This window comes from Anguilla anguilla, chromosome 10 (genome assembly GCF_013347855.1).
Source record: "Anguilla anguilla isolate fAngAng1 chromosome 10, fAngAng1.pri, whole genome shotgun sequence".
NCBI lineage: Eukaryota > Metazoa > Chordata > Actinopteri > Anguilliformes > Anguillidae > Anguilla > Anguilla anguilla.
In genome coordinates this window covers 20,704,347-20,826,242 of record NC_049210.1, presented here as the reverse complement: position 1 = coordinate 20,826,242, position 121,896 = coordinate 20,704,347, and the positions used below count along the sequence as shown (strand labels likewise).

The window sequence follows — 121,896 nt, the reverse complement described above, 5'->3', positions numbered from 1 at the left end:
TACAAAATACCACCGTTGCACAGGACAATGTTACTCTTTCATGTTGTTCAGCTTATTATAATTAAACTGAACAATTGTTTGTAAGGATGGTATTACCCTAAAAAGCGTGTCGTTATAATATTATTCAGCTTTCTGAGCACATTGATGCAATGTAGGTTTACTGCTCTTGTAAATGTTGTTAGGCACTAAGCACAGTGAAGTTTATTATGATTATTATTATGATTATGATGATGATTATTATTATTATTATTATTATTATGGCTTGGTGCACATTACTGTATTTCCCATAATTGTGTTCTATACCTATGTACATGCAATCATAGACTGGTTCTCTATGAATAATAATAATAATAATAATAATAATAATAATAATATAATGCATTTATATAGCGCCTTTCCAGAGCCCCAGGTCACTTAAAAATGTTAAGAAGTTAAAAACAAAACAAAAGGAAAAATAAGTGCAGAAAGCAAACAGATATATAGGACAGTAATTTGATTGTCTTAATAAGATAGTATTAGATTGCCAAATAAATGCATAGATAAATAAATACATACATGAATTAATAAATACATGATATACTTTGAACACTTCAAAAGTTAAGTGAGGAGCCCCATTACCCAAAATGCCTGATGAATTGATTCATCCCCAGTATGCATCGATTAGAACCTAATAAATCCATATAAATGGTTCAGGATTGAACTCAACACCAGACAGTATGAACTTGCAAGATCCTATCAGAAAAAAATTTAAACACCTAAAATAAAAATGTATTACTAGGCCATTGTTTCAGTTCTGTAAATCTGTAGACACCAGGTGGCAGCACTGAGCCAGCACCAGCAGCTTACCGCACACATAAACACAAGTAAGTTAAATATGAGAGATGGCGGTAGGGATCAGTACTAGGAACACTAACCTGAGAACAGTCATAGAGGGTGATTTGCTTTGGAGTATTATTATTATTATTATCATTATTATTATTATTATTATTATGATGAAGATGATGATGATTATTATTATTTCAATGTTATATTTCTTTAATTATCTGTCATAGACATGTTCTTATTTTACATATTTTGTTTCTCACTTGGTTGAAGATCAGCTTACCGAAAATATTAATGTACTGCAAATTGCAAAAAGCAGTTTGAGCAAGTGCATGGGGACACACATCAAATAATACATTGGTGCTAAAAAAACTGAATGGCAGGCAAGCTGTATGCACTGTGTGTGCACAGTGCCTTAAACCAACTGCAGAGTTGCGTGAGGGTGGATTTGTGAAGCCCTGCCAGGCTTGGGTTTGGGTGGTCTGGTGGAGATGGAGCACCAGGCACCCGGGGCAGCCACGGATGGAGGAAATGTCAGAGCTTGGTGAGAGGGTGGAGGAGCTCCTGCCCTGATACATCCATTGTTGTGATCTACCTTCTCCTCCACCCTTCTGTCACACCCGTCTGCTGTTCTTTCCATCTCTGTCCCCATTTTGCTTGCTCTGTGCCTGTCTGTGTTGCCCGTCTTTCTCTTACTTATCTCCCTCTCTGTATCTGTATCCCTTTCACTGTATGGATTACAGATTCAGGTTGACTTCACTGACATGGCATTCAGACGAGATAAAACAAATGAAAAGAGAAGGGGAATAAAATGAGTGAAAACTCATGCATTTCTCATTCCTCTCTTATGTGCAGCTCATATAGTACATTGCACATCATCAACCACCTGCCATTTTCTATTACACTGTATTTGGTCACTTTCTATTGATGGAGCGTTGCTGGAAGAGCAGAGGTTGGGGTTTTTTTCAGTGACCTGATCAGTGATAGCCTCAGGTCAGTTTATAAACCTTGGTATCCATTCAGTTCTCAGACCCTGGTCATTAAAATTGTGCACCAGAGATGGCAGTGTAGCATAAATAATACGAAAGGAATTGAATATTTTTATACAGTCTATGAACTGGACTTGTGACTGTAAGGCTGATGGTTCTAGGGTAAGATGCTACCGGTGTATTCTTGATGCGCTTTACCTGAAATGTTTTTGTTTATGTTCATGGGTTGCATATAAAAGGATGTAAGTTGTGTGATTTGCTCTGAGTGAGAACATCCTCTGAAAGCCTAAAATGTGATTAGGTAGTTGTCATTAATAATGAATATTTTGGCTTATTATTTTTACATTAGTATGTATTCCTCATGTGTGACAGTCCGGTGTACCAGACCTTTTCGTAAAAACATCCTAGGCAGTGGTATTAATTATTTTATTTCTACCCTTGAGTGAGCAAGGCCTAGTGAATAATGAAATTAATTAATTTATATACATATTTAGAAAAAATGCTTATCTAAAAAAGGCAAGATTTGATATAGGGAAAGTAAATGGAGGATGTCTCTTAGTAAACTAAGACTAGGCATTGGTAAAAAATTATGGGTCAGTGTGCTGAGGGGGCTGTAAATAAAAGGATATTAAGGGAAGTATATGTAGAATTCCAAAGGCACATACTATATATTTAAGTAAGATAGTGGCACCATTTCAACTTCTACACTGGGAATCAAAATGGAAGCAGAACTCACTGGAGCGCTGTAGTCCCTGGGACTCGAGCATTGGATGTAATAGGGTAACTGGAAGTGAACAGTAGACGATTGGACCAGTCTTTGCTAAAACACCTGCGTCCAGATCAGGTTGTTTTAACCCAAAGCTCTCTGTGACAGACCCCACAGTCAGCTTTGTAAATGGCAGCATATTCCCAAAGGCTTTGATTCCTCAGCGGATATACTTCTAGTGTACTTTCACTTTCAGATACAATCCAAAGCCTGTCTCAGTGTGTGTACACAGAACCCTGAGGAAATAAAGGCAAGCAGGTTGGGTTTGTAGTAGTCTATAGCTGGCTCAGTCTTGTCTTGGGTGACCTGTAGTCAGCTGTTAGCCGTTAGAGGGGAGCGGATACACAATACAATACATTTATTTGTATCTCAATCTTTGTCTTTTCTATGTGAAAGAAGACACATGAAGACACGTTGTTACCTTCCACGTTGTTTAATCCCTTCACAATGCAAGGGCCAGCTGGTTCCATCAACAGCAATAAGATACAGGACGTGCGAGGCAGCAGGAACAATCACACACAATCACTCTTCACCTTGTGAGGGGTGAAGACACCAAACCCTCCTTCACACATGACACTATACATTGTGTCTGTCTAGCCATCATACATTATGTCCTTTTAATTGTGCATATATTTATATATATATATATCATTTAACACAATCACTTATTCATAATAATCATTACATATTCATATTGATAATATTCATCTTACATATCGACTAAACTAAACAGTGGAAGCACAATTCCCACAGATGCACCACAAAGATTCATAATACACTGAAGATTTGTCCATGATAAATGATTATTTTTCAATTGTAACAGTTTTTAATGTCGCTAAGATTTGGAGCAGGGGTTGGGGGGGGGGGGGGGGGGGGGGGGGACCTTATATGGTCTTATGGCTGTGTAGTGGGGAAATCGCTGTGCGCAATAGTAACTTCTGTAAACGGAGTCATAGTACAACAACCACAAAGACACTGGCAGGAATGGTCGAGCCCATATCCTCTGTATATATCGATGCAATTCATTACAGGAATATTGAACACAAAGGATAATTATCTTTGTATGGACTGCCTACTGTATAATTCAGTCCAAAGTGAAGAAATGAGAATTTATGCTTGAAAAACAAAAATATATATTCCTCATTCCCCATATAAATTAACAGTTGTATTAAGCAGAATTTTTGGCTGGGAGATTTTTCCCTTTTTTCCCTTAATGACATAATGAATAGCCAAACCGTGACCAATCGTTCCCACCTCGGTTAGTTCTGAGTCTCTACAATGTGTGTGGTGTGTTGAGTGGCCAGCTTTACGGAAGCCTGCCAATGGATATATTGCACTTTTAATATTGACCCGCCTCACTAAGTTACTGCCTTCTAGTGGGGAATTGAAGGTATGACCAACTGGGAACAAGGCAAGGACACGATTGCCATTTTGGCAAGGCTCGGTGGGATAGGGCAAGGTGGGCGGGGGGGGAGGGGGGGGGTTGAGATATTAGCCTATATTTAACCGTGGATCATTTGTAGAATACTTACTCGCATAAACTCACAAGAACACACAACACGGCATTTTTCAGTACGACACAGACGCACACAGCAGTGACCGGCACGATGACACTACCAAGTGGTTTCTGGTTGCAGGGGTCCGGAGGAGGGAAATTAATATGGGGGGGGGGAAGAGTAGGTTCCCTCATCCTTCCTCGGCCTTCTGTTTCGCTGAATTCGCTCTTCAAGCAGCCCTGGCCTCGGTTCGGGATGGTTGTAGAAGGGGGGCGTGGCCTCCAGTCTGTTTCCTCAGGTGAGAGCCAGCCGGGCGATTGCTGGAGGAGATCTCCTGTTTCTACGTTTAGCGTAATATTATCCTCCTCTTTCTCAGAGGAAGAGCAGAGGAAGGGAATAAGGAGAGGGAAGGGGGGGGTGGGTGGGTGAGGAATCTAGGGAGAAAGGACTATTTGGAGTTGGGGTAGTTTTATGAGGTGAGAGAGAGCTCTCGGTATTGGGGGTAGGGGGGTGGGTCTAGGAGTCTGATGGAGGGAGAGGACTCTCTGGGTGGGAGGGGCTGCCTTTGCTTGGCCGGCTGAAACAAAAAGAGGTAGAAAAAGAAACAAAAGAGGAACAGAAATAAAAAATCGATACCAGAAATAAGCAACAAAAAAAAAAAAAACTGATAAGAGGAAATCAGATGCAGTTGTAATAATTAAAGATGGCCAGCAAGCAACTTGTCTTGTGCATTATCGAAAAGAAAAAAACTAAAGCAAATCAAGAAACACATTCCTTTTGCATACTGTACGAAGACATGGCTGGTCTGGGTGGTTACTTGTGTACAGTATTGCCATCTATGGGCCTGATTTACTAAGACCTTTCGCATATGCAAAACCTTTTAGCACACGCAAACTAATAACACAACCAATGCTTGGTGCTCAACAAATACCATGACCAATCATTGGTCATGTTATTGGTTTTGCATGTGCCAAAACATTTAGTACATGCTAAAGGCCTTAGTAAATCAGGCTCTGTGTAAGCTAGATCTGCACCAGCGGCACTCTGGGAGTCTGGCACATCTGCATTGAACCACGCCCACTCCGCCAACATGGCACAAGAGCCCATTGTCATGCATTATCATCACTGACTGATTATCGTAGACAAACTTTCACGGTTCTGCACAGGACGCAGAGGAATGCAACACCGTAAAAGAGATGCACTTATTCCCATTGCTTTTGCTTCCCCTCAATGCGCCAATCGGGAATAATGCAGCTCATATAAAAGGAAAGAAAAGGCACGGAGCAATGGCATAAACAAATGAACTCTTTAAACAGCCGTAATCATATAATAAGCCCATAACAAAAATCAGAAATGAAACCAAGAAGAGGATAATGCACACTTCTCCCTCGTTCCCTTTTCTCGTGAGCAGACTGAGGTGAGGGAGGGAGAACAGCTCCCCCGTGTGGGTAGCCGGGGAGGTGCTTAGGCAGCAGATGTTTTTGGTGCGTGTGGGTGCGCGGACGGAGCTGGAAGAGAGAGGATCAGAGTGGAGGGAGGGAGGGAGGGAGGGAGAGAGAGAGAGAGAGAGAGAGAGAGAGAGAGAGAGAGAGAGAGAGAGAGAGAGAGAGAGAGAGAGAGAGAGAGAGAGAGAGAGAGAGAGAGAGAGAGAGAGAGAGAGAGAGAGAGAGAGAGAGAGAGAGAGAGAGAGAGAGAGAGAGAGGGAGGGAGGGAGGGAGGGAGGGAGGGAGGGAGGGAGGGAGGGAGGGAGGGAGGGAGGGAGGGAGGGAGGGAGGGAACTGGCCTCACTAAGGCCCTGGGGAGAAACCCTTCGGGCGTGGGTGCTGGGCGAGCGAGCGCAGGTGGGGAAAGGAGTGGAAAGCTAGGGGGCGGGATACACAGGACAGAGGGGACAGGCTAACTCTAACTCCGGGATGAAGCGGGGCTGTTCCTGGCGAGAGGCTGATCCGGGGCACTAAGGAAGAGGAAGAGCCACGGCACGTCTGGGACAGCGCGCCACGCTGGCTCAGTTTAAGCTATTGGGTCACAGGGGAGAGGGGAGGAGCAGGAGAGGAAGGCAGGAGTCAGAGGACAGGGGTCAAAAGGAGGAGTCAGGGGTCAAAGGGGAGGAGTCAGAGGGCAGGATAAGAGAGAGGTGGAGATGGTAAGGAAAAGGAGAATCTTAACAACTAGACCGAAGACAACATATACATGTTCATATTTATAATGCATACAAAGTACAGGCTGAAAGTCAATCAAAACTACTACAATACATTTGAGCATTCTTAAATCATTATCAATACAACTTTGTTTTTATTTTGCATACAAGATTATTTGGTTGATAATGACACGTTCAGAGTTTTTTTTTTTTTTTTTTTGCCTCTACCAAAATACAAATATTCAGGGATAAGAAAGAAGGAATGTGCTGGTTTGTACAAACCACACTACACTAGACAACGCAGGGAACAAAATAATTTTTGTTATTGTCCTTCTTCCTTCTATTTTTGAAATATTTACTCCTTCTTTCCTTTTAAAATGGGCATGTATAAAGTGAAATGTGTACTTGTATTCAAGTCTGGAGAAGTGTATACCTGCATGCTGGTATTGCTTGTGTGCATGTGCATGTGTGTATGTGTGTGTGTAGGGTGTAGGGGATGGGAGAGGGGGCGGGGCGGGAGTGGGGGGTAGTTTATCCGCTGGGTGTCGAACCCAAAGTCAGAGGCCTAAGACAGGGGACTCTGTGGGTCTGTTGGGTCGGGTTGGTGAAGCTGGTGCTCTCCGGCTGTGAGAATGAGAGGGACAGACAGACAGATATACAGACAGAGAGAAGACAGCGCACAGTCAACACCAACACAACAGCAGTGCCGTGCTCCACACGGAATGCCTTGACTCTCACTCTCAAACACACACACACACACACACACACACACACACACACAAATAAACATGCATACACACAGTCAGACACATGCAAACACACAAACACACAGAAACATACAAACAAATGCGCGCAGACACAGAAACACACGCACACACGTGAGGGAACACACAGCTCTCAGTGTGGGGACAATGCTACGCAGAAGTGTATATAATGGTGGCCTCCAGCAGCGCCCTCTACAGGAAAGTCAGTGAACTTCAGGCTTTGAGCATTTTTTCAGAAATGATTATCAGACTTTGATTCCTGACATAATACCAAACAAACAAATAAGATCTGCCATCATAAATATCAGCAAATGTAGTGTATACTGTTTGAATTTGTGGAAGGAGTTTATTGTCGGTGAATGTAAGGACACTGAGAGAGTATTTACAATTGGCTTGTAGGCCCACAGGCCTGGGGATCACTGGTGTCAGAGCTTGAATTATCCCTGACAGGCAATATTTGACCTGTACTCCGCTGGTTTGACGGGAAAGGGCTAAAATTTTCTTCCTGGTTTTCCCCAAAGAGGACTCACATTTTCTGATAAGGAGAATTCCACACATTGAATCCACAGTTTACTTCAGAAAAATGAATTCCAAGCTAAAATTCCCTGTAATGGATAATTCATCAAACTACTCCTGAACCCTATGCTACAGGATATGTGTGTGTTTATTGGCTCATTTATTTCCATTGGAGAGACAGAACCTTTTCCTCACATGAACTTTACATAAACACATATATACAGCCACAGTGGAATGGGTGAAATGTCATGGAGAAACACAGATACTGACCTTTGACCTGCCTGGACATGCCCTCTCCCAGGATGAGAGCTTTCTATTGGTGCAGAGGTTAGTGTGCGGAAGAGACGGAGGAGGTGTGAGTGTGTGCCTTTGGGTGCATCTGTATCTTTGAGTGTGTGTGTGTGTATGCATTTTGTGTGGTATTCTGGGCAACAGAGTGGATGATAAGGATGGATCATAAATAGTATGGCCCGCTCTCTTAAAAACAGTGATAGTAGTAGCCAACACACGCGCACGCACACATACACACACACAGACTAGTTCATGCATACTCGGAATCTAGGTCACACCCCCAGAGACAACCTAAGATGGTGTTCTCCTCAACTCAGCCCATAACGGTCCAAGCCTAATTCAGTAGCACTATGAACCAAAGCAGAGCCATCCATTGGAATCGCAATATCTGTGACTCCAGCACAAGAGCTCAGTTAGGCACAGCAGCAGTCATCCGTCCTAGCTCATCGAAGACTCATAAAAGCAGAAACACGATTTGGAGGCTGGTTTGGGGAATACCTCTTAGTGGAGGTTCTGGAGTTCACAGATGCCAGACAGTAACACGTTGGAACCCCCTCCTGTCTGACAAGATTCCGCCAAGAACCACATCTACTTAGCTGGGATTGGAAAGGGGCCTGTATTCCTCCTTTCCACACATGCGGTTTGAGATGGCGTGGCTGTCATGGTGATGTCAGATGGTCAAGGGGTGGTGGGGAGGTGGGACTCTCGCGGGTCGGGTGTCTATATATGGTGTCCCATTGGCCGGAGAGAGCTCAGAGGTGGGAGGGGCAAGGAACGGTCAGAGTGGGTGAAAGGAAGTGAGAGCCATGCAGAAAGATGAGGCAGGATGAGAGCCAAGCGATGAGAGAGCTGGACGTACCATCAGCCTTAGTCCTCATTGGTCACTGATTGTAATTCTGAAAAAATAACCATAATCAATTGGAAAGACTTAAGGAGGAGAGAAGTATGGGGAGGAGACGGGGTTGGGTGCGACAGGGTAGTGGGAGGTTGTGCAAGATCACATATTAAAAAAGAAGGGCTACTCATATGGTCTGTTAACCGTGCTGGTAATTGGTGGTTACAGTTTAGAGATCATACCTTCTCCCTCTGTTGGAGGCCTAGTTACTTTATGGAGCATTCGCCCCCGAACCCCAGGATAATGATAGACAGTGCATGCCTCTTGAAGCCGACAAACCCCTTGGCTAACTGCCAGAGCTGGTCAGTCTAGGTCAGGCACAACCAGATGCAACACATGACCTTGGTGGTAACACGGAAGCATGAAGGAAAGGAAGGGTAGTCCTTCCCCCTTTTTTCCTCCCTCTATTTCTTTTCTTTTCTCTCCCTTTTTCTTTCCCTCTCTCCTTATCTCTGTTAAGGGCAAGGGACTCTTCTCACAGGCTGCAGCCATCTGCGTTTAGCTATTTGTTAGAGGTGGAGAGGTGATGCTCATGAGGCATGTCCACTCCTTTCTATGGCGATCTCACCAGCAGGACATCACCAGCAGTTGATTATTGAAACAACCACATAGAAGCTCTTGTAGAAGCATTTTATACGTCAAGCAGGCAGCGAAAGCTGACAAAGCTCCCGTTTGAAACAACAGAGGCAGCCGTCATACCCATGGCCTGTGAGAAGCCCCTAAGATGTGTTCACACTGTGCAGAGGATGCAGAGAAGGGAAGGAGGGATGGATGGAGGGAGCAAGACAGGAAGAGGAAGTGGGGGACAGGAAGTAGGAAAAAGAGATGGGCAGGAAGGACTGAGTGGCTTCTACCTTCTATTATTCCAGATTACTGGCAGTTACATCCACAACATTCATTTAAAATGGGTTCCAGAACTGATTCAGGGTAATATTAGTGGGGAATTCCATGCACTACCCAGGAGTTTTCAAAAGCAATGGTTGCACAGTCCATTCAGCAGAGCAATGTGGGGAATTTAAGAATTAAACTACTGGACCATAATATGGATAATAACTGGTGTGTGTGTGTGTGTGTGTAATAACTGGAATAGACCAGTTACATGATCGTATTTGTCAGGTCACTGTCGGCCCCCTGTGCTGTAGGAGTGTGACAACATGAACGCTACTGGTTGTAGTGAGGTCAGTGTAAGATGATATCATTTTATTGGACAAAAATTGGAAGAAGTAGAGCAGATTCCATTCATTTGGATGGATTGATAGCCAGATCAGAGGTGGAAGGGGGGAGGTGTGGGGAGGTGGAAGGCTGTAGGAAAGGGGACGAAAGGTCAACGCTGTCAGTGTGCGGAAGCAGGTCCAGAGGAGGAAGGGGTAGAAGGCCTTTGCATCACTGTTTTCTGTGCCACAGTAACCTTTGACCTCAGCTGGTCTTCCTGTGCAAGGCTGAGTAAAAAAATCCCAGCACTCCTTGGTTTGTCTTAAAACACTGCTGTGCCTCTTCTACACCAGCGGTATTCCTGCCTCTTTTCCCTCCACACCCACTTACAGAAAGCACTATTTCACTCAGGCAGCTTAAAGGCCAACTATAGTGGGCCTATGAAAAATTAAAGCCAAGGAAATGCATCTGGTTGGTAAGTAATAACATTCGTAAATCATTACTGTCCATGTAATTTCTAATTCTTTGTAAAACAGTAGATGCACAACATTCCCTAGATATTTTCACTGGTTCGAATTTCAAATACTTATTAATAATTTTATGCTTTCTCATTCCATGCACAAATTTCAATAAATGCTCTTAAAAGTTAAGTTAAAACTACAAAGTTTACCTATAGCATGGTAGCATTTTTAAATGCCCAAAAACAGGAAACATCATAAAATTCAGGGCTTTTATCTTGAAATACAAGAAACTTTGGTTTCACAAATCCAGCTGACAAAGAGCAGCCATTCATAGTAATCTCTCAATTCTTTTGAAATAAGTTTGATTTTTGCGGTGAGCACATGTCCAACTAACTTAAGATCACATGAAGCCAAAAGCTGCATTTGGGAAACCAAACCATCACACCACTCATGGATCACACAGTGTTATGACATCGCTGGCGAGCAATCAGAACCTTTGTTTAACAAACAGTAGACTCCCTCGTCACCGCCCACCCCCAACTTTTTTTGTTGTGTCCTAACCTGACCCCTCTCATGCTCCCACGCTGGTCTCAGCTGTACTGAGGACCAGAGCTGTTATCTCCTTGCGTTTCAGCTGTCCCGTTAGCCTAGCTCACCTGATCCCAGGTAGGCTGTAGCAGTCACGGCTGGACTGGTACTTCTGTGCGACTCACCTGGGCACACCGGGAGGGGCGCGGTTGGGTCTGGAGGGGACCTGAGGGGGCGGTCCTCCAAAGGGGTCCGGGGAGGCCCCTGGGCGTGAGGGCACAGGCGGCGCCCCCGCGGAGGGGGGTCCGGGGGCAGAGCTTCGGGATCCCAGGCGGCCGGGGGGCCCTGGGGGGGCCCTTCGCTGCGGAGTGGGGCTGGACATCGGGGACCTGGGAGTCACAGGAGAATCAAGAGAAAAAAAATACTCATGAGCTTGAGCTGTTCCGTTTTTCAACACCTGGGGGCGACAAATCACCATACATTTTCTGCCTCCTGTAAATAATCTCTTTCTGCAGTTAACCGCAATACATACTGTTTTCTGCAGCAGTGGGTTCCAAACTCTGAGTCTGCCCACCAGTAGGCAATAACAGCGACTGATATATATTCTAATACATACTGAAAAAATGCTGTACTGTATATCGTGCACATTCCATAGAAAGAGACTCACACCAGTCAAATGAAACACTTCATTAGTTACATCCACAGTGCTTATTATATTGCACAAACAGTTTTTTGTGATATGTTAAACATATTTTATTTCCATTTTCCATTTTTCAACAGGGTTCATCTGATAATGAGTGGGCCGCAGGAAATATTCTCAGTCATTCAGGATGTTTGGGGACTACAGCTCAACGGTAACACGCCAGCAGCGTCTCACTCCTTGTATCTTATGGCACTGGGCATGACTGCAAACTCGGGCCCCCACCCACCGACCCCTGACCCCTGACCCCCGACCCCTGATCCCCCACCCCCGGCCCTCATACCTGCGGCCGGACGGCCCGCCCTGGACCTGCAGCCAGGAGTCGTCGACGGGCGGGGGCATGCTGGTGGAGACGGTGGTGGTGCTGATGTCGCCGATGATGCTGAGCGCCTCGCGCAGGGCGTGGTACATCCTCAGCATCTCGTCGCGGTGCTGCGCCTGCTCCGCCGACTCCTCCATCAGAGAGTTCTGGTCCCCGCACGAGTACAGGTTCGCCAGCAGCTCCGCGTGGATGAACTCCTTAGTCTGAGACAGGGAGAGAGAGAGGGAGGGAGAAGGGGGGGGGGCAGACAGAGGAGACAGAACTGTAGGATTAATAATGATAATAATAATAATATCAATAATAATAATAATAATAACAATAGATCATAATTTTTAAGATTGCATTATAAATAAAGATAACAAATACTACAATATTTAGCAGTTAATATATAAGTCTGTTTAGATTTTGAACTGGTTTTTTTATCCTGGAAGACACAAGGTTCACCTACCTTGTTCATGATCTCATCAGCTAGGATAGAAACCTAAAATGCTTTTTTTTCCCCCAATCAGCAGTGCTGGAAACTCGGCTCATGGCACAAATATGTTAATACGCCTGCTTGCACTTCACCAGTACTGACTGAACCACAGGGACTATAGGGACCACAGCTTTCTGTATAAGGGGCTGTGTGGGTATGTTAAAATTGAAGTAATATAAAAGGAAGATGTAGCTGTGTGGTAAAGAACACGTCATTGCTCAGATGACTTTACTGGCTAACGCCATGCTGTGACAATTTGGTCGGTTTCGGTGACCGTATTGTTTTATATATAGCTCTCCATGTTTTGCTAGCTCGCTAACAAAATGCTAGTGTAAGTCCATTTAGTGGGTTGCCTATCAAAAGTGAACTTTGGAAGGCCACACCCCCTCAGCCCTCAAGCCGTCCTGTTCAGAAATATTTTACTCATGAAATGTTGCTATTGTCAGTATACACATTTGAAAAGTAAGGTAAGTATTAATATATTTCTTGTTGGCTTACTGAACGCTTCCTAAGTAAAGAAAATGGTGATAGCATGGTGATTCCTTCTGGAATCTCTTGTAAAAAAAGATTCTTAACTCTCAGTGAATCTCTATCCATTATCCATACCCACTTATTTCTGGTCAGGGTCGCAGGAGAAGCTGGAGCCAATCCCAGCATGCATTGGGTGAAATTCAGGATTACACCCAGGACAGTTTGCCAGTCCATTACAGGGCCCACACACCACTCACTCACAATTAACACTCCGATTAATATAACCAGCATGTCTTTGGGCTGTGGGAGGAAACACATGCGGACACGGGGAGAACATGCAAGCTTCACACAGAAGAAGGCCCCAGCCGGGAAATTGATTCGAACCAAGGACCTTCTTGCTGTGATGGAACAATTCTACCTACTGCACCACTGTGCTGCCCTTCTCAGTGAATCTTGGTTAAAAAAAGGATAGATAAAATAAGATTTGAATAAATGCTGAGGGGGTGGCTTTTATGCTTACAAAATTCTCTGGCTACAATGGAAAGCTCTGGCTTCTGATAAAGCCTGTTTTATTAGAGGAGAGGGAGAGATGAAAGGGTGGGGGCAAGGCTGTTGCGTAGGGGAGGGGTAGGGCAGGGCTGCTCACATTGTTGATCATCAGATGCATGATGGTCTTGGGCATGAGGTCACGCACGGTCTTGTTGACGATGGCCATGTAGGAGTCGACCAGGTTGCGGATGGTCTCAACCTGCCGCTCCAGCTGGGGGTCCATGGAGTGCATGAAACTGTCAGAGCCATTCTCCTCTCCAGCATCGCTCTGCTGTGGAACAAATCACCACACAGTTATTCATTCATTTGCCTATCTATTTTTATAAGTTATGATTCATATTTGTAATATTCCAGCTAGAACACAATGTTTAACCTTGTGTTCGGCTGTGGTGAATAAAAAAGTGCAAAGTAAATCCTTAAATGTGTTCTCACAGTTCATTTTTAACCACTGAAACCAACTTTCATTGCCAAAGAATTTTAATTTTCAGAATGGTGTAGTCATGTATGAATCCACTTTTTTCCAAACGACAGGTCCGTTCTTATTACAGAGTTCAAGAAAGCGAGAGAGAGTCAGGGCACTTACTTTCTCCTTATCCTGTCAGCACGCACAGAACCCCAGCAAGATGTGGAGAGAGAGAGGGGGAGAGATGGGAATTTTACAACAGTACACAAAGAGACCAGAACTAAAATCCCATTGTGGTGCTTCCTGCTCATTTAGTCTACTTTGTTCCATCAATCAATCAATCTCTCTATCTATCTATCTATCTATCTATCTATCTTCTGTCTGACTGTCTGTCTAGACAGATATATAGCGAGCTAGCAAGCTATCTGTGTGTGTGTGTGTGTTCATGGGAGTGCTCCAGTGTAACTGTGTTATTTATGAAGCTTCACAGAGTAGAACTAGGTGAAGTTCTAAATGTGAGCGAGTCTGCTCTGATGCCACCACACCGTGATGCGTTCTGGGTAGACTCCGGCGCGCAGGAAGGAAGCCTTCCAGCTGTCCACTTCCTCCTGGGTCTCGCAGGCCAGCTCCAGCTGACGGTAATCCTTATACACATTCCTGCAGGCCAGAGATGAGCCATATACTGTATCATGAGACCTTTGTGTCACCTACAGTGGGCATGTGCGTATATGTGGCAATGACTGACCACTGCAAGTGTGTGTGAGAGAGGGAAAGAAAGGGTGTGTACCTCTGCTCTGTGTTGAAGAGGGCAAAGATGTGCTTGCTGGACATGAAGCCCTTTTCCACATCCCTCAGTTTCAGGTTATCCACAGGCAGCATGTACTTCTTCTCCTTCTCCTGCAGGGGGCAGACAAACAGGTCTGAGACTGAGGCAGGAGGGAGATAGAGAGAGAGAGAGATAGTGACAGAGAGAGAGACAGAGACTGGGCCAAGCTGGAGTTTCTGGGTCTCTGATCTACATCAGTACACAACAGTGCCTGAAAGGAGAATAACTGAAATAAAAGCAAGGAAGAGTATGGCAGAGATCTGATGGCAGAGCCAGCACAGCACCCAGATGTCCCCAGACTGACAGCAGCGTTCTACAGAGTGCTGGAGAGCACACACACACACACACACAAACACCTACAGACACACACACACACACACACCTACAGACACACACACACACACACACACACACACACACCTACAGACACACACACACAGCAGCAAACACTATCGAGAGAGGTACAGAGATAAATATATATAAAATATTTTAGCCCAGTTGTTTTGGAATGTGCACGGTGTCCAGTAAAGCCTGCACATGACACATGACTCACAGAAAGCGGAGAGCCTGAATGATTAGGATAGACAGAGGGAGAGGCGGAGCCTATTGTCCTGGAGCGGGAGGTTCATTATTATCCCATTCCTTTACACTGGAGGTGCTTAAAGACCCAGAGAGACTGCCTACAGGCCCGAGAGGGGGCAGAGGCAGCTAAGGCGTAGAGAGCACCCTGGCCACTGTTCCACCACAGGCTCCGCCCCCACCAAACCCGCAAAGGGGGGAAGGAGGGAGACTGGTGACTCATGGCAGAAGGCTGAGATTTTCCTCTGTCCCAGCCAGAGAACGATGGGGAGAGAGAGAGAGAGAGTGGGAGAGAGAAAGAGAGAGAGCATTGGAAAGAGAAGTGGTGGAGATGGAGGGAGGAGTAGAGGAGAGAAGGGAAGGAGAGGCAGCGGGAGACGCTGACAATGGGCAACCTTCCAAAACCACCAATCTGACATGTTCCCCTGACAGACTCCACAGACTTCAGAAGTCACTGAAACAGAACGTACTGACAGCCCAGAAACACACACACACACACACACACACAGACTCACACACGCAAACACACAAATACACACACACACACGCACACACACACACAGACCCACACTCACTCACATACACACACATGCACAAATACACATACAAATTCTTACATACGCTCACACACACACACACACACACATACACACACATGCTGAATAGTTTATGTGCAGTCATTGCAAGGTGACGTGTCTGGGAGAGGGGTTATGGGGGGGGGGGGGGGCTAAATGATTGTGCAGGTGTTCCTCCACAGTGCAGCTAAAGGACGCCAGCACTTCTCAACAAAAAATATGAACCGGTTTCACTGCAGACTGTGTCCAGCCAGAAACCTGCGTAGCATGCACACAAATACACACAGCCAGCCATAATTTAAAACACACAAAGATCACCATAATCAAATGCATTCCCACACACAGATCACATCTTGCACATACGCTCACATGCGTCCGCACACAGCCAGTCATTTCATGAACACCCACACACATACACACACACACACACACACATACACACGCATACACACACACACACACACACACACACACACGCACCTAAAAAAAAGAGGAAAAAAGAAAAATAATGCTATTGTATTCATCTAGACTGTGCCACCCTTTAGCTGTGCTCTGATGTGTGTTTCTTTTTTTCGGTTGGGGTCGGGGGGTACACGGGGTGAGGTCGGACTGCCTCGGTGACTGTGCAGATTGAAGCCCGAAATCAAAGGCTCCTCTGGGCATCTGGGAGCAATAAGGCAATGCCGAAATAACACTGTACCCAACCTCTCATTACCACTCAACCTCCACGCTGGGTGAGGACCAAGGGGACATTTTCAGAACTGCTTTCTTTTTTGGGCTTCTTTTTTTTTTGTCTCGCCTCTTTTCCTTTCTTAAAATGACCTCCGGCTCCTTAAGTGTTCCTCCCGCCCTTTCGAAATGCTCTCGGGCCGAACCGAAAGCTGCCGGCGCCCAGCCGAACTTTCCCCCCGGGTCCCCGTCCCGCCGCACGCCGGCCTCTCCCCGCTCGCATCGACGCAGCGCGTATCGGGCGCGGGGGGGGGGGGGGGGGGAACGACGCGACTTCGCCCAGGACCTCCGGGAACGGCTGGCACTCTCGGAGTCCGACCCGCCCGCCCGGTGATTCACGGCCGCCAGAACGGCACGGCGCGGCGCAGAGAAACCCGACTCCGCGCGTCTGTGGTTTTCAAATTTGGCATCGATTGGGCGCGGGGGGGGGGGGGGGGGGGGTTGGCTGGGGGGGGCGGGGGAGTTCTAAATCCAAACTGCAGCACAATATAATTCTCATATCGTCACAGTCAAAGCGCAATAAATGATCACAGGGCGGGCGCAGGCCAAGCCGCGGTTCACGGGGTTCGCATCCGCTCTCCGCTCACCGCGGTGATTAAACGGTAAACGAAATAAGAGCGCTCGGCGCGGACGTTAGCATCCTCTCCGCCCGCATCTGTCCAGCCCAACGCTCAGTGGGGAGACTCCCCATCCGAGGGGAATCTGGTCCAGCTGCCCCTGCCAGATATCCAAGCAGAAAAGCGCACCAGTAAAAAAAAAAAGAGAATTCCTCCTGCGAGTACACTTCGCGGCATGCCATGGCAACCTGGGCTTAGAGTCCCCCGCTCCACGCTTCACTGTGGTAAGATTGTGTGGCTCCAGAAGGTTCAATGAGAGGCATCCGACATACCTTCTGCTTACCGGGTCACCCACCTGGTAAAGGGTTACCGCGAGGAGCTAAAGAGAGCACGACCTCATCTTACTCTAGCCACTATTTCACACAACCCCTAGGCGTCGTACTGTGACTCACCGTCTTTGAAGTAAATACTGTAGCAAGTGATGATCCACAGTTCAAATGGGACCTGGACACCTTTGATAATGCTTAAATCATGTGACCTTCATGGTTGGATGACCTAGAACACATGCTACTTCTTCAGCTTCCTGGAAGGCCCGGGAGAGTACTAAAATATGCCTGCACAAACCGGCAATGAGACCGATTATTCCACTATTTGAAATTCAAGCACAAGATGACTAATTACTTGTAGATGAACAAAAAATGTAGAAAAGGCCAGAACTTTTCACCTCAAGGGTATGAGGGAAAGCATGTGTGTTCGTAACAGTGTTTCATACAGCACATGGGCAGCTGATTTTATTATTTCTTTCTCTTTGGAAGCCAATGAATATTCAACAAATAAACATTAATCAAAATATCTTTCGTGAAGTTCTTAATGGGGAAGTTCACTATTTATTTCAGTGTTAGTGCATTCTATTGATTTTTTTGTGTGCACGTCTTAGTGCACATTGAAGTTTCAGATGATCTGCTTTACAAGAGTGGCTACAGGGCATTCAGGCGTGTGATCTACACTTCAAGAAACTTCAAAATATTTTGTACAGTGATGTTTTCTTGTATAAAATAATATAAAAAACACAGAAAGTGAACTATGCTTTTTATATCACATGTTAGTATTAACCACTCAATCAACTCTATATTTTGACCACTCAATAGCACTGAGAAAACCACATGTTCAAAGGTTTTACAGAGAACAGTAAGAAAAAGAAACGTTGTGTGGTTTCATGATTCACAAAGGCACGCGCACACATCCCCGGTAACTGTGCATCACTGCACACATCCCCGGTAACTGTGCATCACTGCACACATCCCCGGTAACTGTGCATCACTGCACACATCCCAGGTAACTGTGCATCACTGCACACATCCCCAGTAACTGTGCATCACTGCACACATCCCTGGTAACTGTGCATCACTGCACACATCCCCGGTAACTGTGCATCACTGCACACATCCCCGGTAACTGTGCATCACTGCACACATCCCCAGTAACTGTGCATCACTGCACACATCCCCAGTAACTGTGCATCACTGCACACATCCCTGGTAACTGTGCATCACTGCACACATCCCCGGTAACTGTGCATCACTGCACACATCCCCAGTAACTGTGCATCACTGCACACATCCCAGGTAACTGTGCATCACTGCACACATCCCAGGTAACTGTGCATCACTGCACACATCCCAAGTAACTGTGCATCACTGCACACATCCCAGGTAACTGTGCATCACTGCACACATCCCAGGTAACTGTGCATCACTGCACACATCCCCGGTAACTGTGCATCACTGCACACATCCCCGGTAACTGTGCATCACTGCACACATCCCCGGTAACTGTGCATCACTGCACACATCCCCGGTAACTGTGCATCACTGCACACATCCCCGGTAACAGTCTTTCTGCTGTGCATGGTAGCTACATTGTCAGGGTGTGCTAATGGTGTGCTAACGTATGACCAAGTGAGCGTTTAAATATGGGGAATACTCTCTCATCTGTGTAACTTTCTCAGAGATGTTTCTCCACTGTACTCTCTCTATCACTCTCTCTCACATGCGCACACACACACACACACACACTGTTCACACAATCATTACCTCCAATCCCCCACCCCTGTCACGTTAAAACTCAGCATTTCTCTGCATTAAGTAGGAAGAAGAATTAATGAAATTTTGCCATTGCCGGAGAATTCCTCTGTCTCTTTCTCACTGCCTTTCAGTCACCACATGGTCTTCCCTGCTCTGGCAGCCATGGCCTTTTATATGGCCTTTTTTATTTTTCTCAGTGGCCAGGCTGAGGTGTGGTAAGGCTGTAATGAGGTTTTGGTCTGTCTGCTTTGCATCTCTGGCAGCGAAGAGTTACAGTCTTGCTTTGTATTTTTTTGTTTCAATGTTCCAGTTTTCCTTAGTAAGAGTTTTTGGTTTGCTTCATAATTTAATTCATGCTAGTTAGTGTTCCCCCCCTCCCGCCCCTCTCCCTCCCCATTCCAGAGTGTTATATTTCTATGAAACAGAGACATGGTCTGGGGCACAGTATGGCCAGGAACCAATGTGGACACTGCACAGATGGGGTCACCAAATTCAATCTTCCGACCGGTCTCTACAACAGCGGCGTCAGAAGCCACACATCACACTCTACAGATCGCCTGACCCTGCACACTTCACTAACACAACAGCTCCATCCATCCCCTGGCCCTGCAGCAAACCCCCACCAGCCAACCAGCATCACCCTCCCGTGCAGCCTGGCTGCCACCACCTCGATTTTAAAACCGAAAAAATCTGGAGAGGAAGTGAACTTTGGTCTTGATTTTTTGGAGCTGAACCCCCACCCACCCTTGTCTGTTGGGGGGGGGGGGGGGGGGGGGCTCTCCAAGGCCTGGATAAAGACCCCTTTATTCACTGGGCTGTCAGACGGGGAGAGGAAATCAGCTTTAGGAGAAAAAACACAGGAGCGGGAGGCAGGAGACCACAGGCCCCACATCTGGAGTTATTACAAGCCTGCCTCCTCGCCAAGAAACGCCGACATTCCTCTCAGCACTACAAAGACACGGAGCCCCTAAAGTCACCCTCCCCACTCGCACACACACACACACACTCACACACGCACAGACACACACGCGCACACACACGCACGCACTCGCATTCATCGACACGCACAGACACGCATACACGCATAGACATACAAACTCACGCAAACATGCATACACGCATAACAAACACATATACACATTTCCACATGTATACATAGACACCAGAGGTAACTTAATACATCCAACTTCCTGTTGACCTTTAACCTTCAACTTCCTGATGCCTCCCAAAAAAAGGAGGTAAAAAAAAACATACAGAAATACGGACGAAAAGGCAAAAAACTCCATCTCTCCCTCTCTCTCCCTCACTCTGTCTCTCACTCGCTCTCTCTCTCTCTCTCTCTCCCTCGCTCTCTCTCTCTCTCTCTCTCTCTGTGTCTCTCTCTCTTCCTCCCTCCCTCTCATAGGGGAAAGTTAGTTAACAGTCGTCTCGGTGCCACGTCAGTCCTGTAGGTCTATCCTCTGCCACATGGTTAGGACACAGACAGCTTTTACACGGCCTCTGTCTGCAGCGCATTAAAAAAAGAATTTAAATTTAAATGATTTATTTTTGGGCTGCGGCTGAATCTGAAGGAAAACATTTTTTTTAATTTTGTTATTTTTCCAGGTTTAAAGAGACTCGCTCAAAAGGAATTGATACAAAACTGTGTGCTTAGAGTCTGCAAAGGCGTGTAAAGGGGGATAGGGGGGAGTATGAGGAGGTGACCCCCCAAAACTATTATCATCTTTGAATTCTGTCCATCAGACCATGCTCCGCCCCAACTTCTCCTCCTCCTTCCCCATCCCCCCACCCCCAGCCCTCCCCCCCCCACTCCCCCACCCCATCCCCCTGCATTCTCTCTCCTGGCCCTGGACTAAACCCCAGACAAGAGCAAGCGAGACCAGGAACGAGGGAGAGGGGAAGAGAGTGGAGGTGGAGAGCAAGAGGTCCAAGCAGACGGGGCTATCAGACCCATATGGAGGTATCTCTCTCCGTTTATCTCTCTCTCTCTGTCTCTCTCTCTCTCTCTCTCTCTCTGTCTCTTTCTCTTGCTATCCCAGTCTTCCCTCTGTTTCAGGAGAAGTGGCAGCTCCAGCGGCTCCTCGGGTGGCAGGTGACCGGGGCGTCTGTCTTCCGTTTCTCCTCGCGGTGAGTCTCGCCGTCGCCGTCTCGCGACCCGGCTCCTCATGCCCCCCCCCCCCCCCCCCGGGGAAGTCTCAGGACGGCCGGAGGAGAAACGTTACCCGCGTAACTTTTCCTTTCTCAACTGGAAGGTAGATTTTGGTTTTTCGCCTCGAAATTATAGGGGTAGAGAGGTCGGTGGTCACGTTGGAGGATGATCTGGGGAGTGGAGGGGCTCTTGAAATGGCTTATTATTATCATTGCTTATTTCAGTTGAGTTAAAATTAGGATGATTCGATTTGGATGATGCCATTGCTATCGTGACAGACAAGAAAGAACTTGGACATTTTGTACGTTCAATCTGTACAGGCCTGCGAACGTTAATATTGACAATAAATCCCGGTGGAGGGGGAAGTCATTTTGTGGCAAATTCAATTACGAAGGAGAAAGTTGGGGTTTTTTTGTTAAAAAGGGGAAACAAAGGGGACTGACGGAGAGTGAGAGAGAAGGAGCGCGGGTGAGAGGAGGCTAGAGAGGTGCTTGACGGCGGGGGGGGGGGGGGGATTCGGAGGCGACCAGATCCGGGTTCGAAAGTACGGTTCCCCACCCCCCCCCCCACCCCGGCGAGTCAGCGGGGGCTAGAGAAGCAGCGGCTTCGCTGAGCAGCGGGCGAGCTCCAGACGCCGAACCCTCCCCCGCCCCGGTCGCGCTGTCGCGGGACGGCAGACGGACGTGGCGCGAGCGGGGGGCTGGGCGTGAGAGCGACCTGCCGCCGGGGCGGCGCGAACCGGGACGGTCGCAGAACGGTCGCTAATGTGCTAATGCCAAGAGGACGAACCGCCAGGGAATTGCTCGGCTTCTCAAGGCTAATTTCCACATTTTTAGGGCTTTGGCGGTGAGGGTACTGTCAAGCATACTGGTTGTGATGGACTGTCTAAGCTGGAGAACTATTTGACTGGATGGCTGGTGTGTGTGTGTGTGTGTGTGTGATTTTGTGTGTGAGTATTGTGAGATTTTTTGCGATTGTGAGGAGTGTGGTAATTTCTGTAGATTCAGGAGTGAAGTTCGATTCTCTTTCCGAACCCTGTAATCATTACTGCAGCTTGTGTGCATGCGTTTGTGTGTGTGTGTGTGTGGCCATGTTTGTGTGTGCAACCCTGTGTGCGTTTGCTTGTGTATGTGTGTGCATGTGCTTATTTTTTCCAAATGGAGCCTACTGTGAACAGATCTCTGGTTAATTTCTCCCCTTTGACCCCTGGATCGTTTGACCTCCTGAACCTTGGCCTTCGGACAGGACCTGCAGCCCGGCCCGCCCCGCCTACCCAGTGTTCAGACTACCTGTTCAGGACGTAGCGGTTGTACAGTAGTCTGCACATTGGTTAGGCTGTGTGGGGGAGCGCGAGACGCACAGAAAACAGCGACTTCGCCGTTCAGCAGAATCGTTTGCCTTCCGTGTGCGTGTGCGTGTGCATTTGCGAGTGTGTGAGTGTGCGCACGCGCGCGCGCGTGTGTGTGTCTAAATGTGATCAGCTTCATACTATGTAGCAAAATTAAATAAAATGAATAACACAACGAAACGTCTTGACCCGCCTTATTTTTGACACCTGAATGCTCTTCAACACAAAAATGAGAACCTGCACCTCACGTGCACTTCCTGGCCTTTAGATACTTGTGTACCTGTGCGGCTGTGTTCCCATGTCAGTGCAGGGTGTACACACCATTTCTTCAGCACTTGATATCAGGTTATACAGAAACCCAACAGACAGAGACGCTGTTTACTGTTAAGTATAACAGCTATAATTTAGTTTTAAACCATAAAATTGGTATTTGCTTTCTAAGCTCAGAATCCGAAAGTATCTTAGTAAATGCTATAGTAAATGCTTAGTAATTGCCCAAAACTATTCAATGCTGCATCTTTATTTTGAAATTAAACAGGATATGTTGATGCAAGGATGACTAATAGAAAGGGAAGTGACAGCCTGTCAAGGTTTGCTGAAAATGAGCTGACACATACATTAAATATGAATATTTAACACCTTCTCTGAAAGGCGCAACAGAAAGAAGAGGATACAATGGAGATCTATTTCACTCTTACACATACAAAACCGCAATTACATTAAACCCACCAATCATTCATATATTCCAGTTTCGCATTTTGTGCGCAGCTATTGTTTTGACATCCACACACACACACATGCTAAAAGCATACACATATGAGGTGCACTACAAGCATACATACACATAACGTACACTGTGGACACACACACATATGCACATAAGCACACACATGCACACACAGGCACACATACTCATAGAAGGTACACTACGCACATGCACAGAAAGTACACTGTGAACACACACACACACGCACACACACACAGCCTCTCTCCCTTATATTATTTACGGCCCTGATATAAGTGACTTTCCTGCAGTACGGGAGCTGAGGGAGTTGGAGTCTGGCAGACCAGCACGCACAAAACCACCGCTGACTGAAGTTCGCTTCTTCCCTGCAGGTTCTGTGGCAGTATAAAAACCTGCACAGGGCTGTGCCCAGGGGGAGTTTCATTTTTTTTGGACCGACTGACTGTTTACACAATGAATCAGCCTGGCAAACGCTGATTGATGCAGTCCTTTTGGTGAACCAGTGGAAGACTTTTCCACAGAGTCAATCGCAAATATTACTCATCTTTTTTTCCAAAGAGCTCCTAAGAGAGAAATGTATTAAATGATCATTAAAAAAATGTGCTTCCGATAACTTGTTCTGAGAATAGCACTATGTGCTTTGCAATTAAACACTATTCTACATTCTAGTTTGTGTGAATCAGATTGACGCACCAGCTGATGTCTCACTGGCATAACTGTGTATTAGGCCAAATTATGAGACACAATTAGTGAAATGAATGATACACAACTTTTGACAAGTCTTTGTAACAGTGATCTGAACACTGAACAAAAAATCATTTCTCCATCACTGCCTCTGTGTGTGTGTGCATGTGTGTGTGTGTTCAGGTTCACTTATTGCATAAGTGATATTGTGTCATGTGCACGTGTACGTGTGAGTTTGTGTGCACGCTTTTGTCCGTCTCTCCAGTGGATGAAGGTGCGTTTAGCCAGCGAGCGATTGCGCATGAGCAAGCGTGTACGTGTGTCTGTGCACACGGATGCGTGTGCAGTCGTGTTTGGGTACGGGACGAGCAAGCGTGCGTGCATCTGCGAGCACATGCCATGTTCACATGCGGGCCTGTGTGCGAGTACACACGTGTGCAGCGTGTGTGTGCCTTTGCCTTATGGGACAGAGGTCGTTTATTGTTCTCCTTTCCCGCAGTAAGAATTGGGGGAGCTCTTGGCCGCTGCATTCAAAGACCTGGTATGTCTGGTAATGGAAACCATATGCCCCCCACCTCCCCCCCCCCCCCCCCCCCCCCCCTCACCAAAGCTTGGCTAAATCAAGGTTATTATTAGTGTCTGGAGCTGTGGCGGAGGGGGAGGGAGGGGGAGGGAAACGAGCGGGCGACGCATGTGCCTGATGTGTGTCTGAACAGCGGTCCTGGCTCTCTGCGCGGTGTTAGGCCGGAGGTGAGGGCGAGCGTGCACGTGTGCGTTTCTGCTCGTGCGCTTCGGGTCTGCACGTTCCGGTGGAAATCAATTTGATGCCATTCAAATATTACACTCATTAAATACTGTGCAATGGTGCTTATTTGTTCGTCTGCATATCTGAATCTGTTTGTGAGCGGGCACATACCGGGCAAATACTGTATATCCGTGTGTGCATGCGTGTGTGTGTGTGTGTGTGTGTGTGTGTGTGTATGTGTGTGTGTTTGCATGCATGTGTGCATATGTGGGTGTGTGTGACTGTATGTGTCTGTATGTGTCTGTGTACAGACAATGTGTGTCTATGTACAATCAAAATGGTGAAGTTGTGGATTGCTTTGCGAATGACATGAAGCCTAAACTCTAAAATATGAAAGATACAGCCCACACAAGGTGAGACAAGTGTGGTATCAGCGAATTGCAGGACAGCGCTATGTACTGCAAAATTCTGCACAATATGCTCAACACAGGCAGCCAATGACCAGCCAAGCAAACATTACTGGCTATAACTACGTGCAATCAGTGCAATTTTCAGTGACATGTTTAAAACGTCTGTTACTCATGTATGTGTATACATTTGTGTATTTGTGTACGTGCCTGTGCTCTGTGTACTATGTGTGTGTGTGCGTGTCTGTGTGTGTATGCGTGTGTGTTCATGTACATTTAAATGTATGTGTGTATGTAGACTTCTGGGGGTTTCCCCAGTGTGTTCTAAGTGGGTCAGTGGGACGAGTGTCCTGACCTCACCCTGTGTGTAAAAACACACACACAGCACAGTCATGTCCTGAGGAACTGTACAGGCTCACAGAGGAACAATCCTTAGCAGGAGAGCTAACAAAGCCCCACTGTCCTCACAGACCTATTTCACACACACACCCACACGAAACCACACATGCACGGCCACACACAAACACCCCTGCACTGAGATATCACACACATATACACACACAACCCTGGGCTGAGATATCACATAAACACACACACACACGCACACACACACAGTGCTTGAATGGTCATGCACGGGTTGCTCTGTAAAAAAAGGGCACATCGTACGGGCGTAAATCCTGTGTCTGAGTAGAAACACAGAGGCAGAGCAGGAATATGTCACTTCACCTGTGGGAAGCCAGCATCAGCATTTCCCCCTCCCCCCCCCACCTGGTCTCTATTAGCATGTTCCAGCCAGCAGGGACACCCCGAACGGGTGCTGCCAGATTCTTGCGATGCTTCCCCTCAAAAAAGTAGTTCTAAAAATCCACCATCTTTAAATGGCTCCCCTATAAAATTATGAGATTTTCTCTCCAGGTCCCATTTTAAACCCCCCACAAACTTGTTTTTTTCTCTTTGGCACTTCCAGTCCAGTTTATTTTCTCACATTTTGGTGTAACTGGCCACTCTGGCGACCCCGTTGTCAATGCCCCCACCCCATCTACTGCAGCCCCCTTACGCTGCACCTCCCCCTTCTCAAGCCTTTGAAACCAAGTTGGTTTATGAGAAACAGGCCTGGTCTAGAACAAGGAGGCTGGGTTCAGCATTCTGACAGGGTAGAGATCTGGTCTACACATGTTAACTCAATGAGGTCTTGATTCTTCCTGTGCTAACCTCCAGCCCCCAAAGCCCTTCGCCCACACCCCTTCATCTCCCCATTCATTTCGTAAGAGATTCTCAAATGCGTATCCCCCCCCCCCCCCCCCCCCCCAGGTCTGGTTAAGTAAATAAACTCAAGGCCCTGCGGTATGCCTCGTGTTTGGGGAACTGAGACAGAGAGTGGCAGTGCTCACTCGATTTCTCCAGAATGGCACAGAATGTAGCAATCCTTTTTCTACCAAGGGGGACTAAAGAGGGGGGGTAACAGTGACAGTCGCTTGCTATGGAAATGTGCATTTCTATACAGCTGCTAAATTCAACAAGCTTCACTTTATGAATTAAAACAGTGTTTTATTTATTTTATTTATTTAAAAAGGTATGTGTGTGCGCGCGTGTGTGCATGTGTGTGTGTTTGAGTGCGTGCTCGTGTATGTGCATGTGTGCGTGTGCACGTGCTTGTGTGTGTGTATGTGTGTTTGTTTGTGGAGGAGGAGCGGGACTAAAAGAAAAAACCGTTCTACATATACATCCAAAAGGTGATATTATAACAAGATTATAAATTAAGAAAACAAACGTATTTATTTTTCGGTTTAGTTTTTTTTTTTTGTTAATTGTATTTACAGTTATCATATCTGCTGCCTGCATGTTTGGCTATAATAATTTTTTGTTTATTTTCAATTTTTTCAGAAATAAGCTCAAAATAGAAAACAAAGAGGATCATTCCTAATATTCTCAAATATCCAATTCTACGGTAAGAAATAAAAGTCTGCGCAACAGTGCAAGTTTTTTCGCTTAGTGAAATTTCTAAAAAGTGTAAACACGCTATGCGCCTCACCCACACGTGTACTCTGATGAAGTACTGTACATCTGCCAGACCACAGCATACATACATAAGCACACACGCACGCAAACATACGTTCACAGAGGAACACATTCATATCAAAAGCACACGTAGAAAATCGTACATGCACACACACAGCACACACGCACCAGTACATATCCAAGCCATGTGAGACCTTCTCAGTTTCACTCTGCAATTCCTATCTGTTCCTTGTGTGCTATCTCTGCCATGTTTAACTCACTGCTCACTCAAAGCCACGTATGTAGCCTTCCAGAGGTGCAAAATCCAGATTCAGAAAATAAAAGTACTCCCTGATATTTTGTTGCAATCACCTGGATTTGCTAATTAGCACTATTCTTCAGGCAGGAGGTAGAACTCATTTGTGAAATCAATTGGCTGTGTTCATAGTTGAAAGAAACGCATGGCAGGAAGTTTACTTTCTGACCCCTGGACTGTCCAGCTCTGTAGCCTTCGTAGCAGTGGCTGAATTATATGTCATAAAATGGAAAGACCTGTGAGGGTCCGCGCCTTGCGTACAAACCCCTGCCCCGCCCGCTCAAAAGAAAGCCTCACCTCATCATCCTTGTACCAGGACAGGGTCTCGGCGGTCAGCACGAACCAGTACTCCTTGGACCCGCCCTTCATGATGCCAATGTTGTTGATGGTAAGCCAGCCCTTCCTGATTACCTGGGCGGGGCAAAGAGAGGGATACACGGCGGTCAGGTCGGGGTTGGACACACACACACACACACCTGTAGCTCCGATCTCCTCTCACCTCTCCTCAGCAGGACTGGACCCACTGCTTCTGAGAGCCTGTGCATCTGTGTTTGTTCATGCGTGTCTATGCATATGTGTGTTTGTGAGTCCATACATTACCAGGCTCCCGCAAACTCTATGAGAAACAGCTTTCTTCTTTTTCCTTAGAATGCAGTCATTTTGGTTACAGAGCGTCAGGTAAGAAAGCATATTTAAATATAAGTAACCACAGTATAGGCCACTATTTGGTTAAATGGCCTATGGGAGAGAAGATTAGGGATCTTACAAAACAAGAATCGGGCTTTATCTCCTCTTCTCTCTTTTTCTCTGTTCACAAGAGAAGCCTGCGGCAATGCAGATTACCCGCTCAAATGGGAAGTCTATTTGACTATTTTCGCTGCATTTTCAAGTCTAAAATAAAAACTGAAACAGGGTGTTACAGGAAAAAAACAGAAATAACCTCTGTTCATCTAAATTAGCAGGATGGCTCTCTTCACACACACATACACACACACACACACACACACACACACACGCGGGCACACACACATCAGGGCTTGGCCTACTCACCATTATCTCATCCTGAGGGAGGAGTTGCCATAGCAACAGAGGCAAAGCAAAGGAGAAGAGAAGGGGTAAGAAAGATCCATTAGAGAAACAGAAACAAAATCAGAGCAGAACCCAGTGGAAAAGAATAAAGAATGGTACCCAGCAGAACAGTAAAATGGGCAATTAGAATGAAAAGAAGTGAGCAGAGCAGGCAAGTGGGGGGCTTCTGTAGATTGGAAAATGAATGAATAGAAAGGAAAAGAGAACATTTAGAAAGGCAAGAACCCAAGTGCAGCAGACCCATCACAAAGAAAAGACTGGCGAAATGCCACCATCATCTATACAGGCCTGTTCGTTGGGTTTTAGTTCTCAGTGGTGATGACGTCATTGACACATCAACATCCTGAAGCCAATAGGGGTCTGTCCATCCCCTCCCACCTACCCTTCCTCCAATGAGAGCACTGCACCCACCATAGTATTACACCTTAGGGTGACATCACCTTGACAGGCATTTGGAATGATCGCGCATCAGAGAACCGCAAGTGACATGACCACACCCACCAAAAAACACCAATCTCCCCTGAGCCACGGCGGCAGTGTGAGGACACGCGGTCCTACAGCAGGACAGGCGCGGGCATCGCCCTCTTCAGGGGCTCAGTGCCAAGTGACCTCGGGCAGGGGAGATGTGTGTGACCGCGACCACATCTACACTCTATGGCCATGCCAAAATTAGACCATATAATGGTTGTTAGCTTAGCATACCGTGCCAGGTGGCCAAAGGCCCGCAGAAAAACAGAAGAAAGAAGAGCTAATTGACTGCCCTAAAGAATGTCATAAAGAAAGAAATCAAAACATAGTAAAGCAGATGTGGAGGAACGTCTTATGATTTTCAGCCAAGAACTGCAGACTCTATACTCTGCAGCCTAATATTCCACAATGGACCCCCCCACCCCCACCCCAACTGGCGACAGCAACTGCAGGGATCATGACCAGACTAAACAGACTGTATGGCCTGTACTCAATGAATTGTGAATAGAGATGATCGCATTTCCATTTATATGCTTTCATTGGCAGATGTTAGTTTATCATCCACTTACAGACAAGCATACATAGTACAACCAGATGGACATAAATATTTTCACACAACAAAAGAACATTACTATATAAAACACAGCAGTACACATAGGTCCTGATCTTTGGCATGTGCACAACCTTTTAGCACACACAAAACTGAAAAAAAAAAAAAAACCAACGATTGGTGCAACAACAAAAAAATTGCATGAGCAATTACTGGTCAAGTTATTGGTTTTGCATGAGCTAAAAGGTTTTTCATGTGCTAAAGGTCTTAGTAAATCAGGCCCATAGTGTAACACGTAAAAGACCAGAGTGAAGGGCACAGCCTAAAAACAAGCTACAGTAGCTGTAACTTCACAGCTGCGGTGAAGCTGCAGAACTCATTGATACACGTTTAAGAAGGGGAACTGAGCAAGAAGAGATGGACAGAAGAATGCGTGGATGAGAGAGGAGTGTATATAAGAAAGAAGACATGGAAGACCTGAATTCAAGATGACACGAATCAGGATAAAGATGGGGGGGGGGGTGTGGTCTGGTTAATCCAAATATTGCAGTGACACTCCAAACCAGTAGATGGCGACATGTCGCTGTGGCATACCTGATTCCCAGAGGCCTTCTTCTTGCTCATCTGGTTGCTCCTCTGCTGGGCACTGTGGGCAAAGAACAGCGAGAGGCAGGTTGGTATGTTCACCGCAGCCTTCGACCATGTTTCTGTGAACAGTATGATGAGCTCAATGGGCACAGGGACTGGCACACATACTTGGCAAAGCCGATGAAGTCCTCGTGATTGGTGTTCATGTAGGCCAGCTCGATGTCAATCAGCAGCATCACCTAGCAACAACAACACACCAAAGAGGTCTGCACATCATATAAGACATTTCCCAGATAAAGCTTTAATCATCAGCACAAAGGCGACCTAGATTCAGACGTTGGGCCCTCCAGACCAGGCTAAAAGCTTTCATGTCAACGCTGGGTCACGCTTTCTGATATATCATTGCATTTTGCAAAATATAGATATGATGGACAAAGAGTCTACTTTACTTCCTTAATCCAATGTCATCTGCTGTTTCTTATATGCTCTCTGGAGTTTTTCTCACTGAAATTGGTTGTAGATAGGGCTGAGAGGTTTCTCTGAATATCTGATAAAGAACTCTGACACACATCATTAGAATTGATCATCATTAAAAGACTCTTGTGGTAGCAAAAGTTATATTTCAACATCAATGAAATATTTGATAAACGGAAGTGCTGTCAGGCTATCTAGATATGAAACAGTTAATGAAAATCCACCCAACCCAGACTATCACACAGGGCATGCAAGCTGAGTAGGCATGTTTTTCAGGGTGTGCAGAGGGGAAGAGTAATATTACTCCCATTACTTTCCCACTCTAATACCACTCCCACCCTCAGAGCCCAGGAACACACTGGCTCAGTCGCCAAGCAGTCACATACTTACTTTAAACTGAATTTTCTTTCTAAGCACAAGAAAATAATATCACATTGTGGTAATTATCAAAAATATCCATGATAAAAGTTCAGGACAGAGATGGAGGGGGACAAATGCAGTGACGTTAATGAAAACTGTGAATTTTTGACAAGGAATTTTAAAAGAAGGGCAAGAATGCACAACAAAATATGCAGTAAAACAACGAGAACAAACCCAAGAAAGATACTCGTTGTTTTTATGTGCGTGGTGAATATCACCTGTCTCTAACTTCCAGTTGATTAAAGCTAATAACTCCCTTTATTTATTTAAGTGTACACTGATTTAGTAAAATCATAACCATAAAATAGAACAGGTTAACAGAGGCCTAAAAGTAAAATATTAAAAAAATTAATCATATATCTTTAATTATATATTTTTATATCATTTTTTTCTTCATGCTATTTCCAAAGGGTTGGAGTGATGTGCAGCATTTACAATGCTCAGCTCCACTCACATGCTCTGCTATTAGGAATGATTATTAGAAAATACAGAATAGCTCTTTTTCTGTGAAGTAGGGAGGTGTTTTCAGCCGTCTCTTTTCTTTGAAAACTAATACGAAGGGAGACAAAAATAGAGCAATTTATTTCAAAAGTCCTTTTCATTAAATAGGCTTTTTCATTAAATAGAATTTCAGTGGCTGCCACAGGAGCATTTCAGTACGCATGCTAGGTGAGTGCACTGGGTATGTATGCTAGGTGAGTGCACTGGGTATGTATGTTTGGTGAGTGCACTGGGTATGTATGTTTGGTGAGTGCACTGGGTATGTATGCTAGGTGAGCGCACTGGGTATGTATGTTTGGTGAGCGCACTGGGTATGTATGCTAGGTGAGTGCACTGGGTATGTATGCTAGGTGAGTGCACTGGGTATGTATGCTAGGTGAGTGCACTGGGTATGTATGCTAGGTGAGTGCACTGGGTATGTATGCTAGGTGAGTGCACTGGGTATGTATGTTTGGTGAGTGCACTGGGTATGTATGTTAGGTGAGCGCACAGGGTATGTATGTTATTTGAGTGCACTGGGTATGTATGTTTGGTGAGTGCACTGGGTATGTATGTTTGGTGAGTGCACTGGGTATGTATGCTAGGTGAGTGCACTGGGTATGTATGCTAGGTGAGCACACTGGGTATGTATGTTTGGTGAGTGCATTGGGTATGTATGTTAGGTGAGTGCACTGGGTATGTATGCTAGGTGAGTGCACTGGGTATGTATGCTAGGTGAGTGCACTGGGTATGTATGTTTGGTGAGTGCACTGGGTATGTATGCTAGGTGAGTGCACTGGGTATGTATATTTGGTGAGTGCCTGGGTATGTATGCTAGGTGAGTGCACTGGGTATGTATGTTTGGTGAGTGCACTGGGTATGTATGTTTGGAGAGTGCACTGGGTATGTATGCTAGGTGAGTGCACTGGGTATGTATGCTAGGTGAGTGCACTGGGTATGTATGCTAGGTGAGTGCACTGGGTATGTATGTTTGGTGAGTGCACTGGGTATGTATGTTATTTGAGTGCACTGGGTATGTATGTTTGGTAAGTGCACTGGGTATGTATGTTTGGTGAGTGCACTGGGTATGTATGTTATTTGAGTCCACTGGGTATGTATGCTAGGTGAGTGCACTGGGTATGTATGCTAGATGAGTGCACTGGGTATGTATGTTTGGTGAGTGCACTGGGTATGTATGTTTGGAGAGTGCACTGGGTATGTATGCTTGGTGAGTGCACTGGGTATGTATGCTAGGTGAGTGCACTGGGTATGTATGTTTGGTGAGTGCACTGGGTATGTATGCTAGGTGAGTGCACTGGGTATGTATGCTAGGTGAGTGCACTGGGTATGTATGTTTGGTGAGTGCACTGGGTATGTATGCTAGGTGAGTGCACTGGGTATGTATGCTAGGTGAGTGCACTGGGTATGTATGTTTGGTGAGCGCACTGGGTATGTATGTTTGGTGAGCGCACTGGGTATGTATGTTTGGTGAGCGCACTGGGTATGTATGTTAGGTGAGTGCACTGGGTATGTATGTTTGGTGAGTGCACTGGGTATGTATGTTTGGTGAGTGCACTGGGTATGTATGTTTGGTGAGTGCACTGGGTATGTATGTTTGGTGAGTGCACTGGGTATGTATGTTTGGTGAGCGCACTGGGTATGTATGTTTGGTGAGTGCACTGGGTATGTATGTTTGGTGAGTGCACTGGGTATGTATGTTTGGTGAGTGCACTGGCAAAGTATGTTTGGTGAGTGCACTGGGTATGTATGTTTGGTGAGTGCACTGGGTATGTATGCTAGGTGAGTGCACTGGGTATGTATGCTAGGTGAGTGCACTGGGTATGTATGCTAGGTGAGTGCACTGGGTATGTATGCTAGGTGAGTGCACTGGGTACGTATGTTTGGTGAGTGCACTGGGTATGTATGCTAGGTGAATGCACTGGGTATGTATGCTTGGTGAGTGCACTGGGTATGTATGTTTGGTGAGTGCACTGGGTATGTATGTTTGGTGAGTGCACTGGGTATGTATGTTTGGTGAGTGCACTGGGTATGTATGTTTGGTGAGTGCACTGGGTATGTATGTTTGGTGAGTGCACTGGGTATGTATGTTTGGTGAGTGCACTGGGTATGTATGTTTGGTGAGCGCACTGGGTATGTATGCTTGGTGAGTGCACTGGGTATGTATGTTTGGTGAGTGCACTGGCAAAGTATGTTTGGTGAGTGCACTGGGTATGTATGTTTGGTGAGTGCACTGGGTATGTATGCTAGGTGAGTGCACTGGGTATGTATGCTAGGTGAGTGCACTGGGTATGTATGCTAGGTGAGTGCACTGGGTACGTATGTTTGATGAGTGCACTGGGTATGTATGCTAGGTGAGTGCACTAGGTATGTATGCTAGGTGAGTGCACTGGGTATGTATGTTTGGTGAGTGCACTGGGTATGTATGCTAGGTGAGTGCACTGGGTATGTATGTTTGGTGAGTGCACTGGGTATGTATGTTTGGTGAGTGCACTGGGTATGTATGCTAGGTGAGTGCACTGGGTATGTATGTTTGGTGAGTGCACTGGGTATGTATGCTAGGTGAGCGCACTGGGTATGTATGCTAGGTGAGTGCACTGGGTATGTATGTTTGGTGAGTGCACTGGGTATGTATGCTAGGTGAGTGCACTGGGTATGTATGTTTGGTGAGTGCACTGGGTATGTATGTTATTTGAGTGCACTGGGTATGTATGTTTGGTGAGTGCACTGGGTATGTATGTTTGGTGAGTGCACTGGGTATGTATGTTATTTGAGTGCACTGGGTATGTATGTTTGGTGAGTGCACTGGGTATGTAAGTTTGGTGAGTGCACTGGGTATGTATGTTTGGTGAGTGCACTGGGTATGTATGTTATTTGAGTGCACTGGGTATGTATGTTTGGTGAGTGCACTGGGTATGTATGTTTGGTGAGCGCACTGGGTATGTATGTTTGGTGAGTGCACTGGGTATGTATGTTAGGTGAGTGCACTGGGTATGTATGCTAGGTGAGTGCACTGGGTATGTATGCTAGGTGAGTGCAATGGGTACGTATGTTTGATGAGTGCACTGGGTATGTATGCTAGGTGAATGCACTGGGTATGTATGCTTGGTGAGTGCACTGGGTATGTATGTTTGGTGAGTGCACTGGGTATGTATGTTTGGTGAGTGCACTGGGTATGTATGTTTGGTGAGTGCACTGGGTATGTATGTTTGGTGAGTGCACTGGGTATGTATGTTTGGTGAGCGCACTGGGTATGTATTTGGTGAGTGCACTGGGTATGTATGTTTGGTGAGTGCACTGGCAAAGTATGTTTGGTGAGTGCACTGGGTATGTATGTTTGGTGAGTGCACTGGGTATGTATGCTAGGTGAGTGCACTGGGTATGTATGCTAGGTGAGTGCACTGGGTATGTATGCTAGGTGAGTGCACTGGGTATGTATGCTAGGTGAGTGCACTGGGTACGTATGTTTGGTGAGTGCACTGGGTATGTATGCTAGGTGAGTGCACTAGGTATGTATGCTAGGTGAGTGCACTGGGTATGTATGTTTGGTGAGTGCACTGGGTATGTATGCTTGGTGAGTGCACTGGGTATGTATGTTTGGTGAGTGCACTGGGTATGTATGTTTGGTGAGTGCACTGGGTATGTATGCTAGGTGAGTGCACTGGGTATGTATGTTTGGTGAGTGCACTGGGTATGTATGCTAGGTGAGCGCACTGGGTATGTATGCTAGGTGAGTGCACTGGGTATGTATGCTTGGTGAGTGCACTGGGTATGTATGCTAGGTGAGTGCACTGGGTATGTATGTTTGGTGAGTGCACTGGGTATGTATGTTATTTGAGTGCACTGGGTATGTATGTTTGGTGAGTGCACTGGGTATGTATGTTTGGTGAGTGCACTGGGTATGTATGTTATTTGAGTGCACTGGGTATGTATGTTTGGTGAGTGCACTGGGTATGTAAGTTTGGTGAGTGCACTGGGTATGTATGTTTGGTGAGTGCACTGGGTATGTATGTTATTTGAGTGCACTGGGTATGTATGTTTGGTGAGTGCACTGGGTATGTATGTTTGGTGAGTGCACTGGGTATGTATGTTTGGTGAGCGCACTGGGTATGTATGCTAGGTGAGTGCACTGGGTATGTATGTTTGGTGAGTGCACTGGGTATGTATGTTAGGTGAGTGCACTGGGTATGTATGCTAGGTGAGTGCACTGGGTATGTATGCTAGGTGAGTGCACTGGGTATGTATGCTTGGTGAGTGCACTGGGTATGTATGCTAGGTGAGTGCACTGGGTATGTATGCTAGGTGAGTGCACTGGGTATGTATGCTTGGTGAGTGCACTGGGTATGTATGTTTGGTGAGTGCACTGGGTATGTATGTTATTTGAGTGCACTGGGTATGTATGTTTGGTGAGTGCACTGGGTATGTATGCTAGGTGAGTGCACTGTGTATGTATGCTAGGTGAGCGCACTGGGTATGTATGTTTGGTGAGTGCACTGGGTATGTATGTTTGGTGAGTGCACTGGGTATGTATGCTAGGTGAGCGCACTGGGTATGTATGTCAGGTGAGAGCATCAGATGTGGCTCACCTGGTTCTTGGTGCGACTCTCGCGGTCACGGATATGCTGTGTGACGATCCTCTCCATCTCCTCTCTCAACATGGGGTACTGGGCCAGCTGTGGGTGCGAGAGCAGAGCACAGTGTGACACAGGTGGGCCGATGCACAGCGGGCACAACATTATCACTCCACAGTTTGTGCAGCATCACCGCAGTGCATGGGGTGCAATGTCCCTGCAGCGCAGATAAGGGTAGCAGATAGTTCCAGTCACGTTCCACTGCACTCACTAAAAATCCATCGATGGCTATAATGCAACACTAAATAGTGTTTCCAACTTTCACCTCAGAAATGTTCACTGGTTATGTCGAAATAAAAAGAGGAACATGAATGCGGAATAATAAACAGAACAAGTATATATGTAGCTCCAACACCAACTATTCAAACTCAGGATTTCATTTGAAATCTTTATTTTGCTATATTTATACTGGGCTAATGAAGACCAATGCCTGAAACTATAATGCTGTATTTGGCATTTTGCTTGAATTGGATGGGCTGCACATGAAACAAATATTTGGGAAATCATTTGGGAGAGAGCTGATAACAGGGTGGACAGAGCCAGAATGGCCGAAAAATGATCACGCCATTGCTTACTATGATTCCTCTTGGAACCAAAGCACACAGCTGTGCCTCTTGCATCTGGACATAAGGCTTCCCATGCGACAGTCAGCTTTTAATGGCTGAAACGAAACGCTTGCACTTCAGGATGCCTGCGGCTAGATCGCAGCTTCATTGCTCAGAAAACACCGGAAAATACTTAAAAACACCAAGGCTCTCTCCGGAGAGCTTTCCCTGAGGCACTACAGCTCAACACAGAGTAATGCCACTCAACAATCCCTTAACTTAACTTCAGACCTCCAGACTTACGGTACAAGTTCTGACTTAGGGAGCACTAACCAATAAAGTACACAGTGTGTTTAAAATGCACAGTGAATGAAAGAGTAAATTAGCACTCTAGTGAGGATATTTCTGCACAATCCAGTCTTTTAACCCTTGAAGCTGTGAAGTCACAAACATGTGATCAAAATGTTCTTAACTGTACATTCTAATTCTGATGTAACAATCACTACTGGCAACAAAAAGCAACGGAGTTCTAGAACACTGATTTAAATTTTTCAACAAAAAAAAAAAAACCCCACTCTTCAAAGGGTTAAAGACCTACAGATGTTATTCAGGGTCACACAGCCCCCACCTCAGCATGCAGACACCCAAATCTCAACGCAGAATGAGCCACAGGGTGAGAGAGAGAAAGAGGAAGATGATGGTGATAAACTGAAGGGCAGGTGCCTCACCTTCCTGGTGCACTGTCTGACGGTATTGACCAGCTCAGAAATGACCATGTCCACACACTTCTGGCACGGCTCCTTGATCTTCCCGATCAGCCTCTTCACGATGGTCTCGAAGGCCATGTCCGGAGTGAAGAGACCGGTTCTGATGAGCGTAACCAACAGCCAAGCGGGGTGAAGGAGAAAGGGTTAGAAAAGAGAGAACATAAGTAAGTAGTTGGCTCCAGTATCAGTGTTTCAGTCACATATTTCAATGTAAGTCAATGGTAACAATGCAGTCAAAATACAAAGTCAATCATTTCTCCCACAAGAAAATGTAGTTTCAAGAGATATTTTTTCTTTGTACAAAGTCTCCCCATGTGCCGATGTGTTCAGTTACTGTGGGACAAGACTGTAATATTTCGTGGACGAATCAGGGACAGTTTGTGTCACTGCCAAGTCACTGCATCTCACGCGCTTAGTGGATGACTGGGCTTCATGTCCCTACTGCGCAGTCTCTGCCTCCAATTTGTACAATATGGTGGCGGCCACAAACTGCCCTTCCCTAGCTTCAAAACGCTCTTCACCAAACCCATGAAGAGTCAATGGGTGACATCACAGAGACTTTGTCTACAGTCTATGGTCTGAACACGTAGACCATGTGATCTGTTTGGACAGAAACAAAGCAGGCAGCTCGGAGGAACTTAAATTAGAAACAGACTTTACATGTTTTTTAGTGGAGAAACCTGCCTTGTGTTCTCTTCTGATCCCATAAACATTTACGCTGGCATTTTAATGAGCCTGTTTTTTTTTTGTTTGTTTGATTACTGCCGCTCAAACTTTTGATTCTCTGTATAAAATATTACAGCAAAGGTAACTGGGTGGTCTCTTGAGCGAGAGATTGACGGCTCTTACTTCGAACAGTAAGAACTGGTACCTAAAGGAATTTCCCTCATTTTGCATTATATAGTCAGATCACACTCTACGAAGGAAGTATTTTTTTGAGACCATTCCAATATGAACTGAGGGCAACCAGAGGAACACATGTGAACACATACACCACTCACATTCATCACATCATCATATGCATTCCATCACATTCAGTTACAGGTTATATGTGTTTTGATGTATTCTTATTATTTCTATTCGCAGTACTCTACCCCATCCCCCACCCCAGGGCCTCTGATATGTCTGAAAAACAGGGCCGTGGGTTGGGGGGGGGGTGGGGGGGGGGGCTAGGGGGTGAATGGAAAGAGAAGGAGGGGGGCCTAAATAGTTTCACTTCCTTGCTGGAGTGTCGTTTTCCATATGTGGGACCACAGCAGTCTGAGAAGTAAAAGGAGAGAAACAGAGAATACTGATGCAGAGAGAGAGAGAGAGAGAGAGCGAGAGAGATGGAGAGACTATGAGAGAAAGAGTATGACAGAGGGACTGAGAGAGAGGGGGAGAGAGAAGGAAAGACAGTGAGAGAAAGAATATGAGAGAGGGACTGAGAAACAGGGAGAGAGAGAAAGAGGTAGAGAGAAAGAGTGAAGCCCACAGATTCCTGCGCCAAGTGGTCCCCTTCACATTTACTCTGTTGGCAGGAAGACCTCCCCCCCCCCCCCCCCACCCCACGCACTCAGCAATCTCTCTCTGGACCCTGGAGAATCACTGTTCAATCAACCCTATGTATGTTTCAGCAGCAGTACTGCTCATCGGATGAGAACAAGACCTCTGTGGGCGCTAACCTCTGAAAATAACACTGTCGCTTAAAGAAATAAAAAACCAAGGCAGCATTCCGTAAGTACAGAATATTGCATGAAATGGCCTGTGAATAATTTCTCATTACTGTACAAATACAGAAGCAATTTTATTATCAGTCTTGTCCTCATGAGATGTCTAAACATATTGGAGTGTGACATTCACTGTGCCCAGAACCAGTACACAGAGGAGGGAGGGGAGGGTAGGGTAGAGAGAAGGCAGGTAGTGGGGCAGGTAGTGCATTGAGAGGGTAGGTAGAGCAAAGAGAGAGCAGGTAGGGCAGAGAGAGGGTAGGTAGGGCAGAGAGATGGCAGGTAAGGTAGAGAGGGGGCACGTAGTGCCGAGAGAGGGCATATAGGGTAGAGAGAGAGCAGATAGGGTAGAGAGGGGGCATATAGTGTAGAGAGAGGGCAGATAGGGTAGAGAGGGGGCAGGTAAGGTAGAGAGGGGGCATGTAGTGCAAAGAGAGGGCAGATAGGGTAGGGAGAGGGCACATAGGGTAGAGAGAGGGCAGGTAGGGTAGAGAGAGGGCACATAGGGTAGAGAGAGGGCAGGTAAGGTAGAGAGGGGGCATGTAGTGCAAAGAGAGGGCAGATAGGGTAGGGAGAGGGTAGGTAGGGCAGAGAGAGGGCAGGTAGGGCAAAGAGTGAGCAGGTAGGGTAGAGAGAGGGCAGGTAGGGCAGAGAGAGAGCAGGTAGGGTAGAGAGAGGGCAGGTAGGGCAAAGAGTGAGCAGGTAGGGTAGAGAGAGGGCAGGTAGGGCAGAGAGAGAGCAGGTAGGGTAGAGAGAGGGCAGGTAGGGCAAAGAGTGAGCAGGTAGGGTAGAGAGAGGGCAGGTAGGGCAGAGAGAGAGCAGGTAGGGTAGAGAGAGGGCAGATAGGGTAGAGGGGGGCATGTAATGCAGAGAGAGGGCATATAGGGTAGAGAGGGGGCATGTAGGGTAGAGAGGGGGCAGGTAGGGTTGAGAGGGCATATGGGGTAGAGAGAGGGCAGATAAGATAGAGAGGGGACAAGCAGGACAGTGAGAGGGCAGGTAGGGCATTGAAAGAGCAGGTAGGGTAGTGAGAGGGTAGGTAGGGCAGAGAGGGGGCAGGTAGGGTAGAGAGAGAGTGGGGAGAGCAGGCAGGCCAGAGGGGAGGCCATCTCTGAGGAGCAGGGGGAACCTGCCTGATGCCGTGGATGTTCTTGATGGCGTAGCTGATCTCCTTGCGCAGCTCCTTCTCATCAAACTCCATCTGCAGACAGAGAGGAATAAACACAGACAGCGAGTAAGTGCACGGCTGGCGTATGGGCCCACACGCTAAACACACTCCAACACAGCTTTCTATGGAGTTTCTTTCAGCCTCTGATGAAAACAGTCAGTCATATACTTCAACAATGATTTTTAAAAAACATAACCACTGTAACAGACGTATCAGAATAATAATGCTCTTCTGGAACAAAGTGAGTATGGTGGTATACTCACTACTCCATAAACATGCGTATAGTTGACTTCACTGAGTACAATAAGAATGACAAAGAGCAATGTTGTTGCAGTTTTGTTGTGTGTGTGTGTGTGTGTGTGCGTGCATGCATGTGTTTACTCGCACCTTGACCAGCTCGAAGGGGAATCGCTCGTGGAAGATACGGTTGATCCTGGCTCCGCCTGACAGCTCATAGGTATCGATCTGGTCCCCAGAGCCCTCGATGCGCTTCTCAAAGTCCACCGCAAACTGCTGGACCATCCTGTACACACAGAGAGCCTCTGTGTCATCGGCACCGATGGCTAGGCCGTTCTTCAAACGTAGGCCAAAACACAATTCAGCCCCGCAGCCTGCTATAGATGTGGCACGAACGGTGTTTACCAACTCTCAGATACCCACCCACCAACGATCTACCGACCTGCAGACATGCACTCTCAACCGCAAAAAATCTATCTACTCCATATTCCAGTGCAAAACCACATCCATGAGGCACTGCGAATTCACCTTAGTTTCCAAGCCTACCATCATATGGGGTGACATAGCTCAGGAGGTAAGACCGATTGTCTGGAAGTTGGAGGGTTGCTGGTTCAAACCCCGCCCTGGGTGTGTCGAAGTGTCCTTGAGCAAGACACCTTACCCCTAACTGCTCTGGCGAATGAGAGGCATCAATTGTGAAGCGCTTTGGATAAAAGCGCTCTATAAATGCAGTCCATTTACCATGTGAACTGCAGAACGAAAAAAGAGAGGAGTGGGAGAGAGAATGCGTGTGCGCTTACACGCGTGCGTATGGCTTATGCCAGATCAGCGGCTGTGGCGCTTGTGTCCCACCTGTTTCTGTGGCGGGACCACGGCAGCTGTCACGACTTTGTGAAAGCTCACAATGACTTGCATGTGCATTACAATCGTTGTGACACATGTAACAGTTTTATGTTGGGGAGGGCAGTTCTTGCTTGTGTCAGGAAAGCTATAGTGGTTGTAATGATTTGTTCGTATTTAAAAAGTTATCGCACCAGTTATATGTCTTTGTCCAGGCTTCTGTTTGTGTTAACGCCTGTTGCGGCTAGTGTGTCAGTATGAGAGGTTATAGCAGTTGCAGTGGTTTGAGTGCTGGTAGCAGAGGTGGTAGCAGCCATGATTAAGATGGCGGCCACAGGAGACTCACTGCAGCAGGGCCTTGGTCTTTCGGGACGGGTCGTCAGGGCGGAAGTTCTTGTACTCCTCCACCTCCTTCTCAATGGACAGCAGCTGGCTCTGCAGCTTGTTACGGAGGCCAGGCAGGGTGTCTCGGATATGATTGGTCAGTTGCTACAAGAGGAGGTAAGGGATTGGCTTAGGCACAGCCCCTCAGTTAATGAGGCTTCTTACACAGTCTTTTTTCAGAAGTCTCGAAGTAAAATATGCACTCAAGAAAAGAAAAGATTTTAAAGGCCAAATGCATTCACGCTGATTTTAGTTATCCTTGTTCATCATTACTGTGTGAAAAATCAATGACTTTGTTCATGGCATAAGAGATCAGATAATGCCAGAGCTGGAAAGTCCAGGAATCAGAAAGTAGAAGCCCTGCTATGTGTTTCTTCCACCCATATACTCAGCCAGCTGATTTCACTACTTAGTTCCACCTCCTGGCTGAATAACCGTATTAATTGTGCTAATTAGCAAATCCAGGTGAAACAAAATACTGGGGAGGACTTCTGAACCTGGATTTTTCACCTCTGTGCATGGCGTTACCTGTCTTGTTTTGCTTTGCTCACCTGGTTGAGGACTTTCTGCAGGTAGGGCGTGCCCATACGCTCGGCCAGGTGTCTGTAACCCGGGTGCGACAAAAAGAACTTCCTCTCGGCAGCCATGGCCGCCGCGATGTCCTTCTTCCCATCGATATCCTTCTGGCTGCGGTTCACCACCCCAATGTAGCCTATAGGGGGCAGCACAAGGCCACAAGGAGTATAGCAGTGAGCCACCATTATGGACAGGCACATGGAACTCTCTCACTCAGTCAGATCATCCAGGCATTACAATTATGCAAACTAGGATCTAAACTAAAAATACTCTTCAGTCTCTTAGGAAAATCTGTTCCAAACTGAAGACCCTATCATTTAAAATAAGGAGAGCACTCAACAGTGCCAACATCTGTTTGCCTCATCATTGACACAGCACAACTTTATTTAAATGTTCGATTTAATTTTCTGACTTAGCATAATCCAAAATGTATTTTAGTTTTTAATGTTTTTGTTCTATGTAACATATGCATACAATTTTCTTAATAGAATTCTTCATGTCTAATTTGTAAATAATAGTAATGTAAACTAGAATTCTCATATTTCAGTAATTTCATTTCTTAATATAATTTATGTAAATTGTTTATTCGTTCACGCTGGCTGCTTCACCTGAAATCCCCCCTTGCAAAAATAAAGTAATACAATTTTACTCTATTCTATTCTAGTCGGAAAATCACACTGTAATTCAATCCTGCTATAAAACTATTGCCAGAAATAAGAAGAGTTGGGCTTGGTTGTGTTTGGATGGGAATCTTTCTGGGGAAAACCAAATAGCTTCTGTAACTGCTGTTGCCAGCCCAGTAGGGGGCAGTCTTCTCTCTGGACACAGGAGAGAGAATCAATGCCTCAGTGCAGTGATGGAGACAGTGGCCGTGTCAAAATCATGGAACTATTGAGTATAGTTGCTGAGTACACTAGGTGAGAAGGTTGTTAAGTAGACTAAATTTTTTTGTTATAAATTAAGAATACTTAAAATCCCTTTAAATTGCTTAATATTTTTAAAATGTAGTGTACTTAAAATCCACTTTAACTGGATTAGAAATGAGGCCCAGCTTTGAATATTTTCTTCAACAACAACAATGATGTTGGCCTTAAGGGCGGAACATCTTAGGCCATTCCACAGTAAGGGTGGAAAACAGTACGGAGGATTTATTTCACATACTGCCCATCGGGTACTAAAACCACACAGCAGTCAGCACATACTTTGAAGACCCAATAATTAGAAGGCTAATTCGGACACAGCCAGTGTTGCAGGAGTGTTGCAGGAAATGGTCTTTCAGAACACACATTATGTGATTCTCAATATGGCCACCGATTTGTCTGCTACAATTGATTGGCTCCGGTCCCTTGCAGCCCTACCTGCTTCGATTGCCAGATCATCATGTTAAATGAACAGAAATGAGAGACAAGAGATGGCACCTTCATTCTTTTTTCAAGGCACGAGGAAGCTGTGTAGGACAGGAAAACCCTGACATACGACAATGCAGGTGTGCTGGAGAATTTAAGAGGGAAGGACACTCAGGAGCACTGCAATCATAAATCATAAGAGCTGCATCAAAGCAAGGTTGCCTGACCAGAAGTCTGGCCCCAGTTCAAGGGAGCCATCATATTAGCATATTCCGTATTATCAGCATATTATATATGTGTGTGCTTATGTATATTTTTAAATAAATATATATATATATATATATATATATATATATATATATACATAGATTGTTTTTAAATAGGCATAGTTACGAAAGGAAAAACATAACTGTCTGGGAAGGAAAGAATATGACCCAGCTCTGAGATACCAAAGAACTCTCAGTTTTCCTTAGTGATACTTAGTTTTCCCCTCAACAATACAGTCTTACCATGTACAGTTTTACCTTACTATTGTCCATCCATTTTTCCATCTAATAATATTATATTGAAAAACATTGGGCCTGTATTTTATCAGCGTACAAAAAATGCAAATATTACACTTTTTCTCAGCAAACTTCATTTTAGTGACTTAGTCTTAGTGATTACACAGAAAACAAGACAAGAAAGAAAACACATATTTGCATTAAAATTAGCAACTGTAGATTGAATTCAGGCCTTAACGTTTTGAAAAGGCGTTTTATGTATGAGGAGCAAATGCAGTTGCACAGGGATTTTTACAAGTAAAATGGTGAGGAGAAAACAGACCGAAGCCCAGTGCTAAAGGGCCAAATCTGGGCTGTGACCCAACCCTGGATGGAACAAGGGGGAAAAATCACATCAGCAGATCTTTCGCTGACCGCAGAGACCAGAAACTAAACAGCAGGCTCAACGGAGGAGAGCAAAACATTTTTCTGCCTGTGTCACAGGAATGAAGACACGGTTTCCCCCGTCTGTGTCCTCTCTTCCTGCTGGAAACCACAGATCCCGTCTGCAGTGAGTTACACCTGGGCAGCCACCAGGGGGCAGCATTGATAGGGAAATTAGGGAGTGTGTGTGTGCTGGCTTGTTATTGCTATAGATCCAGTCCAGGCTGGAGAGATTCATTCATTTGTGCGTACAGGCCACAGGTACGAATGAGATCGTGCACGCTCTTCAAGTATTGGTAGGGTAGAAGGACTTGTCACGACACGACACGGTGTGTGAGGTCACGGCTCACCCCTGCGCAGTGGCAGCAGCTTGTTCTCCAGGATGTCTCGAGCATCAGTCCCCTCGTCCATCAGATCCAACTTAGTGATCACACCAATGGTACGCAAACCTGTGCGCACACATACATATGCACATCATGCAAATCTATTCATACACAAAAGTGCACATGAATACATACACACACACACACACACACACACTCACACACACACACACACACACACACACATATATAGTACTGGCACAAAATATAGAATGGAAACACTGTATTTATAAACAGATTTTGATGATTAATGCAATATTTTGCAACATTTTATCTTCTCTTTTTGGCATAATACATGTTTTATGTAATAAATGAAATATCAACATAAAACATGAAATAAATGTCAAAAAAATGAAGAAATAGCGACATTATACCTTCCTATATGTATTAGTTCGTACCTACATAATTGAGCATTCTAATGTATCTTAATGTCGGAAATTTTATAATCAGTTTGAACATGTACCTTTACTTATAGAATGATAATATTCCTGCAAAGCTCAAAGCTCATAGCTCAGGAGGTAAGACCGATTGTCTGGCAGTTGGAGGGTTGCCGGTTCAAACCCCACTCTGGGCGTGTCGAAGCGTCCTTGAGCAAGACACCTAACCCCTAACTGCTCTGGCGAATGAGAGGCATCAATTGTAAAGCGCTTTGGATAAAAGCGCTATATAAATGCAGTCCATTTACCAAAGAAAACCTTTTTTGGCTTGTATCCTTTATTTCAAATGACCTCTGATCATATTATGTTGTTACCATTTGTCAAGAGGATAACTGTTTCAAATATATTTTTACAGATGAAAAGGGCTCTGAGAAACAACAAAAAAGGGCACAGATAAAGGTTCTAAAATCCCTTGACTTGTTCTTCATGCATAATTTGTGCCAGTACTGTAATTTCCCATATACCTATATATGCATACATATATATATGACCTATTATATAAGAAAATATACAGAGGATACACAAGGATATGATACCTCTCCCTTAACTTATCTCTCTCTCTCTGTCTTTCCCCCACCCCTCCCCTCCCGGCTCACCCTGCGGGTCCACCTCTTTGGCAATCTTGAGGGCATCGGAGTTGGCCAGGTCAGAGTTGGCAGGGGACACAGCCAGCAGCAGGCAGTTCTCCTTGGTCACAAACTGCATCAGCATTTCCTTGATCTGCTGCTCGATGTCGGCCGGCTGGTCACCCACGGGAACTTTGGTCATCCCCGGCAGGTCTACCAGAGTCAGATTGAGGACTGGATAGGGGGGGGCGAGAGAAGAGCGACAGGAAGGGATGAGAGCAGGAACGACCGAGGGTACGGAGGACAGAGAAAAAGAGGTACGCGTGGAAGGAGTTGGAAAGAAAGGAAATCCTGAGACGAGGCAGAAAACCAGAATTTGCAGAGCTGAGATCGGAGATGACCAGCACCTGGACTAAGAGGTGGGTTCAGTAAGTGGTGAGGAAGGGGCAGATTCTCCTGATATCGTAACGGAAGAATCTGCACGCCCGACACAACGCTGTGATGTTCTCGGCAAGGGACAGCTCATTGTCCAGTACTATTCCAAGACTTCACGCAGATGAGGAAGTTGCCACTGCAGTGCCATTCAGGGTCAAAAGTCAAGCAGCATCTCAGGATTAGCCAATTTGAGATTCGGTCAAGGGCTTGCCATGCAGCTTGACAGCAAGTAAGCTGAGCTTTGTTAGACTGGTACAGTACGTCTGCTGAACCTCTGGCCTACGGCTATTTCATCAACACAGCGCATAAGATACGATTAGCTTGGTAAACTAAAGACCAAACTAAAGACCAAAGGTCCCTATCAAGGAAACAAATTATACTTTTATTCAAGTTCCTGAGTGTGACATCACTCACTTTTGCTTCTACTACACTTGACACTAATAAATTAATCATTTTTACCAACTTATTTATTCTTGTATTTTCCAGGAGAAATTACCTGTCTAAGTTTAAAAACAATTACCTAGCTAAGATATATATACAAAGAAGAAATGTCTACAGACTGTGTTTGTATGTTTGTGTGTGTGTGCGTGTGTGAGTGAGTGTGTGTGTGTGTGTGTGTGTATCTGTTTGAGTGGTATGCATTTGCACGGACCTGTACGTACAGTATGTATATGAGTTACACATATTTCTGCATGAATGTCTATATGTGGGTACTGTATGTGAGTGGAATGCAAATACCTGAGTGTGTGTGTGTGTGTGTGTGTGTGTGTGTGTGCATGCGTGGGTGTTTTGAGCGTATGTGATAGTGTGTTGGAGGGGTTCTCACCATTAGGGGAGTACACGCGGAGATTGATGGGCACGGGGGAGATGCCCTTGTTCTGCCCAGTGATGCGGTCCGTCTCCGCCTCGATCTCCTGCCGCACCTCGTCGAAGTCGATGAACTTCTTCCCCTTGCAGTGAAGGAACTCTGCAAACTCTGAGGAAACAGATCCCGGTGGTTCAGGGCCCTGCCCCAACTCTGAACACGGCAAGCCGAACTACACCCACTTTCAGCCACAATGTGATCTCAGCACATTGTGGGCTTACCCATTTGGTCTACCTGGGAACTCAACTCCTATTGTAGAGAGAATCTGGGGAACCAAAGAGGGTAGAAAGTTCAAGAGATTGTATAGCTAGCCAGCCAGAGGTAGGTGGGTTATTAGGTGGCCAGATGTAGACTGGAAGTTTTTGTGGAAATTTGTATTCTAAATAGAATTACTCTCTTATTAAAGATTACTCTCTTCTTGCAGCCCTTGGTGCACAGAATTCAGTTGCTACATTCATAAAATAGAGGCTCTGATTGGTAGTTCTTCTCTAAATAGCTTGTAAATCTGTGGTGACACTACAGAGTAAGTATATAAGTCTACCATCAACACTGTTTCACTGAAGAAGCCTTATCTTAACTGAGAACACTGACTGCAGATCTTTTTTGAACATAGTTTGGGGAAATTTAACTATCACATCTGTGTTTTTTCAACAAATGCCATGCAATCTTTATAGACCCAATGATAAACCTCAGTCTACCACCTCCTTCTGAACATTCAACAACACAGTGTCCCCTGTCACTCCACTGAATTGGATTTTCTTCTTTTTATGCACTTTATCCATTTGTATTCAATAGTATCAATCCATTATGCTGCAGGATCCCATAAATTAATACAAATATTCAATATTTATGTATTCATTATTTGTAGTCCACTCCAAGGAATATTATATTCATATTTAAGACCATCATGCACTTACAAGTGCCCAGTATGCAGACAAGTTGAAAATGTTGGAATATTTATGTTACCTGCATTATACTTGTGATATATCTTGTATTCATAGGAATTCATATGTCTGCTCATGGAGACTAAGCATTCCCCAGACACCTTGCTGTAAATCCCAGTATTACACAAAGACAAAGAGCCATTTTGTTTTTCTTTATTTTCCGTGCATAAAAACATGCAGGTCATTCAACTCGCTGTCTACTGTGTGCTGTTTAATTGGTGCATACAGAACCGAGGGAGCAAATACAGCTGAAAGAGAAGTGCTTCGCTCTATTAAGCCTGTCTTGAAGTGAAGGGAAAACCCCCACAGTGCAGACACCTTGCAGAAATTGCTTGTCTTGACTCAGGTTTGGCAGGTTTGTCGTATAACACAATTTTTTGATTGTTATACAAGATTTAAAAAGCACGCAGAAATAACGTTCTTCATTTGCATGTTATTTACAACACAAAAGACTGATTTTAAAAACCATTCTCTTGTCACTTTGTTACAAACATAATGTATTTTACATTATCCAAAGTTTGTGAAAGCCTCCATGGCAATAGGACTACTCCCATATTACCAACACACCTAATACAGGCCCAGCTGCTAAGGAGAGATCTGAATGGAAAATGGCAGCTGACAGGTTCTGCACCATTATCAAGGCACAAAAGGCAACCTTCCTGCCTTCTACAGCTCACAGCTCCCCGGTTCTGCTGCCCAAATGTAGTTTGTGTGACCGCGCTGCGCTCTGCTAGGCTTACCTGTGGGGCTGTTGATGAGCTGCAGCACCAGGGGGCGCCGGGTAACAATGCCAGATCCTCGGGGCAGGAAGTCCCTGAGACAGACACGAGAAAATCAATCCTTGCTTTCTGTTTCTCAGACCCAGACGAGAAATGGGTGACGGAAGGAGCCACACCTGTGACACTGAGATATCTGTGTGATATATGTGTATTTTTATGTGTGTATGCGAGTATATGCACACATATTTACTGCATGTGTTGTTAGAGCATTTTTCATGTGTATAGAGGTTCAGATGATGGTTTTGGATCTTATTATTATTATTATTGTTGTTGTTGCTGTTGTTGTTGTTGTTATTATTATTATTATTATTGGGACCATATAAACTATATATAATGCCTATTATATACTGAGCAGTTCGGATGGAATGAAAACCAGAAATATCTTTTGCACTCCGGGACCAGGGTCACCTTCCTCAAATTTACGGTAGCATACAAAACATTAGCGCAAAGCAGCAGATTGTGTGAAGCAATACCATAAAATTGTATTTTATTTTATATGCGGAGACGATTTTTTATTGAAAGATAATGGCGGCTTGATGGTCGTCAAAGAAACTCAAGTGTTCAAACACTATACAATTTTAACCTAATTTGATTTATTCCTGGTGCAGCACCCCCTCGACTGCTACGGTTTTCATCTCTCACACAGACTTGCGGAACACTTCATCATCTTGCTGGCCAGAACTCTTCCATAGAAATTAGATTTCCATTCTGCTGAGGGATAGCAGTTGGGAAGACACTATTATTGGAAAAAAGAAGGCTGTTGGGGCAAGATGTGTTTTTTATGCAGGAATTTAACTGGTTGCTTTTTCAGTTATCTCTACTTCCCAGGGTCAGCTGCACATTACCATCTTCTCCAGTGGCTATTCTGTATAGTCTGTCATAGTGAGTGCAGACCTGGGACAAATACGTATTTGTTTTGGATTCAAATACTTTTCTATTCTTTACTGATCTTGTCTGGTGTATTGAAACCAATGAAATACTCTCAAATAGTGCGAACCCCGCCTTCTGGTAATACTGGCAGGCTCAGTTACACCAGGCAAGATCAATATAGCACAGAAAAGTATTTGAATCCAAAACAAATACGTATTTGACCCAGGTCTGGAGGGAATGCACATAAGATATGAATCTTTATGTGACAGCAGCTACACTGCATACTAGGCATAAATGTTTGTGTGGCTGTAAACTTCTTGGTCCATGCTTGTATAAATAGATTTATTTCTGTGGGGACTGAGGATGTTGTACAAGAAAAACCCCACAGATAGGATGTTGGTCTCTCACGGGTCCTACCAGCTGAATACCTAGCACTGAGGCAGTTGGCGCTATTTTTAAAGTCTTCAGTATGACTTGGCAGGAAATTCAACCAAATAACCTCCAGGTGAGAATGGCTCTAACTACACACACACACACAGCAATCTCTGAGTATCTGTCAACTGTTTACTCACTGAAGAATATTTGCAAACTAATTTTTTTTTCAAACTGTAATGACAAGGCTGATAACATCTTAAGAGTGTGCCACATCTGCCAATAAGAAGACAAGCGACTTTGTAAAATCTATGAAAAAAGAGACCTGTAAGAAAAATGACTACTCAAAACCATTGTCTACAGATAAAATATACACTGAGGGACAAAAGAAACGCAACAATGTCTTGAATAAGTAAATAAACATAGACAACATGACTTGACCTTACAACAGGACAGTGCCAGGCCACACACAGCTGGAGTGGTCACAGATGCACTTCGGGATGCAGGTGTACGGGTGCTGCTTTGGCCTTCCTACTCCCCAATAGAACATGTGTGGGATGTGCTGAATCTCAGCATCAGAAGACACGATCCTCCACTTAATGCACAGCAACAGCGTGGTGCACTTCTACAGGAATCGGAGAACATCCCACAACAACAGACACAGACACTTATTGATTCTATGCAACAAAGATGCCAAGAAGTAGTGGCTGCAAGAGGTGGCCACACACGTTATTGAAGTGTGACTGTAGTAAAATGTATGAAGTGTTATTTTGCTTACTTGTTGTTCATTTACATTGTTTATGTTAATGATATTGTTTAAATTATCTTTGTTCATTATCAAATGAATGGTCAAATATCAGTCACAAAGAAAGTGTTGCGTTTCTTTTTTCCCTCAGTATATGACTGATTATTTCGCTAAAATATCATTATCAAATAAAAATATATTTCTCTGTAAATAATTATCGAAAAAAATATCTTAAAAATGTATCTATGCAAAATAAAAAGATTTATGTATTGATCAATTTGTGTATACATGAATTTCGATATCTGTGTTTCTGTGGGAGAAGTGGACTCAGACACGGTCGCTGTGCCCAGTGGAGAGCGTGCTGGCACTTCCTGCCTCTCTGCCACCCATCCTGGCACACAGAGGAGGCTGTGTGGCCCAGCAGGCTGCAGCAAAGTCCAGACCACCCGCTGGCCTCATGGTGACATATGAACCAGCAGAGCCGAGCTGAGCTGCTGCCATGGCAACAGGTCACATGGTCACACTGGGCTGGAGACATGGAAGCAGCTCTGCTTCTCCCTCTTCTCAAGGGAGGGAGAAAGATGGCATGGCAATTTGCTATGGGTATGTTAATGTGGGCGTGTGTGCGTGCGTGTGTTGTGTGTGGGTGGGTGTGAGTGTGTATGTGTGTGTGAGGGTGTGTGTGTGGGTATGTGTTTGTACATGCAAGTATGTGTTTGTACGCGTTTTTATGCGCATGTGTATGTGTATGTGTGCATTTGTGGTCCATAGTTGACCGAGTGTGGACAGGAAACATTCATACTTAAAATAAGCAACTGTGCGTCGGTGTGAATCTATAGAGAAATGAGAGTTTAACCTCAGCCCGATAAGGCTGTTACAGGTAAACATAAAACAGAGTGTGTGTGAGATTGTGCATGTGCACGTTTGTGTTTGAAAATGAGGAGTTGCTACAGTGAAAGTGGCAGTGTTTGTTAGTGCTGGGGTGGTGTTGGGGAAGATAAAAGTGTGTGCGTGTGTGGGAGTGTTGCTGTACTGCGCTGTTTTTACAAAAAACGTGTGCTGTGCTGCGCTGTTGCCGCATGCGTAGGTGAGGATAGGCACTGCATTGCGTTCAGAGAACCTCACTGCAGTGTCACACGCTCTGTACCACGTACACACACACACACACATTCATACTCTCTCCCATGCACACATATTCATATCCACACTGTAAACCACTGCCTTGACTGCTGTGTCCCAATATGCCCCCAATGCGCACACACACACACCCACACACACACACTGCAGCAATCTGTCATTTGCATTGTCATATCCCTCCATTTCATCACCCAATCATTTCATATTATCCACTCTTCCCTGATTCCCCATCTTTCTCATAAATGCATTCTGCATCCATCTTTCATTGAAATCGCAGCTGCTCTGTCCTCACGGTAGACAGTTGTTCTCAATTATTTATAACCCGGAGTCGTGACTATGGGCACAATGATCAAAAGCTGGTCGCGTGTTGACAGCAGCAGTGTGTCTGCAAAATTCCGAGCTCATCTTGTATGTATTCACGCAAACTCCAGTTCACAAGTTTGCAAAACACTTCACACTCCTCTTCCTACACTCAACGACAATTGGTGATTGAGTCGACTATGAAGTCAGAAAAGGATAGCATAGTTGTAATTAAACGCTCACAAGAAATGGTTAAACCACGGTTTGAACATGAGCAAGACTGGGCACAGAGCCTAGTTCGAACTACCATCCCTGGCTACTGCGGAGGTTATGTAACAACGCGTGGCGCTTAGACATCGGTCCTCAAACACCATGTCACATTCAGTCTTACAACCCAGCCCATCTGCTAGCTGTTTTGGACACACGATTGAGAGAATTTCACCTTCTGTTGCACTGCACTGATCCGCACTTCTTTGGGCATTCATGTCTTCATTACATTTCTGCCACCGTACTCTCCCTTCTTCAATTCCACAGAAGAGGCTTTTTGCAACACGCCACTGGGATACGTATGGTCACCAGGAGTTGAACCTTTTTTCTGCCAATGGTGGAGGCGTGTAGAGATATTGCTGCAGATAGCTGAGGGAGCTGGATCCGCCATGCCTGGTGCTTGTTCTCCATTGCAAATCCAAGGAAAGCATCACCATCATCATTATTTCAGTTAAAGCCTGTAGCTTGATAGGAATCAAAGGCTGATTTTTATGTCCAATTTATTTATTCACTTTAGTAAATTCAATTATTTTTCTACTCTTCTGGGTACTTTTCATATTTACTACAGACAATTCATATGGCTTTTAATCTTTGTACGAACAAAACGATTTGAAACAAAATAAATATATATTTATAATATTCATTCATTCATTTTGCATTTTAGTATTTGTCACTTGTCAAGTACGCAGCATGTACAAATATGATATAATTGTAATAGCTTAACAATGGTGAGGGTTTAGTACAACTGGAAGACATGTTGCCTGTCATAAAGGCAAGAGAAATAAGGGCCTAAGAGACTGAGCTTTGACAAAAGACAATGTGACACAGCTGTTAAGAAGCTGGGCTTGTAATAAGTTTTTGGGTTTAAGTCTCATTGCACTTATACCCCCAATCAGACTCCCTCACCTTACTTACCCCCTGGCTTTCACAATAAAGAAAATGTACCTGCTCAAGGTGTCAACAGTATATTGCAAATTAATAAACCTGACAATCAGACAGAATACAGGTTACTAGCCTGCTACCACAAGCCTCCAAGTGTCATGTCTCAAATACAGCTGCCAGAGATCAACATTTGAGCCAGGCATGCTCAGTTGCAATGGCAGCTGTGTGGTCCAGTGGTGGGGTGGGGTACAGTATTCAACATAATGTTAGGACCCAGCTTCTTCCCGTGGTGTCAAAGTCAGGATGATGCAGGAGCTCACCAAGACAACAAACACTTTACGGAAGAAAGAAAAAGTTTATTGTGATCACACTGGCCAGTGGGAAAGTCACTAAAACACAACACAACAGTTTGCGGTACAGCAACCCACCCCGCACTGGCCTTCTAGTCCCAGAGGCCTGGTTTAAATACCCTCTGGGGTCTTGACTGGGTACACAAGTCCACCCTATCTGCGAGGGCCTATCTCTTTGTTCTCTAATGACATCTGTTTTGTGCATAAGCAACCTATGCTCTTAATGTTGCCTGATACCGTATGGCGTCACTACTTCCAGAAGAGAAACACTCTGTACCAGCAATGACAAAAGCAAAAACCAGCTCCTGGTGCTGACCTTAGACAAGACTCACATGGGGTGATTCACTATAGGCCATAGTCCAGGGATACTCTATCTAGTTAATACTTGATCGTTAATTGGTTGATTGACGCCACTATTTGGCCAAAGATTTAACTCACCTGGTGTCTCAGGTGTAAATCAGTCCTGGTTAGAGGGGAAGAATGAAAGCCAGTGCTACTGGCCTTGAGGGCCAGGATTCAGCATCCTTGCTGTAGTGTACTGACCTAACTGCTCAATAGCAATGCTTCTGGTCAGAGCACCTGTGAACTTCCTGTATCACCTACACTTACACCGCACAGTCCTCCTGCACCCTGCAGCTCAGCTGGAGGACAGCAAACTGAAAGGAAGCAGTGGCTGTGGATTGCATTTCAAGGACAATGATTCTTGCATACACTCTCCGGGGCTCTACAGCGCTTCCATTTTAGGAAAGCTTGCTTCTGAAAACTGACGTATGTGAACTGGAAAAATTACTTAGGAGCACATCTACTAATTGGGCGTCATTAGTGTGCTCCTAAATTTTTTAAACTTCTTTACATATTGATAAAAATGTTTGCCAAGAGCCCTGCCCTCTCAATTTTGCATTTGTTGTGATGATGGGGCGTGGGACGGAGTGTGGCGCAGTGGGTAAGGAACTGCGCTCGTAACCGAAAGGTCGCAGGTTCGATTCCCGGGTAAGGACACTGCCGTTGTACCCTTGAGCAAGGTACTTAACCTGCATTGCTTCAGTATATATCCAGCTGTATAAATGGATACAATGTAAAGTGCTATGTAAAAAGTTGTGTAAGTCGCTCTGGATAAGAGCGTCTGCTAAATGCCTGTAATGTAATGTAATGTAATGATGGGGCATATCAAATTGCTGGGAAAGGAACACTGAGAATCTAAAAGTTCCTAGACTTTTTACAGAGCTCAGCTTCCAAGCTTCCAATACAGATGTCTTAAAAAACAGAGGCCTTCATCTTCTCCAGGCCAGAGGTGACCCTGTCCTGCCAGCCTGATCTGGTACAATCTATGCTTCGGCAAAAGCTGACTGTGCTCCTGAGGAAAAGCTAACAGTTAATTACCGACCTGCAGGTCAGTCACTCACTGCGCAGGTCAGCATAGCTCAGCTCTGGTCCTGCAGGGACCCCATGACTGCAGGCTTTTCACTCCAATCGAGCCCTGAGTCTCCCGACTCATCTAATTATCTTTACCGTTTACCCCCTGCAGAGAGACCGCTGGTGGTAAAGTGAGAATGAATCCCCACTGGACTAAGTTACATTACAATATTTAGCGGCTCAGTAGACTCCCTTGATCAAAATGCCCTACATTTTGGTATACTACCAATTTGTATAGCTGGACATATCCTTAAAGTGAAGGTTTGAACATGTACCCCAGATCCTAAAGTAGGCAGTTTACTTCGTAAGAAGTACAACTTTTTGAGCAAAAAGACGCAATAAGAACAACTGAAGAACAAAAAGACGCAGTGTTGTGTGTTCTCACGGTGCAGTGTGCGATGGCCTCCAGGGAGAACTTTTAGAAAATGTCTTTCTTGTTCTCCGACCTCCCCCTCTCAGCTATTGGTCCAAATATCACATGGTTGGTTACGTCACGGTTGACAGTTCAGAGGGCAGACTTCACATGCTAATGTAAGGAGAGTCAACGCCAGTCTCTCTTCTGTAGAGATGGGAATTCTGTGAGTTCCCGCATGTTTGATGAATGGTGCCACTTGTTTCAGCAAGTCATCAAAACGCCTAGCACACATTCGGAAATAAGAGAAAGTGGACCCCCTCGTCTAAACTCCGTATTTGCCAAATGTACAGACAAAACTCTCCATTCTCCGTCCTACTCTGATTTAGAGGGCGAACGTACCATCTCCTTCACCTTTTTTTCTTCTTTTGCATAGCTAGATAAACTAAAGCCACTTTAAACACATTAAACTTTTTGTTTTGTGTTGTGATCTAGCCCTTCTCTTAAATACATCCATGGTGAAGCCGCGAGACGGAGGTCTGGGCGAGATTCCAGCCCCGGTTAATAGCTGCCTCGTAATTATTCATAATTATTCACGCCCCAGCGGCGTAGAGTGACTTTAAACGGTGCGGTGTTCTCACTGAGTATACCGACAACCGTGTTCCTGGACATGTTCGCCTGTGGTTCTCAAACCTGAAGTTCTTTCTTCTTACTGAGTATACTGCCAGCTTAATGCACTACACCAAGGGTAGCCAACCCTGGTCCTGGGGAGCCACAGGATCTGCTGGCTTTTGTTTTCACCTTAAATACAACAATCATTTAGACCAAAGAAATCAGATGAGGTGAGTTAACTGTGTAATCATCTGCTTTAATTGATCAATTAAGTGCAGAGTAAAAACAAAAACCAGCAGACCCTGTGGCTCTCCAGGAACGTGAGTTGGCCACCCCTGCACTAGACCATACAGCTGCCATTTCAACTGAGCCATTTCTGGATTTCACCCTCTAACAAATGATGCCTTCCATTGCATCATCAGTCTGACCCATGGGGCTCCACAGGTGTAAACTGTAATGTGGACATTCCTGTGGTTAAATAACTACCGTAAATAACAGGTGATGGGTACCACATATGCTGAGTAAGATTACAGGGTCAACTTTTACATTACATTACATTACATTTATATGGCAGACGCTTTTATCCAAAGCGACGTACAAAAAGTGCATTTCATGGTCATAGACAACTGCTGAACACAGGTTCAGTAAGGTACAATACTTATTTTACAGCTATTTCTAGCCAAGAGCACAGTTTAGTTCACACAGTGAACACTATTCAGACCTAACCTCTGCAAAGCCAACTAGGCAGAAGAATAGAAGAATTAGGACAAATACAAATTACCAAAAGTGCTGGGATGGGGCAACATGTAACAAGTGTCATGAAAAGGGGGGGGGGGAGATTTAGAGTGAAATATACAGCGTGGTGGTGGGAGGGGTTACAAGGCGCCCTGCCGCACAGCGGATTGATCGAGCAGGCACATAGAATCCAGTCATGTCCTGCAAGTAGATGGGGCTGTCCTGTTTAAAGCAGGGTAGAGATGCTCAGCTACACCCAGCTACACTCAGCTACACTCTCAAAACAATTTACCTATTAAAAGTACATAACGTGTCATTTCTTACCTCTTTGCCTTGTTAAGGACAACACATTTTGTGTTACTTTCAAGACAGACTGTTAAAAAGTCTCCCTTTGTAACACATAAATTGTATATTTGTAACACAAAAGTAGTAACTTTGACACAAAATGAGTAGCAAGTAACACAAAAGCAGTAACACAAAAACTGTGTTGGATATTAACCTCCTTTTTGAGAGTGTAGTTTACAGGTGAGAGGTGGAGACACAGACAGTTTACAGCACATGACCAAGTTACAGGTGAGGTGCAGAGATGCAGGGACAGGTTGCAGGTGAGCCGATTCCAAACTCTGTAACCTATTCATTCTCGGCTCTTGTGTGAACCCTTATGAAGGGCAAAGCATTGTCTTAGGCATGCAATGAGCTCTCTTTCTCTTCTGGCCACCTTCAAGCTTGCAGAAGAGGAAAGAACCCATGGCAATTCACCAGAACCATCTCACACCTCCACCTGAAACCTCATCGTCTCGCCCTTTCACCTGAAATCTCACCATCTCATCCATCCACCAAAAATTTCACCATTTTGCAAACAGTGAATGTACTCACGGATGGTAATCTCAAATTAATTGCAGATTCACTTCTGGCTATACGTCAATTTTAAGCCTCTTATGAAAAGGGTAGCCATAAAGTTGTCATACAATTGATGAATAAAAGGACACCTAAAAACTTGTCATACAGTTGATAAATACATTTTGAGGCACCTCAGGGAGGCATGACTCCTTGTCTTCTTGAGGCTGTTCCCAAGTCAGCTGGCCAACCTGCAGGACTGTGTGAATGGGCACTGAACCTGCTTGACTCGTAGTGTAAGGTATGTGATGCATTTTAGCGGTCGTTGACAGTCTGGAGTGATTCTTCTAGGTTTTGTGTCTCACGAGGCTCAGCATTGAGGCAGCAAGCATCATCCTGAATGCCACTCAGTCTGTGCCCGAGGTTACACAGGAGTCACAATGAAAACAAGGGTGTGCTCCACTCTTACCCCATCCCCCCATTCAACCAGCTGGGAGTATTATATTACTAGTGAATGGGCAAGCATGTCCGCTGGGTAGCAGCAGAGACTCTCTCATGATGGCTTGTAGGGGCATACATGTATAGACACACACTATGTCCAGATGATGACGGTACCCAGAGCCTAACAGAGGGAGATACTGGGGACACTTTATTAATGTGCGATTAATATATTCAGGCTCAATATCGTACAGATTGATAAAGTTGAATTACATGTCAAGGGCACAACATATGTGGCCTTTACCTTCGATTTTAATCTGCAACCCTTAAAAGGCTAGCTCTGTGACCATTGTGCCACAAAGCTACCACCCAATAATGTTAAAACTGTGTTTTGTGATGTCACTCTGCTACCTCATAATGGCACAGCCATGCTTTGTGATGTCTCACCACCTCTTTACTATCGTACAGTCGTGCTCTGTGATGTCACAATACCTCCTCAGAATGGTACAGCCAGCCATTGTGACGTCACATCCCTGGCCTGCCACAATTTTGCCTCTTGGCTTTATGATGTCACGCTATTGCCCAGAATTAGTGAGGCTGAAAGTTGTAATGCAAAAATGCTGACCTGTCTCCTAAAAGAGGAGCTGTGTGCGCACAACAGGGGCGCCACACACCGGATCATGAGCACACAATGCTACGTGTGTTCAAGACCTGGAGCATGAGTGAGAGAGGTGTTACACAGTCGGGCCAGAATGACACAGGCCTCTCTGTTTCAGAAGACTTCTGGAGCTGCTGGATCGTGTGAACGCAAACCCCTTCAAAAAAGAGCCACTGTTAAGACTTCAATGATCTTTTGAAATATTGCACGTTTCAGAGAACCAGACAGGAACATCTTAGCCTTTGCACTTAATTCTTTACAAATAATCTGTTTTATGATAGCAAACGCACATCGCACAGATTACGGTTTCCCCTTGGCACTAATGTCGCATTCCTTTTTAGTTTTTACTGCCGTCATGGGATTTCTCTTTCTCCCCAGGTCCACAACGCAGCGCCTTGCTCTTGACACTCGGGCACAAAGCGCTTGTTGACGGCGTGCGTCAGACAAGGCGACGGCGCCCCGTGAGGAAGAGGTGGGATGAACTGCATCCCCTGCATCTCACTTCTGACAGGGGCCCACAGTGTCCTCTGACCCCTGGTGCACGCCTCACTGCAGTCGCCCTCTGCAGATGTGCACCGTGTTAAGGGGACTAGTCACAGGCGTCCTATTGTACACTGTCCATTGTGGCGCTGCCATTTTATTAGGTTCTTGAAACAATTGTTTGACAGGGTCAATACTAACGACAGGCAACTGATAAATGTGAGAGAAAAAAATGCAGCTCAGAGCTGGCAGCTCAGACTTCGACCAGCGATTAGCGGACAATGGACAATTAGCATGTGTACGGTCCAAGGAAATGCAAAAAATGCCCTTTAGAGTTTAAGTGGTCAGTTCACGAGATATGACTCTTTATGTGACAGCAGCTACACTGCATACTAGGCATAAATGTTTGTGTGGCTGTAAACTTCTTGGTCCATGCTTGTATAAATAGATTTATTTCTGTGGGGACTGAGGCTGTTGTACAAGCAAAACCCCACAGACAGGATGTTGGTCTCTCACGGGTCATACTAGCTGAATACCTAGCACTATTTTTAAAGTCTTCAGTATGACTTGGCAGGAAATTCAACCAAACAACCTCCAGGTGAGAATGGCTCTAACTACACACACACACACACACACAGCAATTTCTGAGTATCTGTCAACTGTTTACTGTTTATCTGTCAGTTCAGACCATTTTTTACAGTCTCTGGTTCAGACCATGTTGTAAGTCAATGTAATTGGTGCATGTTGAGCTAGTCGTACAGGTAAAATTTTGTTTGTAGTGTTTAATACATTTTTTGTGCTAAATGTATTAAACACAAGCCATATTGCACAACACTCTCTTTCACCTGTACACCTTCCCCCACCCCAGCCACACCCTGAATTAGACAGATGGCAATAACTACAGGACCCTTAAACCACCACAACCTCCCCCCCCCCGCCCCACCCCTGCCCAAATTTGGGCAGGTGGAGGAGCCATATGGGAGAGGGAGGCTCACACCAGAACTACTGATTAATCATTGCATTTAAACTTAAAATGCACAAACTCCTACAAACACACCTACGTGTCTTAACACTTTCACTTACATAGACCAATACACCCGCACACACAAACACACACAATAACACTCATAATTTCCTTATCTTTTATCCTCCTGTATATTTATTCCAAAATTTGGAATGCTCAATATTAATAGACGCCATCACGTATGTCTATTCAACTGCTACAACATCCAGTCAATCTGACAGGGTTCAGCCTGGTATGTACGTCTTTTTTTCTGCTTCTTTTCCTTCTGCAAAGTATCTATTTATAGCACCAGAGGACTTGTGCTCAACTGACCTGTGATTACATACCTTTTGTGCCTCGCACTCATGCATTATTTTCCTTATTGATGAGACACACCAGTGTGGTAATCTACGCTTTGCATGTAGTTGTCACACACACATGCAAGCATGCGCACACCCACACGCATGCGCACACCCACACGCATGTGCACATGTACATACACTCACAAGCTAGATCTGCGCTAGGGTGGATAATCCAGGATCCTCTCAATCAAGAGTGACACCTCACTGAATCAATACAATTTTCCAGGTAATTATGTGGATGAAAACAAGCAAAAATGCACTAAAGAGCAAAACTAAAACCCGTGCAATGAATGTAGTAACAGCATTACATTATTTCTTCTGAAAATTATTTATTTATTTATTTTTTGCTTTTTGGTTGGAGAGTAGGGGATAGGAGAAGGAGAGAGAGAATCAGAAGTGGATGGAGGTGGAGGGAGATGTCTACACGTTAGCATAGTGCGTGGACATAACCTTCAGTAACAGTAATAACAGTGAACACAGTCACATTTCTCAGGAGGGTTTTTTAAATGTTATGTATATTTTTAAGAGCCTACCTTCTGGGGAACAGGGCTCTGACTGCCTTCATTTATGGGCCTGGGGCCTAGGCTCATCACGTACATTTGTTTGGCTGAAGTGGGGGATGTTGGACAGTTATCTCCCTGACTGCAAGCTTAATCAAACCCCCACCCCCTCACTCTGTCCCACCCCACCCTGTGCAATGGCTGTACGTGCGGAGAATAATCTTGGGAGGGGATCCCTGCATCTGCCTGCGACGTGATAAAATGTTCAACGATCCACAATGTCAGTGCGGTAGAGGGAACCTTCCAGAATCATGCGCCCGTGCACTGCAGGAAATCAACCCGCGTTTCCAATTCCCCACACCCACGCAATACACACAATGAGTCACGCGCTACGCGCCATTAAAAGTGATTAGCGCCCTATGAAGGCTGTGTGGATACTGTGGGGTCTCTACTGAATGCAGCAAGGATATTTCTCCTGACGAGCTAATCATTCAAACCCTTCCCACATGACACACCACGACACAATGTAATCACTCTCAGACTGGAGTCCATGCAATAATTGAACACTGAGCTCTCTCTTCCTCTCTCTATTTTTCTCTCTCTCTCTCTCTCTCTCTCTCTCTCTCTTTTCAATTCAGTTCAATTTCACATGCTTTATTGGCATGAACTGGATTTTGTAAATATATTCAACACACAATAAACCAGAAGCTGTTTGAACAAAAACAAACATACGTTTAGCCTGATGAAAATCAAGGCTTAATGATAATTGTAATAATGACCGCTATAATGATACATATTTATGTAACATAACAATGATTTAACCTAAAATCACTAAACATAGCTATATTGTAGATAAAATGTCTAGAAATTATTTTAATATCTTCTGCAACACATATAGTCATCTCCCAACATCTCGTTCTCTCGTTTACAACACCAGAGAAAAATTAAATAATGCATATGTTTCCACACAGTAAAATGTTCAGTGTTAAATCAACTATTATTTGGTTCTATTGAAGTCTAATAGTTGATTTAACACTATTATTGATTTAACATGATTAGTTGATTTAACGCTATTGTTACAACTATTCAACAGTCCCTACTGGACACATATGTGCTCTGTTAGAGTTGAATACACCAACAGTGGACAGTTTACTGTGCATGACTGTTGTATTGTGGGGATCCCACACCAGTACATACTGCTCTTCTGTACCATTACTTGCATGGCAAGCTGACATCACAGAAGGAGAGCGCTAGAAAGATTTATGAGGCCTTCAGCGAGTACTCTGACAAATGGAGATAAAAAACCTATGGTCTGGCATACACACTGCAGCACAGCAAAAGGAGATTACTGACAACGAGCTTGACAATATCTGCAGAGCAGTGGAAGACATTTGCTGCCTGGCTGATCAATCTGCCCGAGTGTATCTTTCCTTCCCACTTACTCCTTCAGACTCATGGGTAATTGTCTGGACTGGGCGAAAGAATATGTTCCCCCTGGTCAGGATTGAACTGTTTTAATGTCATTCGACAATTAGAGTATTTCTGTTTTTCAAAATATGGGAATTCACTCAAATGAAAAACCGCAAGACTGTAAGCACAGTAAGCTTTCATTTCAACCTTGACTGTTCTGTTAGCAGACTCACCCAGTAATGTCATTACTTGTCTTGTGAGACTTGATTCTATATTATTACAACTGTATTTGCATTTATTATATATATATATATAGAATCCTCATGAAATCATTTTTAAAACAGAGGAAAAAATAAAAAAACCACCATTTTAGATTTCGCATAAAGCTTTCACAGTTGCCGGCATTAGGGTTCAGCATTTACAGTAGGTTAACCACAAGGCAACAGTTACCTGTACTTTCAGCCATTTGCAATTGCACAACCCACAGGGCTCATTTTGCTGTTTCGTCTCTCGGAGCACGTCAGATGCTCCGTGTTAAACAACGCACTCCGCAATAAAGTCCTCCACTGTGAACAGTTCCAAACACTAAATTGGTGCCACAAAGTTTAAAGTGCTATACCACAAAAAAACACAATCAAACCGGCTCCAACCTGCAGTTAAATGTCATTATAAAGTACAGAGTGATTGGAAGGGACCATGGTGAATGTCCTACCATGCTATCTCGCTTCAGAACAGTAAATCTCTGAGTAGCTGCAGGGGATTCAGTACTTCAAACCCAGCACACATAATCAGCACACTTGCTTTCTCGTTTTAGAGTTATGGTCCCTGGAACCCTGGAAAATGAGTAACTGTTTGAGGTCTGGTTCTCAGCCCTCCGGATTTTGTTTCTCGGAGAGAAGAGAAACAGAAGGGCGGGGGGCGGGTTGAACCACACTGATCACTTACATCATTCTATTCTGGCTACAAAGAACAGAATTTGACAGGTAACACTGCAATTTTGTGTAACACCACACACACACACACACACACACACAAATAGGGATATTTAATGAAACAAAAACATTAAATTCACATTTTAATTTGTTAATAAACAGGGTGTGGGCTGCATACATAACAGTGCATAACAGTGAGGGAGCCTGTATATAAACATGCTCTGTGCAAAACAAGTCCATTGTAATCTGATCTATCCATAAACAAAGGTAAAAAAAGCCATCCGTTCCTTTCAGAATAGAGGATGTGGTGAAAATAAGGTGTGTATGTTCTTCCTTCTCTCCTCTGTTTCCTCTCCCATAATCTGCTCTCAGGATTCATGAACCACAACCACAGCAAACCAGAGGTGGAAAGTCCAGGGGTCAGAAAGCAAATGTTCTGCCATGTGTTTCTTCCACCCATAAGCTCAGCCAGCTAATTTCACTAATTAGTTCTACCTCCTGGCTGAAGAATTGTGCTAATTATCAAATTCCAGTTGATTGGAACAAAATACTGGAGAGGACTTTTTGTGATGTTCTGTGCAAGGACCCAAACGCAGACCAGGGAAATCCGAAAAACGTTGTCTTTATTCAGTCCGAGGTTCGAAGCCAGGTAATCAGAGAAAGGACGGTGCAAAATCGAGTTCCCAAAAGAATTGAGGTAAACGGGCAAAAAATCAAAAACCAAGAGATCATATCGGCGAAGGTACAAAGGGACAGGCAAAAGAAGTCAAAGCAAAGCGAAGGTCAAACCAGAAAGCAAACAAACCAAAAGGGGCAGGCAAACTCGAAGTCGTTCAGAAAGGGTGTCTCAGGAATCTCGATAATCAAAGGCTTACTAAACATCGGCACAGTGAATTCGATCAACGTTCTGACCAGGAGCTGGTGGAAAAGACTGACATTTATACACTGGGGAAGGTAACAATCAAGGAGGGGTTAAGTGAGTGAGGGCGGAGTAACAAACAACATCCAGGTGAAGAACATTAGGATAACTAATTAAATGACAGGGGGCTGACAAAACGCGGACTGGAATCACATAGACAACAATGATAATAGACGGCCTGGGTATAGCAGGTAAAAACGCGTGCAGAGAGAGAGAGGTGCAGTCAGAGCAAGAGACAGGTGCAGGCAATTGCAGAACTCAGCGTTAGAGCAGGCTAGAAAGAAAAGGGGCGGAGCTAAAGCGCAGCATGGAAAAGGGGAGAATGGTTAATGTATTAGTATAGTGATCTAAACTATCAAAAACCCAAAACTAGTGTGTGTTAGTCCATTAGTAATATTCACATGTTAGTATATTAATGAGGTTAGTACTTTACAATCTATAAGTTAGTAAGGATTAGTAGAAATTAGTAAAACTAGATATAAGCAGGAAGTAAGTAAAAACGAGACTGGAAGGAAGGGGGGGAAACCACGAAAACCCGGAACCACCCGAATAGTGAAATCACACAAATACAGGGGAGACAAGTGACCGGGAGATACAGACTACAACACTTTTACTTTCTGACCCTGACTTTTCTACCTCTGCAGAAAACTAGCACACTGTACCACAGTGATTAAGAACTGGGTTTAGCATATAGGTCCGCAGGTGGTGCATTCCCATGATAGACCTTTACAAAGACATTTGCAATGCACATAAATATTGGTGGCAATAATAAAATTAAAACACTTAAAATGTATTTTTATAATGTTAAACATATAAAAACGTTTACCATTAAATATAAATACATTTGTTGCCAGGGTTCTGTGCTGAATTCTACGTCACCTTGCTTCATGTCAAGACACCTTCTGCATAGTAGTCACTTGAAATGCAATATGTTCTTCATTGGTATTGTGTAATAGCGACATTCAATTCTCGCTGTCAGTTGAAGAATACAATTTCATAGATTCTTATATTTATTGAGTGCATGTACTGCACACACACACGCAGTTGCCTAAGGTGACCGGGCATCAGAATAACAGGAATATTATTGGTTTGATTACTTGCATAACAGGCAGACACTAACTGACAGAAAACTGAAGGATAATCTTTATATTTTTACCAATATTTGACTGTTACCAGTGAACAGTGTAATGTTTAAGGGGAACACAATTACTGCAGTGATGCACCCCATAGTTTGGAATCAAGTCCTGACCATGGCAATAACCACTGTGGCCAGGAGTCCAGTGGGGTGACGTACCATTGGTCATTGTGTTGCGAAGGGAGTGAGGGTTTTGTTTGGAAAGGTTTCCCCGACCTCATCATTGCCTTTCCGCCTACACCAGCTGAACATGGAGAATGCATCCCCAACGTAAGGGCTATGCAGCTAAGCGAGTGGATGGCAGAGCTAAAAGAACAGGCAGCTGACAGCACACACTTCAGAGGACATGGGTGCCTGTCTCCACACTTCCAAATCCATGAAGGATGTTACGGTCCTACAAATACGACCTGGCATTCCAAGCCTGTGAAAGCAGTAAAAACAGCGCATCCAAAACCAGCTCAATACGTGAGACGTTTTACATTGCAGGTTTATTTTGTTGTGTATTAATGTGTATAATTACCTGTAACTGCAAATACTCCGTGTTTAAAAAGTCACATGTTACACTAGGGCAGCGCTTATGCAGGACGACATCACTGAGCGGATGAAGGACCTAGTGTGCGGCCTTACTTTGCATGCGATTGATTAATACTGTCTGAAAATTCAGCCACAAACTCTCACATGCTTCAACTGGTATTACAATAAAGTTGACATATCAGAGATTGACAGAAGTCATGTTCATGAACAATAACAACGCTCTACCTTGACAGGCCTGAAAACAGAAAGACGTATAAGAAGACAAATGTGTGCCTGAAACCGAGCGGACTCTAGCATTTACAGTACACTGCTGCGAGCACAGAGCTTCAGGGATCAGAGGGCTGGTGACCTGTGGCAAGCCAGAAGATGGCTGCTCACGTTTTGACAGATACTGTCAAAGCCCAAACAGCCCAAAGGGTCAGGGTGGTTTATGGGACCATAGCCAGAGATTTGGAGCGTGTCTTCACCACATAAGGCCAACAGATGACATGAATATTGGAGAGAGAGTGAAAGAGAAAGACGGGGGGAGAGAGAGAGTGTGCGTGTTGTAAAATCAACCTGATGATGTCACAGGTGATTTGTTTTGGCTGATGACCTGAGACACATTAAAAATAAGCTGCATTGCACTCCTGTATCCCATATTTCACTCCAGTGCATTTGTAAAATACAAAACAGCCATTAGACAGCAAACCCACCATCACAACCATATATCATGCAAAGACATTGCTGCATTATTTACAGGGTGTGCAAAAGAGCAGTCAAAAACAGCACTCTATATGTTGTCAAATGAAGATATTTCAACAGCCATTTAATTTAATTTCATGCTCCAGCTCTTCACAATTCATATTCATCATTGTGCTTTATATTCTGGATTTAAAAGCACAGTGAATGCAGCGGTACTGAAAAAAATATATTTTTGTATGGTGGAAGGGGCAGAAACTGACTGCAGCACTCACGATTCGGCTCTTGGAATGGCGCAAGGCACTCTCTCTCTCTCTCTCTCTCTCTCTCACTCTCTCTCTCTCTCTCTCTCTCTCTCTTCCCCACACCCTTTCTCTCTCTCTCTCTCTCTCTTCCCCCACACCCTTTCGCAAGGTCATGAGGCAACGCAAAAAAAAAACTGTGTTATATCTGCGAGGAACATGAACGTAGCCATCGTTGTCACGGACTGCGGCTATCCGTCATTTCGAGCAACCATTGTTTTCCTCTTTTAGGTTATTACTGACCCACGCACAATACGCGTTTGTGGTTGCTAGTGCTTGGTTTAAATAATGGCAAAATGGAAGCTATAATAAAGAATATGACAGTGCACCTTTCACCCAGGCCACTGTCTTAGGGCTAGGAGCAGACCAGAATGCGACCAGCAAGAGACAAAAATAAAGCACGCCGGCGGCACATCGCTGCATTATCAAACGCCAGCTTTATATCCACATTGCGTCAATGAATGGGGGAAATAATTTGGTCTACTCTTTACTGTTAATTTATTGAAAATGTTCCACATTTGCATCGAGTTAATATCATAGATTGGCTACAATTTACCATAAATAATATCAATTGCGCATAATATTACACATAACTGCACAATTGCAATAATATTGAAAACAATTTTCGGCAGGGAATTTTTACCGTTCAATTTGCGGCTATCTCGTGAGAACTTGGTCGAACATTGTGTCAACGGCTATGTTACAGCTTTTAGCCAAGGGATGCGATTTCGAACGCTATGAAATTCCAGGTTGACCACTGAATATGCATAACCCATTTTAACCATCTGAGAGACACCTCCATTTACAAAATCCCATCATGTAATCGTTGAAGATAATAGCCTAGCCTACTGTCACTGGGGATGCTACTTAAAAATACATATATACAAAACAAAATACAAAACAATGCATTAATACTGATGAAACTGCATGAAATTACATAATTGTATTTGTTTTTAATGGTTTAGGCTACCCTATAATAGGATGCAGAAGCAGAAAAAAAATAATAAATAAAATGTGACTGGAAAGCTACACGTGAAAAGGTGCTAATGAGTCCTCTTTCCTGTATTGCATTCATAGGCAATGTTTATATAACGAAATAATTTCAGTATAGATTCCCTCCTGGCTATTCAACCATTTATATGAGGGAGTGATTTCATTGAGGAAACGAAATACAATGTTTTTGTCGTCATTTTCTTACATTTGCAGGACTCGATATAATTTTCATGTCACTGTACATTGTGGATGTATATGCATGTAGGTGTTATGGAGTTTGCAGTGTGTGTGTGTTTGTGTTTGTGGGAAGGGGGGGGGGGGGGTAATGTATATATTTAATGTATAACCATGCGGATAAACCAGTATATCCAGAATCAATACGCAGTGATACGTGAAATCACTTACTTCCCCACGAAGTTCTCCAACACCGAGCTTTTTCCAGCACTTTGACCGCCGACAACGGCGATCTGTGGGAGGTCCAGGTTGGCATTTTGTCCGATAGCGGAGAAGGCATCCTGGAGTTTATTTACCAGAGGAATCAGGTCTTCCATTCCCCGGTTGCCCATCTTTTCAGTGAAGTAGCCTCTCTCACAGCACGAAGAAATGTAAGAGAGGGGGAATAGCCCTTACGCAGAGCGCTACCCCCTCGTTGTTCTCCGCTGTACTAGGCGTTCAGATGCTTTTAGTCTATTTTATTTTTGCAGGCTCCTTCATTGATTACCCTCTGCTCCTGTCCTCTCGGTGTACACCGCTCCTCCCTGTGGCTCCGTCCCTGCCACTATGCTGGAAGCGAGAAGGTACGCTTTCCTCGAAACATGGAGATGCGTAACTGTTGTTTCACCACCAGGGGGCGGTAGCGTTAGCCTGAGTGAACGACATTCTGGAATGCTGGGTAATGTATTGTAAGACCCTCTGTAGGCTATTATTGAACACAGCAGTCCATTTAATTGACTTAATTGAAAGGATTTAGAAACAGTTAAACGATTCAATAAATGCATATTATATACCATCATTATCATAAACTTCTGTGTAGCCTAATTATTATAAAATTAGCCAACTGCTTCCAGGTCTGCATGGATGAAATGAAATGGAATTATAAATGCAATTCATGCATAATATCTCCACATGGATTCTGTTTCATCATCTGACATGGAATACTGTATCTCCTTTTCATCATTTGAAAGTTGCTCGATAAATCTGAAAATACATATGACAGTTCATATGCACTACATGGCCAAAAGTATGTGGACACCTAAACATCACACCCATATGTGCTTGTTGAACATTTCATTCCAAAACCATGGACAGTAGTACTTTGCTGTTATAGCAGCCTCCACTCTTCTGTTGTGGCATTAAGAATTATCTTAACTGGAACTAAGGGGCCTAGCCCAAACCATGAAAAACAGCCCCAGACCATTATTCCTCTTCCACTAAACTTTACATTTGGCACTACACATTTGGGCAGGTAACATTCTTGTGGCAGTCACCAAACCCAGATTCGTCCATCAAACTGTCAGATAGTGAAGCATGCTTAATCACTCCAGTGTGCTTTACACCAACTCAGCCGACGTTTGGTGATCTTAATGTAATGTAATGATCTTAAGCTTGTATGCAGCTGCTCGGCCATGGAAATCCATCTCATGAAGCCCCCCCACAAACAGTTCTTGTGCTGACGTAGCTTCTAGAGGTAGTGTGGAACTCAGTAGTATGTGTTGCAACCGAGGACAGAGGATTTTTACACGCTTCGCGCTTCAGCACTCAACAGTCCTTTTCTGTGAGCTTGTTTGGCCTACCGTTTCACAGCTGAACTGTTGTTGCTCCTAGATGTTTCCACTTCACAATAACAGCATTTACAGTTGACTGGAGAAACTTTAGTATAGGCAGAGATCTGACAAACTGACTTGTTGGAAAGATGGTATCCTATGACAGTGCCATGTTGAAAGTCACTGATCTTTTCAGTATGACTAATTTTACTGCCAATGTTTGTCTATGGAGATTCTATGGCTGTATGATTTTTATGCATCTGTTAGCCATGGATGTGGCTGAAGTAGCCGATCCCACTAACTAGAAGGGCTGTCCACATACAGTAGTACATTATCTTTTGTTTACATGTTTAGAAAAAATACCAAAAATGAATACATTGAATGTGTTTCTCCACACATATCATTTATTTATTTATTTAATTTAAATCTTTATTTAACCAGGTAAAAGTCTCATTGAGAATAAAAATCTCTTTAACAAGAGAGACCGCTTAAATACAGGTGATGTAGTAGCCTTATAAAATGTCAACCTAGAAAACTAGGCCATAAAGAACCATACAGTGACAACATTATGTCATGGCCAGCTCAAAAGCCATGGCAAAAGGAGGGAGACCACACGTTGCATGTTGCCAACAAATAATAAGAAATTAATTTATTAAAGAAATTAGACATAAACAAAGTGGTGTGGGGCAGTCAGTATTGTCAGTAGCGTGTGCAAATGGATGTAAATTACTGTGTACATGTGAGGTGTAAAACAAATAGAACAAATCAAACAGTGAAAAAGCAGCCCATGGCTCCAACACAGGCACATAACGAAGGAAGAGAGCCCTGGCAAAGGGAAAGGTGGGGTTCTTATTACCTGGGGTGCACCCATAGACTGTATAAAAATAGGGTGCACCCCATCAACAATGACGGCTGAAGCTCTGCCTACTGATCAGGGAACACCAGTCGTCATATATGATCCTTTGTTATGCATAATGTACCTAGTTCTCAATGGTTGTAGACACACAAAGCCATAAAGAGACACTGTTGGTCGTCGTCCGATAAACGTGGATCATTCAAGGACAACCATTGGGAATGGTGCTCAGAATACGCCTCTCAATAGAAGTCAAATGCGTATGAGTGAAGGTCTGTTTGTCAATATTTCAGGTGTTCATTAAAGAAGAACAATTGGACAGGTCAGTAAAACGTGTTCCAAAATACATTCCCAAAACAAATAGAACAAATATATAAACTGTAATCAAAGACGCAATCACCCTGACATGTAAAAGGTAGCCTGCCAGAACCACGAACCCTAGCCAACTCTCTATCAGAGAAGGTAACAATTTAACGGCAGTAATTATGTCACTATGTTGAAGTGCCGAGGATCTGCCCATGGTCACGAATAATCGTTAGCTTGTTATACTAGCTGCGAACGACTTGCTGTTAAAGAAACAATTTCCTTCAGGACATATTTCAAAAAGAAATCGCGGTGCCATAGGCTACACGCTGCAAAACCTGTGTCAAACAAATTACACATGGTGTAAAACGACGATGTTAAAGTAAACTGCACATATATAATTAATGTAATTTAATTGTAATAATCATTTGTAAATCCCTGTTTATTAACACTGACGTCAACGTCATATTGTTTAATTTCACGCAAAGAACACGTACTCAGCACTGCCGCAGAAAGCAAATAATAAACAATGTATGGTTTCAACCTCCGAACCGCAGAGGGCGATGTGTGAAAATACTATACTCCGTGAGAACATTGCATACAGCAGCGAACGTATGCTGCAAATGAAAACTGACAGGTAGTGGTAGTCTACGGAGGCGATATTGTATTATGTAACGTTATATCAACAGAACAGCCTACACTAGTGGGTAAGGAGTAGGTTCATTCAGAACTTAACCATTGTAAGTTTAATGTAATGGTATTGCTGCTTTATCTGACGGTCGATTGCTAACTTGCGATTCAATGCTAAAGTTCGCTTGCTATAAACTTCAAGTCGCTCTCAGGCTTAGTCGCAGTAGTCTAAATCCTTTCAGGTGGTTTGCATGTACCAACCATCTATCTAATGTGGTACTGGTAAACTAATCAGCATGAACTTGTTAGCTGGTAGAGTTTCATAAATAGAATATTTAGCAACAAGCTAACGTTAGCTAGGCTAGCAAACTTTTCAAACCAGCATCAGAACATTAGTCTAGTCTAAAGCTGGCTAATGCGTGTTGAATTGTTTTTATTTATGTATTTATTTATTTTGAGAAGATACATGTTGGACAGCATTTAGCTAAACCCAGTCAGAGGTAGTACGGACTGTTTTTGTTGGTAAAATTATTTATTTAGTTTGATCCATTCATGAAACTCGAAAGTGTAGTTTACTGCTTAGCGAACATCACCTAACGTAGTAGGCTAGACTAGTGCTAGAGAGGGGGTGTGTTTTACTCGTGGATCTGGTCGAGAATGAGCTGTCACATTTGCTAGCCAGTGATTAATTAAAATCGTTTAGGTTTAGCTAGAGTTAGCCAGAAAACTAGCTAGGGATCAGTGTTATATTTGGATCTATTTATTTCTCTTTTGATTGACAACTGGATCGCAGAATGCGAAAGCATGTTACGTAGCTAGAACAAAGTGTACTTAACTGGTTTTTGCAGATAGATCTAACGTTAGGTATTACGAATTGGCTTCAATAAATTTATTGCGAATTATCATACAAGTTAGAAGGAAAATATACCACCAGGAAATCAACAATAGCAGTAAAATAGCCTCCAAGCTAAAACGCGAAGATGTTCAACCACCACCACCAACAGCAGCAGCAGCAGCAGCAGTTACAGCAGCACCTGCGGCAACTCCAGCAACTCTTTCAACACCAGCAGCCACCCTCGTCGCATCCAATGGCGCACCATCATCATCACCAAGTCGGCCGGTAAGGGGATGCGCTCAGGCTCAGGGGATCGCAAATTCGGTCTACCTGGCTAGTTTATATATTTGCGTCATTGCCTCTTGTGCAGGGACACTATACACAGTGTAATTAAACTTGCTAAGGTAATTACACCTCACAAACGGGTTGGGTCCGACGGGTTGATTTCTCTTTAAAATCTGCATTCCAAAAAAAATTCATTTCCAAAGATGGATATTATTTACATTTCCAATTCTTATAAAATCCTGTAATTTCAATTCATGATCACTTCCAACTTCATGAGGTTTTAATTGAATCCAATGAAATTTGGTTTAAATTATAATGGACCTCAACCCTGCTGCTAGTATTTAGTTTTATTCTGCTCTGTTTATTCCTATTGTACCCAGTCACACAATTAACTGCCTTACAGGGCACTCTTCAACAGCTACAAAAATCCACATCAGATCATTAAATGTGCAGTATTGAACATGCCTGTCCTCCTCTCTATCTCCTGGTGACAAATGGCAGGCCCATATCTGCTCCAGCGCAGGCTCCTCCCCCCCGCATGGTCAGGCTGTGCTCCGCCTCCCAGGCTACCATCATGGCTGCCAACCCCATGCTGCAGGGGGCTCTCCTGATGCAGCAGATGCAAGGTGAAAAAGCTGCTTTCCTGTCACCAGCGCAGCTGGCTTGGGGACTCCCTAGCGTCGTTCCCAGTTTATTTAGTTTGATTTTACAAATTACATTTTTAAAAACAATGTCCCCCTTTTCCTTATCCCAATTTGGAATAGGATATTGTATCCGGAGTTACCTCTAAGCAACGTGAACCTGCATGCTGGGAGCACTATGGCTAGTGTGCACTACCCTGTTGCACCCGCCTGCAAGCCAGTGACTAATTCATACACTACAGGCCACACAGTGCTGCAGTAGAGAGCTAGCACCATTGGAGGAGAGCTCTTTCAAATTGGTATAAAAACCGTTTGCTTGTAGACGCCTGTCATGCTGGGGGGAACTAATGTCACAGTAATTTGAGGAACGGTGTCCCATCGTAAAAACCAACACTTCCCCTTGCAGTTCGTATCCCACTCCTCTGAGCTCGCAGTCATGGCCCTTGTTCGCAACATAGCGCAACAAGCATTACAGTGAAGCTCTGCACACACAGATGTGCATGTGCAATATGCAGTCCTAACAGCTGCAAGCAGCGTGACCAAATGCAAAGCTATTTAAACAAATATTGGCAGTCTACCAAGGTAATCATACACGCCATGGATTCTTTGTGGATTCTTTTTGATTGAATCACTTCCTTCTCTCCCATCTCTTCCCCCCCCCCCCCCATCACATTGTAGGAAGCCTGCGGGGGTTTGCGATGGGCGGGCAGCAGTTTACACAGCTCTTCTCGGCAGGATCAAGGCCCTCCCTCCTCGGACCGGCCCCCATGGGCGTGGCCATAAAGTCTCCGCATATGGGTTTCCCCCGGCGACACTTTCACCCACATGCCCAGCACTATAACAAGGCGAGTCCCGCTTCCATACTGCTGCTTCTGCCACCATAGAGGTCCTGTCAGTGACTCCTAGGGGCTTACAAAAGAGGTTATGTGCATCTCTGGAGTTTTGTATGGCTACATAGTGTTGCCAAAGTATTTATGAAGGCAATAATATTCTGTTCCTAGGAGTAGGTCTTTGTATGTTAGCCTAGCAGGGGATTTAAAAAGGTGATCGTGTTTTACAGAATGGAAAACACTTTTCCAACTTTCTGGAACATTAGGTCCACCTCAATTTCAATTCAGTCATTTATGAAAAAATAAGAAATGATAGAAATTAATTTTGATTTGAAAAATGCCTATAATGCACTTTGAGGATTTTCAATTAATGAATGGAATTTGAAAGCATTTCCTGAATTGACTGAATTTGCATTCAACCAGCTTCAACTCACAGTAAGTGCTGCCTGTGATTGGTTGAATGATTTTTTGAGTGGTTGATTGGCTGATTTTCAGGACTTTGCATCGCAACAGTCGGAGAGGAAAAAGGAGAATGAGCTGAGGGCAGTCGTGACAACGGATGGCCAATCTGGTGCTAAAAACACAGAGGGTGAAAACAACATCAGGGCTGTCAGCACAGGTACGGTCCAATTGACTGACCAGAGTACAATATGAACTTGTGGAGTGTCCTAAAACACCTATGGACTGACCCAGGGTCAGTGCATAATTTTTGGCCCAGGCTCATATATCTTGCCCCTGAAAAAGAATAAGGTACTGTATACCTTAAGAGTATTATGGGTACATAAAAGTAATTATATCAACAAGTGAGACCAAATATTCTGTAGTTCAGCTGTTTGTCACAACAAATCCTCGATTGTATGCTTATCATATAATATAAAAGACGTTGGTGTAGCTAGCAAGAGAGCCTCATATTAGCTGGCTAGGTACATTGCTACAGAGTGCTTTATTAAAATGGGTAGCTAGATAGTTTGCAAGCTTCCAGTCATTTATTTACAATTAAACTACTGAAGTATAGCTTGCTAGCTCTTGTCATTGCAGTGAGTAGTGTAGTGTGCTGCAGCTTGGAGGAAGACTGAAGCCATTATCATATTGCCATCGCTTTTATGCAATCTCTGCATTAGCGCTGTTGTATCGCCCATCTTGTTTTTTTTCTCCTGCCTGTAGAGGGCGCAGTGGCTGCAGACAGACTGACCACGCCCACAGCCCAGCTGCAGGAAGAGCCTGCCCTGAAGAGACAGAGGATTGAAGGGTAAACCTGAAAAACTGCTAGTTTTGGTTGGTGTGTGTGTGTGTTTTTGTATGTGGTCGAAGGAGTCTTGCTCATGTGCTAGAGCTCCATCATATGCTGCTGGTGAGAACAGCAAAAGGCCCCATTTAAATTACATGACATTACGCATGGGGATGTCTGTTGTATGGCTGTTTTACGTCACGGAAATATGGTCTTAGCTTGTAATGCAATTGGAATAAGCAGCCACAACCACTGCCCATTGAGCTTTGTTTGGGATGTCTTAACCAATCGTGTTCAGTTGTCCAATGCAATATTTCGCAATTAACAGTGGTATGCGAGAGGGATGGTGTAGGACAAATCAGCGGTCATTCTGTTTACTCATTCAATTTGGGACAAGTGTTATTAATGACTATCACTTTTAATAGGTAAAACTGCTCTTCAACCATTTTATGTAACTTAAAGTCAAACAAATCGCTGTCATTATTAAATGAAATGTTACTACTTAGTGATACGGATGTCGAAATGTCTGATTCATCATCTATGAGCTTTTGTGAGAGGTAATGCTGGTCTCGATAACGTTTTCATAGTTTAGCTTGTTGGCGGGTTGACTGGGTATTATTTCTGTCGCCACAGTTATCATCCAGTGATGACTTACTGTTGGATAACTGTTACAACTTTTTCATTATACTAACTCGGTGTGCTCTGGGACAGACGTTTTCCTTTCCTTAACGTTAGCCAGGCAGTTAATGCTATGTCAGTCATAGTAGCATCACACGATGCGTCAAACCTTTACTCTAAAGTGATGCAAGCTAGGAACCATTTCACTGCTGAAAAATAATAATTATGACACGTCCAGTAAATATCACTAACATCTCGATGTAGCTAGCTATTATAATGTGTTTAACCACAATTACGTTTTGTGTAGGCCACAGTGGCATGGGAAAGAGCCTAGAAGCCAAAGAAAAGTATGGGGTGAAAATCTTGTATTTTCCGCAGAGTGACGTATGCTTAAATGAATAAACAAATATAGGCAACCTATGCAAAATATAAGACAATTGCTCCATGTTTGTCTGTAGTGATAGATTCTACACCCTTTTTGGAGTCTGTTGTGTTCCGTATCGTGTCATTTTTAGATTAAGGCTTGCACATTAGGTGCCCAGAGGCTCCACTAGCTCCACCCAGAGGACTTTCCACCACTACACTAAAGATCAGGGGGACCTGTAACAACTGTTACACCAGTCCTGTCTTCCTCTTCCCCAAAGAGAGAATACCTTAAAAGGAATGAGGGAATAAGAGGAAATAAGAGACTGTGCACCTCACTTTAATTTTACTTGTTCAGCAGGCCTTTAAAGGGCATCATTTATCTTTATTTTGTATCTCCACAATTAATTTTTCAATGCATTCATTTCATGCATTAAGAAAAAAGGAAGCATTATAAAGTGTTTTATTGTTTATTCAACAGACATGTTGCACTTTCGATTTTTTATCGCAGTAGTTCGATAAAGGGTGCTGTATTCTTTATATTCACACTGAATTAATCTGTTTACTTTTATTGTACCCACCCCCCGCCCCCACTCCCCAGAAATATTTTTAGGCTAGGAATTGTTTCTTTCATTCACCCCTGATTATATTTTGTTTACCCTTTGCCTTGTCCAGTGCAACTTCACCATTTATGTTAGGCTCCTTGCTCAAGGGCACATCCCCACTTGAGAGTTGACCCTGCAACCTCTGATTTATGAAGCCCAGTTCCTTAACCAAACCGAAGCAGAGCTATGTCTTTAATGTGTTTTCCCTATTCTCTTCCTCTCGGGTCTGAAAGGTTGATGGAGGAGCCATCGGAGACAAATGGAGCCCTGAGCTCAGATTATAAAGCCCCTGCTGAGGACAAGGAACCTGCCGGTTTGTGTTTGTGTGGGTGTGTGTGTGCGCGTGTGTGTGTGTGTGTGTGCCTCTGAGGCAAGACACTACCTCCTTGCAATATGACTCCAAATTTCTTTGCTTTGTTTCATTTCTGTCAAGCCGCTTTGTAATTTCTGCCCTTTGGTGGTCAAACTGGACACGGATATATCCTGAAATTGCTAGCTTTGCTCAACTGTGGTCACAGAGACACAACGTAACATCTCATATGTGTCGGATTTGGAGCCCTGCTCTACTGTCCCCTTAAGGGATGTTTCCGACGACATCACTGTGTCAACAGCCAAAGACCAGCATTCTATATTGTTTGTAGTTAGTTTGGTCCCCCCCCCCTTGTGTGGTTCCCTGCATTCCCTGCTGCTCTGATAAATGTGTTTTCTCTCTTGGCTGGCAGATGCTGTGACTCTGGAAGAGGGGGAAAGCATGGCTGGGCCAGAGACCATCGAGTTTATTGAGGAGTGTAGAGCGCCTGAGGTGAGTGATGCTCTATGGGAAACAGGATGACTGTGAGCTTGAGAGAGGGGCCCAGTCTTTATTTCTCTTGTTTAAGGGCATTGTTAACCCAGTGTCAGCAGCAACAGTAATCACTGCACTTAAGTTTTCTAGTTTGATTGAACGTACTGAGGAGAACAGCAGAGCAGTCCAACTGGTGGCACTGTGCAAAATCCCAGAGAAACCCATTTAGCATATTTCCTGCCTTTTATATTTATTTCAATAGAACATTTAAAATGCAGTTTGAGTGCTATTCAGACACTGTTTTTATGTTTATTCTGTAAGAAGAGAAAGAACTTGCTATTAATTTCTTTTTCAGTTGCCTGCAACTAGGCTAGTACCCTGTACTTGTGGATGGTTTGTTATGTACTAAATGAGTGTGTCTCTGTCTCCTGTGCGCTGGGCCAGATGGTCGGCGTGGGGGCCACGCTGAAAGTCACCATCCAGCAGAGCAGCGAGAGTCGGGCCTTCAACACGGGATTGGAGGAGCAGTCAGGGGGCGGGGCGGGCCAGGGCGAGGCCAGGGACTCGGACGGAGATGCAGCCAGCAAGTTCTTCTGCTACATCTGCAGCACCACCTGCCACAACCAGCAGGTGGAGTCACTTGCATCCTGGAGGGGGGCGTGGGTAGCAGAGGTGGACAGGGAGGGATATTGGTGAATGATGTATGATTTTTCTGTAAAACCCAGTATGGTAAGATGCACCGGGGTATTGGACACACCCTGCTTTTTATTAATTAAATAAATAAATAAATAAATAAATGAATGAATGAATGAATGAATGAATGAATGAATGAATGAATGTTTCTGTGAAAGAGAATCCTGAAATGTATGTGGATGTTGTTGCACCAAGGATAATGCAACTATACATTAATCTGTTTGTAGAAGCAGTGAATACAGTCAATGAGACAGAAAAGACGACAAATGTTTTTTTTAAATAAATCAAAATTAATGTAAAAATGTAGTGTTATGTACCAGGTTTTACAGTCACTGGATGACCTAAATAAGTGTTTTTTTTTACAATGCAGTAGAAGCTAAAATAGTCGGCCAACCAGCACATGCTTGTTGTCTCTTTCTCTCTCCCTCCCTTTCCCTCTCTCTTTCTCTCCCTCCCTCTCCCTCTCTCTCTCTCTCACACACGCACACAGACACACACATACACACACACAGACTGACAGTCTTTCTCTTTGCCCCCCCGTCTCTGTAGAACTTTCAAAGTCACATGAACGGCCTGGCCCACCAGCAGCGTATGATGGAGATCCAGCACATGAGCAACGCCTGTCTGGTCACACTGCTTCCACGGGTCCGGGAGTCCCTGGAGAGCGTACACAGAGACGGGTAGGTGTTCCCGCACCCTGTCAGCCCAGGCTTATACAGCCCACTCAGAGCGTTTCACTGGGCAGCCATCATAGCATTGTAGTTGTAGTTACTGTAATCACCAGGGTGGGACTGTTGGGTAAAATAAGGACTATGGTATGTTACCAGAAGGTTTCAGGATTAACTCTCTTTGGGCACTGGTGTACACTTAAGTTAGGAGGTCAATGCAAATGAGAATGTCTGCAATGTAAGCAACCATGAGTAATATTAATTATTATATTGTAACCTTTTTATTTTATTTGACGTTGTCAGTTGATCAGTGATATATTATTTTTGCTTGCAGAATTTTGGAATGAATTAGGCGGCTGTCAGCCATTGAGGGGAGGGAAAAAGTAATATTTTTATTAATTTCTTTAATATGGGAAGTGATGTTGCCACTTCATTCTAAACTGTAGTGAGACTTGAACACCTGCTCAGACATCTAGAGTCAGATGCATTTTCTCCTTGGGGAATTCTGTGTGTGAATACGCTTACATTTCGATCTGTGGCGGCTGGCAAGCTTTATCTTACCGGAGAGAGGGCTGGCACTGCGAACGCGGTTGGTGAGCGTGCCCGTGTCGCTGTGGCTCTGGCGGCTGCGAGCCGCTTTGGTCTGCACGGGTTTGGCGGTCTTCGGTCGAGAGAACTGACGTCAGGACGCTGAAGTGGTGAAATGAGGTGTGTCCTGGTGGAGATGACCTGTGTGACCTCTGACCTGTGATGTGTTGCAGGGAAAAGAGGCTAGGCCCGCAGCGGTGGTGCGCCACCTGCCAGAGCCACTTCTACGGTGACCTCATCCAGCACCGCAGGACCAAGGAGCACAAGGTGGGTGGGAGGGGGGCAGGGTGCCAGCTGCTTCTTTTCACACCGTAGGTTACAGCTAAGCTCCCATCGAACGGAGTTGGAGGAAGATACGGGTTTGGGTGCAATATATGGTTTGACCAGCCGGGGTCGCCAGATAGCAATGCATTCTGAACTCTATCCTAAGGAGACAAGATTCTGAAAAGCATGCTGAACCCTAAGGAGACAAGCCACCCCCAATATTTTCATATAAATTGGATCCTAGACTAGCTAGTATGCTCTTGCGACTTGACATTTGACTAGGCAACACTGTTATACTGCAGTCTAGAGGATGTTGTAACTGTCATGCTGTGTTCAGCGTGATGTTTGGACTGTGACATACTGTGATGAGGATAATATTTTCAGTGTCTTGCACTGTGCCGCTGATCTTCCAGCTGTCGAAGCACTCCTCCCGCCCCTTCTGCACCGTCTGCAAACGTCACTTCAGGACGCCCCGAAAGTTTGTGGAGCACATGAAGTCCCCAGAGCACAAGCAGAGGGTGGAAGAGGTGTGTGTGTGTGTGTGTGTGTGTGTGTGCACGCATTTGTGTGTGGGTGTGCGTGAGCACCCGAGCGTGCGTGTTCGAGCACGTATTTGCCCATGTATGTGCACGTACACACGTGTGTATGCGAGTGTGCGTGCCTGTGTGCACATACATGTGGGTGTGCAAATGTATACGTATATTAAATGCACTTCATTTGAAGTCACAAATGACTCACTTTCTTGATCGAGCCTGATATAGGGGCCACTTCCTGTGCAGCGGAGCAGCGACTCTGCACCGGTACCGATAACTGTACCGATAGCTGCGCGTGTGACCTCACAGCTGCGAGAGGAGGGCCTGCCGGAGGTGCTGGAGGAGCTGATCACCGTGGATGCAGTGGGCTGCTTTGAGGGAGAGGAAGACTACGAGGAAGAGCCCAACGAACAGGAGGAAGAGGTGGAGGAGGAGCAGGGACATTCACAAAGCCAGGTAAAGGCAAAGGGCTCGTCTGACAATCCCCACTTTTTTACAAAAATGGGGACAACATAAAGTGGAAAATAACATCCGTCCAAACATGGTTGTGTACGTGCTCTTAATTTAATAATTATATAATATTTCCATAGCATTGAGAATATCTGTGAAGAACAGGCACTGTATTGGGAGGTTTCATCCTACAAAACAAGCGCGCGTTCTCTCGGGAGAGGAGAGCGAGTCGTTTTAAAGGACGTCTCTCTCTGCTCCTCTCTCTGTCCTGCTGTTCCGGCAGGGAGGGCAGGCCGCCCGCAAGGAGGTCGCGCTGGAGGACATGGCGGACGACGAGGAGTACGACCCGGACACGCAGTACGGTGAGCCTCCTGCGGCGACGCGCTCGCGCCACACGGGGGCAGTGTCGGCCCGCACGGCGGACGCCCGTCACTCACTCACTCACTCTCTCTCCCGCCCGGCCCCCGTCTCTCGCAGGTTCCAGCTTTGTGGTTCCCGTGGCCGGGTTTCTCTGCAGGCTCTGCCGCAAGTTCTACCACTTTGAGTCCACGGCCCGGCTCTCGCACTGCCAGTCCCGCGGACACTTCCAGAACCTGCAGGTAGGCGGGGAAAGCGCAGCGTTTTTTATGCTTGTTTTCGTTTCGCATTTTAATGGAATTGGAATTTAATCACCCCCCCCCCCCCCCCCCATTATACAGAAGCTTATATATGAACGTGTGCACGTATGCATGTAACGTTCTACTTGCATATTTCAGTGTTTTTCATTGTGCTCTTGTTGTTGCCGTGGTAACAGAAGTACAGGGCCCTAAGGAGGCAGGAGGACACAGGTGAGCCGGATACCTGCAGCGATAATGTAGAGGAAACGCCTGCAGTCACAGAAGAAGAAGAGGATGAGGATGAGGAGGAGGGGGAGGATCAGGAGACTGTGAGCCGCGCCTCGCCCGATCCCAGCGGCCTCTCTCCGGAGCCAGCCAGTCCCAGCGCCCCTGATAGGACGGTGCGGTCACATGACCCCGGGAAAGCCCGCGGCTCCCGCTCGAGCCTCGCGAAGCCGGGCGGCGCCGCCTTGCCGAATCTCTCCATCACCGTCGGCCGGCCGACCGCCACGGGATCCGCGGACCGCCAGCCGGTGCCCCGGGACCACACCCCGGAGGTGGTGGACCTTACCCTCGAAGATGCAACAGCCTCCCCGCCTTCCCCCTCCTCCTGCCCCCTGCAGGGAGACTCACTGGGGGACGAGAGCAGGAGATGGGCCGTCCCAGTACATCAGGAAACTCCGTCTGAGGAGGGGCGGGAGCCACCTCCCGAAGACCCTACAGGACAAGGGGAGCAGGAGGAAGAGGAGGAGGGCGCGGCTGCCAAGGAAGAAAAGGCAGCAACGGGACGCAAACGTATGGCTTCCAGGAAGAGATCAGCCAGGACGAAGCAGAGACTGTAAGAGATGGGTCGAGAGAGGAAAAGATGAGAGGGAATGAGAGAGGTAGAAGCTTGGGATAACAGGCTTTGGGTCAATTTTGTGGTTGTCCCACATCACTGGAGAGGGAGGAGCTTCATCAGACTGTGCAGTCTGTTGATGGACCAATCACAAACCGGCCTGAATGGCAGGTCCCGATGCGACTAGCATCGGAGAATACATAATGGAACAGCGCCCTCCTCTGGTCTTTAATGGAAGGCTAAAAATCTGTTGTGGCAGGTTTTTATTTGAATAGTATTGGGGAAACGAATCTTCATGAAACCAAAGATGGGGAGAGCTGCCGCATGTCTGTGACTCACTAAATAAAGCCAATTGTTTTGGAGAGAGAAACCATTTGATTGTTTCAGTCAAGTCTGTGAGTGACTCTCAACCCATGATGAGGTTCATGAAACTTCAGTTCACTGTCCCACCGCTAGTAGAGAAGATAGGTAAAGTTTGTTCAGTTTTGTTGAACTGTGCCCCTGAGTTGTGCCCACTGGCTATATTAACCTGTCTGGTTGTGTTGAGTTGTGCAGGTTCGGTTTAAAGTTTGCAGATCGTAAGGGGTGATAAATTTTGTCTGTGAGAGGGCTGCATCACATTTGTCTCACAGTCACTGCTCACCACAACTTTTACAGCAGGGAGGTTAGAAAGGAGAGGTTTGAGCCCCTCATGCTTTTACAGATCTTTACAGTGCCGCTGCGATGTCTGTGTCTGTTGAGCCGCTGTTCTGTCTGCTGGCTGGTCTGCCAGGCTTTAAAAGCAGCTGTAAAAGGGAGGTTTTAATTACACTGTCGCATGGAAATATTGTCTGACAAATGAGGGAATGATGAAAAAATGAGGGATGAAATGTTTTTTCTGCTAGAGGTGGGAATGTGGATGTTGGTCAGAGGCTGAAAATGTATGGGAGGGGGGGGTCTACAGGAGCTCCGAGAAGTAGCCTTGTTTTACTGGAGTGAAAACTGGGCTCGCAAGACCAGGTAAATCTCGGCCAGGTTCTGCTCTGTATTGTGGTGTAATATGCACCAGAAATGCACCAGTGAGGCATATTTTTATATCCTCAGTTCTACTGACCCACAGTATAATCCTGCACGTTTGACCACTGTACGAGGTTGTCATTTGGACGCCGACGTATTTTCCCGAAAATAAAATGGCATCTCAAATGGCAGTGCTTACACGATGACAATTGGGCACACTTCTCAAAATCACTTTTGAACGATGGGACTGTACTTACAAATTTCCGTAGTAGCCCGCAATTCTTCGAAAGCAATCAGGCTGATTTTACAAGAAATTAAGTCCTGCTGTTAAAAAAAATCGATGAAAGATGAACACTGCAATGTTTATGCACATGACATGATTGAGGTGCAGTACATGGAATACTGAAAATATTGTCAGTGAAAATTCCTTTGAGGGAAAATTAGAAATAATTTCTCTTGGAGAAGGGAATGACCAGACATAAGTTGTTTCTAGATTTCAGCAGAGAAGGGGCGACATAGCTCAGGAGGTAAGAGCAGTTGTCTGGCAGTCGGAGGGTTGACAGTTTGAACCCCGCCCTGGGCGTGTCGAAGCGTCCCTGAGCAAGACACCTAACCCCTAACTGCTCTGGTGAATGAGAGGCATCAATTGTAAAGCGCTTTGGATAAAAGCGCTATATAAATGCAGTCCATTTACCAAAACCTGACTGGCATAAAAGATTTGGCAGTGAATATAAAAAAAACTTTGCTTAAGTGGTGAACACTGAATGACTGACTGCACTCCTAAAGTACTGTATTATTTTCACTAGCCAAATTGTGTTAGTCAAATTCTGTGTCCTACAGAAGGTCTGTTTGCACAATAAATTGTCATAACATCTGTCACAAAAGCATGGATTGGCTATTAAACATACATATACATAAATTGTCGAGCAGCGGTCAGTCTTTCATTTAAAGTCCCAGTTGGGGCAGTTCTAATGTTGAGCCATCAATCATTATTTTTTTCTCAAAATGAGGAAGACTGTGACTTGTAGAATACTGATTTGGTGGCAATCTAGCCAAGGGCAGGGTTTGAGTAGTCTAGGGGTGGGGTTAGAACAGCCTGGGGGTGTGGTTATAGAAGTGTAACAGTGGGGTTAGTGTATGACTCAATGAATCAACTATTGCAGGAAAAGGAACTGCCAATTTTGGTCAATATTCCATGAAGTGTAGCTCTTGATTTAGCTACCATAAGTCTTGCCCAAATATTCTTGCTTGTTCTCATAAATTAGTGGGTAATAGCTGCACTCTTTTAAAAAAAAAAAAAAAACACACAACAGAAAGCACAGGTAGGTAGGTGTATATTATAAAGTGGACCAATCCCAACAAGGATTAATGAAGGACCATAGGTAATGGTGTCCATTTTTACATACTACATGGCAAACGCGATTTAAAAACTGAAATCTTTTTTCTCCTGCTTAGGTCTAGTGAAGGTTGTTTTAACATTTTGTAGCTACTGTTGTCACCACAAAAATAAATAAATACTCAGATACGACTCGCTACCAACAGCGAGTCAGTCCAGCGACAGTACTATTAACATAATGTCGTATCCCTTCTTTGTGGTGTTCCATTGGGAACCATCACCTGGGCCCTAGACACACGAGTGAACAGATTGACAAGAGAGTGCTGGCACGGGTATGAAAGGGAGTTTAGAAATAAAGCAACACTGGAATTGTGTTAGAGCGAAATTGGCAGTGTAGCAATGGCTACCCACTCCAACTCAGAAGATAGAGGGAGGTCCCTCTTTTAGTAGCGTTATATTGATAAATTATGAACATAGGCAGTCAGAAACTTGTAAAAAAAAAAAGAACTGCTGTGGATCCAGCACAAGTCGCTGAGGTCGTGGCCGAGTGGTTAAGGCGATGTACTGGAAATCTTCTGCAAGTTTGAATCCTGCCGACTATGACGCGGTGTTTTGATGCTCTACGTCGTAAATCACTTGGGCGTCCATCAAATTGTAACAAGTGTGGTATTACGGGTAACTCACAGTCTAGCTTGTTCGTAGCTCTATTGGATCACACAGTACTGAATCATTTATTTTTTAACATGAACATTAAAGATTTAACATTTTCCTGAAGACTATTTTTTCTGCATATATGACTAAAGCTAAAACAAGAAAAATGTGATTTATTTTTATCTGTCAGAACTTTGTTTGTTTTGTGTTATTTCGTTGTATTTTACATTTTAGATATTAAAACATTTTATGATTTAAAGTCCCCCGTGCATGATTTCGAATGTTGCATTGGCAGTATTAATATTAATACAGACAAGCGCACAAAGATTTTAAGACGCCACAGGTCTAGGTTTGGAAGAAAGGGTTGGTGACGCTACTGATGGGAAATATATTGTAATATTTACGATTACAGGTAAGAAGGATATATAAATGTTTCGACACCCCCGACCTGTTGTTTTTACCTGTTTTGGGGGGGGGGGGGGGGGGGGGGGGGGGGGGGGGGGGGGCGGGGGGGTCCAAGTCTTAATAAATCCGCCCGTAATTCGAACACTGAGCCTACGACAAATGTTTCTTTGTCACTGCTAGAATCCGGCAAGATTCGCCCGCATGTCTATGTGTGTGGTAGAGTAGGCTATTTCAGTAGGGGGTTTTTAAAAAGCTTTTCTAAATTACATTGAATTTTTAGATGATTAAAAAATGGGTGAAGACAAGTATTCTTTTTTCATATACAAACAAACGTCCAAATGTCAGAAATTGTTTTAAAGGAATTATGAAAAAGCCATTAATTTCTCCCATAGCCAATCTATTTAATTTAATGTATTTATTTATTTTTTGATCGGAGATACCCGAAAATACTAGCGGAATCGAATGGAATGACGGTAAAATCCAGATTGAGAATTAGTTGCTGCATCCACATTGGCTGCTTCTGATAAATTAAGTGACTATATCCTCTGGAGTGAAAAAAAAGCGAGAGAACGCGTCCCTGAACAAACAATGAGATAAGTGCTCCCAGTCCCAGAACAGTAGCGCGCAAAGATTTGAAGACGCCACAGGTAGGCTACGGTCTGGGTGTTTGGAAGAAAGATGATGGGATAATAATACAATTTAGTTTAATCGCTAGCTAAAGGTAAGAAGTTAATTTGCATGTTAGATGGTTTACCTCATGCCTTTCGCATCTGCTCGTGTTGAAAAGATTTAAGTTGGCTATAGCTCTAAAAATCAATACGCTAACTAACAAAGCGATGGAGGAAAAATCGTTGAACAGATCAAGAAGTCATAAAGAGCTCCTGAAACGTAGCCTAAAATGTTCTGGAATTACTTTTGCAAAGCAATGTAATGATGCAGTCGTCGTGTTACACTGTGCTCTTAACAGCAAGCTAGCTCGTTCGTAAATCACTGTTGGTCGGTTGGTTAGCCAACAAAGTTTAGGCCGACTATTTAGGAAACAAATGTTTGCTAGCTGTCTAACCTTGATTGTGTATCCATCTGCTAGAATAGGTACAAATACAAACTATATTTCAGGTTATAGCTAGATAGTAGCTATAGGCCTGTACATATTTTCCCCGCTGGGTGACAAGCTAGCTCTCGCATTGATTGCATGTACACTTAGTAACGTTAAACGAACAGATTTGAGCGACTTGGCTATGAACTGAACTTACAGCTGAATAAAACAAACCTTTGACCTCGGTGGAAACTGTTTCTCCCATCATATTTATATAAAACAGCAAACTGTGCTGTGCTTGAAAATCACATATGTAAACCTTGTGTTGAGCGAGGGTCACCTACATACATCCTACCTCCTGTAGTTCCATGGTTATCTCCTCTCCCACCTTATCCTGGTAGGCCCACAGTAATCCCAAAATCGCCTCCAATGACATGCACAAGTTCTTCCTGAATTGCATGGGTGTCCAGCACACTAAAGAGTCAGTGCTGGAACATGGACAGTGTTCAAAATGTGCCAAGATGGACTGGACCACCTACATCAATCGACTCAGCGAAGCGCAGGAGGTGCTACACAGGGAGAACCAGCAGAGGAGGTGAGAGACAGCTCAGACAGAGGCCCTGCCTAAACCTGAGCCCAAACTGTCCGAAGACCCTGCTGTCCCTGCACTTCTTCACTTTCTTTGGCTTCACTGCAGCAGTGCAAACTGGGGTCAGCTTGTCCAAAGGACACCCACATCACAAATAGCCATCCACCAGTCAGGAGGCTCCTTTCCCTTGCTGGGTCGGGCCAGATGGCCTCGTGATTGGCTCCTGCTCCCAGACCTATTCTCACAAGAAAAGGTGCAGTTCTTGGTCCAGCACTCAATCTAAGGGGAGCCTTGAGTTGTGGTGCAGATGCTTCACCAGTGTGACCCTCCCAGTGCTGTTCATCGACCTCTTTCCACCCCCAGCTCAGACCAGCTTGTGTGGGATGCTCTTATGTAGTCGTGGCCGAGTGGTTAAGGCGATGGACTAGAAATCCATTGGGGTCTCCCCGCGCAGGTTCGAATCCTGCCGACTACGATATTTCATTTTCATGCTGAACTGCTTTGTTGTTCGATTTGAATAAGAGTGTCTTTCAAACTGTAAATGTACTGTGAGTACAAGTACACACTGTACATTTCAAGTTCCAACTAGCTGGAGGTTTTAGCTGAGTGGTAGCAAACCTAGTTCTCCCATCATAGTTTAATACTATATTATTACAGCAAGAACAGCAAACTGTGCTGTGCCTGAAAATCACATATGTTAAGCCTGGTGTTGAGTGTGAGGGTTACCTACATATATCCTACCTACTGCCCAGTGCTCAGCCCGTTCCTACTGTAGCGCCATGGCCAGCTCCTCTCCCAACTTCTGATGCGCTGACCGTACACAACAAGATCACTGCCAAGGTATATTGATTAATTATGAACAGACACACATTGTAAGAAAACAGTGATTATAACAGTTTTTAAGGGATACAGCCCAGTTCTCTGCATGTCTAACCTGCATGTGTTGTCTGTGTGTAGTCGTGGCCGAGTGGTTAAGGCGATGGACTAGAAATCCATTGGGGTTTCCCCGCGCAGGTTCGAATCCTGCCGACTACGTTGCCAGCTTTTGATGCTGTACAACTTTGGAGGTCTCTTTGAATAACAGTGTCTTTCAAACTGTAAATGCATTGTGGGTACAGGTACAAACTGTGTATTTCAAGTTATATATAGCTAATGTTTGTGTTATTACAAAATGGACAGCAAACTGTGCTCTACTTGAAAATCACATATGTAAAGCCTGGTGTTGAGTGTGAGGGTTACCTACATATATCCTACCTACTGCCCAGTGCTCAGACCGTTCCTACTGTAGCGCTATGGCCAGCTCCTCTCCCAACTTCTCCTGATACACCGGCCGTACACAACATGATCACTGCCGAGGACACGCACCAGCAGAGGCATGATCAAAGACCCCGCGGTGCTGTCACAACATATTTTATCCCCCCTACAAATTTCATCCCCCCTATTCCCTTCCGGGGTTATGTTTCCGGTTACGTTCCTTGATGTGGAAGTTAGTGTCCACTTGACTGCCTTGTCTGCGTGGTTGCCAAGTGTTCTCTGCTGGTTGCTAACGACAGTAAGAGATCGCTAGCTAGCTGGCTAGCGAGAAAGAGAAGCTATTACATAAGACAAAGAGAAGCTCTTACAGCTAGCTAGCTAGTGATCTCTGTATCTGGCTTTCTTTCTGGCTATTTATTTCTCTTGCTAGCTAGCTAGCGATCTATTAATCTTGCAAGAGAGAGAGATATTTTTTAGATTATTGTATTCACTGTTTTATTTAATTTAAACCTGACATTACACAAGCTAACATGCAGAAATACCACACACACACACACAGAAAGTTGTTTTTTTTCCATATGTTTATTGTTTGTCGTACTCATGTTTTTGATATATATATATATATATATATGTACGTACGTCATGCTGATAAAGCTTGACCACACCAGGGTGACCCTCCCAGTGCTGTTTATCGTACTCTTTCCACCCCCAGTTCAGACCAGCTTGTGTGGGCCTCTCTTATGTAGTTGTGGCCGAGTGGTTAAGGCGATGGAATAGAAATCCATTGGGGTTTCCTCACGCAGGTTTGAATCCTGTCGACTATGATATTTCATTTTCATGCTGAACTGCTTTGTTGTTCGATTTGAATAAGAGTGTCTTTCAAACTGTAAATGTACTGTGAGTACAAGTACACACTGTACATTTCAAGTTCCAACTAGCTGGAGGTTTTAGCTGAGTGGTAGCAAACCTAGTTCTCCCATCATAGTTTAATACTAAATATTATTACAGCAAGAACAGCAAACTGTGCTGTGCCTGAAAATCCCATATGTTAAGCCTGGTGTTGAGTGTGAGGGTTACCTACATATATCCTACCTACTGCCCAGTGCTCAGCCCGTTCCTACTGTAGCGCCATGGCCAGCTCCTCTCCCAACTTCTGATGCGCTGGCCGTACACAACAAGATCACTGCCAAGGTATATTGATTAATTATGAACAGACACACATTGTAAGAAAACAGTGATTATAACAGTTTTTTAATGGATACAGCCCGGTTCTCTGCATGTCTAACCTGTATGTGTTGTCTGTGTGTAGTCGTGGCCGAGTGGTTAAGGCGATGGACTAGAAATCCATTGGGGTTTCCCCGCGCAGGTGCGAATCCTGCCGACTACGTTGCCAGCTTTTGATGCTGTACAACGTTGCAGGTCTCTTTGAATAAGAGTGTCTTTCAAACTGTAAATGCATTGTGGGTACAGGTACAAACTGTGTATTTCAAGTTATATCTAGCTAATGTTTGTGTTATTACAAAATGGACAGCAAACTGTGCTCTACTTGAAAATCACATATGTAAAGCCTGGTGTTGAGTGTGAGGGTTACCTACATATATCCAACCTACTGCCCAGTGCTCAGCCCGTTCCTACTGTAGCGCCATGGCCAGCTCCTCTCCCAACTTCTCCTGATACACCGGCCGTACACAACATGATCACTGCCGAGGACACGCACCAGCAGAGGCATGATCAAAGACCCCGCGGTGCTGTCACAATATATTTTATCCCCCCTACAAATTTCATCCCATCTATTCCCTTCCGGGGTTATGTTTCCGGTTACGTTCCTTGATGTGGAAGTTGGTGTCCACTTGACTGCCTTGTCTGCGTGGTTGCCAAGTGTTCTCTGCTGGTTGCTAACGACAGTAAGAGATCGCTAGCTAGCTGGCTAGCGAGAAAGAGAAGCTATTACATAAGACTAAGAGAAGCTCTTACAGCTAGCTAGCTAGTGATCTCTGTATCTGGCTTTCTTTCTGGCTATTTATTTCTCTTGCTAGCTAGCTAGCGATCTATTAATCTTGCAAGAGAGAGAGATATTTTTTAGATTATTGTATTCACTGTTTTATTTAATTTAAACCTGACATTACGCAAGCTAACATGCAGACATACCACACACACACACAGAAAGTTGTTTATGTTTATTGTTTGTTGTGCTCATGTTTTTGATATATATGTACGTACGTCATGCCGATAAAGCTTTCCCACACCAGGGTGACCCTCCCAGTGCTGTTTATCGTCCTCTTTCCACCCCCAGTTCAGACCAGCTTGTATGGGTTTGTCTAATGTAGTCGTGGCCGAGTGGTTAAGGCGATGGACTAGAAATCCATTGGGGTCTCCCCGCGCAGGTTCGAATCCTGCCGACTACGATGTTACAGCCTGATGCTCTACTTCTTTGCAGGTCTCTGGATAAGACTGTCTTTCAAACTGTAAATGTACCATGGGTACAGGTACAGACTGTATATTTCACTAGCGATTTGGCTATGTACTGTACTTATAGCTGAATGATAAACCAAACCTTTGGGTGGGAACCTTTTTCTCCCATCATATTGTAATGCTAAATATTATTACTGAATGGACTGCAAACTGAAAATCACATGAGTAAAGCCATGTGTCAGACCTGGGTCAAATACCTATTTACACAATTTCAATTACTTTTAAATACTTATTTAGCAATTATTTTAAAATCAGCATTTACAAATACTGAGTATTTAAATTACAAAATGTATTTGAAAATACATTTAAGAAACATTTGCATTTGCAATTACTTTCAAGAAATGATGTGCTGAGTTTGGTGTGGAAGAACTTGACTGGCCTGCATAAAGCCCTGACCTCAATCCTGTCAAACACCTTTGGGATGAATTGGAATGACAACTGCGAGCCAGGCCTTATTGCTCAAAATCAGTTCCCGACCTTTGCTCTTGCGGCCAAATGGAACTGAATCCCCATAGCCATGTTTCAAAGTCTAGTGAAAGCCTTCCCAGAAGAGTGGAGGCTGCTATAGCAGCAGAGGGGGGGACCAACTCCATAGTAATGCCCATGGTTTTGGAATGGGATGTTCAACAAGCATATATGGGTGTGATGTTCCACATATTTCTGGCCACATATTGTTGGCCATGTAGTATATATTGCACACGTTGTTTGGTGTGTGTGTGTGTGTGTGTGTGAATGCCAGTTGAAGTATATTACAGCTAAAATTCAGTTTCCCTGTTCTGTATGGTGGTGATGATGATGATAATGATGATAACTTGGCAGAAAACAGTTTTCCATGACTTCTCTCACATGACTGCTTTTGTACCCACTCCTGAATTGTCAGAGGACAATCATGCAGATATAAAGTATTTTAGAATGTTCTGTTCCCCATTTGGGTAAAGGCAAATTAGCCTAATCTTCAATTTTGGGAGTTGGGTAACTGGTTAGTTTAGCAAACGTATTGATTTATTTATTTATTTTAATTTTTTAAAACATTTTTTCAGTGTGTTTGGAAGCTCTAAGACTTTTAGCCAGTGCATTGCACAGATATGTTATTACAGAGAGATTAACCTTTTGTGTATATGAGTCATTTCCTAGTTTTAATAATAATATGGTTCTTCTGTAGTATATGAATGTGAATTTCATTTGGAAAAAGGCAAACTGCATGTATGATACAGGATAAAGAAGCAGGAGATTTTCTTGTAATTGATTTGACATAAACTGTTCTGAACCACCCTCCAGTTGCTTGAAAGGGATTTTTCAGAATGATTAAAGGAATTTGAAATTTGAACATGATTTTATTAGTTGCAGTATGACTGGAGTATTCCTCTTCAGTTATCTTGAAAGAATAGCTTAAGCGTCCTCAAACCTAGTGACCAGTTCTGTTTGAATTGTATGCTCTTCATTAATCCTTGGGCTTCAGGTGCATGAATCATTGCCTTACTCCATAGATTTTTTTGGAATGTCGAAACCTGATTATATATTTTATAATTGGCTCTCTCAGGTTGTGTATGCCAATTTATGTTTTGTATATTCCTAAACTAAATATCAGAAATGTAGGAATTCTCAAAAGAAAAGCCTTTATTTCAAATTTGATTAATACAATAGAACATAAAGATAATTATTATGATATTTGTTACATTTGTCTTTCTGTTAATAGCCTTTGCCCCTTGATCCATCACCCAGTGAATGTGAGATTAGTTCGGTTTCAGAATGGAAATATGATTACCGATGTAATGATTTAAAAAGGCATCCTATTCCTTTCACTGCATATATATAATATACAGTCAGGTCCATAAATATTTGGATATTGACAAAGTTATTGTTATTTTAGCTGTCTACCACAGCATATTGGAGTTGAAATTAAATAATGAATATGCTCAAAGTGCAGACATTCAGCTTTAATTTGAAGGTATTTACCAAATCGGGTGAACGTATTTATCCAAATCGGGTGAACGGTGTAGGAATTACAGAACTTTTTATATGTGCCCCCCCCCTTTTTTTTAAGGGACCAAAGGTAATTGGACAATTGGCTACTCAGCTGTTGCATGCCCAGGTATGTGTTATTCCCTCATTATTTCATTTACAAGTAAGCAGATAAATGGTCTAGAATTGATTTCAAGTGTGGCATTTGCATTTGGAATCTGCTGCTGTTAACTCTCAATATGAAGTCCAAAGAGCTGTCACTGTCGGTGAAGCAAGCCATCATTAGGCTGAAACAAAACCCATCAGAGAGATAGCAAAAACATTAGGTGTGGCTAAATCAACTATTTGGTACATTCTTAAAAAGAAAGAATGCACTGGTGAGCTCAGGAACACCAAAAGGCCCAGAAGACCACAGAAAACAACTGTGGTGGATGACTTCCATGGTGGAGAAAAACCCCTTCACAACAGTTGGCCAGATCAAGAACACCCTCCAGGAGGTAGGCATATTGGTGTCAAAGTCAACAATCAAGAGAAGACTTAACCAGAGTAAATACAGAGGGTTTATCACATGGTGTAAACCATTGGTAAGCCTCAAAAACAGGAAGACCAGATTAGAGTTTGCCAAAAAACATCTTTAAAAGCCTGTACAGTTCTGAAACAACATCCTATAGACAGATGAGACAACGGTTAACTTGTACCAGAATGATGGGAAGAGAAGAGTATGGAGAAGGGGAGGAACTGCTCATTATCCAAGGCATACCACCTAATCTGTGCAGCATGGTGGAGGTAGTGTTATGGCGTGGGCATGTATGGCTGCCACTGGAACTGGTTCCCTTGTATTTATTGATGATGTGACTGCTGAGAAAAGCAGCAGGATGAATTCTGAAGTGTATATGGCTATATTATTCAGATTCAGCCAACTACTTCAAAACTCATTGGACGGCGCTTCACAGTGCAGATAGACAATACCGCAAAAGCAACCCAAGACCTTTTTAAGGCAAAGAAGTGGAATGTTCTGCAATGGCCAAGTCAATCACCTGACCTGAATCCAATTGAGCATGCATTTCACTTGAAGGCAAACTGAAGACAAAATGAGCAAGCAGGAACTGAAGACAGCTGCAGTAGAGGCCTGGCAGAGCATCACCAGGGAAAAAACCCAGCGTCTGGTGATGTCTATGGGTTCAAGACTTCAGGCAGGATTTGCAACCAAGTATTTAAAATGACAATTTAATTTATGATTATGTTAGTTTGTCCAATTACTTTTGAGCCCCTAAAATGGGGGGGGCTATATATAAAAATGGTTGCAATTCCAACATTGTTCATACAATATTTTTGACAAAACCCTTAAATTAAAGCTGAAAGTCTACACTTAAATCACATCTTGATTGTTTCATTTCAAATCCATTGTGGTGGCGTACAGAGCCAAAATGATGAAAATTGTGTCACTGTCCAAATACTTATCAACCTGACTGTAACACTTTGAAAATGCTATTTTATCTTAATTTGGTTAAATTTTCACCATCTTGCAGCATAAAAACTTCTAATATTCTTATGTAGCACGGTTAACGCTAAACGTGGCCATGAGCTTTTCACAAGTTGTTTTTCTTTATGCAGTTCCACCCTCCAATGCCGCAGTGACTCAGTACACAGTCTAATCTATTCAGCTGCTTAATACTTAAACTATATCTTTAAGTACCAATGTCCCATTGTTGACTGGCAGCAATAAAATGAATGTATACAGCAAGATCCACCTGCTGGTACATTTTAAGGGAACACTTAACGTTTTTATTTAAGCCTCAAAAGAGATTTCTATTCAGACCTTTTCCCATAGGTTCTTGAAATCACTAAAGATGCTTAGATGTGAATGTGGAAAATTCAAGGTTGATAAAAAAAATTCAGGTCCGCTTAAGGGTGCTTGATTTTATATTGGTTTATGCATTCAACTAAATTCTTCTATTGCTGAACACATTTCATATTTCATGAAAATCAAAAGTATTGTTAATTATGTGACATTAATGGTCTGTGTTCCAATGTAGTCTCCCTGATAAACTGGTTAAAGTTTTAAAGAAGGATGTCCAGTTTTAGATCATTTATGTCTTTATCTAAGAATTTATTTGATGAAGACAGCATACTATGTGAAGACTCCTTGAATTTTGCAAGCCACAGTCATGTAAGGCTCATAAAACCTCAATTTCTAGCAGGTACTACTGCAATCAGATACAAATGTAAGTAACAAAGCTAAAGGCAATACATCTCCATTTTTGATCTGGTCACTGTTAATGTTCATAACGGGACACCATTTCATAAAGAACTGCAGGTGTGTGTAGAAGGCCTTCATAACTACTGGGAATAATTAGTCAAAAGGAAAAATGAAATGCCTGCTGTTAAATTCTGTGGTTAAATGCTGTCCATTTAAGCTGTGTGGTCTTCGATTGCATACTGCCATTAGTACATCTTAGCTGAATTGTAGGCTACCAAATGAGTTTGCAGAAAAACAGTGCCTTATTTATAAAAGAGTTGCTGGGCCTGACCGTTTATATTGATTGGTTGTAATTAGTAAGAAACACCCTTTTCCCCCCCCCTCATAATTAATGTCCAGAATGGGTTTTGCACTTATTTGTGACAAATGTCTTAAATTTTTATCTTGTCAGTGATGATAATAAGGACTGCTGTTTTTTTTTCTTTTTAAACTAAAACTTCAGATTGTATGTGTGTGTGTGTGTGTGTACGCGTGCGTGTGTGTGGGCTTAATGTTTATAAATGTGTCTTATATTTTACTGAAAAACTTGGTTAGGCTTTCATGATTTCAGATTGCACCTGTTCACTTTGGTGTCGTCTGACAGAAGTGAGCTTGCAGGCAAATGACAAGGAGTCAGATTTTGCATTCATATAAATGGCCACTGCTGCCCACTGGTCGTCAGCAGTTAGTCTACAGTCAAGGTCAGAATATGCACTATTAATGTGGAAGTTTTGTGCCTGAGCTTGTGTACTGTTCATGGAGCGGCTATCCAACAGGTAAATTAAATCATGCAGAAAGTTAGGTGTGGAAATGGATTCCTGTTTTTTTCATGGAATGCCTTGGTAGATCATAAATGTACAAATTACATCTATGTACCATATTTGTCTTCTATATTTCAAATTACAAATGCTCTCAGAAATGATTAATTATGTTCTTTAAATTTCCAAAATTAATAGAATGTCATGGTCTGGCACTTGCTGCATTCCACCCTTTCTAATATGCAGCAAAACAAATGAATTATGTCCAGGTTTTCTATTGTCAAATCGAATTGCTCCTAAATCTTCAATAACTACTTTTACATGGGTAAATTAAGCGTCAAGACCTCAGATGCATGTCCCTAAAACTTTTATTCAGCCTTATTTTGCCTAAGCATTGGTTCATTCTGCTATACATAACTAGATGTCTCGGAAATGCTTAGTTTTTCAGTCGTGAAATCTCGTAACTGATTAAAAATTCTCAAAATCACGGGACACTACAGGGACGTATTGATGGGAAATATGAATTTCAGACCTGTGACAAGGGTAGGGTCAGAAATAACTAGTATCACCTAATTATGTGAGCGACAATACGCCTGCCTGCCTCTTCACAAACCAGCATACGTGGCATGCTGTGGCCTTTGCATACTGTAGAGGGAGCTGTGAAGCCCAACGCGAAGCATTGTGGGACGGAGGTGGCCTTTCGCTACACAGATTAGCAAAGAAGAGAGAGGCTGCCGTGTTGAGTAACAGCACTTACGAGCGCTTGGGAGTTGCAGTCGACTCATTCAGCGATAACTGGACAGGCACCACTGACACGATACCCGCGACCGCAGAAGAGGGAGACATGGCCCAGAACAACATAATGAGTACCGCCGAGGACGTGGCGGATCAGGTACGAATCACGGCCGTGATGGCGCTGCGTTAGGCAAGAGTATTATTGAAATGGGATATTGTAAGAGGGTGCCAACTACTTCAGTGTGATCTGTAATAATTGGGTAAAAAGGAAGCGGTGCTACGCCTGGGCCGAGGAGATTACTTTTCTGTTAGCTGGAGGGGAGCTACGTTACCTATGTCCATTTGCCATTGTATGGAATCAAGCGGTGCTGCTTTGCTGCTAGCAAACTATGAATTGGTGTCGGAAACGGAACATCTGCACGATAGCGCAAGGCAGACAGCGGTTTCCTTTCCATGTCAATTTTTGGGGTCCAAACAAAGATGAAACTCGCTGTCGTTCCCCAGCCCAAGTATAAACGCCATGTGTAAGGGGAGATCTTGCTTGACAAAGCCAGAGTTTTTGCTATGTTAGAATTTCGAGGTACAGCTAGTTATTCCGAGGATGTGCATCTCTCTCTGGTATTTTCTGGGTTGTTAACAAACTAGCTACTTTTACACGAGCGTTTGCCTCAAATGCTGTAGTTCAAAGGGTGACGGGTCACAGTATAGTTTAAGGCAAATGTTCTTTTCCGATCTGCTTACGCTAGTTTGGTTATAACCTGTTGCGCCAGCTAGCTTAGCATGCTGCACTGGTGTGGTAAAGCTAGTCTTGTGCCTGCTATAAATGTATTCCTCATGATTCAATAAGTCTTAATTCTAAATTTGCTAAATCACGATGCGGGCAAGAAAAGTTATTTAACTTTCGATTTCATGACTGTTAGACAAGACCACGGTAACTTTACACTGACTTCTGGACAGTCCTTAAAATAAATAGCCTACATTTTCGGTCTGATGTCATGTATTTTGTTGTATAATGTGGTTCTATTTGTACTCGATACTTCTCGACAGCGGAAGCAAACATACTGTTTCATATGATCTGGGCTGTGCAGTCTGCCTAGTGTCTACAGCCGGGGGGGCTGAGCAGTTGCAAATCAGCAGAAAGCAGGAGGAACCTTGCATTCACGATGACATCAAAATTCTGCAGCTACTCTGACAATAATGATGTTTATTTGCTAACCGATTTATATCATTCTCAACCCTGAATCACAACAACCCTGTTATTACTACCGCGTTAGTTGACGAACCCTGGCTCTGAACCGTTATTTCTTTGTGCTGTGCGAACCGTAGCAGGGTTCTCAAGTGTCCTGGCCAAATTCCTAATCTTGGTCTCTCGTTCTCCCAATCTAATCGTCTCCCATTTTCATTGGGCTGTGTAAATTTCTCCCTGTTTGCCTGACCTGATGTGCGCTGAGTTGCGAGGAAAAATGCTGCCATTCATCATCAGTCTGGAGGTTATCCCTGGTGGTGGTTGAGGTGAGCTCTCTTCTCCTCCTGCCCCCTCCTCCTTCTCATCCTCTGTTTATCCTCTGCTAGTGGCTATGATGAGTAGTCCCAGGGGTCCCTGTTTGGAGGTTTGTGGCTGCCGAATGTGGGTCCTTGTGTTTCTGCAATAGTACCATTGGCTTTCCCAGGTCTTCAAAGCGAGAAGTCTGCCACCTTTGGGTCCGGGCTCTCATTTCTACCCCCCATGCTGTAGTGTGGATGCTGTCATTCTGACTGTGCCTTGCCTCTGAACGCTGGATAATTTTCCTGACTGCAGCATCGTCCTCACAGACGGGAAAGACCTGGTGACCACCCTCACCTCTGCTCTGAGTATGATGCATTGCTTGTGGGAAAGAATAAATGGGGATGCTGTGTGTGATTTGACCCAATTCTGGACGTGAAAGAGGACACGTTTCGTTATGACATCACCGGTCTGATTTCTGTGCACATGGTGAATGACGTTGAGGTGCCAATAGTTTTGCACCAATTGTGATGTAAAGGCAGAATTATGGGTAGTCCTGAACAAGTAGGCTGTACAAGTTATCAGACTACAGAGTAACTCGCAGGTACAGTCAGAATCGCAGGTGATCATTCTGCCTCAGAGTAACTCACAGGTACAGTCAGAATCGCAGGTGATCACTCTGCTTCGGAGAAACTCACAGGTACACTCAGAATTGCAGGTGATCATTCTGCTTCAGAGTAACTCGCAGGTACACTCAGAATTGCAGGTGATCATTCTGCTTCAGAGTAACTCACAGGTAGTCAGAATCGCAGGTGATCATTCTGCTTCAGAGTAACTCACAGGTAGTCAGAATCGCAGGTAATCATTCTGCTTCAGAGTAACTCACAGGTAGTCAGAATCGCATGTGATCACTGCCTCAGAGTAACTCACAGGTACAGTCAGAATCGCAGGTGATCACTCTGCTTCGGAGAAACTCACAGGTACACTCAGAATCGCAGGTGGTCACTGCCTCAGAGTAACTCACAGGTATGGGTAGTAGTGAGCAGACACTTTGAGTTTATCAGCTAATTGTAGCGTCCGTCGTCCGACTAGAGTGAGAGAGCACCTATTATCGACCACCCGGGGGGGGGGGGGGGGGGGGGGGGGGGGGGGGGGGGGACCGCTAGTGTATTTACTTTGTATTTATGAGAGAGAACTGGACATCGTTTCCCATTAAAATGTAAGTCCTGTAAAAATACACATAATAAACTGTCTAAATGTAAAAAACCAACTTCATGCATATACATTTAGTTATATTAATACAGCCTTATGTACCATATCAACTTTAAGACTAGCAATACGCTCGGAATTATCTCATCGTGACCCATTAAAAGCAATGGTGCAGATGTTGCTTCATAATTTCAAACTGCTTTCCTAACTGCTATTTTGACTTGGGTTACAACTGTGAATATGTACGGATTCCTAGACGTGCTGATAGCGACCACCCTTTCTCATATTAACCTCAAATATGCAAGATAGGAAACTTATACAGTATGCTAACAAATTTATGTCTAGTTCCATTCATTTATATGGGGTGGTCGACACAGGTCCCCTTAGCAACCAAAAGATAGCGCTGGACCACCTCTGGCTTATTTGCCGGCACAGAAAAAAATCGCGAAAGTAGCCTATTGGAAAAAATAACCACTGGAGGATAACAAGGACATTTGTTCCTACATAACTAGGTACAGGTTGTTACAAATCTTTACGTTTTCCTGTCTGTCGAACGAAGGTGGTCGATAATAGGTGCTCTCACTCTATAGTATAAGTATTGATAACACGCTTAGTATTTTACAAATTAGTTTTTTGTTTTAAATTTGATGAATGTGGGCACTGATAGGCAAAAATAAACTAAATGGCTTTTATTTCTAGTTTTTAAAAAAAAGCAAAACGACGATGGGGGCGATGGGCTAGTAATGTAATCGGTGTATGCCCGAACACTGTGTAACGCCGGTAACTGCGGCAATGCTAGTATTTGGGTGGCAGAGGTATGATTCAGAGTTGTGGCCTTTGTCTGAGCCCTGGTATGCGAGACAGTGATTGTTTGCACATTAATATGCTGATAAATAAACAAGCCTTTTAAGGCTATAGCTGAGACCTGCTACAATAAATGCTTAGTGTAGGGCACAGATTGTTTGCGGCAGTCCCTCCCGTGAGCCAATTGTATACTACATTACATTTATTTGGCCGATGCGTTTATCCAAAGCGACGTACAATAAGCGCATACTGACGGTCATTGGAACAACTACAAAATACAGGTCAGATAATGTACACTTCTCATTAATTATCAGCTATCCATAGTCATGAATTTCAAGTCTCGTTCACACGGTAAGAATAGGCTAAGTCAGTAAAGTTCTGGCAAGTCATAAACTAGAAGTGAGGCATGATTACAAGAGATGTGATGAAGAGCTACAACATCTAGATGAAGATACAAGTGGTACATTAGAGTGATACTAGATGGAGTAAAGTACAGTCTGAAGAGATGTGTCATCAGACCGCAGAGGAAAACGAGCAGCGACTGAGTGGTTCATGGAGGAATGGGGAGTTTGTTCCACCGCTGAGGTGGAGAAGCTCCATGGTCAGGACGAGCAAGAACCATTCACACGGATGACAGGAAGTGCAGGTCCCTCTGCTGCAGGAGATTGGAGCGGTCGACCTGGCGTGCAGGGTTGAGTTATGTCCTGTAGGTAGGAAGGTGGTGTCCTGTTAGTTGCAGTTTAGGCCAGAGGCAGGACTTTGAACCTGGCCCCGGCAGCAACAGGCAGCCAGTGGACTGACCTCAGCAGGGGAGGGACACGCGAGAACTTTGAAAGATTGAAGACAAGTCAGGCAGCCGTATTCTGAATGAGTTGCAGTGGTTGCATGGCACTGGCTGATTGGTTGTAATCTTTGTGCCCTGAGCTTCCATTTTCCACAGCAGATAGACTTTCAAAAGGAGCTGTTGTATAGGGGGTGGGGGTTGTGCAATGAGCTTATCATTGTCAAAGCCATCTAATCGCTGCTCCATCCTTGACTTCCCTTTGTGGGGTGAAGGTGGGATTCATGAAAGCCAGCCGTACTGCCAGATCTGGGTTTCTGAAAATTGATTTTATTTTTGTGAGAAGACAAAGCCAAGAAGTTTGAACTTAATGAAGCCAGTGTAACCCGTTAGTTCATGAATTAGGGCTTACTTGATTTCCAGATTTCTTCTGGAAGGGCTCACTTGATTTCCAGATTGCCCTTCATGAAGGTGCTGCTTAACAAGAAAGAGGTGTGACATGCTTTTTTTTTTTTGAAAAAAAGAAAAGAAAAAAAAACGTCATATTAATGAAGTCCAAAGAATAATGATACTGGTGACATCAGATAACCTGCCCTCACAGATTCAAAGTTCTTTGTCCAAAAGTCTGCGGTCACTGATAAGCTGATCTACTACGGTGTGATGGTATTGCAGGCCGCAACTCGGCGCTGTCCTGTGCGTCACTCATGCGCTTGTATCCGCGTAATGTCCTTTCTGATTGGCCACACGCCGTTTCCTTTCATGCAGGCTCACAGCGAGCGTGTGTGGTACTTGTTGAATGCTGATTGGCCACCTCTGGGGATGGCAGCGCTGAGGTGGATGGCTCCCGTGGGCGGGGCTTAGCGGAGCCATTGAAGCTCAGAGCCCGCACATTGCTGTGTTTATGGCAGGCAGAGACAGGGTGGGGGGGGGGGGGGCTGCTCTGTAATTGTAATGTGTGGTCTAGAATAACACTGCTGTCTGAAATCAAGTCACAGGCTGGCTGCACGTGCACATGAAGCCCTCTGTGTAGAAATGGCCTGATGCTGCAGTATGTCCTGCTGTGAACATTCTGTGACTAGCTAAACAGCCTCAGGTTGTATTCTACAATATTCCTTCTGCCACCATATTTAATAGTTCACTTCCCCTGCTTGCAATTTTTTATTAATTGGAATCAGGCTCTAAACTTGCATTATTTTTTTTAACAGAAGAACTGTAGCTTGCTCATCAGTCTGTCGCATTGCATCCCTCAGTTCTTTTATATGTCCACAACATGTCCAGTTAGACATGTTGTGTGAAATATTGGTTGAAATATTAATATCATAGGCTATGTGCATAGTGTTCTGTGTTGTAAACAGAAAATAGAAAACAACGGGTCTGCTTATGTGCTAAACTCCCCATTGTTGTCATTCATTGTCTGTACTCTCATTCATTTGATGGGTAGAAACTCTTATTCTTCATTGATTACGTTTAGCCTACACGTTATTAACTTTCACTGCTGATTCATGACCAAAGTATTTCACGTTAATTAGGTTACCTTAATCAAGGGTAAAAGTTTCCTGTCAGGGATTTGAACCGGCTGCAACCCTTGACTAATAAGCCAAAATTCTTAAATGGCGCAGCAGGCCTATCCTGCAGCCAGCCCTGGTCGACAAGTGGCCCAGCTTACCTGATGAATGTTTTCTGTTTGTGTGACACGGTGGGCCATTGGTTCACTATCACAGCCACATTGTGATCAGTTGGGTTCTTACTTCTTTACTTTCTCAGCAAAAACATTCAGGGCACAAGCTAACATGGCTTTATCTATGACCTAGCTACTTCCTGGAAACCGACAAACTAAACCCGCAGATTTGACAACATCCTCAAAAGCAAGGAGAAACATCACAAAACCTGAACTGAGTGTAAAAGATCTGTTTCCAAGTGATTGGGGATACTTCTCTTATGAACTGAACAAGGAACACTGTGATTCATTGGAAATCACAGAGAAGTGTAATGGAGTGGCAACAGTATTAGGAGTACAACCGACATGCTAGGGGAGTACAACCAACATGCTAGGGGAGTGCAGCCGGCATGCTAGGAGAGTACAACCGGCATGCTAGGGGAGTACAAACAACATGCTAGGGGAGTACAACCTACATGCTAGGGGGGTGCAACCTAAGCTGTGAAGTTTCCCTTTCATAGCAGTAAGAAGTGAAAGTGCATTAGAGCACTGGGCCTGTTTAAAATAGGTCTCAGTAAAAAAAAAAAAAAAAAAAAGTCAAAATCAGTAATTATCAGTGAAACATTTAGGGAAATTGACCTGTGTTGAGAAATTCAGATTGCTTAAATGGATGGTTTTCGTTTGTTCTGCATCTGCAGGTGTTCAGGGTGTGTTAAGGGGAGTGGCTGTTATGGGATAAGCTTTACTGTGTTATTAGTTTTACACTGTTGTTTCGTTCTCCAGACCACTGTGGCAGTCTTGCTTCTGGGAATTGAAACTACGTCCTTCCTCCTTATCGTCATTGGCCATTATTTCCCAGCCCTGCATTAGGGCTGACAACATTTGCAAAAAAAGGGCATTTGAATATTCCTTCTAAAAAAACACATACTTTTGAATATTTTCAAATATATATTACAGTTTTAAATGTTGAATTGCATGACACGGGAAAAAGATGAAAATGCGAGGCAATCATTTGTCCTATCAAAAAGTGCACCGAGAAATAGGTGTGTACCTGAAAATATATAATATAATTACTGTGCGTTTTAATCTTTTTGCCATGCATGCGTACTTGTGTACCACTTATGTCAACCCCTGATCCTGGTGAGTAATTTGCAATAAAGTGCCATTAAAAACTCAAAAGTACTTTCTTGGACCTTTTGGAGGGGGACCTAAGATCAGCATAGTTTTAAAGTTATCCTGCCAAAATGCTAGAACTCCCAAAATGCTAGCTTGTAAAAAGAAAGGGGTAAAACTAACTTAAGTGGTAGAGCATTTTATGCCCCTGTAAAGCGTACAAAAATTATTTGCCAAAATCATCTGTCTCTTCCCAGTGGAGAATAAGACGCGTTCCTATCGCACCAGGGAACCAGGGATGAAATGTCATTTTTTTACCGTTCGAATACCATTCGAATCTCAAACCATCGTTTGACAGCCCTAACATGCGTGCACGCTCGCATGCACGTGCACGCGGTCTCCTCTGAGTCGGCTGTGGTGAAGGGTAACGGTCGAGAGGTGCAGGTGATTTGCCGTTCAGAAGGGAGCGCTTCCACTCCGGCGTTTCCTGGTTGTGGCTCTTTTTTTTTTTCTTTTCTTTTTTCTTTTTTTTTAAAATAAGGCAACCTCCTTAAAGCAAACAGCAGCAGGTGGCTGTTTGTGTGGTGGCTGATCATTAGCTGGCCTAAAACCTGCGCCGTTCGGTCTCGTTCGGTCAGAGAAAGGGGGAAAAGGCTAGCGCGGGAGCGCCCTGTCGATCATTAAACAGGCGCCGCGGCTGAAGAGCGGATTCTGTTTGCTCGGAGGCCGACGAGGCGGGGGGCGCGGAGGTTACAGCGTCACCCGGGCGACGGGCGGCTAACCGCGCATCGGGAAGCGCGCGTCTTCGGTGACGGGGGTCCCAACTGAAGGAGGGAAAGGTTGGTCTCCCACGGAGACGGGAGGAGCAACGACACGCTGTGTGGCTCGACAGTGGGGGCAGCAAGAAGAGCTCTGTCCTGGAACTTACATCACAGTTGCATACATGATATCATGCATGTAATAGTGTTCTTGTTTTATATCTTGAACCGTACACCTGCTTTAATGGCATCCTTGTACAGGTAGCGTACAGACACATTGGGACAGTAATGTGAAGACGCTTGATACTGGGCGTCGGCTTGCAGTCGGCGTGGCCTGTGTCCATCGTGGCGCGGAGTCCCGCATCTGGAATTCCGCAGGAGGAATACGACACCGGCCTTTTGCAAGAAAGCCGATCGACTCGCGGAAGTTGTAAACGCTGCCCTGGGCATCTTTCCAGAGCATCCCGCAGACGTGCGACGGGGTCCCGTGACTTCAGCCCGCGCGGTTCGGGTGAGCGTGCGTCGCTCGGCGCGTGAGAGGCTGGCGCTCTCACAGGACCCTGCGGTGCCTCGGATCGGACCGCCGTGGCGTTTCTCCGCTCGGCTCTGAGTGAACCATTTTCGGCAAGGCATCATTAATCAATTCCATCCATATCTGTCATTGGAAATGACAGTAAATATTGTGTATCAATTATATACACACATACACACTCCAAATATGTGCAACGCTCCACATCAGTTCAGTTGAAGCCCTGCTGTCTTTGTACAAACACATTGTTGAAGTGAACTTTACTTCTTGTGTATTATTTATTCATTTATAGATGCTCTTATCCAGAATACCACGGCTGCTGTGGCAGGATCCGTAATGCTCAGAGCTTGGTGCAGGGTAGCAAGTAGCGCAGGCAGTAAGCGTTAAAATGGCCGCTATAAAATGGCACAGCCGTTTACACAGTGTTTACTTCAGTTTTTATGGCCGGGAGAACCATGGCGACTGAGATAATTCCCCAATCGCCTAATATAAAAGCACCAAGCATAGACCCTCCAGAGCAATAACTTGCGCCTTGTTGACATTCATACTGGTCATTATGTTTAATCTACAGCTACATCAGGTTTCACTCTGGAGGAGGTGAGTTGAGGGGTCTGACTCTAATTTTCCTGCTGCTTGCTTGTTTTCCCATGTTACGTTTTAACGTTCGGCTTATTGCACAGTGGAACGGTTCAAAGCGTTTGACCTAGCCGTTACCTGGTGTAAAATAGTGCTTTGAAAAACCTGCGCGGGTTAGCTGCAAGTCTTTTGTGCTCATGTATAGATGGCAAGTAGGCTATAAAGAGCTAGTATGAAGATTTGAAAAAAAGCTATGTTAAACTCTGGAGTACAGTGTGATTTGCTTTTGACCTCTTGCATCATTGACATGACAAAGGGTTCAAGTCTAGTTGCGTCTGGTTTTATTTGGAACATGCGAAGCAGATGCAGATTTTCTCCTAGCCCAGGACTAAAATGCCTGATTCATCTAAGCAGGATCTTCATTCAAGTAATCATCATCAAGGTCAAGCAAATGTTGTAGTGTTAGGCTAGAAGGAGAGGTTGCACTTCTTTGGGGAAAGTTTGGATGCTGGATTCCCACCAGCACGCAGGGATCATTTTCACTACGGCCTTCCGTAGAGCGCAGCGTCCTTCCCCCGGAGGGGATGTCTAATTTCAGAGCCTCCGGCCTAGTTTGTTCCTGGCAGGTCTCGCGGCTTCAAGATTACTTTTGCTGTAATTAGCTGGTTTACTGGCAGCAGCGTAATGAGGAATGGTGAAGTTAACATGCGGGTCCCTGCTGCTGTCGGTCATTGTGTAAGTCATGTCATGCGGAGAGACCAGCATGTGAAAAGTTTGTTGTCGAAGAACCAGCTCATCTGATGCAGCCGGCCGGCTCTCTGCAGGGTTAGGTGTTGCCACGACAACCGCAAAACGACTCCTCACGTCGCGGAAAACGCATATACGTCACGTCCTTTTTGACGGGTCCTGAACAAACGCTCCCGTACTGCGCAAGTGTGCGTTATTAACATTTTGGTTGAATCGAATGAAATTGACCAAGTGCAACCAGGTCGACAGGGCTGTAGCTTGACCTACCATTGAAGTGCCCCCCCCCCCCCTCTATTTGCAGTTTCTACGCGTGACGAAGCAGTACCTGCCCCACCTGGCGCGCCTGTGTCTGATCAGCACCTTCCTGGAGGACGGGATCCGCATGTGGTTCCAATGGAACGAGCAGAGGGACTACATCGAGGGCACCTGGGGCTGCGGCTACTTCCTGGCCACCTGCTTCGTGCTGCTCAACCTGTTTGGACAGATAGGTGAGGGGGTAGTTGTGCCTCTCAACCAGAACTAAGTCAAATACGTATTTGTTTTGGATTCAAGTACTTTTCTGCGCTCTATTGGTCTCGCGTGGTGTAATTGAGCCTGCCAATATGAGCAGAACACGGGGTTTGCACCTTTTTTAGAGTATTTTATTGGTCCCAATACACCAGACAAGATCAGTAAAGTGTAGAAAAGTATTTGAATCCAATACAAATACGTATTTGACCCGAGTCTGCTCTCGATGCTCATGAGCATGCTCGTGGAGGCAGGGCTCTCAAACTTCAGTCCTGAAGGGCCTCAGCCTCTGCCTGGTTTTTGCAGTATCCTTCCAATCAGCTGCCAGTTTAGGCCTTGAAAACAAGGTGTGCATAATTTTCAGCCAATCAGTGACTTGCATTAAGTACTTATGTGCAGGAGCACATCAAAAACCAGCACACACGGCAGCCCTCCAGGATTTGAGTTTGAAGTCCCTGGTGTGAAAGGTATATACAGGTCAGCGGTGTCTAAATTAATGGCGTTTTCTGACCCTACGAACACCGTTCGGATTTTTCTTATGTTTATTTTTTTTCTCTCCACAGGCGGCTGTGTCCTCATCCTCAGCAGGAACTTTGTCCAGTATGCGTGCTTTGGGCTGTTCGGAATCATAGCTTTACAGGTGAGCGTTGAAGCTTTTTCCGAGCGAGCTTTCCGTTCCTGAACCTGGATGTGTGTATTTTATCTCACACCGCGATCGATTCACCTCTGACTGCCTTTCTCCTTTCAGACGATCGCCTACAGCATTCTGTGGGATCTTAAATTTTTGATGAGGTAAGTCATGAGATCCTCTTCATAAAGATAGGCCTTGTTGCAATTTTTTGTCGATGTACTCTCTGAACCGACCACAGTAATCTACTCTTGTATTTTTGGCACAAAGGAAGGCTCTGAATGTCTGAACTGCCATTAATAGTTCACTCACTTGCACTTAGAAGCAGACTGGAAGATTTAGACACTCAGAGAGGAAGGACGGTATGCTGAGCGTCAAAAGGATTTTTGTTTAAAACATTAATCGTATCAGTCTGGCGTATGCAGACTGAAGAATCGTCTCTTCCCATTGCTTCTAGGCCTCCACAGCCCAACCCTCTTCTCTAGCGCTTCTCCAAATCTCAGCACTTTATTTTGCTGTTGTTAATGTCCACAGGATAGTTGATTACGATTGACAGGATAGTGAATTATGATTGACAGTTGAGTTCCCTCTAGTACCGAAGATAAGACTCCCTCCCTAGTCGACACTGAGGCTAATTATGCGCCGCCCAGCAGGGCTGTTGCCCACAGTTGTTAACGGCATGGCTAACAGTCCACACCAGACCCTAATGAGCATCACTACTGTGAAGCCTAGCGTTACAGTAGCGCGACAGTCTACCCCAGGGGTGTCCAAAAAGGCCGGTGTGGGTGCAGGTCTTTGTTTCAGCCCAGCGTTACGACACCTAATTCTTCTAATGAACTAATTATGGTCTTCAATCAAAACCCTTGATAAGTAGAATCAGGTGTCATAGTTCTGGGCAAGAACAAAAACCTGCACCCACACCGGCCCCAATTCGGATATGATTGGACACCCCTTGGTCTACCCAGTTCATTTCTGATGCCGTTGTTCTGATACCTGACCGGATCACAAGCATAGGTCCCAATGGTGCCACTGGTAAAAGCTGCAACCTAGATTATTATGTGTTGCCGATATAGAAATGCCTGGCTCTGGATCCTCCAAATGGCGAGTCGGTCCTTTAACGTGGTGGTCACAGGAAATTGTAGTTCTCTTGACGAGTGGCCGTTTTTGCTCCCCTAGTGTTGTTTTTTTTTCCTGTTCATCTATCAAGTTAAATCACTCCATCTTCATGCCACATTACCTTTCTGTGTTAATGCCTGTGTTAACAAGGCGATTTACAGCCAGTGCACCACTCTAGGCATTCAAATGTATCCTGATCAGTCATCAGTTGGTCCATTAATCAACTTGACCGTGGAACATTTGGTCAGTACTCGACTCTGCGGTTACTTTATTCTGCAGTTACTTTATTTAACGCTTGTGAAATCGCAGGTTTCGTCAACAAAAGGCCTTTATGTGTGCCGCCGTCTGCGCTTTCTCACAGTCTCGCATGTCTGTAACCTTCCCTGCTTTTCCCCGTCTGAATGAGCTGAAAAGACGTTAGGCGGGCAGACTCCTTTGCAAGTTCCTTTCGATGGCCGGTCTCTAGCGGTAACGGCGTGACGCTTTTCAGACGTGAAAAGATAGCGTCGTTTTTCTGGCCTCGTCCTGGTGACCCTCCCCTCCCCTCCCCTCCCTTCCCTTCGCCTGTCCCTCCAGGAACCTGGCCCTGGGCGGGGGCCTCCTGCTGCTGCTGGCGGAGTCGCGCTCCGAGGGAAAGAGCATGTTCGCGGGGGTGCCCTCCATGGGCGAGAGCTCCCCGAAACAGTACATGCAGCTGGGGGGGCGCGTCCTTCTGGTGCTCATGTTCATGACCCTGCTGCACTTCGACCCCAGCTTCTTCTCCGTGAGTGACCCTTTGACCCCTGACCTTCCCAACATTTCACACCTCCAGCAGAAGTTGTTTATTTGTCATTAGTTGGACATCCTGGTCCTTATCTGGTGTATATTTTTACTTAATTTATCACATGTTTGTACATGCAGGTTATTGGTTAAAAAAATGGTAATTTCATTGTTTGAACTTTAGGAGGAAGTACGTCTTTTGCAGGCAAATGTAAAACCCTAAGTGGGTCAGATGTTACAATCAAGCAGGAAGAAACCGTGTAATGCAGGGCTGTACCATGTTGCTACTGTTTGTTTTTTTTGTTTTGCTGTAATGCACTCTTGCAGATGGCTCAATTTTACAAGTATTGCAGTAATACAGTAAGCTTTTCAGCAAGCACTTGTGGTACACTGCTCAAGGTCTCGACGATATTGTCACCATTTGGATTTTCAATCTTAACTAAAAAGTGAATGCTGAACTATTTGATGTATGCATGGCTGTTTTTAACCCAAAGGGCTGGAATTGCAGTGCAGTCCAGTTTCTGCTTAAATGGGTGTAAACGGGTTGGATCTGGGGTATTGAATCCACATCTCAATTTGGCATCCCAAATTTCATTAAGAAGACTGCATAAAAGACAAGCTGGATGAAATGTATATATAATTTGACCTTGAATTTACAGCGGACGTTACAGTGTTCAAATACAAATACAATCGTTCATTTTAATTTGGGGGAAAAAAGCGCAAAATACTATAATCTGGGAGAAAAGTTGTGTGCGCAGAATGCTAGCAAATTTTGGTTTTGTTCCCAACTCCTTATTCAATGCAATCAATACACCATCCTAGGCCTTCATCCGCCTTTCCCCTTCCACCCCTTGTCTCCCCCCCCCTCCCAAATCGACCAATCAGATTCTGCAGAACATGGTGGGCACAGCCCTGATCATCCTGGTTGCCATCGGTTTCAAGACCAAGCTGGCCGCCCTCACCCTGGTGGTGTGGCTCTTCGCCATCAACGTCTACTTCAACGCCTTCTGGACGGTGCCCGCCTACAAGCCCATGCACGACTTCCTCAAGTACGACTTCTTCCAGACCCTATCGGTCATCGGGGGGCTCCTGCTGGTGGTGGCGCTGGGGCCGGGGGGCGTGTCCATGGACGAGAAGAAAAAAGAGTGGTGAGCTCGGCCCCCTGCCCCGCCCACTCTGACCGCGCCCCCGGACATGAGGACCCCAGCAGCCCCTGTGCCAGCGCCATCCAGCCGCCATCGTCACCAACCTTATCTTTTTCTCTCCCTCTTTCACTCTATTCTTTTGCTCTCTTTTCTTCACTTGCACTTTTTTTTTTTGTCTTCTTTGTCTTTACTAGCTAAACACATGGTCATTGCAGTGTATGTATGTATGTATGTAATTGTGTGTGTGTGTGTGTGTGTGTGTGTGTGTGTGTATGTATATATATATATATATATATATATATATACATATACATGTGTGTGTGTGTGTGTATAAATGTGCAGTAAAATGAACCCTTTTCTCTGACATCCTGTAAAATGAGACAAAATGAGACTGGAGTCAAGCTTTGCGGTCAGGAGGAATCTTAACTCTAGACATTATGAAAACTGAGTTGGAGACCTGTTTTTTTATGTTTTTATGAATTTTCTTTTCAAGGTTTTCATGGTGTACATCCCCATGTGCCAATTTACATGACGCTCCCCTGAATAAGACGCTGTGCACTTAGACCGCGTTTAGAAAGCACCCCGTGCCCCAGACAGACTGTCGTCTGATTCTTTCGGTGTTACTGTAGGGAGTGTCGGTGTGTGAACAGGTTTGTATTTATGGTCGTCTCAGTTGGAAGTGTGTGACCCTTTTAAAGAAGGAAAAAAGAAATAAAGTTTCTTGCTGTGTTTTGGAAGAGGGGAAAGGGAAAAGATTTTAACGGTTTAGGCCGTTGGCAGAGGGTGCAGCTAGGCCTCGTTCGGCCTACGGACCTGCGCCTCAACCTCCTGCAAGCGTGTGTTTCTTGTGCTGCTGTCTATATAGATGTTGGGTCTTCAGGATCTGAACACCGTTTTCCCCACACACACCTGTCTTCGCCCCCCCCGCATTGCTCACCACTCGTAATATGCACAGGTGACACAGAGACCTCTTAATGATCAGTGAGGGGAGGCTGTGTGTTTAAAAGGGGAGCTATGTGCATAGCCTATTTATTTTTAAAGTGGGGGGGGGATTATTAAAGCATCCTTGATGGCCTTTCAAAAGCAATTTTACATTGTATTTTTCAGATATTTAATAGGATTTAGGTGTTTTTTTGTTTTGTTTTTTTTTGCCAAAAATGCCATGGCAAGCCGGCCCTGGGCACAGGTGTGTGCCGGCCTTCACCTGCAGTGCCAGGCCAGATGAGGGACGCCTCAAGGTTGAGGGGCGTTCTTCAGCAGCACGTGGAACAAGGGAGATAGTCAGCATAATGTGTCCTGTAATTTATCACACAGTGTTTTTGTTTTTTCCTCAAGGTTGAGTCAAGAGAAGAAAGGGAAAAAGAAAGCTTAAAGTGTATTGGTTTTTCTATAATGTATTTTTTGTTTTGGTTATATTTTTTTGAGATCACAAAGTAAAAAAAAAAAAAAAAATTTAAAAACCCAAAATGAATAAATATACATGGTTGAACTTTGTGTTAATTTGGTTGCTTTTTGTGCTCCTTGTGTAGTGTAAAGCTACTGACTGCTCTTGTGTGTTTATCTTGATCCAATGAGCCTTGTGTGCCAGTGGCATCAATGTCTTTCAGATAACAGCCAGCTGGTAAGTGACGTTTTTGGAGGACATTTTGTCAGAATACCTCCTCCTGCCCCGTCCTTGCAGCGTTCTCCTGGCCTACGCTAGGCCGTTCCTCTGAGCCACGAGAGGGGGTTTTCCCTCCCTGCGCTTCATTTTCTCATTCACTTTCTCTTCCGTCCTCGCTTTTTCACTCTTGAGAAAAGTCCTGATCTGCTCAGCAAATGAGATACGCGGCGGGTTTTTTGGCCGAAGGTCGTTGCTTTCTGTGTAGTTGTGAGCGAGGAGCAGGTGAGATGGAAGCTGTGCGTGGGGCTGTGAAGCGGGAGATTCAGGGTTCCAGTTTGCCGCTCGTGCTTAGACCTGCCACATGAGTGCTTCCGGAACACCTGTAGTTGTGTTTTACTGACATTTATTACAAAGATTTCTAGCCCGTGTGCTGTGCTGGCGTACCAGAGTTCAGGGTTGTGAGTTAGCATGCTAGCATCACAGTCCATTATGAGAAGTAATGAGGCTATCATTGGTTCTCTTAGCTGGGGACCTTGTTTTTTTTTTTTTTTTTTAGCTTAGCAGGCTAATTGTATCTGTTTGTGTGGAGTGGCCAGACAGGACTGAGGTTGAAACCTCTAGGACATTACTTTTTTTTACTTGTTTGCCTTGACGCAGGTTGAGATTAAGTTGGTTTGGTTGAGCTGTTCAGTGGACTAGTAAAATAAAAACGGGCGTGGCATTTTAATATCTTTGATAGCTACCCTTCAAGTGGCAAAGCAAATACCAGGAGTTATCACACCTGCAGGTAGTGAACAAAAAAGCGAAACATTAGTTGAATGAGTGCGCTCACCCTTGGAAGACAAGTTGGGTGCTGACTGAACATCTCTGTCCTATAGATAATTGGGTCTTTCAAGATGACAATGCTTATCCACAAAACATGCATGCTTTGAATTGGTGTCAAATTGGCGTTTGTTTGGTGTTTCTTGAATTTTATTGTGACAACTTCGGTCCCTGTGCTGACAAACACCAATAACAGACCCCAATGGCGATCAAAGGTGTAGCATCAAGAATACATACTAAATGCCTTCTAATTGAACAACAGAAGCAGTTAAACACACTTGCTAATCAGAAACGCCTGTGAAGTCATTTGTCCCAAACTTTATGGCACCCAGAAATGGGATTATGTATAAAAAGTGCTGTTATTTCTACATGGTCAATGCATATGTGCTTTAACCACATGATTTTTTTAATTAAAAATTTTAAATACGGAGTGCAAAGCCAACTCAAGAAAAAGAAAATATTGCTTTGTCCCAAACATTTTGGAGCTTACACACACACACACACACACACACACACACACACACACACACATATATATACACATACACACATATACACATACACACACATAACACATGTATGCGTCTTATGTATGTGTATGTTTGACCTACCAACACCGTAAAGAAGGGCCCCACTTAAACTTGGTTTGGGGTCTGCTACTTAAGCCGGGGTTCCCATCATTTCATTAACAAACACACAAAGTGTGCATAGTCACCCAGTGGTGTGACCAGCAGGACAATGATGTCATCCACATGCCATCCGTCCATCCATTATCTGTACCCGCTTATTCCTGGTCAGGGTTGCAGGAGAGTGCTGGAGCCAGGTTTCTGGAAATATGTAATGGATATATAACATATCGGACATTGTTAAATTATCTGTTGTTAAACTGGATTAATTCTGGTGTCATTGTATATGACTTTAATGCTTTCATATCTCAACAACAGCAGCGCCACTGATTATAATGGTGAAAATCTGTGATTTTTGGCATTTAATACAGTGTCTGTGATAAACTTCACCCACTTCTGGTTTACACTACGCCCACTCTTGGTATTTATCTGAACACAAATACAAGTACAAATCATTTGAATGGTAATAATCGAAGTAAAACTCCTTTTTTTCACGAACAAAAACCAGCAGATCATCTGTTTATTCTGGGAAGACCAGTAATGGAGTTAAATACCTGGAATAGAGCTGCCCCCATATTCTGGGGTTTAATACATTAATTCAATTTGATTCAGTTCATCTTTATAATATTGATGCTACCAAAAAAGGAATTTGGTAATGTAGGCCAGGTATCTAGATCCTGCTTAGTTTTAGTACTCAGTGGTTGGTAATTTAAATGGAACACATTTTTTTAAGTCTGGAGGAATAAAAATAGCAAGATTTTTAAAGCATGTTCTAAAAAATATATTTTTTTAAATGTTTCCCCCCCCCTTCCTTTCCCCCCCCCACTCTATTATATGCAGGTACAATCTTGCTGGAATTGAAGGGTGACTTTTTTACTTTTGAAATGCTCTCTGTTAAATAAAGTGACAAGTAGGCTATTAACCTGTCTGACTCCTGGTATTCCTTTTTTGCCATCCGTTTTTGTGGGCTCTGTGAAAATCAATAACAATGTCATTTTGCCTGGGCCTTTCTGGCGCATAAGCGAGGTGGGCGGCCTTGAGAGAGTGCTGGATACCAAAGGAAGGGCAGAATGCAATAAGAACTGGAATTTACCCATTCAGGAAAATAAGAAAAATACAAGCTGAGGGGAATTTTAGAGCTGGTGGACAATTATCAGGTCGGCCAGCTCGTCCATTGTACAGGCAGGTGTTGTGCACTGACTGAAGTTCCCGAGGCATCACTGGGGCCCAGGTCCTTGACTTCCTGCGTCAAGATGTCAGGAATCTTTGGTACTCAGGGTCTTTTGCATTGCATTAAGCAGCAGAGTTTAATAGTTAATAGTAATAACAGACTGGTCTTTGTGTTCAATGTTCATCTTGTTTATTCCAAAGCCAAAAGCAAAAATGTATTTATGAATTGACAAATCTGCTGATTTAAACACAATGTACAAACACTCTCTATGGCAATCGTAACTTAGTATGTGCAAGTGTTTGTGTAGGCGACTTTGTAAAATGTTTTTTCAGTGCAATTTCACTCGGATCGCTGGCATTATGCGAAGAATTAAAAGTACGAGTAGTTCAGTGGTTAGTACACATTTCTGAAGATTTAGGAGAAATAATGACTTGCACAGAGATGCAGATCCATGTTTTTTAAAAGGGGTGCCACTTTTTATTAGAATGTTTGACATATTGAAGACCCAGTCAAACATTATTATATTGTATTTTATTTATTTATTTATTTATATCTCCAGGGGATGGGTTTATATCTACGAGATGGTTTGGTGAAAATTGCAATCAATTAGAACATGGCTGAAATTGACCTAGCGGTGGCACTATGGTCAAAATTTCAAAACTTGAAAAGTCATAACTTTTGAACCATTAGTGGAATGGAGACATACAACTGAGACTGTTCGATAAAGAAATAGTATAGGGCCAATAAACAGCGGCAGACGATATGTACAGCTATTTTGAGTTTTTGGAAAATCGTGAAAAACTCTCATGAACCATAAATCCGGTTAATGTTAAATTCGGTGCCGACCGTCTTTCTACTAGTCCTTAACTAAATTGCAATCCCTAACGAAGCAATTTCTCAATTTGGGCGTGTCCATTAATTAATTCACAGACATGGCCTTGAAACACATTCTAAATCAAAGGGCAGGTCGTTCTGATCAAGACAAAACGGTGTTGATAGCTTAAAAACATGGCCGCTATATAAAATGGATATTTAGCATTGTTGGTCATTGTTCCATCTGAAAAAATAATACTTAATAATTTTCTTCTCATGAAGCATAAGTCTGATCATGATACCATATGTAAAAACACAAACAAAAACACACACTCACACACACACACACACACACTTTGTTCACCTGTCTAACTAAATTACAAAGGCAGCTATTATATTATTATTATTATTATTATTATTATTATTATTATTCAGTGGATACACATATGCAGAACGACTTACATGATTGCCATAGATATTTATGATCTCACCATGGTCATCAATAAAAGGAATCCATCTAAGATAATTTATCAAATTATTAATCGAACCTCTCTTTATCTGTTTAAACGTGTTGTTATGTGTACCAATGGGGTGAATGGAAATATTAAAAAGAGACATCGGTTAAAAAACACTACTTGCAAAATGAGTCCCAATAGGCTAATCTTAGAGTTTCACCAGGTCAGTACGGGACGCTTAGTAAATTAAACTGTGATATCACGTTCTGTCTGAATTGTCTCTTCTCCAAACACTTTGTGAATGCTTGTGACTACAAATTGTTATTTGCCGTGATTTTCACGCCGCGTCAACAGTTGTATTGCGGTTGGTGTGTTTACGGCCTTTGTCTCATTTTGCGTAGCGTGGGTGTTGAGGAATCGTATCATTTTAATTTACTGTAGGAAGGACAGATGCAGCTCACTCACAATTTCAGAGCTTGCGGCTCGAGAACATGTTACACCAGCCCCAATACTTGCGTTCTCATTTTTGTGGTTGTACTACCTTATAACCTCATTTCTGACCGTCAGCGTTTATTTTCTAGAAGTAATTCCGTGCAAGAATGATGCAGTAGACACATTCTTAACTTAAATTATCCAGTTTTAATCATCGATATTAAAATAGTTATGTATCGCAAGCTCATATTTCCACTTTTCTTAGACTTACCCCGTTTTATCTCTAAAGGTGGAAAGAACCCTTCTATCTGCCTCTTTAAGTTTGTCGGATTCAATAATTTGTGTTTAATTTCACATTATAGTTTAATGCAACCAATCTTGACATCTATTTTAATCCTCTCCCAATGTAAAGACATTTAACGTCTGTTGTTAGGCAGAGGTATTAGGAGAACGCGCTATCGCGCAAACGGTTATGGTAATCTTGCGCTTATAGAAGAGGTGTGTTGTTCAGTTTTGGCCACTGGGGGGCACTTTCGACTTTTCAAAAGCTTGTCGGGGGCTGTAACGCGGCAACAGGAAAGCGCTATCAGAGATGATCGCGCTGAACTATTATCGCGCAGTGAATTTATTCTTGTAACCGCATCCTGGATCATAAATAGTGAAGGCGACGCTCTCACCGTTTTAACGAGTGATAAAAACAGATGTACATTTAGTGACCGTCCTTCAAATATAATAACACCCAACAACGTTGGAAATTGCTTAATGGACACCTACTGCCCAGAATAGTGCATTTCGGCTTGACAACTCTATACACGAATAAACAGACGGGAAACATTTAAAACTTACCTCACGACATAAAAAGTAGCAGAATGCCAAGGCTACGGAGTCAAATTCCAACAGCCCCCAATTCTACAAATTACCGAATTACGCTTTCAATTACTGAAACTATGCATTTAACGCAATTAATGGCAAGTGTCTCCAAGGTTGTGACTAATGCTGGCGTTGTTTAGCAGATAAAATGTGAAGTTCATTGGGGTTCACTAAAACGTGAGTTTTTAATGAGACATTTAAATCTTATGTTCGAGCCCTGTGATTTTACAACTGTCATTACAGCATCAGCAAAAACAGAGCTGAGAACACCTGATTATTAGGCTTTATCACTATTACTCTGTCATTACTATGTGTGTGTGTGCGTGTGTGAGTGCGTGTGCGTGTGTGTATCTGTGGGTAAGTTAGATGCCATGATTGTTGTGCATGTGTTGTATTCATTAATACATATGTGTATGTATCCCTGCCCCCCTCTCTCTCTCTTTATGATGTTGCATGCAGGATTATGCCTGTCCATTAAAGATGACCGATAATCGCTTACCCCCTGCTGAGACTACCCAAGGGCTCAATTGTCATCCTCTCTCTCTCTCTCTCTCTCTCTCTCTCTCTCTCTCTCTCTCTGTCTTCCTCTCTCACTCTATCTCTCCCACTCTCTCTCCATTCTTTAAATTTTGTACCCTGTTTATCAATTGTTCTTAACTTTAGTCAACCCATAGGCTATTCATCCTCCATTGACCATCAGAGCAAAAAATTATAAGAAAGGGAAAAAGGGTTGCTCTCAAAGTGAAGCTTCATCCTCCAATTCTTTGTAAAATATTTCTATTCAAAAGCATTTGATTGATTTTTCAACTAAAATAGTCTCGCCCCTCCAGCAACATTATTTATGTTTCAAGCACTACCAAGTCTCTGTCCACTGACCTTCAAAATATAGGCCTTCATACCTGTTCCTCAGGACTGTGGAAATGTCTGAAAAATCGATGGCTGCAGAGAAGAAACTCAACAATATAATGTTATTGGGACAGAACAATATTAGTGGAGTGGATGTATCTCCTGATTGTGCACGGCCTCTTTCCTATTTACTCCTTCCTTTCCTTCGGACTGCAACCCCCAGCCTAAACAAAATCCATCATTAAAACGTTAATAGCGCGGGAGAATTGGATTCTCCTCGTGCATGACAGGATGAAAGAAAAGATATTTTCTAGTCCAAATATTTTGAAAAGGGAATTTTGCAATCGGTAAAAATGGTCTCCATTTTCATTATGGCTTTTCTATGATTGTGAATTTATTGTTAAAACTGCATTCTGTTTAAACCTTGTATTGGAACTGTGTATAATTTAGATACAGTTTGCTTTGTAAAGAATTTGGGCAGGACTATTTTATTTCTTTTCACCTTTTTTTAAATTCAGTCTTTCAAAAAATTTTTTTGGAGGTTACCATCCTAATACCCTCCCCCCCCCCCCCCCCCACACCCTGAAGTCATTATCACAGAAAAACATATTAGGCAGAAAACAAATAATTTAGAGAACCTCCACCTCCTGCTACTCCAAAAGGGACAATAGACAGCCTAAGAGGGTCGTTGTATTAGTGTTCGGCATTTGGTGGGATGTGGGGTGACCACGGATCACTGTGCCCAATGTGTATTTTTCAGGTGCTTTCTTTATTGTGGCCCCACCCCTAGCACCCCACCCCCCCCCACCCCCCACCCCCATTCAATTGGACAGAGCCCAGGGGATGCCCCGCTCCAGTGACACCCTTCCCCTTCCACTGTCGACACCCAAAACCAGGCCAGCTTCTGTCGGCTTGTCGGCCAGTACCGACACCTCAGGGGTTTTGGCGGATGGTACATGCGAAAAGTGAGAACCCCATTGAACACAAGTGTCCTCTCACAACACCCCCCCCCCCCCCCCAAACTTTTTAAGTGCTGTTATTTGTCATCCTTGGCTGCCTTGCGCATCAAAGGTGGAGATGGCGGGTGGTGTGGGGTGTCACTGTGGTTGAGGGGTCATTTCTCACAGGTGAAGCCTGGGTGAGAGTGAGAGGGGGTGCAGGGCTTCCACAGTACTGTACTCTCTCTGACCCCCCCCCCCCCCCCCCCACCATTTCCACCCCAAAACAAACCTCAGTTGCACAGTCATTTCTTCAGGTAACAGTGCAAGGCTCCACAGATCAACAAAATAGAGGGATATTATGTTGTTGAGTATTTAGAAATACATTTTAAAAAATGGATTGTGAGTGGCATTAATAGCTGTATGTGTCTGGTATGCTTTAAACATTCTGTTTTAATCAAGCGATTATCTATGCATGCCAATATGATATTTCAGACTGCTATCATCTTTAGCCTGCTGGGAAAAAGGAAACAATTCCCAATGAAGTACAGCCAGAGGCAGCACAGAAAGGCTGTTTCAAATCCATGAGTTTGCATTACAACCATCTGCTCAATCTGACGTTACAAGAGTTGATTGTTATTTATGTCAGATTTTTCATAGATGCGCAGTACTACATCACGAGTAGAAGCAGAGGAGGGACATTTTATAGAAGTAAGTAAGTTTAAAAGTTTTTTTCATTTCATCTGAGAGGCTTTTATATTGAAATTTGAAAAGGATTTGGTTGCTGACAGGTGGCCCAAACCTTTGGAGCAATGTTCAGTTTAACGGTAAGGCTTTTTTATTTTTGAAATGTTCCACTTGCAGAATGAGCTCTTCTGGTAGCCTTCAGGTAGAATCAGAGGTGCATAGATGGTGGCTCAAAAGAATTCAGCAGTTACATTGAAAAAAGATTCCCATTCACGGTTTTCCACTTAAGATGAGGTTAAAAATTTTAATGTTTCAGCACACTACCTTCATCAGTGAACCAGTGTTACATACAATCTTGTATAGCCAAACTCTAAAATATCACCACAGGTGTAGAGGCTAAACAGAGAGGAACTGGCAGTCAGACCATCCATTCAGAGAGATTATTGATGAATGACTAATTGCTGCAAATTAAATATTGTACTTTGTTTTTTTTTTTACTCTAATGAATGTATCTTGGAGGGGAACCTTAGGAAACCAGCAGCATGTGCCCATGGTGAGACCCTGCTGTTTGGGCGATGACCCCCGGCAGGCGATGACCCCCCCCTCTGGACGATTTCACCTTGTGCTCAGACTTCAGGAACTATCTGATGGAAAGCTTTATGTGTTGCTGTCTTGAGAAGAAAAGCGGGCACGCTCTTGGAGGCACTGGTTCTTGACAGCGCCCGCAACCAAAACGCGGTTTCTTGCACAGCCTGGGAGACAGGGAGGTAGGGAGGGAGGGAGGGAGAGAGAGACAGAGAGAGATATAGAGAGAGAGAGGGAGACAGAAAAAGAGAGAGGGAGAGATAGGAAGAAAAAACTTAGCGCAACTTCAGGGGTGTTTTTAACATAAAAATAAAGATCACTCAAACAGCATGGAAGGGGAGAGGGACCTGAAAAGGTCAGAGGTCAAGACAAGATGGCCGGACGGCCCTTCCAGCCTCAAAACGGCCTCTTCCTCCCCTCCCCTTTCACTCCCTCGTTCTCTTCACCCGTGTCCCTCAGCGCTTCTCGAGCCTGGGAAGAGGCAGACACACACAGACGCGGAGTTGTCGTGGGGAATGGCCCTTGTAATTTTCGATTTCATGGGAGCGGGCGCAGGGGCCGGGGTGGCCGCCGGACGGCTCCTCTGTGGCCATTGTTCCCCGGCGGCGCCGCGGGCCGCGTGGTGGGAGGCGCCGCTTCTGGCCCTGACACCGTGACACCCGAATGTCACCCCTCACGGCCATAAAGTACAAAGTCAGTACAGCTCCCAGCCACGGGATAAGCGGCTGGGAGATTTCTGTACCCCGATATCAGCTCTTCACCTTTGAAATCAACCAACCCCCCCCCCCCCCATGTCTGAAATGCATAATATTTCATCTCAGTATGTGTGAAACCCCCCCCCCCCCAGAGAAATTCAACCTCTGAGGACCTAACACTTCTCATATCTCAGTTTCAGTAACTTCACTTACTACTGTCACTCCCCTTTCTCATTAATTTCACTGAATCTAAAATCCCAACAGCCATCACTGAGATGTTCCACTCATATACTAGCCGACACTCAGTGATTCATAACTTCCCTCTGAAAACATGAATACATCATTGAAATGCTTGCATTCAGCGCCTTTTCGATGTTACATTTACAATCACTTGCCCGGAAATGACGTTGGTCCGGT

General features: G+C 44.3%; 3 protein-coding genes and 5 non-coding genes across 16 annotated transcripts; 7 read left to right on the top strand and 1 right to left on the bottom strand.

Annotated features, from left to right (window-relative positions):
* Window positions 1–4,245: 4,245 nt before the first annotated feature.
* dnm1b (dynamin 1b) lies at window positions 4,246–69,143 on the bottom strand. 8 transcript variants are annotated; one of them, XM_035379452.1, is made up of 22 exons: window positions 68,729–69,143; window positions 49,066–49,139; window positions 47,343–47,492; window positions 46,112–46,315; window positions 45,046–45,144; window positions 42,399–42,559; window positions 41,810–41,952; window positions 40,774–40,909; window positions 40,352–40,419; window positions 37,471–37,609; window positions 36,153–36,239; window positions 30,343–30,413; window positions 30,181–30,232; window positions 28,530–28,541; window positions 27,777–27,890; window positions 14,525–14,634; window positions 14,283–14,394; window positions 13,918–13,929; window positions 13,432–13,605; window positions 11,801–12,042; window positions 11,003–11,206; window positions 4,246–4,650 (listed from the first exon to the last, which is right to left on the bottom strand). In XM_035379452.1, the coding sequence occupies exons 1-22, from the start codon at window positions 68,887–68,889 to the stop codon at window positions 4,590–4,592; spliced, it is 2,586 nt and encodes an 861-aa protein (XP_035235343.1). In that variant the 5' UTR covers window positions 68,890–69,143; the 3' UTR covers window positions 4,246–4,589. The 8 variants fall into 8 exon arrangements, with proteins under 8 accessions (XP_035235343.1, XP_035235342.1, XP_035235346.1 ...); XM_035379451.1 differs by having other exon boundaries at window positions 28,530–28,545; window positions 30,185–30,232; XM_035379455.1 differs by lacking the exon at window positions 4,246–4,650 and adding an exon at window positions 5,823–6,088 and having other exon boundaries at window positions 28,530–28,545; window positions 30,185–30,232; window positions 68,729–69,142.
* Window positions 69,144–71,826: 2,683 nt separating this feature from the next.
* Window positions 71,827–84,973, top strand: LOC118206823. Of its 2 annotated transcripts, none has more exons than XM_035379929.1 (15): window positions 71,827–72,992; window positions 73,494–73,618; window positions 74,312–74,478; window positions 74,959–75,082; window positions 75,628–75,712; window positions 77,511–77,590; window positions 78,000–78,079; window positions 78,506–78,691; window positions 79,304–79,434; window positions 80,184–80,277; window positions 80,688–80,801; window positions 81,117–81,263; window positions 81,541–81,619; window positions 81,735–81,856; window positions 82,051–84,973. In XM_035379929.1, exons 1-15 carry the CDS (start codon window positions 72,853–72,855, stop codon window positions 82,693–82,695), a joined length of 2,319 nt encoding a protein of 772 aa, XP_035235820.1. In that variant the 5' UTR covers window positions 71,827–72,852; the 3' UTR covers window positions 82,696–84,973. The 2 variants fall into 2 exon arrangements, with proteins under 2 accessions (XP_035235820.1, XP_035235819.1); XM_035379928.1 differs by having other exon boundaries at window positions 77,502–77,590.
* A 3,124-nt stretch (window positions 84,974–88,097) lies between these two features.
* On the top strand, window positions 88,098–88,179 carry trnas-aga. The gene has a single exon. It is a non-coding gene; the product is annotated as a tRNA-Ser (tRNA).
* A 478-nt stretch (window positions 88,180–88,657) lies between these two features.
* On the top strand, window positions 88,658–88,739 carry trnas-aga. Its single transcript has one exon. It is a non-coding gene; the product is annotated as a tRNA-Ser (tRNA).
* Window positions 88,740–89,700: 961 nt separating this feature from the next.
* Window positions 89,701–89,782, top strand: trnas-aga. The gene has a single exon. It is a non-coding gene; the product is annotated as a tRNA-Ser (tRNA).
* A 481-nt stretch (window positions 89,783–90,263) lies between these two features.
* On the top strand, window positions 90,264–90,345 carry trnas-aga. The gene has a single exon. It is a non-coding gene; the product is annotated as a tRNA-Ser (tRNA).
* A 936-nt stretch (window positions 90,346–91,281) lies between these two features.
* Window positions 91,282–91,363, top strand: trnas-aga. The gene has a single exon. It is a non-coding gene; the product is annotated as a tRNA-Ser (tRNA).
* A 5,693-nt stretch (window positions 91,364–97,056) lies between these two features.
* LOC118207046 (surfeit locus protein 4-like) lies at window positions 97,057–112,283 on the top strand. The gene is made up of 6 exons (XM_035380324.1): window positions 97,057–97,281; window positions 107,083–107,269; window positions 107,852–107,928; window positions 108,037–108,080; window positions 109,609–109,795; window positions 110,677–112,283. Exons 1-6 carry the CDS (start codon window positions 97,234–97,236, stop codon window positions 110,941–110,943), a joined length of 810 nt encoding a protein of 269 aa, XP_035236215.1. The 5' UTR covers window positions 97,057–97,233; the 3' UTR covers window positions 110,944–112,283.
* Window positions 112,284–121,896: the final 9,613 nt, after the last annotated feature.

Excerpts from the sequence above, each read along its gene's own strand:
- dnm1b (XM_035379450.1), bottom strand. The coding sequence starts at position 68,889 with ATGGGCAACCGGGGAATGGAAGACCTGATTCCTCTGGTAAATAAACTC. Across the intron at positions 47,493-49,065 it reads GCTCATCAACAGCCCCACAG|AGTTTGCAGAGTTCCTTCAC; the intron begins GTAAGCCTAGCA and ends CTGTTTCCTCAG. Across the intron at positions 14,635-27,776 it reads CCTGGTACAAGGATGATGAG|GAGAAGGAGAAGAAGTACAT; the intron begins GTGAGGCTTTCT and ends TGCCCCCTGCAG.
- LOC118206823 (XM_035379928.1), top strand. The coding sequence starts at position 72,853 with ATGTTCAACCACCACCACCAACAGCAGCAGCAGCAGCAGCAGTTACAG. Across the intron at positions 74,479-74,958 it reads ATGCCCAGCACTATAACAAG|GACTTTGCATCGCAACAGTC; the intron begins GCGAGTCCCGCT and ends GCTGATTTTCAG. Across the intron at positions 78,080-78,505 it reads AGGAGTGTAGAGCGCCTGAG|ATGGTCGGCGTGGGGGCCAC; the intron begins GTGAGTGATGCT and ends GCGCTGGGCCAG.
- LOC118207046 (XM_035380324.1), top strand. The coding sequence starts at position 97,234 with ATGGCCCAGAACAACATAATGAGTACCGCCGAGGACGTGGCGGATCAG. Across the intron at positions 108,081-109,608 it reads GATCTTAAATTTTTGATGAG|GAACCTGGCCCTGGGCGGGG; the intron begins GTAAGTCATGAG and ends CTGTCCCTCCAG. Across the intron at positions 109,796-110,676 it reads TCGACCCCAGCTTCTTCTCC|ATTCTGCAGAACATGGTGGG; the intron begins GTGAGTGACCCT and ends TCGACCAATCAG.